At 47.8% G+C, this 143,137-nt stretch overlaps 6 protein-coding genes and 6 non-coding genes across 22 annotated transcripts in view; 8 read left to right on the top strand and 4 right to left on the bottom strand.

Moving 5' to 3' along the window:
- Positions 1-3,542: 3,542 nt before the first annotated feature.
- Positions 3,543-46,323, top strand: LOC106745925. Its single transcript, XM_014621944.1, has 3 exons — positions 3,543-5,314; positions 35,610-35,812; positions 39,818-46,323. The coding sequence occupies exons 1-3, from the start codon at positions 5,131-5,133 to the stop codon at positions 41,393-41,395; spliced, it is 1,965 nt and encodes a 654-aa protein (XP_014477430.1). The 5' UTR covers positions 3,543-5,130; the 3' UTR covers positions 41,396-46,323.
- Positions 46,324-52,419: 6,096 nt separating this feature from the next.
- On the top strand, positions 52,420-79,205 carry LOC106745926 (NAD kinase). 10 transcript variants are annotated; one of them, XM_014621947.1, is made up of 9 exons: positions 52,420-52,776; positions 53,625-53,678; positions 70,567-70,650; positions 74,177-74,306; positions 75,144-75,266; positions 75,527-75,698; positions 75,782-76,134; positions 76,948-77,030; positions 78,015-79,205. In XM_014621947.1, the coding sequence occupies exons 1-9, from the start codon at positions 52,706-52,708 to the stop codon at positions 78,205-78,207; spliced, it is 1,263 nt and encodes a 420-aa protein (XP_014477433.1). In that variant the 5' UTR covers positions 52,420-52,705; the 3' UTR covers positions 78,208-79,205. The 10 variants fall into 10 exon arrangements, with proteins under 10 accessions (XP_014477433.1, XP_014477434.1, XP_014477438.1 ...); XM_014621948.1 differs by lacking the exon at positions 53,625-53,678; XM_014621952.1 differs by lacking the exons at positions 52,420-52,776; positions 53,625-53,678 and adding an exon at positions 59,184-59,284.
- Trnag-ccc lies at positions 57,653-57,723 on the bottom strand. Its single transcript has one exon. It is a non-coding gene; the product is annotated as a tRNA-Gly (tRNA).
- On the bottom strand, positions 58,043-58,114 carry Trnag-ucc. Its single transcript has one exon. It is a non-coding gene; the product is annotated as a tRNA-Gly (tRNA).
- Positions 61,775-61,846, top strand: Trnae-cuc. Its single transcript has one exon. It is a non-coding gene; the product is annotated as a tRNA-Glu (tRNA).
- Positions 61,939-62,010, top strand: Trnae-cuc. The gene has a single exon. It is a non-coding gene; the product is annotated as a tRNA-Glu (tRNA).
- Trnae-uuc lies at positions 63,236-63,307 on the top strand. Its single transcript has one exon. It is a non-coding gene; the product is annotated as a tRNA-Glu (tRNA).
- On the top strand, positions 63,401-63,472 carry Trnae-cuc. The gene has a single exon. It is a non-coding gene; the product is annotated as a tRNA-Glu (tRNA).
- Positions 79,206-79,313: 108 nt separating the features above from the next.
- Positions 79,314-89,924, bottom strand: LOC106745924. Of its 2 annotated transcripts, none has more exons than XM_014621942.1 (5): positions 87,454-89,924; positions 82,128-82,243; positions 81,478-81,717; positions 81,137-81,376; positions 79,314-80,679 (listed from the first exon to the last, which is right to left on the bottom strand). In XM_014621942.1, the coding sequence occupies exons 1-5, from the start codon at positions 88,872-88,874 to the stop codon at positions 80,588-80,590; spliced, it is 2,109 nt and encodes a 702-aa protein (XP_014477428.1). In that variant the 5' UTR covers positions 88,875-89,924; the 3' UTR covers positions 79,314-80,587. The 2 variants fall into 2 exon arrangements, with proteins under 2 accessions (XP_014477428.1, XP_014477429.1); XM_014621943.1 differs by having other exon boundaries at positions 81,141-81,376; positions 87,454-89,923.
- Positions 89,925-101,404: 11,480 nt separating this feature from the next.
- On the top strand, positions 101,405-108,158 carry LOC106745954 (solute carrier family 28 member 3). Its single transcript, XM_014622022.1, has 12 exons — positions 101,405-102,064; positions 102,514-102,573; positions 102,948-103,128; positions 103,665-103,842; positions 103,936-104,101; positions 104,816-105,010; positions 105,355-105,516; positions 105,589-105,682; positions 105,768-105,927; positions 106,007-106,175; positions 106,989-107,328; positions 107,438-108,158. Exons 1-12 carry the CDS (start codon positions 102,035-102,037, stop codon positions 107,518-107,520), a joined length of 1,818 nt encoding a protein of 605 aa, XP_014477508.1. The 5' UTR covers positions 101,405-102,034; the 3' UTR covers positions 107,521-108,158.
- On the bottom strand, positions 107,708-109,820 carry LOC106745955 (ceramide-1-phosphate transfer protein). Its single transcript, XM_014622023.1, has 4 exons — positions 109,397-109,820; positions 108,687-108,895; positions 108,438-108,613; positions 107,708-108,355 (listed from the first exon to the last, which is right to left on the bottom strand). The coding sequence occupies exons 1-4, from the start codon at positions 109,522-109,524 to the stop codon at positions 108,233-108,235; spliced, it is 636 nt and encodes a 211-aa protein (XP_014477509.1). The 5' UTR covers positions 109,525-109,820; the 3' UTR covers positions 107,708-108,232.
- A 17,489-nt stretch (positions 109,821-127,309) lies between these two features.
- LOC106745914 overlaps positions 127,310-143,137 on the top strand; it is a 21,766-nt gene continuing 5,938 nt past the window's right edge. The window contains exons 1-4 of the mRNA XM_014621918.1: positions 127,310-127,859; positions 128,604-128,834; positions 139,254-139,367; positions 139,566-139,652. Coding sequence (XP_014477404.1) covers positions 127,559-127,859; positions 128,604-128,834; positions 139,254-139,367; positions 139,566-139,652 — 733 coding nt within the window. The 5' untranslated portion in view covers positions 127,310-127,558. The remainder of the gene's footprint in view (positions 127,860-128,603; positions 128,835-139,253; positions 139,368-139,565; positions 139,653-143,137) is intronic.

A 143,137-nucleotide genomic window follows, 5' to 3' on the forward strand; every position in this document is an offset into this window, starting at 1 on the left:
ATTAAGTCTTCAAGTCGAGAAAACGAACGGAACTCGTTTGTAGCATCAAAAGAGTACAATACAAGACCCAATGGAGACTTAATGTATAACTAAAATTTCGGCTGGGTACATATTAGGACTTTAGTGTATTATTCTATGTTATTTTGTCAAGTTTATTGATCAGGGTTCTTTTCGAAATTTTACTCACTTTACCCATTATGATTTGCATCATCAATTTCTGATACGGACCTTTTGTAGCAAAATCTATTATACAATAGATTTTATTAATTAACTTTATTTTTATAAGTTTTTTTCCCATAAAAATATTCGTGTTTTTAATTTCAAATTAGAAAAAGTTTTGCAATAGTTTCATATATATTTTATACAAGTTTTTCTTTTAAGTAAACTGTCGCTCATCGAATGTACATTTTTTAAAAACTTATTGTATTCAGAGTATCCGAAAATTTTCGGTACATCCCTGCCGGTAGAGCGGATTAAACAGGGAAGTCATTTATCATTTTTATGAAATTGGCAATAATTATTAAGTAATTAATTAAATCGCCTGAGCGAATGAGCGCACGGGAAGCGGAAGCCATCATTCTTTATATGTCTATAGAGTCCGGCCCATTGCTTCCTTCTCATTCGCTCAGATGATTTAATTAATTACTAATAATTATATTAATAAGTATAGCAAAAATATTAATAGTTTTAACGAATTTTGTAAAATGGTGCTTTTCTATTCATTTTGATCTAATTGATTTTCACACTTCAGCTTGGCAAAAAAATGTGAAACATCCTATATATAATACGAAGAAGAACAAATGTTGTTAGAATTAAGCGACTTTTTATATTATTCGAATTATTAAAATTGAAAATCGTCCAATTGTAACAATATTTGTTTTTCGATTGGTATTTTGTATTTTTCACTAGTTTAGCATTCCCTGCCCTTTACAAATCCTAATCTAATCATAGTCGTTTCCATTACATGAAGTAAATCGTAATGGGAATTCAATGGGATAATATAACATGATGAGGACATTATAATGAAACCTGATTAAAGTTCTGATTACCAGGCAGCGTTACATGACTTCTAGTATAACCCTAGATGAATCCAACAGCCAGTTAAAGTCAACCCGAGCTGGACCATGGGTTAAATTGTTATTCGGGTGGGAGTCGATTTCGAGAGGCGGGGTGGAGGAATTTCCGAAGGGATTTCTGAATCCTGAAAAGTCGCGTCTCATCCGATGATTTAATCGGCCAGCCGATCGGGCTTAACAGTCGACAAATCCACCGAAGAATCCACGACTCGGAGGAGCTCTCGGGGTTGCGATACAATCGGTCTCACGATTCCGCAATTTCCGGCTACCCTACTGTTGCACCTGTCCCTGCGTGTCGTACAGCCCCGCATAAAACAGTCCTCTTTTCCTTAACCTCCGTGCTGCCTATCTTCTCGGTCGACCCTCGCCGACAGTCGTGAAGAAAGTCGCCAATACGTCGTCGTCGTTATTGCACGCGCGTGAATCGCACGGCGGCCGTGACACTTTCCGAAGTTTATGGCGTTCGGTCCCCGGGATGCAAAGGGACAATGCAAAGGGCGACAGCCCCCGAGGTAATGCGGTCGGCGGGAATATACGGTTACTTGGTAGGGTGCTTTTGTCGCAGCGAGAGGAGCTCAGCGGCGCGTATCCGCGACTCGTCGAGGCGGGCTCGCGACTTTGCACGGTCGAATTTTCGCGGGGGAAAAATCGAAATCGCTCGCCGAGCAGCAAAACGCTCGGGTAAAACGCGCTTAGTCACGCGAGTCACTTTTCGCCCGGCGAACGACCGTCGTTCCGGCGAGACCCTCGCGATTTTGCCCGAGCGCGGCGATTGCGCCGATTTTTCCGCGCTCCGTCGCGAGGCTGAATGGCGGTTACGTCGAGCGGGCAGGTAGTAGTGGCTGGTGCCGGCGATAGTAATAGTAGCAGTTGCGCTGGTAGTGGTAATAGTAGCGGCACTTAACGGTGAAAGTGTGTCACCGCGTTTTTAATTTGCGCTCCATCGTCATAGATCGCGGCGCGGTCTTGAAACCCTCGCGCGTCACACACTAAGACCGAGTTCCTGCATCCTGTGCGCGGCAAAAAGCCGCGGAAAAATCGGTTTCCGTATCCTTTCCTCGGCCGGTAGAAAGGCGAGCGAACACCGGCAAACGCGCGGACACACGCGTTGCGATAATCGAAAGCGAAGAGCGAGATAAAGGTGAGGACGGAAGCGAGTTATTGATACGGTACGCGGTTGCAAAACTCACAACTCGCTCGCAATGAGCGTCTCCCTCTCGCGATCGATTATCCGTGCCGGTACAATGGCGACACTTCCGAGAATACGAATCTCGCGCGAGCTATTCTATTCTCATCGGCGCGCGCAATGTCACGCTTGTAAATACGACGGATAAGGCACGGCAACAGCTCCTCGCGATTTCCACCGAGCTATTCACCGCGAGCGGCACTCTCCGCCAGCAGATTGAATCTTATCTAAATGCGAAAGGTAAATCGCGCGATGTTATCGGCTATACAAATAATTCCCGATTAACCGGATAGAGCGAACGTAAGCAAACAGACGCGTTACTACGACTCGAGTCTACGAGTAGTTACAACCAGCTGAACTCTACAGAGCGAAGATAACTGCGTAATTCAATATTTTCAATTTAACATTTAATCGTTTGGCGTCTTTAATATCAAAATATAGCATTCGAATCGTTAAGGTAGTTAATCCGTAGAGCGCCGGATTTTCATTGGTGACGTTGAAGGGTCTTTGTATAAGTTTACGTTACTTACTGAGGAAGCATACTTTGCTGTCACTTTATTTAACTATTAAGATAATAAATGTTAATTCTGAGCGAAATTGTGACAAATATCCATACAATATTACAAACACGGTAACAATACTCGAGGAAAAAGTAGTATTATCGTTCTTGTAAAGGTATTGTGATTCCTCTTAATATCTCCATTAATAGCGAATTCCATGAGTGATTACTTTTGACTGATTGTATCGTCTGACAAGCGAGTCAGTATCCACATTAAAAATTCACGGTAACGTTCACTGTTATTCCTTCTAAGAGTTTATTTTGAATACATGTACAATTTTGTAACGGAACACTCTATGTTACTTAAACAAAAAGTAGTGTCTATTTTATTTGCGAATGTTTCAGCTTCCAAACGATCAATCATTTCTCGAACTGTGCAAATATGTATATAACATTTCGATCAAGATGCGGCTGAAATTTAAAAAGATTCCCGAAATAGTAGCTCGACGGATCAACTGCTTTAAATACTTAACTGAATCAAACGTTTTAAAGAAATCGGCCAAATCCACCATCGACCGGGTAATCCGGGATTTTCCGAGGACTCGCCCGCTGTGAACTCGAGATCGGAAAACCGACGGTCCCGGACGGCGAAAAAAATGGCAAAAATCAGCGACGTCGCAAGGGTTGGGCGCGTAAACACGATTAAAGGCCCACGAGGGTTGCGCTCGCATCTCTCCCTCTTTCTCTCTCACCCTCGTTCAAGCAGAGAAAGAGAAAGCCGCACGCAGATGGTGAATGGAGGGGACCGAGCAAGCGTGGAGGGCACACGCTGCGCTCTCGCGTTCGCCTGCTTCGCTCGGCGCGCTCAGTCGTTCGCCGCGCGCGCGCCAAGCTGACACGCGCAGCCCCGTAGCTCGCAGTTCCCACAGTTCGTGTCGAGCCGCGTGCGAGGTTCCAGCACCGTCGGCACCGAGGGATCGATCACACCCCTTCAGAGCACGCGGCCCAGTGATAACGCTTCGCGTCCGGGGGTTGGGGGGGATTGTTACCGCTGAGTACCGGAGGACGGAGGAGGAAAGAGGGAGAGAGAGAGAGTGTGCGACTGTTAACCGCAACTGCCCGGTGCGTCGGCCCACGTGAACATCCACTTTCTGTTGTGTTTGACGCGAGTGCTCGATCCGGCGAATCGATATCACGTCGAGTGACGTACACCGGACGCAACAACAGCGAGCAGTGCGTCGATAAAAGTTGCCCGGCTGACTCAACTATCGCGCCGTTCATTTCGGAGTAACCGGCTGTCTCGTTATTCTCGTAGGATCCTTCGAGTGACACGACACTTCGTTTATCGAGAGGGAGGGTATCGCGCCCGAGAGCTTCGAGATATCGAACGCGGCGATCGATAGTAGTAGTCGTAGTAAGTTGTCGTGCGCGCGGGAAACGTCGCTCCGCGCGAGACGAACGTCACGCTCTCTCTCTCTCTCTCTCTCTCGCTCGCTCGCACGCAAGTCGCGACTGGCCTGTCGTCGGCCAGCTCTTATAAAACTTATCTTCGCGCCGTGATAAGCTCATCAATCAAATACGAAGGCGCGTCCGATCGGAGCGAGATCGCGCGACCCCGCGCGCGACAACAATCCGGAGCGCGCTCGGGACGAATGGGCGCGTCTCGCTCGTAATAGGTGACGCGATTATTTCTTCGCAATTCATTCTCAGTCTTCCCTCGAGATCGAAGACACGAGAGCCAAGACGAGGACACCGCTCACGGAACGATGACAGATCGGAGTAACCAAGTCGTCGTCGTCGGCGGATCAATCAAGCGGAAACGCGAGGATCGCCGAGCAGCTTGAGATTTTCCAGCGGGAACTCGATCGGTGAACTCGTCAGTTCGCGGACATCACAAGGAGAGTCACCCTGAGCCTCCTCTTTATCTCTCTCTCTCTCTCTCTCTCACACACACACACTTTCTTGGCGATAATAGCTCGGCGAGAATCGGAGCTCGCGTTCTTCTCGAGCACGGGTCACGCGTTCGAGCGTCGATCGAATTAAAAAAATACCAAGCGACGGTCAACAAGGAGGACAAGCGAAAGATAACCGAGGCGAGGCGGCACGCAGAAGGAGCGTCGGTGGAAAGGAGGAGGTCCCAGCCGGCGCCTTCTTCTTCGTCTCTCCTCTTCTTCTGCTCGCGCGACGAACCCGGCGAAGGAAATTACGACGATCGTCAGCTGTCGATCCCGCGCGAGTTTGGCCTCTCGTTCCTCGGCAGCTACGGCGGCGAGGAGGAGGAAGCCGAGGACGGAGTGCAGTGTCGTTTCGGTGTTATTTGGAGTACCGGCGGAGGATCGCCTACGGGGGAGGCTACGGGGCGAGCGGGAATGCGCGAGAGCGATCGGTATGACGAGCGACGCGAACTGATGCTTCGGGAGCGAGAGGAAGCGCTCGGGAAGGAAGCCAGGATGATGATGGCGCCGCAGATCGTGGGTGTCCTGCTGAAGAAACCGGGACAGCAGACGCACCCACGATTGCCGCCCTTGGACCCGCAGGAGACCAAGATTAAGGGTGAGTCTCGACGTATTCTCTTGCTAAATTGCACTCCGATCGCACATTCAGCGCCGGGCTTTCCCTTCCTATTCTCAAGTTGAGACGAAAAGAACCGAAAAGAAAAGAACGGCAAAATGGTAAGAGAACACCCTGGCTTTCGTCGAAAGGTAAACAGAACCTTGGGAGCAAACCCGGCCGTTTAACGCTAAATATGCGCGTCCAAAACTCCGTCCCAGACACGTGTCGAGCGTCGAGGAAAGGGAAAACAAGAAAAAATTATCGCTACAACGCGGCGGAGGCGAGTCATTATACGACGCCGATAGCGTATCAAATAGGTTAATTACTATTGCAATTGAGCGAAGAAATAGAGCTAGTATCGAGCGATCGCAAATCTCCCTATCGATTAGGAGCAACTAGTTCGCCCATCGCGACGGATACGCAATTTGAAGTTGTCCTTCTCGACGAGGCAGGGTCACGTACAGGGTCGCGTGCCTGCGCCGATCGAATGAAAAATTGTCAGACGACTATCGAGAAGAAATGCGGCCGAGTTCGGGCGAACGACGCGGAACGTTTACGATCGCGAACAATGCTAGACATTATATTCGAAGCTTCGGCTCTTCGAAACCTCCGACACATTATATTCGGATAATGAAATTTTGAAGTGTGAAAATTCGAACATTCGGATGTTCGAATATTGGAATATTCGACGCTTCAAGAATTAGAAGGTATGCGTTTTGTAAGTTGTATTTATTGTCCTAAAGAATGTAATTATTCCTTGCATTGTGTCATGCTGTTATCATGGCAAATATTTCGAAATAAAATTAATGAGATTTGTTATATATTGCCGAGTGGAAAGTTTAGTTGTTTACTAAGTCTTCATAGGTGTTCTGTTGAGCTCCTTTGATGTTACAAGTGGGAAGTTACTTCCATTTTCTCCATTTGAAGATTTAATGTAGAGCTAAATAGACTTAATGTAGAATCAAAATGTCGACTCGGGTGCTATGTGCTTCAAAGTATCTAAATATCTAAGACTTTATGTGAAATATTGAGGTCGAAAGTAGAGTTATAGTTTCAACTGGGGAAGTTAAATAGAATTAAACTAGGTTCATGTAGGCTAGAGAATATCAAAGTGGGTTAAATGGAATTTTCAGGTAGAAAGTACCAGAGTCGAAATTTTAGCTCATTAAATCTACTTAATTCTATGTTAAGTCTTCTATTATATTCTTCTGGTGCTATAAATGGGAATTTAATTCTTTCCCCCCTTGAAGATTTAATGTTGAATTTTAAATTCCCCCAAGACGGTTTAAATTACCTTTGTGTCAAAGGAATGCTATTAGTGTTCTTTTGATGCTAGAAATGGGAAGTTATTTCTTCACTAAAAGACTTAACATAGAACTAAGTAGACTTAATGTAGGGCCAGAATTTCGAACATGTCGAATAATACTGCCCCCAATCGCGAATAAATGGACACAGGACGCGTGGTTACTCGATTAAAAAGAGAACGTAAAAAAAAAAAATAAAAAAAGAACTACACCTCTCGTACGCTCGAAACGGTGAAACTCGCCGCTGTCGACCTAATCTCCATCTGGGTAATTAGCGCGACCGAATTTCCAATTCGACGATTAATCAATTTCGATCGCGACGTACGAAGTATATCCCGATGAGTCATCGTGTTCTCTCTCTCTCTCTCTCTCTTGTCATAACGGAGCGCGCGAGTCCGCCGTGTTCCCTTCGAGTACCTGAACAAACGATCATTCCCTTCCGGTCCTCCCCTCCCTGGTATGAGCGGAAGGTTACCGGACCACACCGGAGGAAGAAGTTATTTTCATTGTGACAGGCCCTGCGGGTTACATCTTGTAAACAGGCGGTCGGCAGACGTAAACTCGCCGTTCACCGCGGCCGGCTCTTGCCGTTGCCGCGCGGCGCGCCGGCGTTACGCTATCGGAAAGTATTATGATTCATCGGAGCGTGTTGTATGTATATGTTACAATAACGAGGCGCCTTATCGGCCGCTGTAATAAGAGAGCCGACCGAGCATTCCCTGAAATATCGAAACTTTCGCTTAAGCCAACTCAACATCAATCTATCGATCTCCCTCTCTCCTCTCCTCGTTCGGTGTCTATGGAGGAATGCACGGCCATTGCCAGCTTTTTCATTGATTAATGGCTAAACGGAACATGACGCGATTTGAACGCGAAATTAATGCACGGCCGGGTAAACCACGCCTAAAAATATCTGAAAATAGCGTTTATCTCCACCGTGGTCGTCGTCAGACCGGGTAGCGTCACGTGAGAATCCTCTAACTACGGTGGCGGTGGCGTAAGCCACGAACGCGGCAATTGGAGATTAAGTGGCTCTCCGTAGCGCCAGCTTGTTTACTCTATTATACCGATCAGCCGAGCCGACGCCTCGTGGCTCCGTTAACAATTATGTTAATGGGGCGGCGGCGTGTTATAAGACGATAACGGTGTAGATTTAGTGCGAGCGGGAGTTTGATAAAAAAAAAAAAAAAAAAAAAAANGAGAGAGAGAGAAAGAGAGAGAGATAAAAAAAGCGAGGAGAAAAGAAAAGCGAGCGCGAACACGCTCGCCGTATCGCGCGCTTTCTCCGTTAAATTTATCAGATACATATTCAGATCGGCGTGATCTCGAAGAGATGGCGATGTATTTCACAAGAATACGCAAAGTCCTCACGGGGATACCGTTTCCCGAGATTTTGATCCTACGTTAAGTCTATTTAGTTCTGCACTGTGTATTCAAGTTCGGAGAAAACGGAAATGAGCTAATAGTGCTCCTGTGACGGTACAAAGGGGGTTCAGATCATTCAGAGGGAAATTTTCAATTTTACATTGAGTCTCCAAGAAGAGAACGGGGACAACTTCCCATTTGTTGCGTCGAAGGAACGCAATGCAAGACCTTTGGAGATTTAATGTCGAATTAAATGGACTTAATGCAGAACTGAAATTTCACGTTTCGTTCTCTCACCCGAAACTCCCGCGGAGGGGGGGTTGCGACTCGCGAATTTCGAAGGTTGAGCGAAGAAACATAGTCCCGTCGCTTGTGCTTCGCAACCTCTGAAAGGTCTTTTAGAAGCCCGTTTCGTTCGTACACGATTGACAATTCGTGCTCCGTAATCCGGTATCTGGGCTACCGTGGTAACGGGATACTTTTACGTGGCCGTCCACTCCGGGGAACGTGAAAACCGAGCTCTCTAGCGAAGCGGACGGCCGAGGAAAACGTGTTTCTGGATACCGCCGAATGTACGCGCGCATAGAACAAGGAAAGAGAGAGAGAGAGAGAAAGAGAGATACACGCGGAATCGCGGCAGCTGAGAGAATCGGGATCGCGGCGCAATTAGCGGCCGGTCGAGTTGGAACTCGTCGAACGTTAAGTGACCTCGATTGCGGCGGCGCAATGTAATTCGAAGGTCCTCCCCCCGCAATTGGCGTTTTTAAGCGGCGAAAGCCGAAAGCGACGATGACGGTTTCGCGCGGAAGTGCCGCGAAAATAGATCATTGTTTCGACGAAGACCGAAACGGCGGCTTCGCCGAATCGGCACCACCCACGTGCGCGTGTGTGCGTTTGCTTATCTAATCCCACGGATCCATCTAAAATAAGCCCGGCGCTTCGTCAAATATCTACGTCGTGACCGACTCCGACGCGGCTCTGGGAACGCGCGGGCTGATAAAGACGTCTGGTCGCGTTTCGCGCACGCCGGTGGCGCGGAATTGATACGGCCGGTTAATTTTTAACGTCGAACGTGCCAAGTGCCTCCTGCCTGCCTTACCTGCCTACCTAAATTCCTGCGTTTACGGCGGGTCAGGAAACAGTAAAAAGAAAGCGGGCGAGCGCGCCTATCGACATCGGCGCTCCCCGTGCCGCTTTTCACGACTGCTCTCCTCAACGAAGCCCGCCCCCTCCTACCCTCCACGACTTTTCGCCCCGCGAGCCCGACCGTCGTCGGCGCAACCCTTTCTCTTCTAACGGGAACATTATTAAACTTACCGGATTTTCCGTTTCATTGCACATTCGACGAACGGTTACGACATCGGCGCACGCCAATCCCGCTGTTGCAAAACCCCGCCGTATAACGAGGCGCACTCCCCCTCGTCCATCCCCCCTCCCTCCGTTGGCTCGATATCGGCTTTATATTATAATTTCGACTGCAACTGCATTCAACCGTTAATTATTACCTCTCCCAGCACGGAACGGACGGAGAAATATCGCGGCTCTTACGGAAAGAAACCTTGTATAAGCTTTAATTACCTTCAGAGCGGAATACATTCGGATAATTCTCGCACGACTTGGAAATGATTTATTGTGCGGAGAGAACCGAGTTAATAAAACTCTCTCGCGAGCGAGTGCCAACGTCTTCCTCTCTCTCTCTCTCTCTCCTTCGTCTCCCCGACTTGTTTCGCAATTTTCGCGAAATAAGAGTCGAGTCTCTCGGACATAAAGGAGCTCTTTGTGGCACGAAGGGGCACTGCGACCATGTAAATAGCCAATGCGGGGCCCTTTAAAAATCCACGAGACGCGCACGCAAGGCTGTCGACGAGACGCGCGTCTCGTCCTTCGCGCGTGCAGCCGGGAAACTGGATTTCAAGGTGTTGCCGCTGCGGCGAGTCTCTCTCTCTCTCTTCACGGAGATTCGTCGTTTTCGAGTCGACGATTTCGAGGATATTCGCCGGAGGTACGAATCTGTATCGGTACGTTTTGATTCGTCGCCCGGCTCCTCCTGCGTAACGAGCGTGTCTCCGTCCTCTCTGTCTCCTTCCTTCTCGCTCGCTCGCTCGCTTTCTCTCCCTCTATCTTTCTTCCTTGTCCTCCGGAGTCTCCGGACGACTTAAATTAGGGTCACAGTGCCGAATTAAGCACGGTCCACAAGTGCCATTCACGAGGAACTCGCCGCGACCGGGGATTAAGATATACACATGTAGATAAAGTCGGGCCCCCGTCCGTACGAGTTTCTGCGATTCTCTAGGAATCCTTTTGATACTTGAGAATCCTCCTGAGAAATCCCGGCCGGCATTACACGTTTCGCGAAGTAATCCCCTAAGTATCGCTATTCAGGGGACGAAATTGAGCTTGCGCGCGCGGGTCTTGCGGTTAAGGAGGCTCAATTGAGCTAAGGGAGGCAGAGAGGATCATTTCTGTGCACGACAGATCGGAAGAAAGAAAGAGAGAGAGAGAGAGAGATAGAGAGAGCCGCGCGTCTAAACAAATTGCAGAGCAACGGCGGCCGACAGCCGCACGAGCGCGAATAATAAATCGCGACGAGCGCGCGCGTATACCGGGTGTTCCGCACGGGCGGACCGAGAAGCGACACAGCCGAGGGGATCGTGACTTAGCTTAGGCTCGCGTCGATCGACTCGAATCTCGGCCACGGAAGACGCGCGCTGCCTTTCACTAAATGCTCGCTCGCTTCGTCTCCTACGTGTATTCGGCATCCGCGCGACCGACGCTCGTGCCATTTACGAGCAGCGGGTATAAATCGCGCCGTCGATCGGACGCGAGAACACTGTACACCGGACGACGACGCCGGCTCGCCGTTCGTCCTCTCGCAAAAGCGAGATCGAAATGAACGCCTGCTTATTCATGAGGAACGTTTCTGTGCGCGCGTTACGCACGTTCTAACGACGCAACGCACGCCCGGTATCTCATTCCGCCGTACTCCTTATCATGTCTGCGGGCGATAACACATCCGGAGTTATAACGCGATATATTCATTACGAGGCTCCGATCGCCGGGCGTTATTCGGCGGTTATGGACGCGTGTGAGAAATAAATAACTTTACGTTGCGCATAATCGCTGGAAAACGGGAGACTTGTGGCGTAACGTCGTCTGCTTCGCTTACTTTCAAGATTTTACATTGAGAAAGGCGAGATTCATCCGCCAATCACGCTCCTTCGACTTCTCGCCACGATTACGCGTTAGAGTGCTGATAATAACATTATTATTATCCGGCCGCCTGTGAACGTTGTTAGTTTCATCTTGTCGGCAGGCATTCAAAAGTCTCCCATTGTGCTTCTTCGGTGTTGCAAATGGGAGGTTATTTCCGTTTTCTCCGCTTGAAAACTTAGACTGGTATTCACAGTCTTGCATTTAAGACCGTTTTAAGTTCATCTTCAGACGCTTGTAGTCAATGAAATCAGCCGTACAGTAGCTGATGATGAACTTAAGACGGTCTTAAATATAATATCCGACTGCGAATATCGGCTTTAAAGTAGACTTAATGTAAGATCAAAATGCCGGCACGGGCGGCTGATATAAGCTTCAGTGTCTATGCAGACTTTACATAGAATATTGAGGTCAAAAGTAGAGCTACAATTTCAGTGGGGAGGTTAAATAGAATTAAACGAGGTTCATGTAGGTTTCGGAGCATCAAAGTACGCGTTAAGTGGAATCTTCAGAAAGAACCCGAGTCGAAATTTTAAATTCCACGTTAAGCCTTCAAGCAGAGAAAACGGAAATAATTTTTCACTCGTAGCATCAAAGAAGCACAATAGGTGCTCCTTTAATGCTACTTTAATGCTAAAAGGGAGTCTAGCCCTCCAGAGTCTAAATTCGAGTTCTACGTTAAGTCTATTTTTCCGCTGGAAAATGGGAAATGTTTTGCGTTCGAGTACTGATTGCCACGATTATGCGCTGATAATAGCATCGGTCGTCCGTGAACGTTGTTACTCGCATCTTATCGACAGGTTGTTGATAATCGGCATTTTAAAAGTCTAATTGCGTCCGGCGAATCCAGACTGTTCTCTACGCTACTCTCGACGCATCGGGCGCAAAGTGCATCGCAAAAGCCGCATTTCTACGAGCCGAGTACTGGTTCCCCGATTTGCAACCAGTCCTGATCGCCGGAGAAAAGCGGTTGTGAAAATGTCTTACGGAGGCTCGAGCGCGCGCACGCGCGATCCAGGATCTGTTGTATCGCGGCATTTTCTCACGATTTGCGATCGATTTTCGTTCTCTTTTCTTTTTGCGCGTTAACTGGCGTTTCCCTCCGCAGAAAAATTACGAGTCTCGCGATACGCGCGGCGACGAAGTTATCGCGGCTGATTAAAAAATTTAACCACATAATGCCTGCTTTCCTGAAGGCGGGATGGCATCAGTCATCGTTTCATTTTTAAACTGTGCTGTATAACGTGTACCATACTCTGCTCGCACTCTCCTCTCTATGTACTTCAATAATATATTACATCGCAACTCTGATTATCACGGGAGGATTTGTGTACTACACGTCTACAAGGTCAGCTGGCAATTTCTTATCATTGAACACATAAATTTCAAGCAGCATTCTCGTATTGTGTAGCTAAATATTACAGTATGGTACCGTCTGAGGTTCTATCAGTCTACTCTTACTCTGCGTTTCGTTTTGTAGTGTTGAAATATATAACGTCGAATGTCGATGATTAATTGAGACAGTTTATATTCCCTACACTAATCGGTATATCCGTATCATTTCATTATTTTCATAATTCTTTATTTATTTGCTTGCATTATGATTGTTTCCATTTATTTTAGATTATTTTATTTTATTCTCTTCAAAGAAAGAGAGAGAAGGAGAGGCGAAACATTGATAACAGCTTCAGCTGCGCCTTATGGCAATATAACTAACATACAGTCCTCGGCCATATTATTAGACACACCTTAATTTCTTACAATTCATTGACTTCCAAGGACCAGTTTTATAATACGGCTCATATATCATTGTTATAATCAATCGAATTATGTTAAGGAACCATTGTTCTATAAAAGGAATACCTTTTTTATGACGTCATTTCACTTGACCGTTACGATGACCTTAAACAAGCGTGACCCCGCGCCAGTTGCATTGTTGAGAATAACAAGAGCAGATGTATTTTGAGTGTGCGTTGTTGAAATTTAGTTTCACTTATTTATTTATTATGCTGAACTTGAATTATACATTTAACTTTAGTTATACTATTACCATACATTTTTTGCTTACTTAACAATCATAGAAAATATTTTTTGTGTGAAAAATATTAATATTCTTTACAAAAAATTATAGATAAAACAGGTGATTTGATGTTTCAAAAGATTGTAGAGGTAAAAACGCCGATTGGCATTGAAAGTGATTCTAATCGAATAAAAATAAAATCATTACCTCTTCTCTCTTCAGCCGTCTATTAAAAAATCAAGGTGTATCCAATAATATAGCCAGGGACTGTATATTTATAGCTCACGTGTCAAAGTTTGTCGATCGTGTTTTATGTCCAATAAAGTCAATATTATTATTATTATTTTCGGACGAGAAACTCTTCGAACTCTTCGCTATTCGCGAGAACGTTCCCGGGTACGGAGTGTCGAAGCATCTTGACGGTCTCGCCTCGGACGGAGTGCGACGACACCGAGAGAACGTTTTTTCTGGTCGCACGTGTCTCATCTCGTCGGTTTCTCGCACACAAATTAATTAGCGGCGGTTGACGAGGGGGAATGCTGGTCTCTCAAGTGGGTGTAATTAGATGCCCTCTGCTATGTCGCGTGGAGGGGGTGATAGAAGAAAGCGTCACGTCGTCAACGATGACGCGGAGTGAAAAACTGTCTCGAGTCGGCGCGACGAGAGAAGACAAGAAGAGGAGAGGAGGCTCGCGGAGCAATAATTGTCCGATTTCCAACGTCGCCGGATTCGCTCGGCGCGCTTCGATCGCGTGTCTTGGGCCTTGCTGCACGGACTGTACGTCATCTAGATTGGGTCAAGCATGTAGATGAGGCATATCTGGCGTATCCCGGCGTTGGTTCAATAATGACTAAATGGAGGAGCGATAAAGGGGATGGCATGGAGGAGCGATTTAACAGGATGTGTTCGGATTCATCGGTCGGAATAATCTCTCTATCTCCGTCTCGAACAGCTGACGGGAATAATGTCCGCGTCGGACAGGAAATGGTACCTCCCCCTGCCCCCATGTCAGATACGGGAGCGATTCGTGTTCTTTTATTCTACACTTGGCCGAGCGACGGTGACGAACGCAGGCGAGGAGGAAAGAGAGAAGGAGAAAAACTAGATATGAAATTCGTGTCGGTACGAGATGAGGAAGGTTCCAGCGTCGACGCGCGTTGTAGAGAGAGAGAGAGGGAGCGCATCTGGTTCTCCGGAGGGCATCTAATTAAAAAAACAATGAAAGAAATCCACCAGACCCCGAGCGGCTCTCGGAGATGACTGTCCTCCTCTGTATATACAACGGAAACGGTTCAATGAGCTGTTTCTGAACATCTCCGCTTATAGTCCCGCGATTATTTTCGTTTAATTAATCGCCGCCGAGAACGATCGTTACACAATCTACCCGCATCGTAATACCTCCGCTAGACGAGAATCAACCGCTTGGATATCTCCGACGTAATTTTTCGCACGTGCCAGCTTTCAACATCCATCAACCTTCGAAGTTACGTCAGTGGAGACCGAAGGGATGAGCGGCGCGCTTTAAAAACGCCCACGTGGAAAAATACAGTGAAAGAGCGAGAGAGAGAGAGAGAGAGAGAGGGGAAACCGTTCGTGCAACGTGACACGCGAGATAGAGAAAGAGAGGCTACACTGCGGTTCGCTGATGGAAGAAACAGCAACGGCGGCGGTAGCGTGGCATTCACAGGACGGAAGTCGACGTTGTTCCACGCGAGATACAGTCGTTGCTGGGAGCGACGGAGACGGACTTACGCTATTCTCGCGGTCACGAGTACGACAGCGAGCGGTGAATCGATGATGCACGAGCCGAGCGAGACACCGCCGCGTAAAGGAGAATCGGACGAGGACGGAGACAGGTCAGGGCGTTGCACCGTTTGCTGTGACCCAGTGTTCCCCGCCGCTCCGTTTAGATCTCACTCTCTCCCTCTGTCTTCTCTTCTCTCGAGAGTTCTTTCTCTCTCTCTCTCTCTCTCTCTCTCTCTCCTTAGCTTTTCTCGCGGGACTCTCTCACCTGACAGACGAACGTAAGTTTTCGGAATCGCACCGGAGGTGCTGTGCGACGCGCGTATTTCTTATCTGCCGTTTGATCGATACTCCTCGACTTCCTCGAAATATGAAGAAAATGGTAGAGAAAGAAAGGGGGGGGGAGAAGGGGGAACTACTGCTGATCTATTCGGAGATTCGTAACAGCGGCGAAATATCGATCCCGCGCCGATCGGGACGAAGTTATCTCCCTTGTCCGAGTAAGAATACGACACGGCTCGTGCACGAATGAATCTAACGCACGGACGAATCGGCCGTTCGGAGGAAAGATATGCTCGCGAATTTCATCTTATTACACAAGCAGAGAGAAAAATGTCCTTCTCGCACGGCGTACACACTCGCTGCTGCGCATTCGCGTCTCGCGAAGCGGATTGTTTCGCAGGTAACGACTGCAGTTCCTCCGCCGTTCGACGTAACGCGCGAACACGTTAGAAGACGTACGAGAGCGTCTCCGCATTATCAACGCCAATCGAGTTTCTTACAGAACCCTTTCGCGTGCTCGTTCTGCCAGCGGTGAGGTCGCGTGTGTCGTGCGCGCTAGAATCAGAGTAAGTCTTTTTTTTTTTTTGTGGGTTACCTAGCCAGGTATTCCAATGCGCCGTGAGAGATAAGTGGAACGGTCACGAATTCGTGGCAGCACGCGTGTCGTTACATAGACGCGACTTCGTTTTCCGCACGCACGTTTCTCGCTCTTCCTCTCATCTACCGTTCTCTCTCTCTCTCTCTCTCTCTCGCGTGTAACGCACGCGCGCCATATGATTGCGCCGATCTGTAATTCCCAGTCTCCTCGGCTACTCGGGAAGACGCTAATAGAAACTATCCTCTCGTCGGTCGGAGAATTGGTGACGTTTAAACGCGACCTCGTTGAAAACTCGACGCTCGAGTATCTTCCTTCCTCCCTTCCTGAGGGAGGAGGCGCGGAAAAGTTCTCCGTAGCGCGAGGTGAAACTCGTCTTCTCGGGCGAGCTGCCCGGGAAGGAAAAGCGGTAAAAGGGATCGCACGACGTTTCTGCTTAGGTGGACACGCATGGAGGGAGCCAGCTGAGGAGGCCGATGGAAGTGGTGGTGTAGCGGAGCGACGTAATTACGGGGTTAGGCGCGTTACATCGAATCGCAATCGCACGATTGCATCGAGATTTCCCTCCGTCCGTTACGCTTTTGGCTTTATGCGACGCGCGGCGGGCGGCGTTTCCGTTGGATGGGCGCTTTTCAACGCTCCCAAAGTGGCGGGTCGGATTTCGCAATGAAAGTCTAATCGTGCCTCCGATCATCGAACGCGGCTCCGTATCGCTCTTCTTTCGTCATCCCGTCATTCTCTCTCCCTCGCTCGCACACAGTCGAGGCTCGCGATGCTTTCGAGTGGAGAAAATCGCCTTTCGGCGCCGGACTCGCGGTCGCGCGCGAGGTTATTAAATCCCGAGCGCGTTAACGTTATCTCGATCATTACGCAGCCGCCTCGATGTCTTATTACACGCATCGCTCTGACCGAGGACTATCCGATTACGCTCGAATCCATTAATTCTCGTTACGAACACCGGGATATAACCGTGTCGTTTAATCCGACATCGCTCGCGCCTGATCCCGCTCTCCATGCCGAGCAACAACAGCGCAATGCTCGACTATTCCCGTGAGCGATTCAATGACCGCACGGTAATCCGACAAATCACGATAAATGTGTGTATGTATATGTACGAAGGAGAGAGAGAGAGAGAGAGAGAGAGAGACCGGCGCAACCCCCGCGAATACCTTCCTCAGGATCAATGCCGAGCTCTCATTCGCCTCTCTTTCATCGCGGTTATTTACGCTACAGACGCGTCAACGAGCTAGAGCACGCTCACTCTCTATCCTCCCTTTCGTTCACTGTCAAAATAAATGGTCGCCTTCGTCGGAAGTTGCATCCACCCTTCCTCTCGAGAACCAGAATCGCCCGCAGAAACTGGTCTTCCCGGGCTGCGTCCCGCTGGAAAAATGTCCTGCACGGTGCACGTGTGTGTCGGCACTTATGCTCGTGTCGCGCGTGCTGCTTTCGCAGCCTGCTGGCGGGCAGGCAGGCCGCCGGTATTTATCGTCGAAGCGACAGCTTTACGCGAAAATATTCTTTCCCGTAAAACGCAACCGACGTGGGGCATACTATCGCCGCGTACCTGCGCGTCTGTATGCGGCAGGTCAGCAACCCCGCGCGATAATCCGAATAACGTACGCCCTGCGATGATAGTCACGCGACGTTACGTCGCCCAGCTGTTAGCCGGAGTTTCGACCCCCGAGAAAAGACGATCCCGTCTCAGCCTTTTGCCGTCCCGCCGAGAATAGTCGGACGCGACCTTTCACGAAAATCTCTGCGCGAGGAGCTCGAGAGGAAAAACGCCCACGGCGAGTCGTCGGAGGGAAGGTGCGATATTTTTACGTTCCTCGAGAGAAAAGCGTCTTCTTTCGGGGACTATCGATCGTTATCGCTTGTTAACCGGAACTTTCAAGATCTGTTGAAGACATCACGTTCAGAGCGAAGCTCAGCGTCTCCAGCGGGCTGGAAATATCGCGATCTCATATTTCGGGGCTTTTACTCGTCCGCTTCTCCCGTTCTCAGCGAACGTTCCGCTCACAGTTACACACCGGAAACGGGTCTCGCGAATGGAATGATGCAAAAGTGATTTCGCGCACCGTGTCCCGCGATCGTTGCTCATTGTTAGCTGAACCGATGAATGAAGTCGTTCAGGAATCGGACGACTAACGATCACAACATGTACAACATCCGGTACCTCCGGGGTTCAATTAGGTGCCGTCGAGGCGCGACATAATCCCCGTATCGTATTACACCCCACGTATTGTGCCCTCCGGCGCGAAGGAAAGGAAAGGAAAAAATCGAGAAAGAACAAGACCAGAAAGGGAGAGAGCGAAGAGAGAGGGAGGGGAGGGGGATGATCGCGAGAAACGGCGAGTCGCACGAAGGAAAATTCGCCTCGCTGGCGGGACAAGATCGCGCGCGATCGATCTCTCTTTCGCGAGTGGGAACTCGTCGCAGAGGACCTCGCAAGCACCGAGAGAGGAGCCACGATAAGAAGCGGCACCGGGGGTCCCGAATGGACGGATCCCAGAGGCCGGGCGGAACCGGTGCAACAATTAATTTCCAAAGGAAAGAGTTACGAAGCCGTCTGTATCTCCTCGGAGGGTCGGCCCATCTGGAATCAAGGGGCAAAATCGCCGTAATGGCGGGTGCAACCCTTTAGCCAGCTGTGCGTCACAATGGTCGTCACGAAAAATCGCGCGACAATGTTATCTCGATCTGCTAGCTTTGTGGGGTCGGGATTGAGTCGTCAGGCAATCGGGTTAAGGGGATCGGGCCCGCCATTGTCGAACGGCGGGCGATCCTTCGTGCGAGAGGAAAAATTTGGTTTTTCCTTCTCCCCCTCCCTGCCACCGCTCTACCCTCGAGCCCTCCGGCCCTCTTCGCCGAGACGTCGCGGTGAAATGAGCAAGCATGCGACCGACGACGGTGGCAGACTCTGACAGCCCTCTCGAGATTCGGGGATGCACTTCACGCCTTCTTCTTCGCGTTGCCGAGCAGCTGATCAGCCCGTCGCGCCCGTGGTTATCGGGACGCGCGAGATTTTACGCGACCGCAGCGGTAAACCGAAATCACCGACAATGGAGACGACAATTTGTCCTCGTTCGCCGTCGCCGATGAAAGGAATTCGGCACAAAGCGGAGGTTTGGCTTTCACGTGAAAGCAAACAAGCGCACGCACCCCTTTCCGGTCCGCGAGCTTTTTAATGTCGCGACGAGGAGCCAATAAGAGACTCGGCCGGGAAAGAGGAGTGGAGAGCATTTTGGTCGAGTAATTCTTAAAAGAAAAGAAGGCCCCCGGAGAGACTGAGAAAAAAAGAGGGAGGCCTAAATGCCGAACCGGTCTTCCACGACGGCGCCGTTTAGTTCGCGCGCACCCGCTTCGCACCGTCGTCGCGCGCGCGGCTCCATTCGATTTCCATTAGAGTTCGACGATGATGTTTACTTAGCTCTGGCTCGTTGTCACGCGGCCGGTAGAGGAGAGACAGAAAAATGACGACGGAGTCAGGGAACGAGAGTGCGAGCAGCGGGTATGCGCGAGAGAGGGAGAACGGATGCACGGAGAATCCCGAGAAAGAGAGAGGGGGGGGGGGATGGAANAACGGAATCAGGTTTCTACCTTTATAGGCCTGCGTCCACATTCGCGTCCTGCCGGGCCTCCTTTCCTTCCTTCCTCCTTACACGGATGCAAAGAAGGACCAGGCGACAGAAAACCATAATCACTGACAAAAGGGCCTCGAAGGCACCATGGCGTGCAGCAGCTACAGAGACAAGACGAGCTTTCGCACCCCTTTCTCACGCGCGACACCTCGACACCACGAGGAGAATCCGTCTTTTTTCGGGGGCCTCGTCGCCCGGAGTCCTCGGATGATGCCTCGAGGGTCGGATAGAGAGAGAACGAGGGAGAGGGAGAGAGATAGTCTACACTCTCAAGGAGACGGTAGCGACCAGTTGGCGGCTACCCGCTTTTCGTGTTGCGGAAAATTGATTTCTCCGGCAGGCGCCCCCTAGGCTTTCCTCATTTCCATCATGGGAAAGGCGAATTTTGTCTTTGCGGGCGCGAAGAAGAGCGCACTCGCTCCAGGAAAACGACGGGCTGAAGGATCGTCGCGAGACCGATACGCTCCGCTAAATCTCACAGGAAGAAGGATGTCATACGTTTCTCTCTCTCTCTCTCTCTTCCAGCATGAGCGTCTCTCTTTCCTCGTGATCGCGTCAGCTCATTCATCCGGACGATCTTAGCTCGCTCGCTCGCGACATTTCTAATTTATATGCCGAAAGGGCCGCGATACACGGACAGAGTGTGAAAGTCAGTTGATTTCGAGCCCCTCGCGAGAGCGCGCTCGGGATGCTCGGTAATGGCTCGCGCAGTTTGTATGGAAATTTACCGGTCGGAAAATGACCGTGTCGAAAGGCTCGACAAACGGGGCTTCTTCTTCATTGGCGTAACGTATCACGCTCTTTGGTCTCTCTCTCTCTCTCTCTTTCTTCCCAGCGATGGACGTGTCGTCAAATTATCGATGCCAGCGTAATCATGCTGAAGGGCGTGCTTGGGGTTAGTTAGCCTGACCGTTACACAAGTCCAATGTGCGTGGATCAGGGAAGGCAGAGCGCGTCGCACAGAGCAGCAGCTCCCGCTGTAATCTCGCGATGAGGTTTGCATAGGATGTTCCGAGCAGTTGCTCCAAATGTCGATAGTATTAGGTTGGCGATAGCATTAGGTAGACTGTTAACCATGTATCGCCAAGATACATGTTGAAATAAAAGCCCTACGTACAATTACATTTGTGGACATTTCGAGATATGTACCTTGAATTTAGAGGTACGTACTCGTGGTACCTTCGAATTCGACATCCTTCGCGATTATGTAAGGCTTTTGCTTCAACGTGTACCTCCTACTCTGGCGATATATATATATATATATATATATATAGTGTAATGAGTTAACGGTGTAACGAAGAGTGGAATATGAAGGGACGCTGCAAGTTACATAGGAGAAGTTATCTAAGTCACCTAAATCGCACTTTTTCTGTAATTATTGAATATAAACGCGGTGGTAAATATAGAAAATAAATAGGCAATGAAAAATATATTTAAAACTCTTTTGAACGAATTGCATTGTGTCTTCTGTATGTGTGTGTGTGTGTGTGAGAGAGAAAGAGAGATATGTATAAATATCTTAAAAATACTTTAGATAGTACGATTTTGATAACTCGTCCCTATTAGTTCGTGAACTTCAAGACGACGGTGCGAGAAACTCACGTAAACATGTGGTGATCCGTTGACGTAGAGGTAGACGACATTTAATAGTTCAGACATCGAAAGTTCAACGCGACACTAAATATCATTATCAGGGTACAGTCGAGTTCACCAGTTTCAGCCACGAGGTCGGCTTCTCCGACGATGCGATGTCGAGTCGGCAGAATGGAAACAAAGCGCGATCAAAGTGTAGTAGAACGAATGTACGGGATGGAACAGAGCGATCACCGCGTGTTCTCGTTTACGTACACTTCGACGCGGGTAAACGATGCGAGCGAAGGAACAATGAGGCGCTACTTCCTTAATTAACGCGGGGTAACTGTGTTTCGTTGCATAAGCGACCCCGCGCGCGAATTTGCGTAATACGTTTGAACGCCCAAGTTCGTATCGACCTCGCCGAACTGGATCGCAAATTAAGACGTGATTACCGCGTAGAAATAGCGTTCGCGCGCGTGAAATAAATTGAAGGTCGGAGGTAACCAGCCGTGAATACCGGCAACATCCGACCTATTGAAGAGATGAGAGCGAACGACCGTTTTATACGTGAGGCTCCCCGAGGGAAAATTCAATGGGCTCTACGAAGGAAAGTGTCGAATTGCGCCCGCATACGCGACACCCTCGGAGAGATACGGCCTCTCGCCCAAACATCTCGCGCCGGGTTCCCACCGGGAAGGCGAAGAGAGAAGCGCGCCGTTTTACATTTACACGTTGAAAATCAAATCCGCAATTCCGACGGCGCGTTGTTCTCACACGACTCTCCACGAAGCGCGGGGCTAGACGAGAAGTTGTTTCAATCAGCCGGCGACGTTCTCGAGCGATACACCTCGAATACGCGCCTTCAATGCGCGCCCGTATTGATCGCCCTGTGAACAATCGGCTGCCGATCGCAGACACTTGTCGCAGAAAGCCTCAGGCTCCAGCCAGCTGTCCTCCGATGTCCTGCCGACACGTGAGAGCTCCGCGGGAGCCGTGCGGCATTGTTTCCCCGGGCATAATGCACTCGTTTTGTGCGCGCGAAGAAAAAGGCGAATCGACTCGGTCGCACGATCGATCGATTCCTGGGGCTGACGACGGAGAGAAAAGCCCGACACCGGTTCGAATGCGCCGCGAATCGCGCCGGCAAGAGAGACCGTTCTGAGTGGCGCTAAATTGGAAACCGGCTCACAGAAGTGACGATTGTTCTTTCGGGAGAAGAACAACGGCGAGGAACAACGGTTTCCGCATCGAGTGGCTCTCCTGGTGATGGAAGGAGCTGTGCGGAAGAGGGACTTGTTTCAGACTACCTATTTTCTCTGTTATTACGCAATATTGGTTAACACGCAAGAAACCGTTTAAACCGGCTCCACACGATGCGGCCAAATGTAGGCGGACGTTGGTAATTATTATTGATTACGTGTGTTGGGCGAATGTAATATACGTGATGATATAACAAATATGATATAATATAATATATATAATATGATACGACATGTCAATATAATTTCAGTATAATTTCATGATCAATATCATTTTCGACGTTCGCCTACGTTTGCCACACTGTGTGGAGCCGGCTTCAGAATATACAACCATAGCCAGTTTCGCAGAGATAATAACATTGATAACACGAGAAAGAGCGCAGGTAACGCGTGCAAATAACGTAGTATTGGAAAAGATAGTTCAAATGTGCTTATTGGACCGCATTGATACGTATATGCATTGTAGAGACATTAATAAGCTTAAGCTGATTCTACTGAGAAAATAGAACTTGATTCGCTGAAACTAATCAGGTATGCAATACCAAATAGAATAACAAAAGAGACTAAAAGAGATAGAGAGATAGAGAGGAGAATAAAGGGGGAGAGGGGGGGAGGAGCGACGAAGATGCGTCGTTAATCTCGAGTTATTTAAATAGCTGCGCCTCGCCTGTCTTTAATATCGGTTAAACATTGACTTTTAATTTAATATCAATTTAACGTCATTTTCGAGTTGAATGCTCGATGATGTAGCGAGGCGGAAAGCATATTTTCGTTTGCTCACGATATCGGCGATAATTAACGTAAACTACATGCCCACCTGTGCGCCGTGAAAAATATCACGAGATTGCAAGAATTCGTGTCGGATTTTCCGTCATATTTCTTTTCACGTTGCCTTTTAATAGGAACGAAACGGTACGCGGCACATTCAATCAAGGTATCCGCCACGGTTATCCACCATCCCGCCACCTTCCAAGCAATTATCTAATTCCGCGTACGTAATGATTCATCCTGCGTGCGGATGAAATCATCGAGCATCCGACGAACTTTTGCGAGAGCCGCTAATGGAACTCGAGATGACGCCGTTCTGAACTCTCTCGGTGCGAACATCGTCTCCGACAATACCGGTGATAGACCGGAACAGAGGACGGATGACGCGAATTCGAGCTTAATGGCGAACGAATGGAACTCCGGGATCCTCGGCTTGAGTCTTTCGCACACAATGTCGCGCGAAATGATTCCGGGATCCGCCACCGGCGGAATCGTGATAATTTCTAGGATAAACAGAAACATTGTCCCCGACGCCGCGTCTTTTGTCGGCCGTTTAGGGGATCCCGGAAGCTTCTTTGTGTGCGTCGTCCATCACCGTCGGGGTAGTCGCCAGGATAAATGATCTGCCGACCGTTGGAGGTCCCGGGGATTCATCCTTCTCCGTTTTTTCATCACTCCCCAGCCCTCCCCGGGGTTCAAGATCCTACAAATTTTTCCGTCGTCGAGCTAATTCGATCACCGCCGATCGATCGTCGCTCGACTCTTGTTAACGGCGCGACGACTCTCCCCCGTCGCTGTGAATTTCTCCTCTTAACTGAAATTTGCACAATGGCTTCGCAAGGCTGCGCGCGTACAGAATGTGCTTTCCTTGTCGTCAGCATTTGCTTCCCGTCCCCAGACTCTTCCTGTTCGTGTTTCGTCGCGTCATCATCGCGTTTCGCATCCCCGACAAGTTCGACCAGCCAGTAGCAGATAACTCGACGATTACTGCGATTCATCGTCTCGTCATTTCTCACAGGTGCTAACGATACCGTATCTCGCGCGGGGATGCTGATGATAAAATAAAATTTCGCTCCTTCTCCGTGATAAAACATACATTTCGCGGATAACCGTTACTCATTCACGGAATCTCCTCTGCGCCGACGGGCGGTAACTACTCATTACGAGTGTTTCCCGTCGCCCATTTTGTCTTCACGGCTCGCCGAATCGCGCACGAGATCATTTTCAGCGACGTGCTTCCGTCAACAAAAACCGGTACGTATGTACACAGGCGAAACGCTCGGAACGGCTTTCGCCTCGGCGCGACGCATCTTCCTCTCGCATCTCAGCGCGGCTTTCCTACGATGGAAATTTTCTCATGGTGACTTCCCGGTTCGTTTGCGGAGAAATTTCGCGTTCAATTAGGCCGAGTCTCGAGAGACGTCCGTTCGAAAGAGGCGACGGCAAAGAAGCCACCGAGGAAACACGTGTCGCACTCGTATGAATGCTCGCTCTGTCCTCACGCCCGTTACCCCTCCGGCTCCCCCCTCCTCGTCCCGCGCAGATTCTCGTGCTGCACCCCATCTCGCGCCGGCTCTCACTCCGCTTTCTTCCTTGACGTTTTTGTCTTATCAACGTAACGCGCCAGCACAAAGGACGATAAAGAAGAGAGAACGAGAGAGAGAGAGAGAGAAGAGGAGCCATCGCGCGACGGCGACGTCATGGAAGACGAGCGAGGGAGGGATTTCTGACCGTGTCGGCAGATTAACGGGAGGGAAAATTCTGATAAGGGATATGCAAGAGCAAAATATACAAGCGTCGGAGTTATAAATTGAAACGACGATAAGAGCACGCTGTGGAGGAACGCGAAGGCGCTTCTTTCTCTCTCTCTCTCTCTCCCTCTCTCCCTCTCTCCGTGTCAATATATATTTCCATGTTGATGCGCAATGACTTTGTTTGATGTAACTTCTTTCGTTACCAGTCATTGACATCGGCGACTATTTCCCTCGGCCGCTATTGTGAAGCAACGCTTGGAAATTGACAATAGCCTTTGTCGTCCGACGACCAACACGGCGAAGGTTTGTATCCTGTTTGAGAAATTTCCATCGCCGCGTGCATCGTGCGAGAAACGCGTCCAAAGCCGCGGTCGGTAAAATGCTCGCTCGTGATCGCGAGCGTCGTGTATATTTCGTTCTGCTGCGCGAGAGGGGGAGAGAGAGAGGAAAGAAGAAAAATAGACACGCTAGATAATAACGGAGGAACGATCGCGAGACGTTCCCATTGAGAGACGCACCGGCGAAAACTGACCTTAATCGAGGTCGCGGTCCGATTAGAATAATTACGTCGCCGGGCCTCGAGCGTGGCCCGCTCGTGGCTTAAATCGAAGTCGGACGGAAAATAATGCATTCAGGTCTGTTTATTTGTACGAAGCGGATTTAAAATAAGCGACCGGACTGCGACGGGCGGTAAAGGCAAGTAGAGAGGAAAGAGAGGAGAAAAAGGGAAGAAAGAAAGGCAAGTAAAACGGGATGCTACGGAGGGAACGAATCTTCGTGGCGCAAGGTGTCTCACGAAGAAAGGCCGCAAAGTCATGCCTGTGCGCGCGTCCGAAATGCACACAAAAAGCTTATAGGCGCGGTGCCGCATTGTCCGACGTCGTGAGGGGGATGCAAAGACAGGGGTGAAAGGGCCGAGAGGGAGGGAGGGGAAGGGCGAAGAGCGATGTAAAGAGCGAGATAATAATAAATGACTCGCACGAAGACGAATGCTTGATTTACATGAGAAGATCGATGGCCCCGAGGAAGGGGATGTACCTTCTCGGCCAGTTCGCGCGCCGGTAGCCCTTCTTCGCATATTTATTTTCGCAGCGGAAACGCCGCCGTCGTCCTCCTCGTCGGCCTCTATCGATGATGTGTTTCGGCGTCGGAAATATCGCGCGGGTAAAGATAGAGGAGAAGCGGAGGGGGACAGACGGCGCGACCGGCCGAGTCGGATTTCAGTCCGAGAGACGCGCCTCGGAACGGATTTGCTCGAGTGAATCGGAGAAGATGCTTGTTTCGGCGAAGATGGGATGGTTTGCTGAAACACAACGAGCGGAATAACGCGGTTACCAGTTCAGCGATCGCGGCTGCGACTAATTGAATGCGACTGCGAGATACGATAAGGCTGCCCGAGGCTGCCGAGCGTCGCAATCGGCCAGACGGCAAAATTGCCCCGTATCACGAACGAGAGAGAGGAAGAAACGACGGACGGACGGACGACCTCCCCGCGATTCCAGCGCGCCGTGCGAGAGTACGTCCGTGGAAAAAGAAAAAAAGCGCTCCCTCCTACGCGCCGCTAACGGGTTCGCTTTGTAATTACCGCTAACGAACCGTTTGTTTCGCCAGATGAGACAATGCGAGCCACTTCTGCATGCTGCCGTGTGCACCCGCGCACGCTCGCGAGCGCTTTGTGATATCTCATCGCGGAATTATTGATTTAATCTCGGCGAGACCGTGGGAGCGACATCGAGAGGGTGAGCAGAGGGATCATGGATTAATCGGACTCGCGGTTTTTGCTGAATGTACCTTCGCTGCGCGAGTAACACCTCGACGAGCGCGCATTATCGAAATAAACGACGCGTCCCAGCCGCTCTACCGCGCGACAAGTTGCAGCAGCCTCGTTTCCGCTCGAGGATCCAAACACTCGCGATCTCTGGCGTAACGTTCGAGAGACTCGCTCCGCATCGATCGTGCGAAACAACCGCGCGGAGGGACTGTGAATAAATCATAGCCTGGATAAACTGTGTCGTCATTCCGTATAGAGAACATTTCTTGGAATTTAATTAGGCCGATTCAGTCGTGTTTCCCAAATTATAGATTCTAGTTGGGAGATCTACGCAGGTTCTGTTTGGAAGTGTAATGTTTCAAGCGTATGATTTCAAACGGGAAAGATAAACAGAGGTCGTATTTGGTCGGTCCCAAAGTTTCGCCAAGGATTTTTCATTGTTTATATTTTATACTATGATTCAGTAAAACGTACGAAACACTTTAAGTATTTGGACAAGTATGTACGATGATATAGGAATTTATTACCCACTAACTATATTAATCTCAATTTTGTTGCTCGCCCGCTAAGCTTCAAACAACAGTGGAGAACTTCTCAGCGTGCATAACTGCTCCACTAATTTAATCTTCTTTTAGCGAAACATCGTTAAATAAAAAAAAAAAGCTGACAGCAAGCACGATTTCTTTTCTTCGGCAAGTCTTGAGCAACAAATAAAAATATTAATTAAAATACAAATATTCGTTAAGATCGGTTATGCTCATTTTGTTCCGTTATGAGACGGCTGTCATGCGATCCTAGCGGTCGCACACCATAGCACGCAGCAGCCAATCGGCATCGCAATCAAGAAGCCTCATCCCATATTTGAGATAAATGTAAGGGTTCCCTCAATTGGTCACCACAGCGAAGCACCCTATTTCCAGACAAAACTTTGGACGTTCTAATCGCGATCTACGCCGCATGTGGGAAAACCTGTGAGAATTTCAACGCGAGACGCGGCGGTCGGCTGGAAAGCGAGTCTCGCGCAGGTGCATTCGGCATGGCGAATCGTGTTCTACGCCACTGGGTCGCGCACATGCACGCTGCATGATTGACTGAAACACCATCGCAGTCCGCCGGCGACGCTCGGCGTCGCAACGGGTTCCACACCGTGTGTGCGAATTCCGGTAGCGCGCACGGTAACGGTGACCGTTTTTCCGCCGCAGTTCCTGGCTTCGCCTTCCGCCGGGTTCGCACGGCCGCGCGCCGGCACGGCGCTTCCTGGTTCCTCGCGAGACCGGAAGCCACGCGACGAGCCGCCCTCGGTCCACCGCTCGCTCTGCTCCGTGCGTTACGGCTTTGTCACTTTCACGTCGCGTTTCACCTCGCTCGCCACGCACTTCCTTCCGCCTCGGGGGGTGCTTGACACGTTCGTCGATAACGACCACGTCGGCTGGTGACCTTGGACTCGGCGAAAGTGGGGAGGGAGGAGGAGGCGAATTCGCCTGCCGCGATCGGAGGGGGGGAAGATGAGAGAAACAACGGGACTCGCGAAGCTGCGGGCTGAAGGACTAAGTCCGTCTTCTGTCGTGCAATTTGAACACGAGGATTTTGCGCGATCATTATGGCGATGGCGATGATTGCGCAGATGAACATTATGATATTACTACTGCTACTAAGTTCGGATAATGACGTCGACGCGTGAATATTTAATAGCCTCAGCGCGAAAACACCAGTCCCGATTTGGGACGCGTAACCGCCCGATCCGAGCGCGCTGGGAAAACGTCCGATCGTCCTGTCGAGGAAGCGCGTAATCCCATTTCGCAATATTTCTCCCTTTATGCGGCCGCAAATCTCATTATGCCGGGGTTACGAAGGCAGCGTTTTACGCGGCAGCCTCCTCATTTTTGTCTCCCTTTCTCCGCCGCGGCTCATCGCCAGCGGGCATGAAATCCTTCGTGCTCGCTGCGCGAAAGGGGTGAAGGCGAAGGAAGGAAGGGGAGGGTCGGTCGGGCTGCGTGGAAAATTGAGGACATTCACTGGAATCGAGGGTGTTCCCGCCGATGATCCTCGCGAATAAATAATTCATGGCGCTTTCGAGAAGCGGCCGGCCGGAAGGGGGAAGGAGAAAAAACGCCCGTGGCGGGGTCGTCCTGTTTGCTCGTGATGACGTGCCGGGACTGACAGGAGGCAGAAGAGCGTGAAGGAATGAGGTGAAAAATGAATGACTGTTAAACAGGATCTCCTCTGTGTTGTTGACCGAGCGCAACGGAAAAGAGCGGCTGGCAGAAAGGAAACGCGGAAGAGAGGCCGTCTTTTTTTTTTTTTCAATTCCTCGCGACGTTTCCCTCGCAACCTCCGCGACATTGACCCCCCTGCCACCCCACTCGTGAGATCTTCCCGCCACGAAATAGCCGGCTCCGCTGTTTTTCACTCGGTCATGCTTTTTATCCGCGTACATTGCAACGCGCGCTCCCCTCTCGACGCGGTTTCATTGAGCGTATCGAAGAATTATCCCGATTATTCGGTCGATTCGACAAATTGACGACGACTCGAAGGGGTCACACCCGGTAGGTAGAACCCTGCTGGCATCTCTGAATCTAAAGGAACATACGGCGGCTTCCTGTGTCTTACGCGACATGGACCAACCACGTAGCCGGGGACGCGGTGAAACGTGCAGCGATGTGGTGTATTAAACTGCTACCGCGCCGAGGTCCTCCGTCCTCTGCGGAAGCTCGTACATATTCATAGCCTGCCGCAACGAAAATATTCGACATGCTCTCGCCGACGTTAAGGGACTACACACACCCGAGCGGCATCGAAGAAACGCTCGACGTTTGAATTTTTTCTGCTCACAACTTTATTTATTTTATGAAGATGCCCTTTTGAAGGATGATTCTTCATACTTTTATTTACATGTTGCACGAAGCCCATTACAAAAAGTTGATTGTATTGTATAAACGTTATTATTATTGCTTCTGTGGGACTCATTGCTAATTGGTGCTCAAAATATTCTCAGCAATTTACTCTTCGTCGTAGGATTTGTAATATCTGACGTAGCTTTTTCATAAACGAAAAGAAGAGAAATTTTGTGGCAAAAATCAAACTTTTCACTTCGAATGTTAACAACTTATCAAAAATTAATATTTTAAAGATCGGCTACGACGACGACCAGATAATCTTATTAGAAATTATCCACGCAAAACTACAACCAAATCTGTCTAATAATTATCGAGATATTTACCGATTAGTGATGACGCGTTTCACGGAAACAATAATAAGCAGTAATAACAGCGTTACATATCAATTTTTTATATCGAGCTTCATGTAAGATATAATTAAATATTGAAGGATTACCTTTCAAAAGGACATAAAGTCAATAACGTGGTCAGCAGAAAAATTCAAACATTGGGTGCTTCCCGAGCCGGCTTTCGGCTCGGGTGCGCTTAGCCTCTTAACGTGTTCACGCGCTAAGGAGAAAGACGGGAAAAGATTATACGCGGACATGGCTTGATGACTCATGAACATTAATGTGAAAGTAATGAAAAATCAAATTCTAATCTCGAATATCGCGTCATTAGGTCTTTAATTGAATTTTAAGCGCCGGTGAGATTTGAAGAGATATCGCGCGGCAACGAATTTCTCGAATTTTTCGCGCATTACCGTGTTCATTTTCGTAATGAAATCTCCGGTGAATGGCCGAACACAACAATGCGCCATTCTTCGTAACGTCAGAATCAGTCCTTGAGAGGGAAATTACGCGCGGCGCGCGGAATTTCCTCCGTGTCTGCCGAGTCAGGCGCGTTGCTTTTCCGCGGAAAGAGAGAGTCGCAGCGACACAGCGGCGCGTCATTGTTCTTCTGGCAGCAACGCGGCCGGGCTCTGTGTCGCTCGCAGCTCCGTACTTTCTTTTTTTTTTTGTTCGAAACCCCGAGATAAGAGCTTTGCACGCATGAGAAGTACGACAAGTTCAGCCTAGTTTCCTCCACGCATTACACCGGCGCGAGCGCATTCGCGCGAGATTTATGCGAGCCCGTGCGCGTGTACGGTGCACGGAGAAATGACAATTCTTATCGCTCACGCTCGTACGGTGTATCGATAAATGCGAACGAGCGGGAGAAACCGCAAAGGAGCGATATATCTTTCGTTACGCCTCAGCCTGGAAATTAAAACAGCGCCGCTGTTGGATTCAATGTGCGGACTCTCGCGTTGCGTTTATATGCAACACGTTGCGATACGTTTGTCCGGCGATGCGAGGAGCCGAGCGTTCACTGAGCGACCGGGATGCGGGTTTAGGAACGGTCGGCTTTATTTATGGACGGTTCGCACGGATGCACGCGCGACACGCCCGCTTTCTGGAGCTTAATGAACCGTGAGAGCGGACATAGCGATCTTCTTTCGGAAAGTCGCCGGCTCCGAGGGTGTTCGACCTAATATTCGAGAGGCGGCAGCCTCGTGAACGCAAACACACCGATCCCGAGCTTCCCAGGGACCTGCTTCTTCGAGCGGAAATTCGGATTTACGTAAAGTGGCGCGAACAGATGTCCCGATGCTTGAGTGGCATGCTTACCGTCGAGTCGAAATCCTGCTTCCACATTTGCCCTACTAATGTCGAACTCGAAGGGTCGATGGAGAACTTCGAGATACGAACGTTACACAAGCCGTTACCCTGCCTTGACGATGCGAACGGTTATTTACTGCAGATTGTTAGAGTAATATCAGACGATATTAGAGTAAAGCTCATTAGTCCTTCTAATCATTTCCATCGTGTTATGATACGATATATCAAACTGTCAAAACTAACGACGCATTTCCGGATATCTCGCCAGATCTCACTGAGCATCGCACGACTTTCAATAGGAACTTGACGATTTTCCTCCATAGTTACGGCGATTAACATTTACGTTCGAATGATATAATTATGGGCGCAATCGATGCGCGTGGTTGTTTGAGAAGAAACGGAAGAGAAAAGGGAAAAGAATTGAAGCGACTACTTCGCGAGGATCACCGATGACTCACGCATACTTCATAACGCATAATGTTCGTGGAAAAGTCTCACGGCAAGTCGAGAGCTTTGTCGACGTAGACAAATAGGATGACCATGAATGTAAAGTGACTCACTCGCGTGAAAATCGGCCGGAGAACTCGCCGCATCATTCGTGGCATCCGCGAGAGAGATCCGCGGCGCAAACTTGCCAGCTTCGCTTACTTCACGGTTCGTTAATTGTCGTACGAACGCCACGGAGAGCGCACGCACGAGATCGCTGGGATTGCGAATTTCGTTGAAAAATGCGGAGAATGGTGGTGCTCGAGATTGTGAAAACCACCTCCGTCGGCGCACAAAGTGACTCCACGCTTCTAATCGGCGAGCGATCGCGCGCGACGCTATCTAATATCAACCGGCGCGATAATTGCATCCCCGATGATAGACAAGGCGAATTTCGTCCCGACGGAGCGACGCGCTTTCACTCCGATAATGCATCGTGAGAGATTTTTTACCCAGCATCTGAGAAAGAGAAAGAGAAATATATATATATATATATATAGAGAGAGAGAGAGAGGGAGCCATATAATAAACGTAAACGTCGCTTCTCCCGGCTTTCCATGCACCCGCGCGAAACTCCGCCGTAGCCCGGAGTTCCTAGAGACCGGCGTCACGACCGACATGTCAGGTTCGCGTGACGCATCCCCGATGCGTCTAATTTCGCGAGTATCGCGTAAACTCGCGCTCGCGGGCTGAATATACGCGAGAGAGTGGTAACTCCGCCGGTACTCGCCGGCATTTGCCGTTTTGAGAATCCACTCTCTAATGCGCATCATTTCACGCTATTACAACGGACGAGCCCGACGATCCTCTCTCTCTCTCTCTCTCTCTCTCTATCTCTCTCGTTCCTACGGCAATTCTCCTCGGACTAATTTGCCGCGGAATTAGACTCACCATTGTTATCCGCTGTCGGTGACGAGGACGGCGTAAGAAAGCGAGACGGGGCGGGGTTGCTCAACATATACACACCCTGTGATGGGGACAACAAAGGGTTAATCGGATCGAGAGAATCGCTCGGGCGAGTCTCCTTTTCTCATCCTGGCCGACGGGACGAAATATTTCCGGGGGAAAGCGTGTCGTAGGTCGTTCCTGCGTTGCGACATCGTGCGTTCGGCTGCTCGTCGACGAGCCACCTACGCAAGAATGCAGGTGAAGGACCTCGCGTCGCGTAAACGCCGATGCGCTTTATTACTATCGATCGAAGGTATCCCCGGCATCCTGTGTCCTTACTATAATGTCGTTTGACGCTCGTAAACGTCATTTCGATAATCCAACCGGCCGCGCGTGAAGGCTCGTTGGGAGAAATTCCTAATGGACACGCGCGCCTAACAATCTCGTTCGCTTCACGGGACGCGATTCAGGCGGCGCGGAATGTCCGGAATCCACCTCGAGTCCCGACGGTGTGCGGATTCAATCGACGGCAGCGTGATAAAGGCCGGTTAATTAATGCGCTCTGATTCGCGGGGAGCGCGAGGAATTTTCCGCGATCCACCGGGTGTCACGCGCCGGCGGCGAGCCTCGGACATAGGCGTGCGGAATAGACTGGAACACGGCCATTGCTGAAGCCGAAATTGAAGGACCGAGTCGAAAATCTGATAAAGAAATTGCTACGTTCAAGTAAATATCTCCTAAGGAGTATCGGAGTAGTTGATTTTATTCGGATTGAGTAAATCAACTATCCCCGATACTTCTTAGCAAATATTTACTCGAACGTGGCAATTGTTTTTTTTTTTTTTTTTTTTTTNGTGCTTTACCTGACGCACAGTACCGTAAGAGGGGGGCGAATGTAGGGGAAACAGAAGAGCGAAGTGAAGGAAAGAGAGGAATAACGTGTACTTGCTGATGTGAGAAGACATAAATAATACATCAATGTGCGCGCTCGTAGTTATTAGTTCGTAATACTTGTGACCATGTATCGCTTCTCCTCTTTCCTTCTCCGCATTAATTACACAATTAGACGAGGAAATCACCGTTGGCTCTCTCGGCCTCTCTTACAATGCCAGCTTCAGCCCTCCAACGGGAGTGCCCAGTCTGTTCCACGTGTCTCTCAGACGAGGCAGAATGTTCTCCTCTTCTCGCCGCGAGCGTAATTCAATATCGGCCGAGTTCCTGCTCGTCGCCGTGCGAATCGTCCCGACGGCGGGCGACGGATTCGGGATTGTCTCGGAGGCGCCGTGAGATCGGACGGAGGCGACGACGGGCAGGAGGCTCTGCACCGGCAGGATCTATTTTCATCCCGGACTCCGGCGAAAATAGCCGTCCCGAGTGCCGCGATGAGAAACGTAGGCGTGTTTGACGCTGTTTTCGTTCGATAGCCGTTCAGGCAAATCGCGAGGAGATGCGCACGGAGAGAGGTAACCACGGGGGTGCCGATGATACACACCACGCACCCACCACCACCCACCCACGTCTTTCGATCGGATGACGTCAATCCCTCTTTCACTCCCCCTCTCTCTCTCTCGTCTTTCACTCAATACGTCGGTTCTTACGTCGTACTTTGCCTTCCCCCGCGATTTTTATTTCTCCTCGCCGAGATGGCGGGTGACGTTACGTCTCGTAAATTACGCATCGTAATGAGCGCTCGTATGCGTCGGCACGTGTGGCACACCTTTTAAGGAGCAGTCTTTCGGACTACGAACGGCAAAATTCCACCGTTTGCGGTTTTTACGGTATGCACGAAGCCACGGCACGTCGAGAGCCATCGGGTAATTCGGGACGGGCAATCGTGCAAAGAGCGAAGTCGTGAACCGAGAAATTGTGGAAATCGGGCTTCTATATCTTTCCCTCTCTCCTCTCTCTTTCTCTCTCTCTCTTTCGCTCTGCCTATGTCGCGACGCTCCGACCATGCGCGATTTCTCGCGAGCCGCGATGAAATATTCATCAGGCTGATAAACTCGATAGCAGCCGAGATGCGACGAGATACACTACTCCGGGGCTCTTACTCTCGATCGTGCCCGATCGTACCGATCCTGTGACGCCGATACAATTGATTGTCGGCAATGCGAGGGTCTCTCTTCCGTTAAGTTAGTTATGGGCGTTCGATAACGAGCAGCATGATTCATCGATGGCCCCGGACTTCATCTCCCGGACGGCGATATTAAAAGGCGCCCGGCGCCATTTATGGCGCGTGCGATACGTACGCGCGCGCGCATATCACGAAGCGAACGAAAGTTCATCGACAGCGAAAACTCCTGGCAGTCTGTCTCTCTCTCTCTCTCTCTCTCTCTCTCTCTCTGTGTTTTTATCTGTCTTTCTCTCAAATATAGGATGTCCCAACATAAGGAGAACAACTAAATATCTATTTTGTTTTTAATGAAATGAGAAATGTTTAGAGCACAACTTGAATGATTTCATAGGAGGAATACCGTGGAAAGAAAATTTTCCTTACGGTCTTCTTTTCAATTCTTTTTAAGAATCTGATATTTAGGACACCGAGATATGTGGTTGAAGTTTCGAGCGATCTTCGAGCGTAAATTGAAAAAAATTTCTTCAAGTTTAACTACAATAAAAAACAAAAATATGCAAAAAACAATACAATTGCGTAAAATATGTCAATATTGGCGTGAATAAACAAGAAAATCGGAAAATCGTGCGCGCGCACGAACATTCACACAAATGTAAGTTCCTGCGGAGAGGCCCGGTGGCTTGTGCGAACAAATGACGGTAGTTTTCCAGTCCGTGAGACGATGCGCGTTGGGAAAAAATAGTTCGTTGAAAACGCGTTCCCGAAGGATCTCCACAATCCATCGTTAAGTATTTTTCTGAATTCTGGCAAGCAACCACGCTTGTATTAAATTCCTGCAAACTCAAGGGGGTCTTTGACCCCAGGATAAAAATAAATACTACTCAACCCTTTCTTTCGCGCGTGCGCATCGAACATCGACCGTTCGTTCCCCCTCCCCTCCTCCCCATCGAATTGCCGCGCGTTAATTAATTCGATTGTGATCGGTCCTCATACTCGGTTTCTTTGCTATTTCGATTTCAGGCGAACTGTACGTGGAGGATCTGGGCGAGAGGCGGACGGTCTCCATCAGGATGGGCTGGCTGTGGGTCGAAGGCACCCCGATGCGGCTACCATTGAGGGCATTGAACCTCCGTCAAGCGCCGTCAGGTCTCTGTCAGCCGCACGCGCTCGCTCTAGGATTTACCCTGAGCAACTCGCAGGGTCGTTCGCTCGCCACCTTCTGGGTAATTACTGTAGCCTAATTAAGCCTCGCTGTCCCCTTCTCTCTTTCGTAACTCTGCCGGAAATAACTCGAGAATTTCGAGTCGAGGATTCCGCGACACGATGAGGGAGAATTGACTGCCGGCCCGCGGTCGATCAGCGTCCTCTCTCTCTCTCTTTTTCTCTCTCGCTCGCTCGATCCCTGACCAACGCAACGGCGTTCCTAGAGAGCCGGAGAGTCGCCCTCGCGAGAGAGAACGTCAGGTCGGCGAGCGGCAGCGATTTGGCATGGTTCCACGGAGCAGAGAGGCCGAGGGAACCGGCTCGTTGTTCCGACTGCGAGAGCAGAGAAGAGGCGCGAGAGGACGATGACGAGGCGGCGGGGCGGCCAGGGGGAGAAATAATATGCCGCACCACGCAATGTAATTGCATGTAAATGGCCTTTATCTCCGGCACGATCCGTTTCCTCGGCCGTAAACACTTTCACGTGCCGGGCGGACCGCGGGCTCCCGTTTCGCTGAACGCTGCAACTTCTAATTACGGCCCGCCAGCGTCGCCATTCGATTTCTAGCGCGTTATACAATCCTCGCGAGCGAATACGCTTCCAGCGGATCTACCTGTCCGCCTCGAGCCGCATAAGCTACGATCTCTAGAGATTCACCGAAAATTCCAATTCGCGCGCAGATTTCTCCTCGTTTTGCATAGAAGTCGCCGACGTGACCGCCCGTAATGCTCGGCGCTTTCAGATCGCGCGAAGACGTCGTCGAAACTCGTTTTGCGAGTTTCGCCCTGGCGTAGTATTTTCACCGTGCCTTTTTTCTCTCCCTTTCTCCCATCTCCCTCCCCCCCCCTTTCTCTCTCTCTTTCTCTCTCGTTATCCGCGGAATAATCCAATTAGAGCTCTCTTCGCGATCTCCCTAGGTTCGATGAGTTGCGCGCTCGCTCGGCCAGCCTTGACGAAACGTTTCGGTACGCGAGCGTGGGATAAAGACGCGTTCGTTTAAGCACGTATATAAGGGATATACAAGAGCGGGCATCCTTGCCAAGGCCGGGCGCGCGGATGTCCAGGTGGCGAAGGTGCGTCTTGTGACGTAACCCGCCCGCTCGTCGAATCACGAGATCTTAATAAGGCCAGTAGGCAAGGTCAACACACCCGCTTTGCCGATCCGCTCGCCGTGATAAATGCGTGGGAGATCGTTGCACCGCTCTCCCATGACCCGCCATTGTCAAGGAGTCCCACCACGTCGCGCTCCCGTAGCCTGGCAGTTCCTTCGCCTCTTCGGCTTCAGTCGCTCCAAGGACGCCGCACTCGCCAGCACCCACTGACGATCGGTCAATCGGACACGAGTCCTTCGTCGTAATCGGGTCTTCGCATTTTTACGAGTCCGACTTCTCCGGCTAACGATGCCAATTGAAGCAATTACGGTAACTACTCGGGAGAGAGAGAGAGAGAGTTCCATTGACGAACGGCGCAGACCTAGAAAACACACGGTCGCCGATGCCGCGACGGTTTCCTCCGTCAGCCGCTGACGCAGCCCGCCGCGTCACGGTTCCCGATCGAAAGCGGCTTTTCCAGCGGTTGTTCCGCAGGGCGGCCGGGCAAACCTGTCGGCGAGCTTTTTTCCAGACACCCCGATATCGGCCAGTGTCATCGAACGCGACCGTGGCACGGAGCGTTCGAAGGTCACCTTTCGAGGCGACAGGGAGATTTGTTTCCGTCAAAGATGGTAATGATCGACGCCGTCGGTGGTTAACGAGTAAATTCCACGGTGTCGCCAGCCGTGGTCGTTCGCACTCGAGCGGACCGCCGGCGACTTTCGAATCGCCAGCGAAATCATGTGTCACGGCCGATCCTGCGGGTAGACAGACCCGTTCGACTACTCGGCGTGTAGCATCCTGAGCGAGCGCACGGGGAGCGTATAATCCGAATACACACTCTACCGTCGACGACGTTGCCGACGGTGGTCCTACATACTCCGTCTATACGTCAAACCGCCTGCCTATCGAGAAACCTCCGCGCGCGCGACTCGCGGGTTATCGATCGAATTATATTTAATCGTCCCGATTTCCACTCGTATCCGTCACTCGCATCGCCACGCACGGCCCTCGGGAGATATCGCTTGACAAAATTCGCGAGCGATCGCAGCGAGTTACGGCAATCGATATCGCGAGGATCGGGTCAGTCGGGATTACTTGCGCTTTCGAGGCGACTTTCGAGGGCTGCGCCTACTTCCTTCCCCTTGCCTCTCTCGCATCGTTTTTCAATGCCATGTAACTATAATTTTAAAGGCTCTGAAAAAATCCGATTTTATCGATTTCTTTCTGCCAATGAATAAAAAGGACGAGAGAGAAAACGAATTTTTCAACTTTTGCATAGATTTTGCCGGGTTTTCCGAGGAAAGACTGAAAAAATAAAACGTTTTTTTTTTTTTAATTATACATGCGACTGACAGTTACACTCAGTTTCAGGACTGTCAACTTCATATAACACACTGTGAAATGTCCTTTAATTTCTATGAAATTTTTATCGAAATTAGTTCTCTATGCGTGTTACCTTTATTTTTGCATATTATTGTTATTTTTACATTTTTATACGCTCTATCAACACAGTTATATTGTTATAATTATAATGATAGAGTAGATTCAATGGAAACACTTTTCAATAATTAAGAAGCGCCTCACAGATTTTATAGATTTGTAGATCTTGAACGCTGTGCGACTGTCAATTGCTTAGTTCGACGGGCGAGCGGAAAAGGCAAGAAGAAGAAAGCAGGCATAGCGTCTGAAAATCACCTCGAAAGTGCAAATAATTCCACATGTATTGTATAAGCTTCAATGACATAGAAATGACGCGGAAGAAAGTATCACTTCCTATTATGAACAAAATGAGGACTAGATGAAAACTTGGTGACGAGAATAATGTGTCCGTTACTGCGATCGAGAATATCTAAACGTTCGGCTGTTTTAACATCGAGATAACATTGAGCCGAACAGAAATCTCCTACAGGAATCTTTTCGTTCGTACAAACGAGTTTTTGTCTTGTCTCCAGATAGTAGAAAATTAGTTACAAACCGAGTAGTTTCTTTTCCAAGTACAAGAGAAAATTAAACGTTCGTGGAAAGTGTATCTTCAGGATCGCTCGGCGATCTTCCGTATAGAAATTTTCCCAGATTATCCCGCATATAGCACACAGAAAAAAGTGCTAGATTCAAGTAAAAAATTACTCCAATATTCCTTAGTAGCAAATTTTTATTTGAATTAAGTAAATTTCTTTTTTCGAGTAAATATTACACATGATCGAAGCAATATTTTGCCAGATCAGTGGAGTAATTATAACATTTACTTGAATCTAGCACTTTTCTTTCTGTGCACGGATTCCGATCAGAACATCCAAAGTTGTCCCAAAATAGGTTATCTTCCTACAATACCAATTGAGAATCATTCTTATCCCAAACATGGGATGAAGTCTCTTTTCAGCTATGTTGATTGGCTGTACGCCGCAGCTGGCTTCGTGCCGCGTGCGGCTGTCATCGCCAGAGTCGAGCGACAGTTTGATCAAATATCAGATTAGGAAATTAATATAAATTGGGTTATATTTTTAATTTTCAATAAATTACTTAAAGCTCTATTCGATACACGCTCATAAAATTGTATAAAAGACCTTTGAGAGTTACACGTACCATACAACTAAATTATTTGGTTACTGCGAATCGTTTAATTGAAACCATTTCACTAAATGTTTGGTAATTGTTACCAAATTCTTTTTCCAATGCATAATTGAAACATTACACTTGCAGGCCGAGTCTGTGTAGATTTCTCTCTTCCTAGAACTAGAATCAGCAATTATTTTGAGAAATCGGATTGAATCCGAGCCAGGTCGCAAGAAATGTTCTATCCGGGCGAGCGTTCCGCGTATCTAAAATAGATCCCGTTTTCCGGGAAGTGCTCGGAACTCCGAGGAAAATATTCAACGCGCCTGATTATTTCATCACCTAAACGGAACACGTCGATTTTTTTATCTGTTCAGGCGGACACGGAACCGATCTACTGGTCTTGGGTCAGAGCGATTGCGGCCGAGCTGGTCCGTCAGACGCCATTCCGCGCTCAACGATGCTTGAATTTCCTGGAGATACTGACCATTTGTCCGCGTGGTCCAGTCCCTTTGCCGGAAAGCCCGACGGAAACGAGAAGACGATCGCGCAGCGAGCTGCGCTGCTGGCCGAGCGACTCTCCGATGGAGAAGACGACGATCAGCAGCGCGACGATACTGGACGAGAGCAGGAGGCGCGCGAAGAGCGAGCTGCGCTTACGCTGGTCCAGCAGCAACTCGAGCGACGAGGACCTCGGTGAATTTCGCAGCATACCCGCCATCATCGGCGCCAAGGAGCAACCGGTCGGCAGGATATGGGGGTGCAGCGAGAGCAGCGAGGGTAGCGACGACAGTCTGCCTTGGGGAGGCGGCGTGTGTCGGTCCAGCGTGGACTCCGTGGACTCTGGCGTTCCCTTGCTGGAACCGGAGACGCGGGAACAGAGGATCCAGAGGTACAAGGAGGCACGTAGACGCGAGAACGAGGCGAGGAGCCGGCGAGTGCTCGAGGAGGACGCGAGACGACGGCGGGCGCGAGCGGAGGAGAACAACAACAATCTGCCGAAGATCCTCGGCTCCTCCTCCGGCAGGACGAGGACGAATCGAGCGGCCTACGCCGTCAACGACAACGACGACGTTCAGCCGCGCTTGTCCAAGAGAGAGACGCCGCCCGTCGTCGACGTCCCGATCACGCGGAACGAAAATTCGATCGTCGATCGGCTGCCGCCGGTTAAGCCGAGCGAGCCCGGCACGGTGAGGTTCGAGGAGAACCACCGGAACGAGGACGACAAGCGCAACAACAACAGCCCGAAGAACGGCAACAACGGCAGCACCGGCATACTCAGGTCGGACATCTGCGAGAGGAGAAGCCGCGCCAGAGAGAGAAGGATCGTCCGCGACAAGGGCCAAATACCGCAGCATCAACAGTTCGCCAGCGTCACCAGCGTGGAGACCTTGCAGGAACGCAAAGAGCGTCTGGCACTTTTGTCCTCCAGGATCCCCGTACCTCGCCAGACGTCACAGTCCTGTCCGAGGTCCGTGTCGTCGGATTACCCTGCGACTGCCTCTCCGAAATCACCGGGTTCTCCGTCGACCTCGGGGGTGCCGCCTTGCGAAGAGGACGTCGCCAAGCTTCTAGAGCGGTGCCAGAGGGTGGACCACTATGTGCCGGTGCGGGAGAAGCTCACCCTATTCGAGTCTCTTTCGAGGCTAGGCGGGCGTCTAGCCAGGAGCACGGAGGATCTCGGCCGTACGTCTTCCAAGCCCAGTCCCAGAGGCAAGCAGCGTGCCAGGTCTCTTCATGATCTCAACCGCGGTGCCAGAGCCGTGCCCGTGAGGGAGATGTGCCGGTTCTTCGAGGGTGACGCCGTGGAGCAGGAGGCGTGCCAGAAGGCGACGATTCTCGCGAAGCCGCGATTCAGCGACCCACCCTCGAGGAACGCGTGGAAGGAACCGAGCATGAAGCACGAGGCGTCCTGCATCACCGCTTCCACCAGGAGGAGGCACTATCTCAAGTGATCGCCGATGGACCCGGATCGCACTCGGGAGAAGGAAAGTCCCGCTCGAGACTTCGCCGAATACGATGAGAGAGTTGCCAGCGAGCTGTCTGTTTGATCGTATAATATGTGTGTCCTTCATCGTGTAAAACGTCAAACCGACCAAATTTTCGTAACCAGTGTGGGAGCCAACGATATTTTCCAAACGACCACGTATATGTTACACAGTGAAATATAAAAACGTCAATTTTACGCGCCAGAAAGTCCAGATCTACGAATCCGAATTTCAAGTATAAAAATAACTCATCGGTCAATTGGAATTCGCATTTCGAATTTATCGACTAAAATAATGCACAACGGATGAGTTGTTTTTACTTAAAATCTAGAGTGAACTTTCCCGGACACGAGAATGGCATTTTACTTTTCGCTGTGTACGCGGATAGTAGTTGCCCCGAACCTTTTCCAAACGAGAAGCTCAAGTTCCAAAAAGTCTCACCCATCGATTCAGGTTCCAAAATCCCATCGGAGACTCTTCCGATTGATCGGAAGATCGGTCGATCGGTGATTCAAAAACACCCGCTAGAAAATTGTCGTCGGAGCGAGGGATTCGTGCGAGCTCTACGGTCGAGTCGACGGTAAATTTTTCCCGACGGCGCTCGCGAAGTTCCTTCTTCCCAAGAGAAGAAGCTGACGCGACCGAGAGCGTTTAGACTAGAATCGACTCTGCCGATTGTGTCGCGAACGATCGTCACACTTGCGCCGAGAGAAAGCCGCCGCGCACCGGCTTTTTTACACGCTCGAGGCTCCGAACTGTACTCAATTCTCTCGATTGCCGGTTGTCCCGATCGGCCGTCAAGGCGTAAAGAGAGAAAAAGAAAAAAAAAAGAAACAGGCGTCGATGCTCGTTCGCGCGCGCCTTACGAAAGTGAGAAGCCGGTGGAAGCCGGCGAGAATCCGATCGCCGTAGAAATTTCCCACATTCGATCCAAGTTTCACCTCTATTCGTTACGCCAATGTCGTTTCGGGTCGCAGACAATCGCGTCTGCTCGTATTTCAAAATATAAAGTAACGGCGCAACGCCTATCGCACGATTGTGCGTATCAGCGAGATCGAGCGTGGCTGATCGTGACATGAAGGGAACGAAGAAAAGAGAGGAAGTGAGAAAGAAAAAAAGAGAGAGAGAGAGAGAGAGGAGTGAGGAGGGGAATACAGAGTGAAAGAGCGGGTTGGAGGAAGGGGGGGGGGGGAATTGGAGAAACCGGTAATTTACGTTCACCGAGCGATTGCCGTAATGTTGAACACCTGTATGTATACAAACTGTACGTGAGCCGGTCGTCGCGCTCAGTTTTTGATTAGCCTGAATTCGCTCGTCCGGATTCTAATCGGCCGATAGTTAAATAGTTAACTGTCCAAAGAGACGTGGTAATGAACGATCAATCTCGCGCGGTCGCTCGCACGCGTCGTTTGCCTAACTACAATAATTACGAGTGAAATTTGTACATAATCGACCAATCTTCCGTCTTGTACCTGAAATCGTTGATTCTACGATCTTTTTCCGCTTTTCTCTGCTCGTTTCTCAGATAACAAACGAAACGAGATATAGTTTACTTTTTGTTACGTGCTTCTCTCTCGTTGCGATTGTAAATAAACGTCCCGTTAACGATGGTTTATAGATATTCGTGTATATGATGTATATTGTTGTGGAACGTTGTCCCTAATACTCCCGCCATCGGTGTAGCTGTCGTTCTCAGTGTTGAACTTCGCGAACGTCCGTCTGGAAGCCCAGCATGTGGATCAGCGAGTCCACTACCGGCCATTTGAAGTCAGACCGACAATATCCGCTCATACGGAGTCCTCCCTCGCTCTCTCGCTTCTCTTCGTAATTGAGGACCAACAGCGTGTCGAAATTGGAGTGAGTCCTAATTCTACCTATATGAGATCGAACGAAAGGGGAAATGGATGGACGTCGAAGTTGCGTTCTTTCACGAGACACATGTCGATACGGAGGAAAACATGAAAAACGAAATTTGTCCGTCGAGAGATTCTTCGAGGGAGAGAAAAATCCAGTTGTTCGGGACGAATCTGCGACAACGCGAGGAAGAATACAGTAACACTTGTTTGTTGCAGGATCATTATCGTGCGTTTTGCAAATTAATATTGCGTTATTGCCGATGTCAGGCGCACACTCGAATGCGGATAACACGGCAACGCTGACGCGCACACGGAAAATAATTTTGTACAGATAATTGAATTGCCGTCGAGGCGTCTGCTATCTTTTACGCTCGAGGAGGGCCGTCACTTATTTTTGTATCTCGTTTGTTGTAAAGTGTATGATTTGCGTTTGCCTTGCGTTACGTGTATAGATTTGTGAGCGTAAATGTGAGCGAGATCGAGGTATATTTACATTGTAAAGAAAAACGTGCGGAGGCAGGTATAATTGATTCGAGGCAGAGCGATCGGGGACCAACGCGACAACTCATCGTTAACTCGTCTACGTCACTCGCATTCAGGCCGCTCTCGTCGAAGGTATTCTGGAGCTCTAGGGATGAAATTTCCACCGTCAAATTGTCACTTCTCACTTGTATGTCCACGACAGACGGAGCGTTGAAGAGATCAGTTGTATCGTTTATCATTATTATCCGTCAATATTTTCACAAGAGAAAACGTGATTGTTCCTCACGCATCCGAAAGAGCTCCAGGATACGATTAATCAGGACCCGATCGCGAAGTCGACTGCAGTCGACGACCGTCTACAGGGTGAAATTCGAATGGAACCGTCCGTCGTGTATCCGGCAGGTGGGTTCGCGCGAGACGGTGCCGTTCGTCGATGTCACCCGTACGAAGGGTCGATCGCCAAAGAGGTCTTCTAGTCCCTCGTCGGATAATTCCGAAAAGGTCATCCCCCCATGTACGTATATAATTATCCCCCCCCCCCTTCTCTCGATATATACTCCAACTTTTAACTGCGCCCACGCCCCCACGAATAATTGTCAAACGGCGCGAAGCGCGCGCCGTCCGCGGCGCAGTTTCGCGGCGAAAGTCGCGCGTCTTTGTATTTACCTTTGTTGTAATAAAAAGGGACGAATAATGGCCGTTACATAAAAGCGATTGTGTCGTTAGAAAGCCGACAGGGGCCTTGGCGGCCGCCGCGGCTAGCATTCCCGTTCTGTTTATTTCCTCATAGTTATTCACGCTCGTACCTTTTTCACCCGAACGCCCACGCGAATCGCCGTTTTCCCTCTCCCTCTTTACGGCGACGCATTCCGATCCGACGTTGATTTCCGCGAAACCGGTGGAATTGACAATTTCGCGCCTCCAGGGTGCCTGCTCGAATCTGAAAAATATACCCTGACAATTTTCAATCAACCACATAATATTTGTCTGTGAACAACGCGATAACGTGACTTGCGGGCGAACGTCGATTTGAAATCCCCGATCTCTTCAGGCACGAACAAATCCCCGGAGAATCGCAGGTTTCCTGGATTTTTCCCAGGTAATAGACACGCCGGCCTCTTTCGGCGAACGAGTACTCGCGGCGGGAATCTCGAGAGCTGAAGAAATATTTAATGTCGATTACTCGGAGGCTTGACTTTTCCGCTGTCCGACGGCGAATTCAATGTTGACGTTTCATTTTCCATCGGCTAAATGCGTTTGCGTCACGTTCCCCACCCGTTCGCTTTCGAGTTTCTCTCTCGTGCGCGCGCGCGAATCGCGCGCACGTTCGTGAAAAAGCCGGGCGCTAATTACCTCGGCTTTCGCAAGATCAAGCGGACTGCGAGATTGCGCGCGGCCGGCTATTCTCACATACGCGAGCGATATAAGCGGCGTTTTCCGGATGACACGTCAGAAATTCACGAGCCACGATTGTTACGCGAGCTCACGGGAAACTAAAGCCGGCTGCCTTTCGCGCGCGTGCACTGCGAGCCTGCTCCGTGTTTTTGCAACGGAAAACGGAAACCGGCTCGCTGAACGAGCGAGCGAGCGTACGAGGAAACGCAGAGCGTTCTCTCGTCAGCTAAGAATACAACCGAATGTTGTCCGAGGCTCCCTTATCTAACCGGAAGCGGGACGCGCCGAGATTTTCGTCTTTGCGAGCGTTCCTTTCGCGGAGCTCGCTCGCGCGTGAGCGAGCGCTAACGTGCGCGCGCTCGGGATCCGCGTTTGCGTAACGGACACGTCGGGTACGCGTCACTCCAATGTTTATTCATTCGGTTATTTACGCGCAAACTCGCTCGCGAGTTTATATCACCGGCCACCGGCTGTACGCGAGGCGCGTGTAATTCCCATTCTTTTGACGCTCGTTCGCGTAAAAGCGACGGCGCATGCCGAGGTGCGCGCGAGGAAAACCGATCGAGAGTCTGCGGTGATCCACTTGCGACCTTTTTTTTACACGGGAACCCGTCCCGCGCGCCGGAATCGCCGGAGCGTCGCCGCGCGCGCGCGGGCTCGACGAGGCGTCGATCGACCGGACGGCTTCCCTTCTTCCCGCGGCAGCTAGTTTCTTCGACGGAAAAAATCGCCGTTGCTTCTCACTCGGCGACATCGCAGATTTCCAAACCTCATTCGCGGAAGATGTCGAATCTCTCTCTCTCTCTCTCTCTCTCTCTCTTGATGTATTCGCCGCATTCGAGGAGACATCGCGACTTTCACTCATTATAGCTGTCAAAACTACTTTTTAATTAAGACGTATGCGAACTTTTACAGTCTGTTTCGCATAAAAATTCACCGCGACTATCGCGTCCCGTTTGCGCGCGGAAACAGATTGTGATTTCAATTTTTTAATATTCACCGACGACGCCGGCGGGGAAGAGGGAAGAGGGAGAAAGGGAGACGGAGACCCAGCAGTATGATTTAAACATGTCCGTTACACAACGTTGAAAACTTTTCCGGCTTGCCGTCTACATTGAAAGAAAAAAGCGCCGCCGATCAAGTAATATTCGCTTGTACGTATTATATAAAATATAAAATAATTCCGAGGTGTATTGAATTCATAAAACTGAGAATATCAGAATTTATTTTTAGAAAATATTTACCGAATAGGAAAATCGAAATTAAAAAAAAAAAAAGAAAAAAAAACCACTAGATTTTTTCGATGAAAAAGAAGTATCACATAATTCTAATAAATATTCTCTTATATCTCGAACCATTTTACCTTTGCATTCGATAATTCATTTACAAATTAAGGTACCACTGCGTTCGAGTAACTGTTTACTGCAAGCTATTAAAATATATTTAAATTGGTAAAAATATTACTCGATTTAAGAGGCTGAAAAACATGTAATTACGATGACTTGACCAGCGCTTCTTTTTTTTCTGCGTTTCACGCAGCCGAGACAGAAGTATTTTTCTGATATATCCCGTTCATCACTTAGAAATCAACGGCATTGAAGGAAGCATGTCGACGATATACCTCGCATTACATCTGTGCATGACGACGACAAAAAGCAGAAAGCCGTCCGCGCGCGCGCGGCGAAATCCGCGCGCTGTTATTCGACTTTGTAATGTAACGTATTTATTACAATCCGTACGTGATGCGCAGTTACACGGGTTGGAATCTACACGTAGGTGCGTGCAGAAACGGCAAGAGAGCACACCTGCGCCACATCGCGATTCCTTTCCAGCGCATCGTCGTCGCCGTCGCTTATTTGGACCGCTTCAATGCGCGCCGCGCGACGACGCGGCTCATTAATTCCGGCAACGCTTTTGAGAGAACAATTAGTGCAGCGTGCATACGGTACGAGAAAGAGGGAGGTGGGAAGATAAAGAGAAAGAATCGAAATCAGAATCAACTTTAATGCCGAAAGTAGCGAAATCCAATTCGCAATGCCAATAATTAGAAAAAATTGATGAAGAATAATACTAGTTCGATGTTTATAGACGTAAATAAATAGTCCGGGGGTGGTCAAAGTCCATATTAATAATTGTTACTTGAAGCTTGTCTCATGACTGAGATATTCATTCTTAAATTCCGAGTTAGAAGTGAGTTTTTCAACTGAGTCGCAATCACAGATGTAATGTCGGATATATCATATGTGTCAACTAAAAGCCTTAGTTCGCACCCTGAATTAAATCCTGAATAACCGTTGAATTGAAGCCTCCGAATTGAAACCTCTGAAATGAAACCTTGAATAAAAATCTGAGTATCTCACACGAGATAAGCTTCAGATCACAACTACTAAACACGGACCTGAGCGTTGATGAACATTCGCAGATCTCAGTACGGTAAAATAGACGTTCACGTATATAAAACGGGATGCTCGTAGATAGAACAATGTACAGGGTGTTACATCAACAACATGTTGAACGGTATGTCGGGTTGCCGTTGGTAAAGGCATGCGTGAAAGAGTGAGAATTCACGCGACACGTTCTCATTCTCTCACGCGTGCCCTTACCAGCGGCAATCCAGCATACTGTTCAATATGTTGATGCAACATCCTGTACATATAGCAAGAGAGGAAGCACGTTCTCCTATGTGGAGGACTTTAAGCCAATTTAAATTACGGTAATATTACGAAATGTGCTTGTCACGTCGAATGCCAAAGATAACAGGATAAGCCCTTTAAAGACAAGTGCGATATATGACAGAGTCGGAAAGAAATAACATTACGTTAGATCGAATTAAAATGTACATCAACGAAATGATAATTCGAAAGCAAAAAAAGTAAGGAGAAATAAAGCGGCAAAAAAAAAGTTACGAAAAAAGAATTTAAATTATATTTATATAATAGCGAAGAAGATTAAGCTATAAATGAAATAAATTTACATTTAAATCCAAATATAAATTAATTTAGCGTATAAGACAGAACAATTTTATATTTGTAAAAGTTAAAACAGAAAGAGAGAGGGGGGAAACGATGTTCCCCTCGTTCTTCCCCGTGATTCGGCCAGGCGGATTTGACGATTTATCGCTGGCAGACTCGAGTTGGTTCGACCCGGCGGCGGCGAGGGAACGAAAGGCAGAGGCCGGAGATCATTATCGACGAGTGGAGAAACGAAAGGTTTTGCCAAGGGATTAAAAGAATATGTCGGTCGCGCGAGAATGCGCGCACGTACGAAAGGTCAGCGAGCCGCCGCGTGTCGTCGTGGTGGTTTCAAGTTCGCGGCGCGACTCGCAGCGCGGGGTGATACCAATGCCGGCGGAACATTTAAATGTCGCCGCGGAGGAGAGCAACCTGTTCATCGTCCTCGGGGAGATCGGCCGATCGCGATGACGCGGCCGAACGTGTCGACGCGAGCACCTGCCGAACACGGAGAGCCGCCGATGTTCGAGTCCTCGCGCAACGAGCTTGAAAATTTCGCGGACGCAGTGCTCGTTGCGAATACTTTCACACGCGAGAGAGGTACGTATCCTCGCGTTTCTTTCTCCTTCCTCTTCTTTTTTCGAAGGAGCCGCGGCGAATCTCTTCGATCGCGCGTCAAGGTAAACGCCAGCTGAAAAACGTTCTCTCTCTCTTTCTCTCTCTCTCTCTCTCTCTCGGGGCGTGACCCGTATCGATTAATAATAAAAAGCGTAGCCTCTAGAACTTTAACTCTTTATTAAGGCCTAAATATCGATTTCATTGTAGGTGTAAAATGTTGTAATTTATAAGATCGTCTTAAAGAACGTTCCCGATGAAAATTCTTCTTGTCCGAACAAAATCGCCCGTCGAAAAGTACGATTTTCCGAACGTACATCGAGCGTTCAAGTTATGAAAATGAGAAGATGCTAAAAATGTTTTACTTAAAAAAGATCTACCTTTCGTTTATTTATAACGTAGTTGAAGACGTTGAAAAACGTCGGACAGAATTTTCGTAGAGCAGAATATATTTGCGTTTTTTCACAAATTACTTTATGTAAATCCGAGCGCCGACGACTTTGCTCTACGTGCAATTACATATATTGGTCTTCAGCTGGAAAGACACTATTACACTTTAGATTAGAACAGAGAATACTGCATTTAGGATAGAATGATAATATTATATATATCGACGGAACGATTATTTTACCAACAGACGCGATTCGAGGAAGGCTCGAAGTTAACGTACATTCCTAAGTCGAGAATTTTATGTTACTCCGACACTCTTAAGGATAGTTTGCGCCTAGACGGCCAGCAGACTAACAAATACCTACTTTAATACTAACACTTTTTAACTTTTCTCTTGAACTTTTGATTTTACAAATTTAATTTTAATGTTACCTTCGACAACCTATTTCGACGCTAAAATAGCGGAACCGTAAATATAAGACATCATCAGAGCCAAAGTAGGGATTATATTATTAGAATTTCATCCATTTTGCTATCATAGCTTCTACTATATCGTAATATTGAAGATTTAACATAGGGCCAACATTTCGGGTTATTACGCGCACCGGGCCTTAAAGGGTCAATAGAATAGCAGAGCGTTTCTCGCGAGTGGCGGTCATTGCGAGGACACACACAAGTTCTGCGAGCGGTTCCGCGCGTAACAAGCAGAACGGTCTCGGCGTTATTATCAGGATAAGAAACGGTTTCGTAGGCGAATTGGGGGAGACGCGACACGTGAGAGAGGAGGACTCGCGCGAACGATCAACGGTATCGTCGAGCCGCGTCCCGATTAATGGAGGAACCTTCGACGACTGTCGTCCTCCGCACTGTCGACGGAGGAGGAAATCGCGCCTAGTCGATGAGCCTCGATGATAGATCCGGTGCAGAGCCCGCGGCTCTGCGCGATATCGATCGCGAGAGCCGACGGCGCTGTTCTGCGGCGTGGTTTTGCGTTCGGTTCGCAAGAAACGCGGGTAATCGAGTGAGTGGCCTTGATAGCCACTGGTACCGCGGCCATGGTAAGCGGCGAGGAGGAGAGAGAGAGAAGCAGGCGAATATACGCGAGGCTCGATCGACCGAGTCGCCGATCGATCGGCGGATCTAGCAAGAGCCGTAAATTAGATCGCCCGCCGAGGAAATGCCCGGCGATACGAAACGCCTTTAATCGTCGCCTTCGTGGCGCGCGCGCGCCTTCGATTAAGGAAACGATTTACGCCGTTCGCGTATTGCTGAGCACCTCTCTACCGAAATTTCGACGCTACTCTGACGCTCTTAAGGATGATTTGCGCCTACTTAAACGGCCAGTTCCGTGTCGAAATTTTAAATTCTACGTTAAGCCTTCGAGCGGAGAAGACAGAAATAAGTTCCCACTTGCAGCGTCAAAGGGGCGCAATATGTGTTCCTTTAATGCTACGCAAGGAATTTAGTCCTCCAGAGACTGAATTTTAGGTCCTACATTAAGTCTTCGAGTGGAGAAAACGGCAATAATTTCCCCGTTTTTCGTTCCCAAGGAGCACGATAGAAAATCTTATTTAATGTAGAACTGAATCGGACTCGAACTAGGACTAAAATTTCGACTCCGGGGATAGACTAATAAAAATCTATCTTGACGATATTGATACTTTTTAACTTCTCCCTTGAACGTTTAATTCTATAGATTGAATTTTAATGCTACCTTCAACAGCCTCTTTTGACATTAAAACAGAGAAAACGGAAATTTCAGACTTCGGAGGTCAAAATAAGGGTTATGTTATATTTATTAGAATTGAAATTGAATTGATTTTGCTATCTTAGCTCTTACTATGTTGTAAAATAAGATTTGACATAGAGCCAAAATTTCGACTCGGTTCGGCGAGTGATCTTTCCAGCATGCTCCACTTTACGAACTCGAAGACGCCAGAACTTTCTCTTCCCTAATTTTTTAAGCATCTCCAAAATCCACCATGATGACAACATTCTGTCCATCACACTCGGTCTAATAATGTTTACGTTTATATTATATTTAACTAGGCTATATTATTGTATTGTACGTTTATATTATGATTGTCTAGTCTATATTATTGCATAGTATGTTTGTGGACGTACCTGTACGTATGTGTGTTCATCTCTCATCTTCTTTCCCCATTTTTCTTTTCGTTTTTACTTTCTATCTTTCCTTACAAACGTTATTGAACTTTTTATGCTTCCACGCACACATACAGATGTGGATACACGCTCAATTACTACATACTAGTCTCTACTTATCTTTTTTCTCCCGTTGCTCTGTCAATTCATATTTATAACGTCCTTAGAGAGGAATTGTAAAGCGATAATCAGAGCAACCATCTACACGGGGAAAAATATATCGCAGGCGCGGTAAGTTATCAGTCATCACAGCGAAAAAATGTCTTTGAACGGCGAAAAGACTTGTTAAAAATATTGCTCTCGCTAAACGTATAGACAGCGAAATTATATTTGTTCCCGCGTAACCATCCCCCCGCGACCCTCTTGATCGCGAACTCGGCGAAAGCTTGAGGAAAGATCACCGATGATGCAGCGGACGCGTCTCCACTCTCGAGAATTGACTCGCCGTTGGCGAGCCTTCGGTCGAATCACGAAAGCCACGGATCGATCGAAATTAACAATTTCCGAGCGCGATATCCGCCAAGGCTAGATCCGCCGGGGACCTTGGCTCACGTGCGATGGCCAGCATGACGAATACGGTTTAATGCGCAAAATAAGAGCAAGATCGTCGCGCTCGAGCGAAAGTCCGCGGCCTGCGCGGCCGCGACATCTGACGCTGAACGCTTCAGTGGCTGAGGGCGACTTCATGCGTCGTTCAGGAACCGACCCGTTGCGCCATCTGTCGGCACGCATTGTACTCTCATCCGACTGATCTCGCCGGATACACCGGATTTTGATCGGACGACACCCCTCCGGCGAAAGGACACCGGCATTGCGCGCGACGCGTAGGTTGCGTGCGTGAAACTAACAGGAGCGCACAGTGCCCGGAAGATCAGTGGCACTGACTGCGTAAATGCTCAACTTCAACGTACGAGAACACCTTAAGGTGGGTATAAAGAAGAATAAAGGAACCACGTGACGTAAGCGCGTCGGTCCTATTGAGCCGAGGCTCGCCCGTGAGAGCGGGAATCGCGAAGGCCGTTCAAAAGGTTCGCTCCAATAATACGCGGTGACAACACAGGCCGGCGGTGACCGCCGGAGCTCGCCCGCGGGTCTACGGATAAATAGACCAGTTCTATGCGGCGCGAGTGTCATTCATACGACAGTGCCCGTCGACGACGCTGCACCGATCGAGAGAGGTAGCCTGGGAAAAAACGTGTGGAAACGCCGAGAAAGAGACGCGGTAATAAGACAGGACGGCGCGAGGCAGCAAGCTCGACATACCAGGTCGGCTCTGTCGGCGACGAAGCGCTCTTTCAGTACGCGGGCGGACAGCTTTACGTGCGGTTCCGTGCGCGATCGTAACCGTTGTCAAAGTGCACCGCACACCCCCTGATCCATCCGTCAGCCGGACAGCTGCGCAGGAGCTTTACCGAGAGACGAAAATGGACGAGGAGAAACCGATGGAATTCGAGATGTTCATACCAGTGATACCCGACAAGAAGCACACCTTCAAGTAAGATCCGCAGGCCTTGACCTTCTCCGTGAACTCAAACTTTCGGTCGGCGCGAGGCTCGGCTCGGAGCCGGTTATTCTCGGCGAGGGATTCCCTCCTCTCGGGGGAAACGAGCGACGCCTTCCCGTCGAATTCGATTGTTACAAACCCGGCGCGCCGATCGAACTGCTTTCCGGCGTCGGCGATATGTACGCGCGACTCTGATTAGATTTGCGTTCGTAGTGCGAATATTCTCTACGAAAGAGAGAGAGAGAGAGAAAACTGCGCTAAGTTCCAAATGATTTTACATCACACGAGTCCTTCGAGATTCTCGCTGAGGAACGGCATGGATGCGGTTAGGAGACGAAAAAATGCATCCGGAATGCAAAATTCAAGGCCGCGTAAATATCGTCGGATATTGATATTGATATGGGTGACTTGCAAATTATTCGAGGAGCTTAAGTGGCGCGCGTAATTATCGCGCGATTTTATCTCCACGTATCGAGACGCCGAGACTAATTGCCGGGATCGATATATCTCACGGCGCGAAATCGCCGCGACGATGGCACGCAACAATGTCGACGACGCTGTGTGCCCGCGTTCGATTATTATCGCGGAAACACGTAGATGGTGATCCGTGTCAGGGACACCTTTTTCATACGCTCCTTTTCGCGTGTTGTATGTACACACGAGAACGCTGATGATACACGCGAGAACGAATCGTGTCATCTGTTTTAATCGGACGGAGCTACGATAACAAACCGCGATGTTATCACGAGATGCGGCGTCCCTCGCCGAGCGGATGTTAGCACGACAAAGCCGAGATAAACTACCGGCGGATTCTAACGGATGGATTTTTTCCCTTGAAGCGAGCTGAGGAGCGAGTCTACGGTCGATCACGTCGGAACGGTAGGAATGCGAAGGTAATACAGTTCCTCACAGTGCACTCGGTGTGATTTGTAGCTAGCGCCAGCTGGCACAAGCCGCATGAACGTTCTCCCGCTCGTTGTCCGTTGAACCCGTCCCCTCCGAGGATACGGCCCACTCTCGTGTGTTGAGGACACGCTAATCGATGTTGTGATATCGTAATCGGTTCTTAGACACGGAGAAAGATTTCCTTGGGTCGCGTCAAATTTCGATAAATACTTAAACGAGATCGACTTCCTAAAAAGTCACACCGACGTCCCAAGTGGAACGAGAAGTCATGTGAAAGTCAAGGTGACGTCGAAATGATATCACTTTGACATCATCGTGACTTTTATATGATTTTTGTTTGTTCTACTCTGGGTTTGTCATCAAGAATATAGTCCTGAACAACATATAAAAAATTTGAGCCGTCGTTCGTGGTTTATTAAAAAAAAAGTTCTTGGCAAAGAAAGTTTCACAAGTAAGGCGGTACATTGTTGACACCGTATAGATTGAATTTCAGTCGTACGTGCACAGTCGTGATACAATATCGTTCAGTTCACTGGAATTCACACTCAAAATATAGGGAGATTATGGAGAGAAATGTGCGCTGATATTTTATGTTTCGGTATTGACAAAGATAATTCAGAGATATGAACATTATATCTCTGAATTTTGGTTTAAAAGACTCTATGTTTTGGGTAAACAAATTGATGTTTGTTTTACATTATAAGAAAATCATGTTCAATAGAAAGTAATTAAATCATTATTAATATTATATTACTAGATTGTACACTTAAATATAATTATATTTCCTTTTATGTTTATTTCTAATATATTCTAAACATATATAATGTAAAAAATAAAGTTTTTTTCGTTCAACTTTTCTTATCCACAACTTTTTAGGAAATAATAAGCAACAGATAATATTATTATGTTTACGGAAAGGGACGAAACTCCTTTCCGCTGGTTAATCTAAACTACCCTTTTGTTCCTTTTTGTGAGGTAACTTGAGAAGAACGGGTGCCATCTACAAGTAATGCATACTACACACACACACATCTTACTAAATAATTTCCAAGTTCTCTCATAAAGAGGAACAAAAGGGTAGGGTTGGATTAGATTAACCAGTGGGGAGGGACAAAGCTTATTCTCCATAAAAACTAGTAACATTAGCTGTTGCTTATTATCTACTAAAACTACTGAGAATAAGTGTTATATTTTTCAAACTTCTTCTGTCAATAATTTTAAATAATAATATTTAATAAACAATGACCAAAACGGCTAAAACCTTCTGAAAATTACTCAGGAAAGTGACCTTTATATAAAGTTAAAGTTCAAGATCATACGAATTTTAACTTCCCTTTTGTAAAGGTTTACTTAATATTTAATACATAATGAAATCATTTTTTTTATTAAAAACGAAATATTATTATCATTTCTTCTAAGTAATACTGTTATTTCTATCAAACAATATGGTTTACTTTAATGAAACAATATTTTTATTCAAACAAAATGATCTTTGATATTAAATTATATTAAAAAAAAAAAAGCCCAAGTCAAACAGACACGTGTACTAAATTCAAAGAAATCTTTTTCTCCGTGTGGCATTGTGTATAATTGTTTGAACAATTTGACCCAAGCGATGCAAATTTCGTTGACTTCCTAAACACTCGTGACACTCGGTCGGAATGAAACATGATTTATTATCGTTGATGCATAATTTCTTGCGGTGTCTTATCGTGCTTCAGGTGCGGATAATAAACTCTCGGCACCTGAAGCCGATATGAGTTGGTATTGTGTAATTGGTAGTCTATGAGTCTCACAAAAAACGAGTGTAATGAGTGTCTAGAATGAATGTTTACAAGTTTACGTTTGTGTCGTTGATTAGCATTTGTATCGTCTCTTTATACATGTCATGTTTTTACGTGTTTGACACTATTATGCAGAAATTGTTTTTCTGTATGAATTACACAAACGATGTGTAATATGTCCAACTGCTCCACACGCACGCGTGCACCGTCTGACGTGGCTTGATAAAGTTTTTTATTGGCACACTGCATGTTGACGTATGATTTTCTTTTCAATCAGACATTCTCTCATTTGCCCCGTCTTCTTACAGCCCCCAAGTAAATTAACAATTAAGATAAAAGAATCAAAATCCAACATGCGCATTCGCGAATGAATGAGCAAAAATCGCTCTCAAGCTCTTTACGGCCCGTTTCCTTCCACTTTCATCGTGGATCGGATAGTTATTTCTTTTCTATTTTGCTTGCTTAACCCGAAGTATTTTCTCAGGGACGAAAGAGAAAATTGCCGGTCCCTCGCGATCGCAATTTCTTACGATTGCAGTTTTGACCCGGCTGACGCCGACCGTGCGTCGACTAGTTAAATTTTCACTCACGTGAAACTCTATCGCGGTTGCGCACCGAGCACCTAAGATTATCTTACTCTATCCTCTTTCGCAAACGGAGAGATATCGCATAACCAGCCATTTCGATCGTGCTCAGCGAGAAGAACCGTGAAATTCAATCGCGATGTCTTACATTACCAGCGGGGCTTCTAAACTCCTGTCTCGTTGAACGCGAGGTAATAGCGTGCCAATACACTGACAATACACACACTACGTGAAATTATAAATATTCCATCGTCTTGTAAACACGGTACTCTTCGGCCCAAAATATCGCGACCACAACTACCGCATTATATCTCGCGCGAATTTCCACGTCCGATTAACATTCACTGACTGAATCTCCACCGTCGTACGAGCAGTCACTGAATAAAAACGCGTGACGCGCCAAGCAAATAGACATTATCTGCACATCATACGCATTTACTTTCGACAAACCTCGAAATATCATCATAACTGGGCAACGACGCGCCAAGCAGTGAATACGCGATCGCTCCTCGTCGCGTAAGACTGGGTTATCGCCGAGGTTCCCCTTATCACGGGGAACTTTTATTTACCATTCTTGTCAGACGATGCACCGTTTGATGAAGAATGAAACGGTGCGTTCAGTATGGTAACACCGAGTATATGTGAGGTATAGTGATGCTACGTGGTAGAAGTACGCTTTTCAAAGTAGCGATGCGCACGAGGAACTTCCTTATCCATCCCACTGTCAGGTATATAGTATTAATGATGAGCTCACAATCGCCTGTGCATAATCGACAGGAAAAGGTTGCGACGTGTTTCTCGTTTCTCGGTGTGTTTTGGAGCGGACGAAAATAGTGAGGACGTATCGCATGATATTCTCGCCTGCCGCGGAATTCGTCGAAACGAAAAACGCGTCGCTGCAACCTCCCCGCCGTCGACTATGTCTCCAGTTTTTGTCTTGAAATAATTGTCTGATGAACAAAAAAGTATAAACTGCGACCGAACCACTAATTTTAGCGATCAGTCAGTGAATTGGGGACCCATCCTTTTAACTTGTTGGAATTTAATGCGTGCGGTAAAATCCGCTTTAATGTAATCTTTACGTAACTTCGGTGAAATATTCCACCGCGGAATATTCCGGCAACGTATATGACTTATTCAAGAAACTTCGCGTAGGGCATTATAATGCTTAAATGCTATTTCGGCTATTTCGGTAACGACGTGATTAATGTCAGGTATAAAAAAAGAGTCTTAGATGCTCGTAAAAACGTCAGGCAGATCGCACTTTCAATATAAATAATACAGGTATTTTTTTTTTCTTTGAATCATGAAGGAACTCAACATATTTATTAGTTACAATAAAATCTCTCTGATAGATTTACTACGATAATTCATTGCAGATGACTTAATTGCTTAAATAAATTAGTATTCATTAAAAAAGAGGGCACAATTATTATATTATATTGTCATTATATATGTGTCGTGAGAAGTTGAAAAAAAATCTCAGATTGACAGAAAAGTCTTATTTTTCTGCTAATTATTTTTTCCTGAGGCTTTCCGCTTCAAAGTGAACTCGTGAATTGAGCCAGGAACATACATGCAAAAAAAAATACCTGCACTGCCCGGGAATCGAACCCGGGTCGCAAGAATGGGAATCTTGCATGATACCACTACACCAGCAGTGCTGTTGATATTCCGACGTTTACATTAGGGGATATGAGTAAGTCATGCCTGAAGTTGAAATCGATAAGTTAAAGCATACTTCGTGCATTCATTTTATAACAATATTATATAAACTCTACATTTAATCTATGAATAATCGGAATGTGCAATTGCAAAACTGTGGACACATATTCATACCATAGTGCTCAATCAACAAAATTATGCTATAATTATTATATATAAAAAAAAGAAATTATGCCTATATCGCAGACGCATATTTTGAAGATATTACTTTTTATAAAAATATAAAGTCGCAATATAACAAAAAAGAAAAAAAATATGTGCGATGGCCGGGAATCGAACCCGGATCAACTGCTTGGAAGGCAACTATGCTAACCATTACACCACCATCGCACCTGCGAATATTTATGCTTATAGTGAAGGTGTGTACTGGATTTGACATAATTATAAATTGCAATTGCTATTTTCAAAAAAAAAATACGGTTTCGTCATTTATCGTATGCATCTACTTTGTAAATAAGTCAACTGTTGATTATTCATCGACCGATCACTTGCATAAGTCAATTTTTATCTGCGCATTTACTGCGTCATTTGTATGGAAAGACTTTTCATTTCCAGACATATTGAATAAAACGTTTCGCCTTGGCATTAAAAATACATTTTAACGTGGAAGCATCGTGCCAAAGGCAAAATAATTTGGAATAAAGAAATTCACGGATTTTAGAGAAAGTATTTGCCTAAAAAGGGGAAGACCACCGTGGATATTTATTGATTTTGTCAGCGCCTGTTGAACGTGAGTTATGAACAAAATACAGTCGGCATTATATGTTACCCCAAGGTCATCGTTATCGACGTCGAGACCTACACATGTACACGCGTAATGCCGTGGAATGTTTGATCGTCGTATGACTGAAACGAATGCCGCTGTAGATTGAAAAAATTGCGCCGCGGCTCACAGATCATAACTTTGGGAAGAAACGCGCTACGTTTCCGGCGAAATTTTGCATTATCATCGTTAAGCGTGTCATCTTTTAACTCATCGTTTAACATGTCTTAACTGTTCCGTCAATATTTGTCGTTGAAAGTGCACCGGTCTTAGTATTATGAGTTCGCTCGAAAACTTCAGTCTCAAAAGAGTGGATCGCTAAAAAATGGAATTGGCGAAAGTAAGAACAGTGAGTTTTGCTTATCGTGTGATGCAAAATATACTTTTGGTTACGACTATCTACGATGTCATACATTATTCAAAGCATGTCGATGTGTACTGTCGCGGAGGCGCGAGCGAATATGCACGAAGTACTGATAACGGGGAAAATCGAACCGACGATTGCGAAAGCGAAACGACACGAGCAAACAGTTGGCTCGCGTTTATCAGGAGAAAAAGAGAACAAGTGTGAAGAAATGGGCCGTGCCGGTTTGTCAAAAACATCATCAAGCAACTCGGCGAGTTATAGTCGTCGTCGGACGAGTACGAGTGGACAGCGTGTTCGCCTTAGAGCTATTGTCGCTTTCACCGACCGGAAGTAGACGGCACCGTCGAAGGGATTTCCGGCAACTACCGCAGTAAGTAGTTTCGTACATGACGATGGTGCCTTTGTCTCGCCGGAGTGAGTCATTAGAGCGTAAAAGAACAAACTCGACTTCTCCGCGAGGCCGACGATTTTAAAGAGACTCTTACTGAAAACTTAACAACTCTGATCATCGAGTGATGATGATCAATGGAGATAATATGAAGAGAAATAAAAAAGACGCATAAAGGCAATATACAAGAAAAAAAAAAAAGAGATAATAAATAAGGACAAAACGGATTACACCGACGAATTGTTCTCGTCTATCGATCTGAAGTGCCGACACTTGCAAAGCCATCGCGAACTCTCGACCCTTTCGCGGAGTTCTCCGGTATCACGAGCGCGACGATAACGGGGGCACATATAATGGGAGGGGGAAGACGCGGGTTAGAAAGCCCTAACCGCCTCTCGGCTGGTTGCAGCCCGTAAAATCGTTCCTCAGTGAACGTTCGGCGGTCGTCGATCGCGGTTGCAGTTCGCCGTATGTGCCAACTTCGAGAGGCCTCGTTTCATTCCTTTAACGAATACACGCTGATTTAGCCTACTTCTCTCACTGTAGAGCATGATCTCTCCGTGTAAAGCCCGCCGGAGGAGAATTCATTCGAAAATCAGGCCCGTGTGAACGCGCGTGGCACACTTCGGCCAGCAGCGAGATCGAATCGCGCGGGATGTATCGGCCGATGAGATTTCAACTTTCGTCGTGATCCCGATCGAACGAGTGTTACATCCGCAGCGCACGCTGCGCGTCGATGACCATCGGAATATGCACGAAAGAAACGTTACTTTCATGAAAGACAAAGCAACGAATAGAGCTAACGGCTTTTGCACTTCGCATCGAAATGTGCACGGTAAGCGACTCCTCGCATAATATATCGCGAGATTACGCTTCTAATTATCTGTCGCCGCGCGTTACATTAGTTTGTTCAAGCAGGCTTGCGTAACAGTCGCGCTAACATCGCGCGAGCTGGAGTTTCGTGAATATAAACGCCGCTAACCAAGCACGTAAAATAAAGAACCGAACGCGACGAAGAACCCGCGGGCTACAGCGAGCTACATTTATTATCGGCCGTCACGTCCATCGGCAAGTGAAATTCTCGGGAAGTAGGTCGCAAACGCGCGTTAATACGACACAGGAAGCAAGTTTGAGCGACGTTTCCTCAAAAGCCCCTCTATTCGCGCGACCTCAATGAGAGGTCGCCGTTAGGAAAACCTCGAAAGCCGAGCTGAAATTGATTAAAATCCGCGATCGATGCGCGAGTGAAGAGGACGCTACTCGCGGTGTCGCGGATACTTGCGGCCTTGGATGCCTCTCGTACTCGGGGAGTGAAGTGAGCGCGTTATCACCGTCGGTGTTACCAGGAACGATGCTACGATTAGTCGGACAGGCGCGTTATTCTCTCAGTTTGCGAACCGCGAGAACGACCGTCGCGCGAAAGGAGGTCTTCGGATGTCACGAGTGATTATTGTTGCGAAAGAAAGAAAGCGCATAGTACGCTCGAAAGTAGCGCGCGCTCGGGAAACACGTGCCGAGGTAGCAGCAGCTGATTGTCCGTCCAGGCGACTCGCTGGAACTCCCCGAGAGGAGTCTCGACCGGAGATGCCGGCAATTATGCGAAGTCGTTGCGAATGCCACGAGTAAAAGCGAAAGCGTAGAGCTGTAAATCCCGCGGAGATCAACGTTGGGCGGATCGAGCCGATCTAATCTAATCGCGAAGTGCCGGGCACCCGCGTCGAAATTTCGAGGAGATGCTGCCCGCTTGACGGACATGGTGAAGGAAAAGCCGCGCAGCCGGAGTGTGAGCGATCTGCTCGATTGGAGATGCGTAGCCGGATGCAAGGACGCCGTCGCCGTGATCGACACCGGCGATGGGGAAGGGCTCTTCCTGGAGGATCGTGACAGGGAGCCGGAAACGCGCCGACGAAAACGATCCGGTACATGGCCGTGAGTAGAAATTATCAGAATCTTCCGGGAAGTGTCCGAGCGAAATGCGCCTTTGGGAAGCGTCCAATGAACGGCGAGGCTAATAATATCGTAAAAACGTCAGCCGGTTGGGCGTCCTTTCGCGAAGCGAAATACAAACGACGATCGAAGAAGTTTCACGAAGTAGCGGCTATCCGGTACCGAGAAAGCAGAGAGTCCTACATTTCAATTATAATTCGACCGGGGCATTCGATCCTCTTCTTCTTGTTTCGCGTATCTTGAAACTCAACGTTAAATTCTGTTCTTCACGCTTGACTGCGAGCAAAACACGAGGAACGTAACGCGTAAACAATTTCGAGGCATGGTTACAAAATGAGCTGGCAACGTTTTATGCCGCGGAGCCGGCATAATTTATACCGCCGGCACTCATCGCTCGGCGCTCTTCGCTCGCGCGTGAAAGTAACGGATATCTTTCTAATTAGTTAATTGGTTCTCAAGGCGCGGGATCTAACATTACCTCAACACAGAGCACGGAACACGCAATGTAACACGGTCGCATTCAACTCCGGTATGGTCTAGTGGCTAGGATACCTGGCTCTCACCCAGGAGGCTCGGGTTCGATTCCCGGTACCGGAATATATCTTTTGTCCCGTAGGATCGTATTTTATTTTTGCTCCGAGCGTAAACCGCGAGCTTCAGAACCTCACACGTAGCTGACGTACTCAGCGTCCGGTATGGTCTAGTGGCTAGGATACCTGGCTCTCACCCAGGAGGCTCGGGTTCGATTCCCGGTACCGGAATTTACCTTTTGTTCTTTATCTTTTGTCTCTTGAGGAGAGGACAAAACAATGTATTCTGCCTCCATTCAGAGCGGCACGTAGTTCTGAGATCGAACAAAAATTCATATTAATCATTTGATATTGCCTAGAAATTCACCGTCAGCATGATACCTGTAATCCAAAAGGTTACTGGGATTTGAATCTCAATGCCGAAATTTCTTTTGTCCCGCGAGATCATCGTGACTTCGTTCATAATCGCCCACCGCCTCGAAATCTGATATTTTATGAATGATATTTTTTATTCAGTAAGGTTTAGTGATTAGGATCTCCAGTCTCCACACAAAAAGCATAAACTCGTTTTCCGGCCTTTAAGCGTATCCCGTGGGAATATATTTTACATTAGTTTTGACTCTATTTATGATCTCTTACCGAGAGGCAAAGGGAAAATTTTTTTCACAAAAGAATGGCGCTTGTTATTCAGCCTGGATACTTGGCTGTTCTTCAACAGGATTACAAACGACTTCTCTCAGTGAACAGGGACTTTAGTATGCCATACTAAATCGGATGCGTGAAGGCGGGAAACTATAAATGCCTTTTTACACGAATCAATTGTATGCGAACGTAACTATTGAATCACAGTGACAACCGAACCGATAAACTGTTAGTGTCGTATCTTAACACGTTAAATACCGTGGCAATCACTGATGACTGATATGATCTTATTACGTACATATCTTATTAAGTTACATATAATTAATTACATCTATCAAATTGTCTGTAGAGTCAATAGAGTTCATGAAACGAGATAAAAGATAGCCCATAGGGAAAAGAATTACAGGAGTACAACAAAATTATTGGTATATTACTGAAAAACTATTGTTTTTCAATAGCATTTCAGTAATTTTTTCGTATTCTTGTAGATCTTTTTCGTACGGATGTACGTGTCTTAATTTACATATTGCAGTATTTTAATTCCAACCAATTTAATTTTCAATCAGTTCGACTTTTTTGTACAATAAAAACCAATCTGGCAGTCAACGTGTTAATAAGTTTAATCAAGTGGAAAATTACGTGAGAGTCCTTATTGCAAAGCCATTAAATCGTATTCGGTATTTTCAAATTGTTTAAGTTCCGACAATTATTTTTTGCGAACATTATGCCTTTTTCCTCATAAGACTTGCTTTGACTTGGACTCTACTCGCTGTCCGTAGCAGGAGAATCTTATATAATCCTGAGACACTCGAGCTCCGGTATGGTCTAGTGGCTAGGATACCTGGCTTTCACCCAGGAGGCTCGGGTTCGATTCCCGGTACCGGAATATATCTTTTGCGCTCTGGAACGAAAGTTCCATTTTGCCTCGCTCGCGTGGCCGAACTGGACAGAAGCTTATACAAAGCCGAGATATTCGAGCTCCGGTATGGTCTAGTGGCTAGGATACCTGGCTCTCACCCAGGAGGCTCGGGTTCGATTCCCGGTACCGGAATTTTTTTGTTTCTGATCATTAAAAAAAATTGTTTTTTTAATCGACGTATAGTGCTTGATTGCTCACGTTAAAAATATACGCGAGGTTGGCTCGATGATAATCGCAGGTGACACAATAGTGTTCTCGATATGTTGCTAAAAATATACTGTTGTATTAATTAGCCTACATAATGTCAACGCTATTTCGTCGATTATTACAAAATCGCGCCGGCTACGAGGGCTCGAGCGAGCAAGAAACCAGGTTGATCAATTTCGTAATTAAACTGGAATCACGTAATCTGATTCGTAATTAAACTGGAATCACGTAATCTAATTCAGCTCGCACGAAACATGAGGCTCGACGCATGTTGGCTTACTCAACACTTGTTTTGCCACAACCTCATTGAAGATTACATTGTGCCGTATTAGGTCGCTAAAACCTAATCGAACTCCACTTGACGCGCTCGATTTAACTTCAATATTGCAAATATTTAACTGCGTTTTGAGGTAGAGTTAAATATGCAAAGGAATCGTTGAAAATGGAAAATTAAATAAATATTGAATGGAAAATGGAAAATTAAATAAATATTGAATTAAAATAAAAATTGAATGAAACGAAAGTTATTTGTGACAATATGGAATCAAGACGTTTAAGATTCGCTTTCAAATCAACCGATTTACACTGAAAAAAGAATTTTTTTGAATGAAAAAAAAAAGTATATTTTCTTGAAATCATGCCTCTTGATGCAAGTATTTACTTATTTTATTTAAGTAAAATTACTTAGTTTTAATTATAAATTATACACATGTATCTTGTATCTTAAGTGCATTATTTCGTGCTTCATTTTGAAATAATGATTAAATAAATTACCTAATTATATTATTAAAGTGAAGTAAATTGTTTTCTAAGGTTAAAACATTCTATTTTCCTGCATATAAAAATGACCTAACAGTAAATATTTTCTAGAACGAAATTAATACAATATTTGATTAAAAGTTATAGTTTTTTAACATATAAATTCTATGCCAAGAAAATATATACGTTAAAAGAAGAAGAAGATATATTTTTTCTATCCATATTTCATATATACATCTCATAATATATAACAATTTTCTACATTTATTTAAATAATTGTTTCAATTAAGACAACTTTAAGGCTCGAGTGCAAGTAAATATATTACTGCCGCCCATCAAATAATTAATTTTTTCCTTCAAGTAAAATTCCTTATTTTCAAGATATTTTCTCTCAATGTACTAATATATTTACCAATACATTTACAACTGAATCTTCGCGCTTCGCGTCGCATATTCTGACACCCTCTAACCGAATCGATCGTTTCTAACTCCATCGATCGAGAAACTGATGAAAGATACAAGAAACAAAAAAAGGGTTGAATGGGAATAACGCTCGAACAAATGGGTTGCGTGACGGAATTGATTAGTGACCGACGGTCGCGCCTGCGTGCGTCGCGCTGGGCGTCGCGACGCCGGCGTTCTCGACCTACGAGACTACGCCAATACCCGGCTCGTTCCTCGCGGCACGTCAGTGCCGAAGCGTGCCTTAATCATCGCAGGTCCACATCGCCTCAATTGTCCGCAAGCACCGCATTTCTTCTCCCCTCCGCCCCACGAAGAAGAAGGAAGGATCAAGGTGTGTGAACGTGCGCTGGTCATCGTCGGCGCACATGGACGAGGCTGAATTAAGGTATCATTGCGGACTGAGAGTAACGATTGATTTCGCGCTGTTATACGCATACATCCTTCCATGGCAACACGGCGTGCCATCTGCGTCCACTTTGAACGAAAGTGCGATCTTTCGACGACACGCAGCTGGCGACGACGACGTTAGACGTGGCATAACGGGTGCCCTTGCTTCTCGATCGTCCCTCCTCATCACGGTGGTCTACGCATTGAAATTACGCATTGATATTTAGCTGCACGTGCACCTCAGCCGGTATTCGCTCGAATCACGAACGCCGCAGGAGCACTTTTTGTTGCTCCTTTCTTCGAGAGCGAGAACGCGTTCACCTTTCGCCGCACATTCCATCCGATCCGGCTTTTGCTCGATGGGCTCCCGTACGGCTCGCTCATGGCGCCTCCATTGCGCGGAATTTCAAGAATTCACGCCCGATGCAATCGATTACCGAACCACGCGCGTTCTCTCCGTTTTCTCTTCGCCGGTCGGGGCCAAACAGCCGGTCGCGGCTCGCTTTTCGATTCGGAGGCCGAAAGTCTCATTATTGTGGACTCTGCTGTGGTTCTCGGCCCGCTCATAGCGATCGGTTATACGATTATTGCGACATTACTTTGGGATCCCCCGGACCTCCCTAACACGGCACACGTCGGTGTGTACTCATCGTGACACGGGCTGCGAGGCTTCTCGCGTGAGGAAACTTTCGTGTCGCTTGGAGGCAAAGCGTACCAGTAGTAGTGTTTCCTCACCGGCCGAGAGAAAGTTTCCTCTCGTTCGATTTGTCGGATGAAACTGGAAGAAAAAATATGCGCCTCGGCGACGAGACCTATCTCAACGATCCCGGGGAGCTGACGGGAGTCGACTGCATCATGCAACTCGAGAAGAGGGGCGATTGTTGCAAGGGTGAGGCCGATCGACATCGCTGGACCGCCGATGATCGTCAATTCTGTCCAATTTCCCCGACGTCTCGCGTTTGTTTCCATATCTCACGGCCGCTCGTCCGCGAGACAGTGCGCTTTAAAGGGCGATGCGTGTCGCGCGATGGACGAGCGCCCGCTCGCTCTCGCAACCGCGCCGTCGCGCACGAAGAGAGCGCTGTTACATCAACGTGTGCATATGCTTGAGCAAGAAAAAATAACTACGCGATCGTCGAGGAGGTACGGCCGGCAGCGGACGACAAAAATACCCTCGCATTTCGCGCACCGAGTGCACCGACATCGAGGCACGGCTTGTGTTCCTCCTCGTGAATTCAGCTCCAGAATTATCTCGGCATCGCGTGGTTGCGACACGCGATCGGAAGGTTACCACCTGCGGCACAGCGTCGACGCGAACCTCACGTACGGATCGTTTACCGACCGCCGAAGCGATCACCTCTCATAATATCAGGTTAAGTGATGAGCGATCTTTTAGGAGAAGTCGATTTTTTAATCGACCTTCAATCGGAATAACTAGAATCGATTTACTAAAAAATCGGACTGAAAGAATCGACTTCCTCAAAATCGCACGCAATGAGCAGTGAAATATACGTTTCTTCTTATTTTATAAGCGTATCTACTAAATTTATATAAAGTTAATTGGTCGTATTTATACAAGAATGATTCAACCTATGTGAAGTATACTTAAAAAAATATGAGAATTCGACGTATGATTTAAAAATGAAGATAGCACAGAGATTTTGCGTCACAACGATTCAGGAAGCATGATCAATTTTTTTCATTCCCGATTGCTACCAAACGAAGATTGTCAAAAATGAAGGGAATATGCGATGTTGCATCCTTCATCATGTTTGCAATAACCATAGTGTGGTTCGAACTCAAGTTTCTCACATAAGCTTCTTATATATTCAACTAGGTTTAGAGCATAAAATAATCACTAACAATCAAAGCGTTTATGTGTTCCGAGTGCAGAACACCATAAATGAAATATCAGCCTTCAGTGGAAGCAATAACTACGATTTCGATTGGTTGAAATTCTAGATCCTTGGTGGTAATTATTTGCTCACAGCCAAATTTATCCACACTTATATGGTCCTCTAAAATACACACCTAAAGCAATATCCTAATTGTATCAGATGTCGATCCCAGTATGAATTCTTCATTAAACGAAACAACATCGATGAATGAGCATATCAACGAATCAGAAGTTGATTCGCTATTGAAAAAATCAAATCGTAGTACAAAAATCCAACGGAAAAGGATCGATTTTTGGAGGAGGAAGATCGGTTTTCTAAAAGTCGACTAATCAATCACTAATCAGGATCTTATAATCACGCACTGTCAGCGATTCACGTGTCATTTAGTGCGCAGTAGTCGCTCGAGTGTTCGATATCGTCTATGAGAGCAAAGTTGTCGTCGATAGTCGCACGATATCTAGTATTTTTCACGTACGGAGAGTCGCGTTGGGAAGACGGTGCCGCATTGCCGATTTGTTTGGTGATGGCAGTGATTTCAAAGATATTTCTAGTCGGGACGAAAGTACAAGTTAATCACGCGATGTCGCGATGTCTATATCGAGATGTTGGAATCGAGGGGGAAGATCGCGGCCTAGCGCAAACTGAAGTGGCTTCGGCGAGAAGTTTCGAGCGAAGTTCAAGGCCCGCGATTCGCCACTTGCGTAGTACACCGCCGTGCGACTTACTCGCAAAATTGTTCCTCATTCAACCGTTTTCTCTTTGACGCGAGCTCGATATATCGATTCAAGATCGCTGCACGACCGCAGTTACCAAGTTTGTATCTCGTATTATTTAATGCATAATAATGTACGATTTCTTCTCGCTGGAGATTTCTTTCCCAGTTAGAGTCTCTCGCGCTCGGAATGCGACGATGAGGATTGCGTAATGGTGAAGTCATGCCCGTGAAATGTAGTCTATAAACTATGCCGGTTGACAAGATACACGATTGACAGTGCGCTTCGGTCTCTCGGTATTTTGCGAAAATAACGAAAGGTCTGTGAATCTTAAAGTGGCCCCGACGATATCTACGATCAGCAGAGTGTTGTAGTGTCAACGTCCAAAACAAGGCCAACTTTTGAAGCCGAGGCTCCCATATTCTGCGCAGAAACGCGCGCGCGATTCTGTCAGAGCCGAGCTTAGAAATCCGATCGGACGTTCGTGAAAGTCCATTTCGCGTACTTTGTAACCGTGAAATTGCAGGGCGCTCCAAGCCTGCCCAATAATTTTCGACAAATTGAGTAAAGGGTGGAAAGTTTCCAATAAGAGAGGAACGAAACTGAATGACTATCTCGACCTAGCGGGCGCAGCGGAACGAATTGTCTCGGGAACATGACGGTTTATCTTCGCAATTTTACAGATATCTTTTCGCGTACGTCGAAAGGAAAGAGAGCTCCTGATAGCGTTAATTTCCGAGACTATTTCCCGCTGATTTCACACGGATCTCAGAATAAACAAATTTGCCAATAGATCACGCGTGACGCGCGTGCGAGCTCGCCTCGAGGCTACTTCATCCGGTCGCTTCACGCGCCGTGCGATCTTTATATGCGTCTGTTACATTTCAATTATCTCCGGAAGATCAGCGCTTAACAGTTACCGCGTCATACTAATCGCGATAAATAACGAGGAAACGCGATAAATCGCGCGGTATCTTATCAGCATAACTATGCCGTCTCGGCTGACTCGTGAATCTCTCGCGGCGAGTCGATTGTTAGTCACCGTTAATTGCAATCGTGGACACCTTGAAGTATACCGTGAACGTTGTCGCGAAGAACCGTTCCTCTTTTCGCCAAGAAGCGCGTTGTCATCCGCTGATACACGAGATGACAGACTCGAGCCTAGCCTCGCGTGACAGTGACGGTATGCCAGACGATGACACGTGCGACATCGAATGCCAGTACAACGGATCGAACGTATCGTTGACGACGAGTATCCAGAAGATTCGTGCTCTCAGGTAGACACCCCCGGCGTGATTATTGATTAACCGTCACGAGCCACGTAAAGACGCCCGAGTCGAAATTTTCAATTGTACTTTAAGTCCTCAAGTGGAGAAAACGGAAGTAAGTTCCCACTTGTAGCATCAAAGGAGCAGATGACCTTTGAACACTTAACGTAGAATTAAAGAGAACTGAATTAGACTCCAAATAGGACGAAAATTTCGAGCCGGGTGCTCTCCAGCGGTCAGCGATTCGCAGATGGAGACTCACGCTTTTACCATACGGATCTTGAGACTCGGCGGATTGTTCGCTGGAGATATCCGAGATGAATCAAGCGCACGCGTGGATCACGTGCTGGATTTATCCCGCGTTCGATTGCAGCGCGAAGGACGTGGAATGGAAAACGGGGCAGGCGAACTTGAATTATGTCGTTTTAGGAAGTATTATTACCCTATAACAGATGCACAGGTCACGTCGCCGTTCGACTCTTATTACAGCGCTGTCATTCAGTCACCGGAACGAAAGAGTGAAATAAAAGGATGTTCCTTGGCAAAAAAGATGACAGAAATGACCTTTCGGACATTAAAATAGTGACCAAAAGTGACATTTTTTGACGAAGAGTAATTAAGGCCTTTAAAGAAAAAAGTAACATTTTTCCAGTCTTATCTTTAGACAACACATACCTGAGTCGACATTATGTCCTACATTACGTTTACTTGATTCTACATTAAGTCTTCAAGTAGAGAAAATGGAAATAACTTACCATTTGTATCGTCAAACGAGCAGTAATAACGCTCTTTTAATGCTACAAAGGAAATTTAGACCTCCCGGGGAGAAATTTTAAATCCTACGTTATGTCTTCACTGGAGAAAACAGAAATAACTTCTCATTCGCAGCATCAAAGGGAGCACGATAGAAGGCCTTTAAAAATTTAAAGTAGGATTGAAATTTCGGGTATTGCGAGTTCCTTTTGTAGCATGGTTTTAAAATTCATAATAAGGAAGGAAGGCATGAACAATACATTTTTGGAGCGATGTTATTAAAGGAAACAGCTAAAATATATATAAAACGCGTATATTTTACGAATTTAACGGCACGGCACAGAAGAAAACAATGATTATAGTATCCCGATTTTGGACAACAATGAATTTTTTAGTGAGAGTCAAGAAAGACGATAAAAGGTTGGCTTAAGTGACTGGATGGTAGCGCTGTTATCGTACGTGGAGTAACGCTGACGCCAAGGTACTTCTACATTTCGTGACGGAAGAGTCGGAAAAATTTACATGGCGCGGTGGGTGATGCACTGTAATTGCAACTCGTACGCATATCGATAAGTAATAATGTCAAGAATAATCGCCTTGACTTCGGCGTATTAATACATGAACCATGAAGCTACTGCCGCTGTTGATTGTGCAAATTGTACTGTTTTTGCCCTTCTTTTTTCTTTTTTCCGCCATGGTCGGCAACATTGTGCACGTAATCATCGAGACGCGTCTGTCTCTATACGTTCTGATCTTCTGTGCTTTTTGCATTTCAGGAGGACAAGGAGTTTAAATGCACCCAATCCGTACCAACTGTTCGGGCGATGTGGGCGTATCATGAAAAATTCTGCGTCAGTTGTGTAAGTAACTGTAAATGCATTTTCATTCGGGCAATCAAGAGAGGTGTGGTTAATCGCCTATCGAGTACTCCCGTAGTCACGTTATTGACGAGCGTTTTTTGTTATTCATGAATATTCATAAACACACACACGCTTATTACTCTCGTTAATCTAATTTCACAAGGTGCATTTACATCATAGTAATAATCAATATTATCATCAATTCAATATTATCATCGATAATTGAACAGGAAAACCTCATGGTCGTATCGATCATCGTCGTCTGTCAAATTTATAATACTCATAAATCGTAATAGATCAATTATCACGGTTGATTATAGATTAAAAATAATTAATCTTCAGTACGTGGTGGACACGTGAAAAAAATTCTCAAACGCTTCAAGGTTCGTTCTTCCGGGATGCATTCGTTTTCTTCGGAGGGTTAAGCTTAACGATCATCTTCATTAGCACACAATCACACACGGGGAGATTGTAATCGGCACGTTTGTGTAATAAATGTCGAACACACTAAAATCGTGCGGCGGCGGCGGCTCATTTGCGTTCCTTTTTGCAAGGAATGATGACTAAGCGTGACTAGACAATGCGATAGAATTTGAAATGTAATGTTGAGATATTACGACAGTTTTGACATTTCTTGTGTTTCAATTTCCCGTGTTATCGTGTTATCATGACATATTCTGTACATCACACGTTGTTCGTTTCATGATACATTCGACGTCGGTTTAAATTAATCTGTAATGATCAATTTAATTAAATGATTTAAGTGGGAGAGGTGTAGACAGCAAGCATTTTGGGCTCAACTTAGTGGGCTTAGCATAAAACAACAATTTTCATGGCCATTTCTTCTAAAAAAGATTGTTTACAATTTTTTGAGACTAAATTTCAATCAGCAGAGAGGAGTGTTTTAGATTATACATATCGCTTAATATTAATGTACGTTTCTCTCCTTTATAATCTAATCTATCTAATTTTAATAAATATAATCTAATCTATCTAATCTTATAATCAAGCAAACTTAACTACTTACTACTTGTCTAAACTTAAAATATGTATATCAGATAATTAAGTAATGAACGTGTTGGATTCACGCAGATCGCGAAACGTCTTAAAAGACGAAACACGTCTATTTCTCTTTTATTCACTTTTTAAAAACGTAATTCTTTCATTTTATAACCAATTCGCGTTGCACACGTGGAAAATTCGAGAAGACCTTGCCGATGCGTATACGCGATCGATCTGAATCTCAAATGAACATCAATATATTACAGAACAATCTCGGAGTAAACAATGATGAATACTAATCGTAACGGACACATTTTCGAAAATAAAATATATAACCGGTTCCAATGATATTCAAGCGGATAAAGAAAAAGAAAGGGTCGATGAGAGCCCGAACTTTCTTGAACCAGGCCCTCATGGGTCCTTTCCCTTCCTTTTCTTTTCCATTCGAAAAAGAGCGAGCGCCAATATCGCAGACGTAACAGTGAATCACGCGCTATTGCCTCGATTTCCCGCCTTGTCACGTGATGCGCACACGCGTGCGCAGCTCAGCCGTGCACGTGCATCGTTTCTCTTGAATATATCCGCAACATAGTTGTGCTCGCTCAGTAAACGCGTATCCCTCAACCGCCACCGATATCATGGTTGGAACAGAAAGGTGGGCCGTCAATCTGGGTGCACGACACTTTTTTATACCGTGGCACATATAACATTCTACCAACTGTAGCGGCAGTTTGCACATCGTGAGAAGTTACACTTCGGCACTTGAGGCTGCAGTGGACGAATGCGAGGCGAATGTCCGATAAGTAACACCCACATGTTGTGATCGCTGATGATAAACGATATTTAATATGGATTATTCCGCGATTTTCCTCGAAACCGTGAATTCAACGTAAGTCCGTGTTGTTCTTCCTCGCTCCGATTATAATTCCGATTCCTGACAGACGATACTTAAGGAGGTGTCCTACAGTCGTTCTGTTTTACCGCAAATTCATTAGTACCGTCCTCATTCCTGGCTGTGCAGCATTAAATTCCTTTTGCAATATACACGGTAATGTAGTCGAAGACAGTTGACTTTTATTCGAAAAACGAGAAAAGTTAACGAATCACAAAGCTTTTTTTCGTTTTTCGACTAAAAGTCAACCGTCTTCGTCTACGTTAACGTGTATATTGTAATTGCGAGAGGATTTTTAATTACGTGCGGCCAATAACGAGTATAATAACCAATCGACTGGCAAATTTGCGGCGAAACAGAACGACTGCGGGATCCCCTCGAGAGTCATCCCCGGGACGTTCACGTCATTATCGTCACCATCGGGGGTACACATTTGTTTTGCATCGTCCCGCGCGATTCACTTATTATTCGCATGCATTATTATAGTACAAATACGGTAAGAGCTCGTCGGATATTCCGAGTTACGTATTTGCGTGGATAACCGCACCGTAATCATATTTTTACTAAGCGAGCACGTACGGTGTACGTGAAAGACAAGGACTCGCGGCGATTCGGATCGCGAGGAAACGCATGCGTGTTCAATTGTCCGTTCAATTGCGCGGCGGTAAAAACGATCGGCGCGGTGACGCGCGGAGTTTAGTAAGCGCGTGAGCTTCGTAACGGCCGGCTTCGTCGCATCATGGTTGGCATTATCAAGTGGGTCGCGGCATCGTTTTTCATATCATTGACAACCGACCAATAATCGACGTGTAAAAACACGTCTGGCGGAATCACCGACGCGTCAATAGTGTGTTCCGGGTGCATGTCGAACAGTCACGCCGCTCGGACGTTTCGTGTGTGATCGCTATGGTCAGAACGAAAAGAAAAAAAAAGAGAGAGAAAAAGGCTGTGCAATTAAAAAGTTTCGTTTCGGAGAGTCGAAGAAACCGCAAGAAGTTGCCATGGATTCACGCGTTTTGTCTTTTCTCGCGTGATCGCGGGACGTTCGGCTGGCCGGTGTCCGCGGATTCGTGTGTAACGAGTTAAACTTGAATCTCTTTTTTTTCTTTCTTGTCACTCGTTTCTTGAACGCGCAGGAAATGTAGTAAGCGCGTCGCGGAGCGCACCATAATTGCCGGGATAATCATAAGCAGCAAAAAACCCGATAACACGTGTCGTCATTGAATCGTAGGCAGCGGAAGGAATGATAATACATCAACGGGCTTTCTGCACATCACCTTCGGCCCGATTGTTTCTTGAATTTTACGGACGCAATTACGACGGCTCATGAATAATTAGATGAAGCCCGTCGAATCGACAGACAGCGCAATAGGTCGGCCTGCCGTCCGGTTGTCGACGAGAAGAATGCGAGATCCGTTACGTCGCTTACATAAAGTGCCATTGATCCATACTCTTCTTTTGAACTCCGCGATAAGTTTGACGCTGTTTTCCGTGGAAGCGACTTCGCTCGCACGCGTCGAGACAAGGAGCGCGTGCGAGCGAAGAGTTCAACTCAACTGATGATTGTGCATCAGAAGAGAGTGATACTGTGTGCAAACGTATAACAGTTCCCCTCCGCTTCTTTTTTTCCAGGGCTATCCAAGATCCAGCTTCTCAGAGGTTGACGTGGTACAAGCCACCGCTCACCGTTCTGGTCATCAAAAAAGTCCGCGATTCGGCGGTCCTGCCGCCGTTTGTTGAGATGGTCACATGGCTGATACAGGTTATAATATAGATGATAAGGTTGTTTTCAAGAATCGAGCGAGAAATCGGCCGATCGGGAGATTCGCCAGCGTGAAAGCTATCGATTCATACCAAGAACCCATTTTTTTTATAATACAACATCAGAGAACGTTAATTCTCATTTTATTCGCATGAAAAACGCGATACATATTTCTGATATTTCCGTCACCGGGGAATCTTGATACTATGTTTCTTTTTATTCATTCATGTCGCCACGTTAAATCAGTTATTTTCCCTCTTTTTTGCTCATTACACCTCGGGCAGCCGTATAAGTTTTATGGCGTCATAGGCGAGGAGTGACTGGCGCCAAATTTTTTACAGCATATATCTCCATTTTCTCGTTTCCCCTGAGAAACATAACACCTTCGTAATCCTGAACCCTATAAAATATGCGGCAAACTGAAATGTCCGTCCGATATGTCACGTAGAATCGTAAAATAATTCTTGAAATATAGATCACTTTTCAGCCGTCTCAGCTGTCACGGTTATACGTCGCAGAAAATTTATCGCATGTCATTTTTCGCCTATAACATAAATTAACATGGCTGCTGAAGAGATAGCCGAGCTCACATTTTAAATCTAAGTTCGCGGATAAATATCTAGTTAATATACAACACCTAATTAAAGATATACCGTTAAAGGCTATCGATGTTCATGTGTCAGGATACGAGAAAATAACCGATCTTCACCTACGAATGATAACATGATTCTCTACTGAAAGCAACATCTCGGCTAAAATAGCCGAAACTACATGACGGCGATTCATATGCTTCACAAATCGACAGTATTGAATAGAGCCATTCATTTCTGAATGCAGGAGAAACAAATGGTGGTCTTTGTGGAAGCTTCCGTTTTGGAAGATCCGGCATTGGCCAGAGATCCCAGGTTCCAAGGTGTTCGTGACAAATTGCAAACCTTCAGGGACGGAGATGACTTGCAGGTAATAACGTTCGGTATTTTAAAGAGACGAGTGTTACGTTTGCAATGGGACTCCTGACGAGTTCCGCACTACGACTAAATATAGACGTCATAAAATAGAATAGTAAAGCTAAAGTTCATTTCGACGCTTATCGCGCCCGACCCGGTTCTTAATTGCAAAATAAACAGCTCTACGTACACACGATAAAAATTCGAATCGGCACTTAATTTATACTCTTTCTCTCATCCCAAACAGAATGTATCGCGTATCTTGTTTTTAAGGATCGTATCGATTTCATCATCTGCCTGGGCGGCGACGGCACTCTCCTCTACGCTTCTCTGCTGTTTCAACAATCGGTGCCGCCCGTAATGGCATTCCACCTCGGCTCCTTGGGTTTTCTCACCCCCTTCGAGTTCGACAATTTCCGAGAACAGGTGACCAACGTTCTCGAAGGTGAGTGATTCTTTCGAGTTAATCCTATTCGATCTCTCATTCTTTTTCTCCTCACTCTACCGCTTGGATTCTTTCGGCGCCAGGTCACGCGGCCCTGACCCTACGGAGTCGTCTGAGATGCATCATCGTGCGCAGGAACGAGGAGGGTCAGCCGGAAAAGGCGCCAACGAAACTGTTGGTGCTGAACGAGGTGGTGGTGGATCGGGGACCCTCACCTTACCTGTCCAACATCGACCTTTTCATTGACGGCAAGCACGTGACGAGCGTCCAGGGTGACGGCTTGATCGTGAGCACGCCGACCGGGTCGACCGCCTACGCGGTCGCCGCCGGTGCCAGTATGATGCATCCTTCAGTTCCTGCCATCATGATCACACCGATCTGCCCTCACTCTTTGTCCTTCAGGCCGATCGTCGTACCTGCCGGCGTCGAACTCAAGGTAGCCCCCTTCGGCTGACGAGAGAAAAAGAACAAGTCACCGTGGCATTTCAAGTTAACCTGCGCGGCGGTCGAAATTCTGCGCCGATTCGGAAGTGAGAATTTCCGCCGCCGTGAAAAAGAGGGGAGAATGCGCGCTCGTAACTAACGATTTAGCGAGATGCCGGTGCATTTTCGCGCTCCCGGTAAAAGTAAATTCTCTCGTCGTGCCGAGAGCCACGGGCTCCGTGTCAATACTCCGTAGAAGGAAACCTGGTTCCGACGGATGTCGCCCGCATTCCCAGACCATTGCTGCTCCGCCTCCTCGTTTCGCGCCGAAGTCTCCGGGATTTTTCAGAACGCGGCGGAAGCGATTCGCTCCTTCGCGCGTGAGAACGCGGGATTACGGTCGTGACACGATTGTTTCCGCGGCGAGACGAATAACTAGAAATCGTTTCGTCTAATTTTACCGTCGGCATTCATGAACGACCTTCGAGATGTTTCTTCTCACGCGTGGTTCATTATTCGGAACGATTGTGAGACGAGGTACGTAGAAAAGTAAAAAAGAAACGAGCGGCGAAGCGAATAAAGATAAATCGGGATCGGGAGATTAACGTTGTTTTATGGCGAGTCGTCGAGCGACGGTGCCGCTGTGGCCCATTCGGCAATTAACACCGTCGTCTTGCTTTCCACCGCAGATCTCGGTTTCACCCGACAGCAGGAATTCCTCGTGGGTGTCCTTCGACGGTAGAAATAGGCAGGAGCTGCTGCACGGTGACAGGTAAAACATAAACGTCCGACAGTCTCCGTCTAATCTTTTCTGCAATTATTTCAGATAATGGCGAACAGCCAGGCCCGTAGTACAGCTTACGTCTCTTTCGACGGTCGCAATCAGCAAGAGCTGCGCGTCGGCGACAGGTCTGTTCGTGGTTATTTCATACAGCGCGCCTGTTTTCGCCTTTCTCTCAATCGCCTCGTCGCATTATTACACGGCATATTTTCGCAGTTCTTTCTCGTCACTTCAATACTGCGAATTCTTCATGAGAGGCGATAAAATATGCAACACTTTTCTCTATAGGGCTTATCTTACATAGAAAAAAGTATCGATAGAATAAAAGTTAGATTCAAGTAAATAATTATTTCAACATTTCTTAGCAATTTTTATTCAGATCAAGTGACACTTTATTTAATCAAAGTAAACATTTGCTGAGGAGTGTTTATTTATAGAATAATTATTTACTCAAATATAGCACTTTTTTCCGTGTACAGCTATTTCATGTCGAGATCCCATTTTTCTTCTCGCTTTGTGTAAAAGTCTTTTTTCAATCCTTTGTGACTGTGACACCGCTTTATGTCCCTATGAGTGGTATAATTCGTCGATACCACTTATTTTTTTTTCTTAGACGATCATTCATCGAAATTACCTACGAATCGTTACCCGGCTGATTTTTGAATTCTTTTTGCTAATCATTTTTTACGATATGTCACGCTAGTACATTTTCCAGGAGCGAGACGTTGGCTGTCCTGCAGGGTGATGGTACTTTATTTTTCATTATTCATTATTTTTCATTATTGCGAGAAACATCTCACACGTAGATCCTCGGCAGGATCTAAAGAGGCTTTGCTCTGCACTCAAGACAATTTTTCGTTTCGAGTCGATATGCTCTTACATGAAAAACATTTCTTTTTTCTTATTGAATAAATCATTTCTTTCAATTTTTGCTAAAAGTATGCTTGAAACATTTGAAGGCACAGCTCGATAAATATCGCCTGTCCCGAACAAATGATCTTGTTGCTAAGTAAACTTTCAATGATATCGGCTTTTGCGTAGAATTTACATGTATTAATGTAATTATGCCCGGTCGAATCGAGCCTTTCGAGTAAGATTGTGTGATTTTTCAGCCTCAGAGTGACTACTTCGATTTACCCGGTGCCTAGTATTTGCGCGACCGACCAGATCACCGATTGGTTCGATTCCTTAGCGGAATGCCTTCACTGGAACGTCAGGAAGCGACAGAAGCATTTGGACGAATTGAGCGATCTCACGCATTCATCCAGCAACGACACCCTGGACTCCCTCGATCGAGACAGCTAGGTCGGGCGGGCCACAAGTGGCAAACCGTAGCACACAATCGACAATATTTGACCAAGTCTTCGTGCACTCACTCGGCTGACGAAACCCCGTGAATCGAAGATCGATCGGACAATTCTACAGTAAAAGGCCGATACAATTACCTGTTGATTCGTCGGATCAAAGGACTCGAAAAAGTGAGATCGAGAGAGAGAATCGTTTGTATTCAAAGCGCGATCACACAGAGTTAATATTTTATCGGCACGTTTTTCGCGCGTCTCGTAGCATTTTCGACGACACTGTGGGCACAAAAAGCGGGCGATCAATGACGTGATTTCCGCTATCCGAAATCTCGCGTGGAATAACACGACGACTGAATGTCGGTAATGTTGTGCTTTATAAGTTCGTCTTCTGATACAGAAGATACAAATATGAGTGTAACTATTGTTATTGGGGTATTGTAAATTTTACAGGTGGAGTTTGACCAACATTAAGTAGTCCAAATCATAAAGTAACGCTTGAACCACGCGATTGTGTACTCTATGTTAGTCCTAATCGATCTTGATTGATTTTAGTTAAAAAGAAAAAAATCCCAATCGTAAAGTGCATTTGTGTTTTCAGAGAAAATTTGTATTAGCAGTAAAGTATCGTTCAATTTATTATTGTGATTACAAACTACTTGTACTTGCGTACAATGCTCTTTGCGCGTTTGAGTACATCAGATTAAATCAACTTCAAAATGTTCTTTCTCCGCAAAACGGTGTATGAATTGTTGATCCGAAAATGCATCACAAGTATTTTGTATTCTATATATCGGAATTGCATTATTTGTATAGATAACTCTTATCTTTTAGTATTCTTCTAGGTTAACATGATTTAAGTTAACCGTCATCAACAATGTTCTTGCTTCTTTTTTACTGATTGTAACGGTGATTCAGTGTAAATCGATTTACTGGGAATCGCATCGAACATACTTTTTCTTACAATATAAGCCTTTCTAATAAAATCTGTTTTGTACAACATTCGCTGTTTCTCTTCCAAAGAGTACGCTTTTATGCGGTGAACTCTGCTGCTAAGAGATACAGGAAACGGTGGAGATTCTTTTTCTTGTTAGACATACATTAAATATATATTACTGCAAATGAATTTATTTGTTTGCAACATGACATGGAAATTTACATTATATACAACGACGGTGTATCGTAGAGAGCGTCAAGACGAAGAAATTGCGCCTCCTTTATTCGTACATACAAGACATACGATGCATGGGTTTTTAGCAAGGAGGGAATCGAGTTAATCCGATTGCGACCTCGAGACACCCGACTCTGATTGCGGTTATTACCGCGACACGTACTCGCAAAAAATACCCTACAAATTCACCCAACTACAATTGATAGACTCGGAAGAGTTCCAGGTTGCTTAATTAATATAAAATCTATACTTAATATATATATAATCTTGAACTCTTTTACACACACACATTTGTGGCTACATCAGTCATGGGCGTGTTGACACATTGTAGGCAAATGCATATAAGTCGTCGATATCGCTACTTTGGACCTAATCGTATGTACATTATGATGCGAAAATCGCAGATAGTGTACTTTAACGTACAAGTAGTGTTATGATGAGACCCCTACCCTATATTGTTGCGTATAAATAATTCTCTCTCTTAAGTTAATACCGAATAGCAGTCTCCATAGAAAACCCCTACAAGACCTTATCTTTATTTTTACAACTAAGCTGCCGTCGTTTAAGCTACGTTCTTCCATGATAAGAAACGGCAACGAGATATTCCGCTCGGTAGGCTCTGGTTCTACTTCTATCTATACGTTAACCCGTTATTACGATACTGGATTCGGTGGCAAAATTCGGCAATATTTTCGCTATTTTTTTTCCCTGGCTGGTTTTTTTTTTCTATTAGTCTGTCATTATTTGATAAATAATCATAGCTTCACGGACCTCTGATTATTCGTCTATCTATACCTGTACTGTCCATGTATTTTCTTACAAATTCGCTGTACGTGACAGTGTCCAAATCTGTAATTATATTCTCAAACAAAGGATGCAAATAATTTCCAATTATAAATACCGGTCTCAGATCGCGTTATTGCTTTTTTTCGCGAGATTCTCCTTGTCATCGTTATGAAAAACTCCTTTCGATTTCTAATGCTAAAAGTTCTACTGCTGCGGGACTTATCTCTAGATGAAAATTCGAAGGAATCTCTAATTCTCTCACATATTCCCCTTAAATTTTAACAATAAATTGCACATATATGTCTCTTCGCCTGCTAATGGCAAGTGTTTCGAGAGGACGACGATCACAACGTATAATTTAAGTCGGCTTTCTTTCGCGTCGAAACGAATTCGTTTCTCGATCCGATCCGGGCTTTGTCACCTCTGTCTAACGGCTGCAATTGTATATGATTCTCTCACCGTTTACGAGACGAACGTAATGAGGACAGGTTCGAACGAAGAGGGCGGGTATGCGCTGGGCTGTATAAAGAAAAAGTCAGATTTTCAGAAACGAGAATCCGAAATCGTCGAAGTTCCTACGAGTGAACTGATCCAAATACACGCGCGCAACAGCAAACGAACGAAAGCACGAATTTTCGCGGGAAGAGAGTTCAATAATTTCACTTCCACGTTTAACGGGCGATCGAATTACGGAAAAAAAACTTGAACACGTGAGCGAGCATGCATCCGGCATGTGAAGAAATCTACTCGCCATGCGTTATTCAAATTATCTATATGTATATATGTGTGTGTACATATGTATGTGCGTGTGTATAAAAAGTAATCATCTATTACGTTCTCTACGTGAACACACCGTTGCTTCTCATGTGTTACTGCACACGTTGTTTAGTCTCACACGAAATAAAAATGGGAAAAATATACCAAGGCAATTCAAGACTCCAAAAAAAGAGTTAGTATTGTTAGGCCACACACTCACATGCCTTCTGATCCGAATCGTGGTCACCGCAGGACGGCTGCTGGATATACAGAGCCGGTTTCAGCTTCTTCTCGTCGGCCTGCTCCTCTATCTGAATCCCCAGGCCGTGATTGCTACCGTTGCCATGCGAATTTCGCGAAGGCAGTCTCCAAAATTTCAAGGCCTCCTTCACATCCAGCACTAAGTAACCACCGTTGGCCGTCAGGGGCGTCAAGACAGAATCCATCAGCCATCTCTTCGCTGTGGAGAAACGAAAAAAATCGAAGTCCTCCGAATTCTCGAAATAGCGCCGCGGGGAGATCACCCCTTCGGCGTTCCGGTTTAACGGTCTCATCACTCACATCGATATGTCTTGAGGGACTTCATGTAGTAAAAAACGGATATTCTGATCTTCTTCTCGCGAACTTCGCCCTCGTTGAAGTCTCCGCTCACGGAGGTCACGAGATCCTCCTGCGGCAACTTGTAGATTCGCAATTTCGCCTCGGCGACAACGTCGCCGGCAGTCAGATTCAATTGGAAATGCATGTTCATCAAAAACGGATCCGTCCACGCCTCGAAGTCCGTGTTTCGAGGTAATTGGCCTACATGAAGAATCGAATTCGAATAAACACCTACTCAGTCAGTAACGTAACATTAATGTTATAATTTCCCACTCAACAATTTATCTGTTACGTAACACACGCGTTATATTGCATTGATATCAGCGAGTTATATTGGTAGAAAATATATATTATATATTATATTATATATTATATTACGTATTGGTGGGGAATTATAACATTAATGTTACGTTACTGTTAGTTGGTGTTTACTGGATTACGCTCTTTCCAATATTCGAAAAAAGGCCGCTGCTGCTATTTATTCTCGCTTTTCTCTTAGATAATACTACTTATTCTTCTTTGCTCCGCACACAACATCCCAAAGGATGTAGATAAGTGCGTTCAAGATGCGCGCCTAACACGATTAACCCCTTAATTATCGAGCTACTCACAAGTGGGCGAAAACATGGTGAGTTTCTCGCGATCAATTTTGCTGGTGGTGTTGTTCAATTTTCCAGTGAACATGAGGACCCGCATCTTAATCTCTTCGATTATCTTCTGACTCTCGCTGCACAGACGGATCAAAGTTGATTAGGGTATTGCAGAGCGCCTAAATGACGTACGATGTCATGCCAAGCGCGTTCAAGACACTGCGTGAACAGCGAAACGCAAGCGAACCCATCTCACAGTTCTATGGGAAGTCGTGCGTTAGTAAGAGCCGCGATTATTCCGTTCGCACGAAGTTGCAGAGAGTGTTTCCCACGGGGGACGAGCCAAGAAAGCGAAGATTCGAGTCAAGGCGCCTCAAACGGCGACCGAGGATTATTCCCCGCTCCGTTGATCAATAAAGCAGAAATTTGTGTCAAGGTATGTGCTCGGTCGCGGCTCTGATCCGATCTAGAATAGCTCGCTCCAGATCGGGCAGCAGCCCAGACATCTCGAACGTCTGTCGCGCCGCTAGAGATATCTAAAGGATGCCCTAGATGTTTTAAATGCCAGCGGAATGTTTCTGCGAGCCGAGAGGAGCGCGGTGCGTGAGAATGAAGCGGGAATCTCGGAAGGACGCGATCCGGAACGGCTCTCTAGCGACCTGGTGCAACGGCGCCTCGCGTCTGCCGGCATGAGAATTTTCACGACTCGAGTTGAACTCTTCCGGGTGCCGACGCGGGCCAACGGACGATGGTCAGTGACCTACAGAAGCACGGTACGGCTCGGAGGCATTTATTACACGTTGCAGACAGCGGCTAGACAGTCGGCGGATACACCGGCACCCCAATCACCTCGGCTTTCCGTCTGGTCTCGGAACCTTAACTTTTTTCAAGCCGCGTCTCGAATCTTAAGTCCACTCCCAGCCACGTCTCGGCCAGCTCATTTGCATCGCCCTACCTCGCCCGGAGACTTTTTCTTCGCCACTGGACGTTCGCGTGACTCGAATTTCACGCCTTTCCCCGACGCGTATCGGTCGCCCTCGCTATTCGGAGCTATTCTAATTTGCAGATTCTCGTGTTTACGGCACGTGTGGAGTCTGCACTTCTCGACGAGAACTCGCTGACTCTCGGCCAGGGGGTCTCCCCGAAACCTTCGTTAACAGGCACGGCGTTTCGAAAGACCATCGGTGACGATCGGGATCGCGAAATTGCGGGACGGATTTCCAAGTGCGACTTATCCAGAACGAAATGGAAAAAAGAAGGAGACGGGACGAGGAGGATGAGCGTCGTTTCCCTACGTCATCGATGAGGACCGCCGTGTTCGACGCCCACTCGGAGATTTCAGCGTAGCCTCCACGTCAACGACCTCGTTGGCTGCGCGAGCGCCAACCAGAGGAATGCATTTCCCTGAATGACGGGAAAGAGAAGAAAAGAAGAAGGAGAGACACGCAGGGGAGGAGGACGAGAAGAAAAGAGCGGGCGTCCGACCGCCACGAGAAACGAATCCCGAGCGCGGCACAAGGACAAGAATTTTCTCAATGACAGCGACCTCGTCCTTAAGTCCCGCGGGTCTGTCCCATTTTTTCCCCGCCGTCTGGGAAGAGTCGTTAAGAGCCTCTTTATGTGTCGGCTCGAATATCTAGGGACCGTTTCTTTCTCTCTTCCGCTCGCTCTTTTTCGAGGGAACCGGTGAATTATTCTTTAACGAAGCTCAACATCACGTAGAATGATCGCCCTTGATATATTTCGTCTAGGATCCAGATTATGCGAAGGTAAGGCCCCGCGGTGGAGACAGCGGGGAAAAATTACGGCGCTCTTCTGCGAAATCTCGGCTACGGTATAACCGAGGCCCCCTCATGTTCGATTCTAGGCATGCTCGTTAATCTAGCTGCGGCCAAGTCACGCGTTTCGCGCCGGCTCGTTGCGTACGTGCCACGTCTGTCCGCCGTCTGGGAAAGGGAAGGACCTGGAGAGTCTGGAGGCCGTTGCATCATGAGAACCGGCGGTGTACGCGGACCGCCGGCGGATCCTCCTCGCCTCGCCTCGCTAGGCCGGGTGTCGCGATAATGAAATTCACTGGAGCACGGCCGGGAGCATCGGCCATTAGCGTTCGAAATTAGATAGAGAAACCAGGGAGAAAAAGAGCCTGGTCGCCGGCGAAAATTTTCACGCCCCGGTATCGTCGGAATGTCGGTTAGAGCATGCAGAAAGAAAAGACGAGAAAAGAGAGAAAAAAGAAGGGATTCGATAGAGAAAAAAGCAGGGGGAAAGAGAGCGAGAGAGAATAGCGTAGAACGGTTCCTCGCGACGCGATAGGCCGACGACGCGTAACCAGCGTGGCGGCCTGATTGGGCCGTCCGTAAAAATGCACATTGCACCGTCTGGCGGTACGACGGCTGCGGCGGGATGCAGGAGGCGCGGAGGGAGGAGAACGGAGGGCGAGGGGATCACCGGCGAAAACTTCCTTCTCGCTCTCCGTCGCGCGCGCCGTCACTCCGTCCTCGTCGACATAGGAAGAGAGACGCATAGACAAGGTCAACGCATTAAATTGAAATGTGTTACGTAACCTCGTAAGAGAGTTCTAACTGCAGCCCGACTAGACACCCGGCGATTACGGGGGTGCTCAACTCACTCGGCGACTCGCTCGCGCGAGAAGAGAGACGATACTCTCGTCGCCGGTCGTCGCTTCTCGCGCGCGCTCCTATTGTGTCCCGTCGCGAGAGAGAGAGAGAGAGAGCCGGAGGCTCGTCGTTCCAGATGCCCAGACGTGACACCTTCCCGTTCCTCTCCTTCCTTTTACTCCCTACCGCCGTTTCGGCCGTGCGTTCCACGCTTATCGCGCGCTCCACGGGGAATCGCTTATCGTAAAACAATTATAGGGCCGGGGCAGACCGGTGCTTAAGATAAGGCGCGCGAGTCGTGTGTGCGATCGAGAAGAAATTCCGAGGCGGGCTCAAATCTCGCAGTCCGGCGCGCAGACGTATAAAAATTCGTGATATCGGAGCGATAACCGGGTGGATGTGGAATTAGGAGCGGAGACAGTCTCTCTCTCTTGTCGGTGTACGAGTGCACGTGCGCGCGCGAACCCTCGAGGAGGAGGATAATAGCCGGAGGATTCGATGCAACCGCGTGCACGATCGTGCGAGGCACAAATGCATCGGCAACAGCACGCGCGCGGCGGAGGACTCTCGAGAGAGACGGGCTACGCCAGTGCCGGCACGAATGCATTTACGCGTCTAGACTTAATAAAATAAAAGAAACGCCCGCGCACCCGTACGAGTGGGGCTGTGAGCGGCCGTGGGGAAGGCGGGAGAGGGCGATTTAAAAACGCAGCTAGAGACCGCAGCGGAATTTCCACCGCGTATCCTTCCTGGCGCGTGTGAGCGCTGTCCTAAACCTGTCCCTCGCGAAAACTTTATATCGCCGCTTACGATTTCGGATTTATCCGCGTGTCGCGGGGACGACGGTTCTCTCTCTTTCTCTCTCTCTCCTGCAAGTGCAAAGCCGTTCCCCGCGAGCATCGTCTCATCGTCCGCAGAGAATCTACGAGCTATCTGTGATTCGAGAGATTTCTCGCACCAGCGCGATACGCGCTCGGCACAATTCTGTCTCAGCAATGAGAAATTGCTAAAGTGCGTCCCTCCCGTCATTCTCGCGCGCTGCTCTCCTAGTGCGACGTAGAATCGTGGATAGCGCAAAAAAGACAGATCGAACGAAAAAAAATAAATAAAAATAACGCGCCGAGTATTATCTACTTGGCGTGTGGAAGAAGATCTTATAGCGCGGAATTTCCCTATGCGCACTGCCGCACTGCTTTTTTTGCCCCCCTCCCCCCCTCCTCTCCCGCGACTTTTATCGGTGCATCGAGATATTTTTACGTGACGGGGGCAACGTTTTGCTGAGAACGCCGGTGCCGGCCGCCGCCGTCGTCGTCGTCGTCGTCGGTGGATTCTCGCCTTGTGCGTAACGCCTGGAATACTACAAATTCATGCGGCGCGTTCGCGATAATCAAGCGGCACGCGGCGTGTTATAGGAATAGAAGGAAAAAGATTTAACTGACGTATATCGCAGCGACGAACTCGCGCAAGACGATCCTGGGTTACCTTCTCTCGTATCCTATCGCGATCTCTTCGAAATTGAAATTGCTCCGGAATATCGATTATGCAAGATCGCGATGGGGTTTTGCGTCGTGAGGACATTATGAAACGGATCGCACACTAAAGAGAGAGAGATATGTGGAGTGAATATACTGCGATAACATGTATGAGATTTTCGCAACCTCCTGTTGACGCATCGGCGAGAACCGCCGCCGCCGCTACCACGTGGTGAATGCGAATGAAATATGTGTTTACGTACTGCCGAAATTAGCAGAGCGGCGTCAACGAAAATCATCCGGACGCGATCGACGCATTCCTTTTAAGACGCAAGCGAGAACGAGCTAACAACTTGATCGCGGAGAACGCAGAACGGCAAGCCACATGCGAGATACGACGAGAGAGATACACGACCTGCGTGAAGCAACGATGGTGAAAAATGGGTGGTCTAGAAGAAAAGTGCACGGCATGCCCTTGCCCGTGAGCGCCTCCAGGGAGGCGCTTACCTGTCGAAGCTTGAGGGGTTACGCTTCGTCTAGAAGACACAAGAAGCACATGTTGCGGATACAACACGTTGCAGGTACAAGCACATGTTGTGAGTGCACGCGTGTTGCGAATATTAGATTTTTGCGGAAAGCGGAGCGTGTGATGAACGAACGATATTTAGTGGAAGTTGTGATCCGGCAGGTGAAAAAGGCGCGCGATCGCCGAGGAAAATCAGCCTGTACGTCTGTACAAATCCGAGTGTGTTACTTTTGCACACGTAAACGTCGAAAAACGATACATTTGACCGGAGCTCTTTTTACGTGTTTCTTGCGCCGTTTTAGATTACGCCGTTTAAAACGGTTCATCAATCGTGTTAAATTACGAGTTAACACGTCCAGTGATCGTACGTCGTGTTAAATGACGTGACGGCAAGCGAAGCGGTAAGAAATGCATAAGAAAATGCTCAGTCCTAAAATAACGCGTTTGACTTTGCAGTAAAGCGATCAGTCTCGACGGGCGTTAGGGTTTCGGCAGAATTGCTAACTTGTACCTTCAAGACAAGATTTTATGCCGTCGATCTTTGTTGAAATTATCGTTTATTTTTCATTCAAGACTCGAGACACAAGACGGTCATCGTGCGTTACTTAAAGACAAAGACTTAAGGCAAGAAAGGTTGTCTTGAACCGATAAGCCAACCATTCCGCTAAGGCTTTCCTCGGCGATTCGCCTCTTTCCATCTCTCCACGATCTGTTCTCTCGTTTCAACTTACTTCTGACGATGAGCGGCCGCCAATTGGTGACGAGTGGACTGATTCGTCAATGGTACTTTCTCCATGGACGCGTTGACATTAAACAGCCTCACCGGGGTATCGTTTTGGTACTCCAGAGTATCGTTTCGGTACTCCAAAGTGTCATTTTCGTTCTCGTCCGAAAGGTAGGCCAGGTTTGATTCCTCGTAGTCCGACGTTCCGTTCTCATCGCTGTCTTCGTAAGTCAGTGAGCCCGCCAACGAGGGTATCACCTTGTAAACGTCATCCTCCACCCACTCCAGCCCCTCGTACTGGCCGATCTTCTTGGCGGACGAATCGTCGTCGTCCACCGAATCCGTTGTCGCGTCGGAAGTAGTTGCGTTAGACGCGGCGTTTGTGACAACAGTATCGTTAGATGCCGAGGACGCCGTCATGGCGACAGAATGTTGGTTCTTAAGATAATCCGACTTGACGTCTCTGAGATTCCTCATCTGATATACTACGGGAAGTGGAGTGTGTTCAGCAGTCGAAGAAGAAGGTGAAGAAGAAGAGGAAGAAGATGAAGACAATGACGAAGCGTGAAAGGAGTTCGCGACGTTCTTGGTGGTGGTGTGTCTCAAGGCCGAAGGGGTGCGATGTTTCAGGTCCTTCGAGGTGAAGGCGTCTCGAAGTCTCGGCCTCTCGTTGGAGCCGGAGTCGAACTCGGAATCGTCATAGCGGATCTTGAAGATCACGTGGGGCTCCATGGCGCGGTCGAAGCTCCGGTGTACGTTTCGCGACTGGTCCTGCTCCTTCGAGCTCTTCAACTCGTCCTCGTAATCGAGAGCCGCCGGCTCGGGCCACGATTGTTGCTCGAGCTTGGTGGCCAGATTCTCGTAGTCGATCGTCGCCTCCTGGTTGTACGCGTCAAAGTCGAAGTCGTCGAAAGAGAGCTTCTCCTTGTATCGGTTCTTCTTCCTCTCGCTCCTCGACACCTCGCCGTCGGGGTCGTTGGACTGCTCGATCAGCATGGAATTGTAGAATTTCTTCGCCTTCTCCTCGTCCTTTCGTCTGCTGAATTCCTGCTCGCGGATCGCCAAGATCTCCTCGAAAGTGTAGTTCAAGCTTTTCAGCAGCAGCATGTCGGCCGTGCTGAGGTCGCCCGTGATGATCTTCAGTATCGCCTTCTCCAGCATCTTTTCGAGCCTTCGCGCGTTGAAGGGCGGCGAATCCTTGCTGTCTAAGGCGTCCGGACGCTTCTCGTCTTTCTCCGATAATTCCGACCGCGTGCTGCGATCGGTGCTTTTCTCGCTGGTCTCATCGGCAGTGGATGCTCGCTCGACGAAATCCACGCGACCGTTTTCTTTTCTATGCTCCGGATAATATCCGTGATGATGGTGAGACCACGCGCGGCTCGCGACGGACGCCAATAAGAGAAGCGTGACTAATTTCGTAACACCCATTGTCGCGGTTAATGAAAACCCGACGATCGAATGCTGCTCGACTACGACAACAGCACTGCAAGTTCTCCAAAAGTAGCCTCGAGTTTACGAAACTTTTACATAGAGATCAGACACGTTTCCAAGCGGCACAATTAATGTCTCATTTCCGCCGATAATTAAGGGCAATCTATTAAATCCGCGTTTATAGACGTTTACAGGGGATATCCGAAAGCGAAGATACGCTTTGAACGAACGATCAAGTGACGCGCGTCTAATTAGCGGCAAATTTTTCACCCGAATTGCTCGATACCAACATCAGTGCGTAAATAATACAGCATTCGAAAGTACCTCGCAAAACTGCTTGAAAATTATGCCGTACGCATCAGTGAATTCAATCGAGCCGGCTCACTCGGAAGAGAACCTCGTGGAATTCGTCCGACCGGTGCAGTCTACGAATAACTGCGGTAACGTCTTGCGATCTTCGAATTCGCGCAGTAAAATAATCGGCGATTTTCACCTTGAAAAGGCCTCTCTCGGTCGGTCTTCTCACCTTTCTGCGATTCTCTCAACGTCCGTCGACCGATACTCCGACTCGACGTCGGATGGTCGCCCGTCAGACTCCGATTTGAATTTCGCTCACCTCGCGGAGGGAAATGAGCGCGTCTTCTGAGTGCTCTTCCTGCTTTCGTGGGTGCTTCTTCGTGGGACCTCGAGAGATCTCCGCGATAGTTCGCTCTCTCTCCCTCCGTCACCTAGCTGCGCCGGAGCTTCTCGAACTCGGGGCAACTCCACAGACACGTCCACGTGAAGACGAGGAAACCGTTTCGTACGGAGGCGCGTTAGCGAACTGGACCGTGATTGGTCTGCAGACGGTCGCGGACTAAGTTCTAATCGTACGAGGAAGGCGCGAGGTGCGTAAGTAGGAAGGATTCGTAGTATGCGTGTGTACGCTCTGAGCAGTAAGTCTCAACTGAGCCGTGCTGGCCAGCTCACAGACATAATTCTGTCTACTCACTAATTCCGAGACAACCACGAAGCCGCGAGAGGAGACGCGCCGGTGTTACTACGATGACTCCTTTTTTCGTCCCTCCCTCCCCCTCTATCTCTCTCTCTATCTTTCTCTACCCCTCTCTCTCTCCTTCCCTTTCTATCTCTCTTTCTCTCCCCCCGTTCTCTCTCCCTCTCTCTTTCTCTCTCCGCCACCACCGCCGCCTCTCACGGCTCCGCTCTTTCTCCTCCACTCGTTCAAACCTGGGTAACCCCTTTTCCTCGCACACCGAAATCCCGCGGAGGACAGCCTTTTCTCTCCTCGCGACGTTTCACCTCCTTCTTCTCCTGCCCCTTCTTCTCGCCACCGCTCTTCCTCCTCTTTGTGTTCTTCCTCTTCGGCGCGAATCCGCCTTTCCGACTGGTGACTACCAGAGGATCACGTCGAATCGGATTGATCCGCTGACCAAATTCCCGATTACCCCGATCCCTCTGTCACGGCGTCTCTCTGTTATCGCGTCACGTTCGAGCGCGACTGCTGTCACTTCGAATTTCGCAAATCTCACACTCGTCGGCCCGGTGTCTCGCATCAGGCAGGTGGATTGCACGAACGCTCGCGCGCGCGGCTCCTCTCCGCACCTGAGGATCTCATGAGAGATATATGCCGACGTTTGCGTCCCTTGCAAATAGATACGGTCCGAAAATTTGCTTCTCCTTTCACCGCGAACACGAGCGAGAACGCGTCGGGCTTTCGCTGCCAAAAAACCAAAAAATCGATTTTGATTCTTCCACCGGCGGGATAAAAGCCGACCGAGTCGCAGGGAATCTCTTCAGCGATACGGGATTTTGCGTCGCTCGCGAATATTTCGATCAATTCGAGAGAGAAACGGGTAGAGAAAGATCTTCTCTCCTCTTCTTCGTCTCTTTCCACGAAGTCTCAGCCATTCGGCGAGATAGAGTTCCTCCGATTGAACGACTTCGGGGAACGTTGCGACGAAATGCGAAAGAAATCAAGGTAAAAAAAAAGGAGGAACAGGTAAGGGAACGTATACGACGGGAACGCACGAGGTCTGACGAGAGAAATGCACAAGGAGGCTCGTCGTATTCGGATGGTCGTTTCAGGGGCAGCCACGTACGACTTTATAGGGTGTCTCCCTCTCCGCTGTCTAGACGAATCGAAAGATATGATCTTTGAATCATAATGTATCGCTTTTAATAAATGCAGCCTCTGCGTGCGTGCGTGAAAATACGATGCGTAGCAACACACGCCGACGGCGGGAATCCGACGTGCGAAGTCCCGAAAAGAGGAAAGAAAAAAAAAAAAGAAGAAAACGTACCGAAACTCCGAGGAGCGGAATAACGATCCGAGGAATCGTAATTTCCGAAATCAATAGTGGACAACGATGTGTATAAATATATATATATATTTTTTTTTTCTTAAAATATCCATAACAATTTCCAGAAGATAATAAGTTATCCCGACGATACCGACTCGTACTCGAAGATAAGAAATGTGAGCTGCATTAAGAACAGACACGCCCGAGCGGATTCCTATAAATCCATATTTTCGCATCCGGCTTAACACAAATTGCTGTGACGCGATCAAATCGAACTGCGAATTGAACTCGTGAATTCGAACACGGCCGGATGGTACTGGAGAATCCTCGGCTGAAAAGTCGTAAGCGCTATTTTCGCGCTCGCGATAACTATGCAGCGTTTAACGAGTAATATTATTCTGTCGACATAACTCTCAGCGTACCGACTATTAATGATATTTTGATCGTCCGGAAAAGAAATCTCTGTTTCCCATCTCCGTATTATATATTTTAATATAAACCTTCGTCACACGTACACATACGATGTATGCGATGACGCGTTAGAAGAGCATGGGCGATCCATCTTTTTTACAGATCGATTCGCGAAGACGTCAGGGACGACCGGCGATTATGCAAGGAAAAAGAGCGGAATGTGCTGGCGGTAAACAAATCGATGAATCGGAACCAAACGACGTAACCACTTATTCACCCCTGTTGAAACCTAGTCTGGCCGACAACGGTGTCTGGTGGGGGGCCACGTGTGTCGAAGGAAGTGCATTGCGGTGTCCCGGACACGCACACACGTTTCCCATACCTTGTGCTCGGTCTCGCACATACACGGTGCACGCTTAAGTCGCGTACATGTGGACGCGCGTGACTTCTCTACTGACTGAATGCGCCTCTCCTAAATACGTCCGTAATCATCGGCCCGTCTTCTTCAAATCGTTCCCATTTGTACGAACCTCAAATGACGAAGGACGACACGGACGAGAGACCGTCCCCGCGCGTCGCTACGATTAACCCTCGAATAACAAAGTTCACATGGGTCGACCTGTAGAAGCGTCTTGTCATTTTTTCAACTAACTTTTCCGACCGGGCATCTTTTATTCTCACAGTAAGTTCGAGAATATTTCCAAATAAATAAAATATATCGCACACACGTAAAATATCTGAAATATAACGCTTCGCAAAGCGCTCGCGCGCAAGCATTAGAATGTGGATCCGGTCGGATCCGACCCAATCTTGTTATTCGAGGGTTAACAATATTCGCTGTGCTCCGATTAACAAAACGTACGCCGACGATATCTCAAGAGACCGGTCTGGAACTAGAACTAGAAAGAGGCCAAGTGTCAGTCGGCGCGTGGTTAAAATTAAACGACGTTAGTGAAACTGGCTATTTCTAGCTCTAGTCTCCGGTGGAGAGACGGTGTTGAATCGGCGGTACTATAGTCACTTCTCGCTCCGATCTCAGAGAGAGAGAGAGAGAGAGAGAGAGAATCAAGCTGAGGTTAAAGTTAAGCGACGTCGGTCGTCGGTGAAACCGGCCCTTAGACTCGGAAGACACGTCGGGTACATAAAGTACCCACGTGCGATCACGCGCGGGCGTGCAGACACGCGGGCTTAACTGCGCACAGCGCGGTCGGAGGGTTATAGGGTGAGCGAAGGAGAGACACACACAATGCAATTTGATCCCGCGCGCGAGAGACGACGGCAGCGGCGGCGGCGGTGACGGCGGAGGCGACGGCAGCGGCGGCGACGGCCGGGGTGCAACGGCTGTCTGACGTCATCACCGAATTCTCCGTCGCGGATCGGACATGCGGACAGACAATCTGGCGCGCGTCTAGACGTACCAAAATAAATAACGCGGGGCCTCGCCGAGTGAAATTGTTGTTCGCACTTGTAACGCGCTCGTTTGTCGTCCTTGTCCATGGCGCGTCTCTCCGCCTCTCGTCGGCTCATGGGGGATGCTTACGGAGAGAGAGAGAGAAAGACCGAGACACCCACGAGTCCTTCCGCTCGATGCGTCACGGGACCGTGAACGTCGGCGACGACGAACGTAGCGGCCGAATGTGTAACGCGGCGAATATTACGCAAAGCCGCGAGCGATTAGCCGTGTTATGTACCACCGGCGCGTCCGACGGAGATTGATGATGCTTTGCGCCGGGAAGGATTGACTCGTAGGACTCGACGGTGCCGGAGGATCTGCGCATTTCACTCTCGTTCTTCGGGTTTCTAAGCGACGGCACGAAGAGTCTATATGGGCCCTTTCAGAAACTGGTCGCGAACGAGCCAAGATTTCCAGGGCCCGCTCTGTCTCCGGCGGAGTCTGGACGCCGATTGGCCGCGAGACCGGTGGGATTAGGTCGCACGAAGAAGTCCGAGATGAAGAAGCGCGCTCCGGCGAATTTTTCGCGACGCGATCTCGCGCAAATAGCCGGCATAATGCCGCTGCTTCTCGGAATTGTTTTCATAGTCCGGGGGAGGATAATGTACGAGGCGTTGCTTTCTCGACGATGATGTGAACAACATGAGACAGGCGGGGAGAGAGAGAGAGAGAGAGACGGGACATCTCCGCAGAAAAAGCAGCGCGTAAACATGGGGGCCGCACGACGTCGTCTCACCTGGCGTCGAGTCGCGACGTGGTGCATCCGAGATACGCCTTCCCTAATGACAGTGTCTCCGTTCCCCTCGCTCCTTCGCCCTCTCTCTCTCTCTCTCCACCTTCGCTCGGAGAGACGGGGGACGTTCGAGTGAGAATTTAAGACACTCTGCCCACGCGCGCCAAATTATTCCGCCTTATGCCCGTTTCCCCCGATCGGAATTGTAAAATAAAAAGTCCACCGACGCTGGCCGGACCCGCGAGTCGGCCGGCGGTGGTAGCGCGGTGTGGTAGCGGCGAGATGGATGGCGAAAGGCGCGCGGGAGGGAAGGCGGAGAAACAGAACGAAAAAGAAATGGAAATCGTGCAATTTGCATGGTCTTCTCTCCTCTCTCTCTCTCTCTCTCTCTCTCTCTCCGGCCACTCTCGGCCCTCGTCGACGTCTTTCGCCGCAAGAGAACGGAGGCAGACGGCAATCGAGATAAGGTCTCCTCTCGAGTTCCGTCAGGGGATACTACTACTCTCTCGGTCCGCCTTTCCGCTTCTCTGATCGCTTCGTGGAATCGGGATTTGAATTTCGGAGCGGATTGCGCAATCCGCGCGTCGGCACCCACGCGCGCAACGCAATCGTCTTCGGCCGGCCAGTCATTTTAAACCCGATACCCGCCTATCGAGAACACGCAAATCGCCGGAGAAGAGATTGGAAAGATCTCCCTGTCTTCCTCCCTCGGCCCCTCGGCCCCGCGCTTGGTCCAGCTCTCGGACCAGCCGCCTCTCTCGACTTTCGATATTCCGCGAGCGCAAGACAGAGACGCCAGCGGAACGGAATGCAAGCGCACCATTTTATTTAAACTTTCTAAGCTAGACCCATAAACTTCCTCCGCGCGCGCATTTTTAGATCGGAGAGGGTGGTGACGTGTGGAAGACCGGATGTTCAATTGTTCGAAAATCTGCCGGGATTTCGAACGAACCCAGATCGAACGTTAACCCAGTTCCTCTACTCTTATATATAGAAACAGCAAGTTTATTTAAATTTTTTTATCTATGATAAAAGTACATTCTGACCCAGATCCTGTTACTGAAATATAGTTTGGACCTTTGCCTCTCAGAAAATAATTTCACTTGGCCACCACCCATCATCCCTCCGGCGATAGGTGGGGATGGAAAATAACCTTGCAAAATACACCCTTTTAATTAATTAATTAAAAATAATAAAACATAAGAAATTGAAAAAAAAAAACAATGATGAGATATTATTGCCAAAAGTTCAAATAGTCGAAAATGACGATTGCAGTTACGATATAATTAGTATGTCAGGTGTCACTCAAGGTAAATATTCCGATTATATTAGGGGGAAAACGCTGGTCGGAAAATTCGAATTTTAAATTTTCTGATCTCCTTGGAAGTCTCAATTATCCTGAAACGGTATTTGGATTTCACGGATGTCAAAATGTTTACAACCCGATCTGAAATGGGTTAAAACGTCTTAAGATGTCTTAAGGACATCTTTTAAATGGTAAGACATCTAAGAGACGTCTTTGAGATATCTTTTAGTCATATTTATTATTTTGGAAGGATCTCTCGCGAATTTACGAGGCAGACGCAGAGAAAAATTGTGCGAAATTAATTTCCACAATTTCATGATTAATTAAGGATATATTTAAGGTCGAACGAAAACGTCCAACTGCAAATCGATAAGGGGATGCGCGCGCGAAAGTAAATGCCGGAAATCCGGGTCTCTCGTCCTCAAACGCAGTTATGTAACGTCGAGCGGAGACCGGGTGACGAATGTCGGAAGTGACGCAGGGGAGCTATAAGATGGAACATGAGCGTCGCAGCCGCCGAAGCTGTGTCGCGTGCTGCGACAGACGATAACGGATAAATCGGACACGCGACATTCCAACGAAACAGGAGAGAAACGTAAGAGAAATAGAAAAACACGAGGAAGCGCGTGCAGTCACGTACGTTCCGTCTGGTTAAATCGCATAATGACGAGGTGCCTGCCTAATCGCGAATTATGTCGCGGATACGACGATGGATCTCGTCGTCGCAGACACCGTCCGATTATGTAATTCCGATTTACAACGTCTGCGCGCCGGGCCGTGCGCTTCTTCGGCTTAATGAGCTGCATAATATTTTATTGTTAATTACATTGGAAATCAGCGGCGTCGCGACTCGCACAACGAAATAAATAAATAAAATATGTAAAATAAATAAAATAATATGTAAAATAATAAAATTAATGATATAAAATATAAAATAAATAAAATAAGTAAAACAAATAAAACAAATTAAATAATTGAAGCATATAAGTAAAATAAATTATTATTATTATCGCATTTATTGAATATTGTACAACCTAAAATAAGCGCATAAGTGATTAACAAGATAATAATACTTCATTAGTGAAGCAAAGTTGCTGATATAAGACCGTGAAGAGAGAGTAACATAAGATAACGCATGTTAGATATAATAGATATTGCAATTAATTAATTACCAGAGATTACACATATGAATTTAATGCAACTTACAAAGTCGTAAGTGATGTGACAGAGCGAATAGATATAGAAAGAGAATTGTAATATTTAACGGCGATATAAAAAAAAACGTTTTCATATTTATAGATACGATGGGACGGAAAGAGAGAGATGGGACTGGAAGCGTGTAGACAAACCAGAGTTGAGATGAAAATCAGAATTATAACAGAATAATTCTTGTAGATAAGAGACAGTTAATGAGAGGATATTGTAAATCAAACAATACAGTTGCAGAACAAAGCGCTGGTGAATATTAAGGCAGCCTGAACGTTAAAAAAAGAGAGAGAGATCACTTGATAATATTTTCCGAGAATGTACGAATACAGGAATTCTGGATATAAATGCGATAAAGTATAAATGAAATAAAGCGGCATAAAATAAATAAATAAATAAAACGAGAAGTTCCGCAAAGTTCCAACGTGAAAGTTTCATCCACTGGGAATTCTCTCGGATCTCGAGCGCAGAATTTACAGGTTCGAATAACCTCGAATGGACCTGTGCGAGCGTTTCTGCGCCGAACGAAAACGGCTCAGATTCGACGCTGTTGTTTTCGAAGCAGGGAAGGCGCGATAAGAAATGGGGCGATGTGTATGTTGACGACGTTTGAAACCTGCAAAGGTGGCGCGGAGGAGTGTAGGGCAGAGCAAAGGGGCAGGGCGGCGGAATTCCGCGGAATATTCAATTTTCCTGGGTTCTCGCGTGTCCGGTAACCCAGCAGGCAGATCAGCGGGGTTTACTATTTCCGCGCGCGAGGCAGCGAGTCCGTATATCCGCGCGTCGGATTCGTCTGGGAGAGTCGAGACATTATTTGTCGCACGTTTAACACGACGGCACGTCTCGATGCCTTCCGGCTGTTCGATGATTTCAATAACATACACGGGAACGCGCAGATTTGGCTAACCGCATTGTTTTTGGCGCGACGCCAGAGATCTAAAGTTGGAGCTAGCCTAGCTTCGCCGCGCCTGCACGGAGAAAAATAGAATAGTTTCCGCATAGACTCAAGGCCGCGGCATTAGACATAAACGAAGAGGATTTATCGCGCAAATAGTCTGATCGAACGGGGCCCCGTAAATTTTCGCTCGTGGAACGCAACGATTAAATTGGATTCTCAACGGCGTTTCGTTCATTTGGTCGCCGTTGGTTAACCGTCGATCAGCCGAATATCGAGTTATCGTGACGAATCTCAGGCCGAAAATTTCGCCGATATTTCACGATCGTATGGTGCGCGACGAAAGATCCGTTCAGCGACGCCAAGTGCCGAAGGTTAATTCCTTGGCGTCTCGTAGATCTTCGCCTCTCTTCCTCGAGTAGCAGCAGACCGCGCCGTTTGTAAATAGCACGAAGTGTGTAAAACATTCGGCAGACTAAACACATCATTGCGTCACGTGACAGTGTCGAAAAGGGAGTCCAAGCGGAATATAATCCTCTAATAAAAACAGACCTTACGTCGGCGAAAAATGTTGTCGTGTACGCCCGTTAAAATTGCGCTGACGCAATCACAACATTGATTTGTCCATTCGCGAAAGTCGTTACGAGGCGCGTAAACGAGATGAATGAATCCTATAATTCAGCATTTCTTGCCTCATTTTTCTTTCCTTAATTAACAATACTCTCTCGCTCCCCGAGGAGCAGATTTATGGTAACTCGAATCTATCAAAGGGAGAACGCTTACAGCGAGGAAAAACTCGAGCCGTCGCGCTCAGCTTCGAACAAAAATTCGAACATCATTCTCGGCGTATAAATGATATCTCCTCGTCGCGTCTCGACGAGATAAGCTAAGCGTCATCTTCCTGATTTTTTGCTCCTCACCAGCCAGCTAGACAGTTTAGCCTTGGGAGCCTCTGATTACTCGGACTTCCTGCTTCGTGTTTTACAAGGCTACCTAACTTCGTGTAAATTAAACAACAAACTCGCGTATCCCAGATCCTGCGAAACACACTTCGGCGGACGGGTTTTTCTTCTCGGCTGGTTTAGTTTTACTCAAATCTATCGTGGGTAATAGTTGCACGTGCATATATTTCTTTGAAGCTCCTTCATTTAATTTAATTTCAACTTATTAGACGCTTAAGTTGTATTTAACTTCTACTTTTAATGTCACATTAACAGAGACCGTTTATTTTTAAATTATTAATGCATGAATCAAATATATATTCATGGATTCGTTAGAAATACTATCGAGCTAAGATGGAGCGAGGTTAAAAATGGGGCGGGTACAATGAAATGTATCATATATATTGCATTGTATAAATTGTATCTATGTATAATAAATTAATTAATACCACAAATATCATTGAAAAATATTTTCTAATAAATATTATGAAATAAAAATAAGACAGTGTTATATTATATATTTTATATCTGAAGTAATAGTGATGGCATTTTTTGCCCCGCCTCCGAGGTGAAAAGTTCCAAATGACAACCTCGGATAAAATATTGTATCTCGTAAGTTAATGACCGATGCTTTATTAGCTTTATAGATTAACAGAACTTTTAAAGGAAGTTTGAGCGTTCTTTAAAAGTACACAATAACAGCTTATACGGTTTTTTATATATTTGTAACAAAACCGTGTGTGAAATTGGCACTTTCACTCAATCTCGCCTTATCTTATTTAAAATTTAACGCGATTTGAGGCACACTTGTGCTCATTCGACGTTCAAAATTTCGTGTCGATATTTTATCTCAAGACTACACACACGATTAGAAGCAAACTTTTATCACGAAATTCTTTGCTTTATTTTTTCCTAGATTAAATTTATCTCCGAAAGTGCATCATCGAGGCCCTTAAGTTGTCATGTTCGAAAATTCAGTTCATTCATTTTACATAAAAACATCGGTATTGAGTAGTTATGCGTCGTATGTGCATTCGATTAGCCACGGCTCAACCTTATCGCATGGCCTTCATACTAGAAGATAAGTTTATTTAGGAAACTACGCTTAACAAAGGAACAATAGATTAAGACGTTATTGCGATGGCTGACCACATAATCGCGGGCACTTTGAGTTATTACCTAGCCATACTGAATGTTAATCTTCCCGATCTCAAATAATTACAGCGCACACATTCATCGCTCACAAACTAATCACAGCTGTCTGCGGCAACGACGCGCCGCGAGGAACAATCATACGTCCGCCTCGATGTTCATTCAGAACTCTCGTTTCTCCCCGTTTAAATCACGCTCTAAACACCATCTCGATTTAAATCACGCTCTTCGCTAGCCACGATCGGAAATACCTCGTCGTTTCGAGGCGACGTGGTCGCCTTTTTAATCTTGCAAATTCGCGATTCGTATTCCATTCGGCATTATTCCCGAAAAAGATACATGTACGCGCACGTGCACAAATACACACACCACGCACACACGTAAACACTGTTCACAGAATATACGACTTCATCGAAGAGACGAATACAAATTACACGCAATAATACAATATCGACTCGTCCCGTACCGACCATCCTGTGTCATTTGCGTATCGCACGTAATCTTCAGCCGTCCGCTGGAGTTACGCTCTTTTTTTCCTCCTTTTGTTCTTCCCACCGGTGCAGGAAACGCGATATTCCCGTGATTGGCGGCGACACGGTTATCACGGGTAATTACAAATCGCGCGAAAGCAGATTTTTTCCCCTGTTCGCGGCTCGTCTTCCGGTTTAGTTTTCCAGTTTCTATCCTCCGGCTGGTCGTCGTGGTAGCGCGATTAACCGCACACACGTCTGCGATCGCCGAGCATCTCTCTCTCTCACTCTCGGCGCGAGAATTTTTATGCACCTGTTTTGAATTGCGCCTCACGCATGCATCCCATCGGGCGGGCCTCGCAGCGATCCGTTAAGAGGAGGACGCGATCGCGTGATCGCCGTGTGCTTACGCGCGTGAGAAAGCGAGGGAGAAAGAGAGAGGGGACGAACTCGGTGATTTTTCGTTGGCTTTTTGGTGCTGCCAGCTCCACGAGCCGGTAGTTTGTTCCTCGTTAACGACGAGATAAATAATGGGGATGTTTAGCGTAGATACGTAAGTCCGCGAGGCACCGGCTCGATAAGAAATCGCGTAATGAGTGCGCGCCGCGTATTACGAGATACGGAGGAGAGCCGTCGGGATGATTGAAGCACTTCGTACGGTTATAATGATAGAGAAGATTAATCGTGGCATTGACAGCATCATCGCGCGAGGTAAACAAAATTCCGCGCATTCCGAGTTGCCGAAACTTCGCGGACGTCGCGTAACGATGATGCGAAAATCACACGCGCAACGAGATACTACGATATGAACGGTAACAGATGATTCAGGTGTTTTATGCAAATATTCGCTGAGGCATATTTTTCTTCTTCTTTTACCGCAGCTACGATGTTGCACGACGTGTAAAAATATAAAGGTGGAAAAAGAGTGAGAAACCTCTAAACTTCGCGTGTTTGTTGAAAAAAGAAAATTGAACATTCGGAGAGTATAAAACGAGCATTAATGACGTCCGCATTCTCGCGACGCGGAAAGCGAATTTCTTCGTGAAATTCGAGTGCGTGGCTTGATCGTTCGCGATCAATTAAACGGAGTTTTTAAAGGTGCTTATATGACAATCGGACAAATGATTAATTGATATCGCATGGCTCGGGGAAATTACTGTTTACTACGTGTGCAAAAACAAAGCTGCTCGTGCGGCTAAGTAATTTTTCCTTGTCGTACATACTTACGTACGCATAAGCGTAGAGAAGAGTATAAGATAGCCTTTAAATAGCGGATAAAATCTCAGGTGCGATTTTCATCGTGAGCAACAAACGTTCCATCGAGTAATTTCCTTTATTGTCACTTTTACGATGTGAAATCCTTATCTGTGGCATTTCAACTATTTTTCAACCATTCAAAGATTAATATAAACCGCAAAAATACCACGTGTCGTCTCGCGTATCAAAGTTTCGCTCGTACCAACAATCGTCTTCAAATTAATCGAGAAGCTGATAGGCGGCAGGAAATTGTATCAGATTTGAGATACCTTGTACGACATACCAGGGTCCGCCAGGTGGTGCCGTGACAGCAAATGAGAATGATTGCTTTTTCTTTTTCACGTCAAGCGGTTAGAAGCAGACGCCCCCACCCGTATTCCTCGGCGACAATGCGCGACGACTATCCACCTAGACACTAATTTTCAGTTGCTTCGGAGTTTATCTCGTTGCGCGTAAGCTACGAAACAGGTATTCTCGCTACGGTATACTCGTACGTACGTCATCCTTCGCTGTCGACTCTCTCCTTCACCGAATCACGTGCCTCGAGTATTAATCGGTGAACCTCGGCGTAATTATCGATATCTGATCGGCCGATACCGCGATCCAACGGAATTAGTAACGAAGAACTAACTAATCCACGAGCTACGAGACTACAAGAGCGACTCGACGGGAACTACTGAAAGGCAAACCACCGAGTTCGAAATATCTCGTTGTATTATGTAACGTTATTTTTACGTAAACTACTGCACGTTATTCGTACGTAAACGCAAGTGTACAAAGATTACGGGGCCGTGAAATGCGCTCGAAGTTTTATAACACGTTCTGTTATCAATGTTCTATCTGCCGAACGATCTCAACGAGACTTTGAAGTGTCTAAGTGAAGAGAAATTCGTCCGACATTGACACAGGAATGATCGTTATTTCTGTCGCGTATCGACATATTTTTCCGATTCGCGTCAGTGTTGCGAAAAGTGCGACAAAAGACAGATACGTCTTAGCGTATATTGTGCGGTGAAGTGTACAACGGCGAACCATGTCTGGCAGAGTGAATCAGGCGTTTGATGTAAAGTATATTTCTTTTTTATCATCAATGAGCTCGCTTGAAGGACTCGTAGATTTTCCAATTCGCGTGTTGGTTCTTTCTACGGGACGAGTCGGTCTCTTTTCAATCCTATTTTTATCTAAAGTGAAAGTATTCCGCTAAATTCCCGCCAGATACTTCTCGAATCGAAATCGATTTCTCCACTTGAGGATTTAATGTAGAACTAAAATTTAATCTCTGAAAGTCTCCCATTTGTAACATTAAAAAAGCATTTATCGTGCTCCTTCGATGTTGTAAGTAGGAATTTATTTTTATTTTCTTCCCTTTTACGATTTAACTTAGAATTTAAAACTTCGACTCGTTGGAGTGTCATGACATTTTCTAATGTTTCCATTTCTTCGCTCTCTCACTTCAAAAAGGGCCAAACGCATTTAAAAGGAAAAAATTAATCTGTTATTCTTAATGAACAGGATAACCAATTAGATGAATTGGAGAGTGGCCGCCGGAAAAGCGGGATCTTCACGAATGAAGTGAGTATGTGATTTTCAGTCGCGATATTCCCACCATCGATTGCAAAACAACACCTTTGTTAAATGTCAATCAGTCGATGCAGTTAGTCTCCCGACAGCGCGTTTGTTTACGCAAACAATCAAGAACAATAGTCGACGTAACGCATATAGCAAAGTCCTTGATAATGTGTCGCCCCGTTATTATCAAGCGATATTGCTGTAATCCGCGGAATTTCATTTTATACTCGCTTTAATATGAAAACGCAAACAGAGACGATAACAAAACGCAGCGGTCACACATTAATACCGCGTTGATTATTGCGTGCACATATAACACAACACACAAATAAGATCCGAAATGTAATATTAACGTATATGTAATATCATTCACGCAGAATGTTGCTTCTCATCGCGAGCCGAGTGGTTATTGGGCGGCCAAATGGAAGGCGATCGAGGCTTTCGCCTCGAAACACCGAAGGATCATCGAGCTCATTTTGAAGATTTTCGGCGTGATATTCTTGAATCTTCTCATCCTAGGCTATATAATCTACGCAGGCATATATTGGAAAAGCACACGTACGTGTTACCTCGCCTCGATGTTTCACGATGTTTCATTTAAGTTTGATTTCAATCGATTTATTCGACTTTGACGAAATATACATAAGAGTGTTGAATAATTTATACAATAAAAAATTTGTGTTAAGAATGGTTCACTAAAATTTTGTGTTGTTTTAACATGCGGAATGTGTTAATTTGGAATTGTTATAGAGTTTATAAACCAAAAATAAGACAAAAAGAAGTCTCTTTCGATACAAAGATAGCACATTCAGTCTCACAAAAACCGGCTGGTAATCATGACAAGTAATATATATAAGAATACTACAGTGATAACTGGCAAAGTGACGAAATCTATATACTGGACCCACTCGATTAGATTGCGTTGACTTTTTTGTTACGGAAACCATATAGCGGAACAATACTTCTCAACACATTTCTTCATGTTAAAGTGCAACACGAAATTTCAGTAAATCGTTTTTAACACAAAATTTTTTTACTGTGTACAAATCGATAGACGACTTATGATACCGAAACGACAACGATACATTTTTCAGCCTCGGGAAAGAAATGCGATTTCGGGTGGTGCGGTGGCTACGGTATGCTGCTCATAATCGCGGGGATCGTTTACGTCGGCCTAATTTACTTCTTGATCGTGAAACGGTATTTCGGAAAACGCATCGCGCGATACTGCCGACCAATGACGAGTTTCTGGGTGCGCTTGCGAGATACCAAGTAAAGAATGCAAAATTAACATCGCTTTTTCCGATAGCGTACAGATTGTCTGGGGGGATGATTCACGTTGATGTTCACGAATGAAATTTACAGGTACGGGAGACGCTTAGGAGGAACGATATTCTGTTTGATCGTGTTCATTGCCATCATTATTTTCCTTGTTATCGATACCGCGGAATCAAGAGAGAGATTAATTAGTGGCTTCGGAGTTATCGTCATACTGGGACTGGGATTTGTATTCTCCAAATATCCGAGACAGGCGAGTATGCTGTATTCTGAGAAGCTCAAATTTATCAGGGTTTCTGTATAAAACCATCCCCGATATCTAATCTATCGATCCATCTTCGCGTTCGGGCGCGAACAAATTCTATCTCGTGATGACACCGTCTTAAACCGAGGGAAGAGTTGACTGACTTCACACTTTACGTAATAATCAGCACTATCTGCTGCCGCATCGTCTCAAACGCGCCCCAATTACTGTGACACGCGGGCAAACACATACGTGAGCGATACTGGGGAAAATTGCTGATGGCGCGTGGGTAGACGCGTGGTTAACTGAGTTAAAATTAAGGGGATTTTAGCAGGGGCTACGATCATAAAAGCAATCTCATCCACGTCAAGCTAAAAATGTCGGTGACAATACATTTGCGACATTCTCGATTTCGAGGCAGTCGTGGTATATTAGATTTAAGGGTAAATTTGTCAAGTAGAGGAACTTCCCCAGAAAACACCAACTAACAATAGCATTAATGTTATAATTTCCCACCCAACAACGTGAATCTATGCAATATAAGCCGCTAATTGTAAATCTTAGACGCACGCGCCACATACCTAAATAATATTTCACCGAAGTGAGAAATAAGCGATTTAAGTGACTCAAAAACCCGTTTATCACGAAACAAAAGGAATTCTCGCGCGCGAATCTTTCATGTTTTAAATGTTTTTAACATCATGGCGTCAAACACACACACAGATCAACTGGAGACCCGTCATCTTGGGGCTGTTTTTGCAATTCACCCTTGGGCTAATCACGATTCGATGGTCCGTCGGACGCAGCATCTTTGAATGTGTGTCCGGCAGAGTGGCCTCCTTTTTGGAGTTCGCTAAAGACGGCGCCAGATTCGTCTTCTCGGAGGACTTGGTCAACAAGGGAGTTTTCGCGTTCGCCGTTAGTTACAATTATTTTTACCACATATTTATATAGATATATATAAGATCGGCTGGGGGTAATTTCGATGCTATTTAATGAACACGAGATGAATTTGCGATAGGAACACATTATCTACAATGTAAGAAAGTTAAGCGTGTTAATTGACCACGCTTAATCTCATCACTGAAAACGGTATTCCTTTTCCCGTAAATTGAATTATTCATCGAACGTGATTAACTTGATCGCTGAAAAATAGCCGCACTGTCTGATTCTCCGGATGGTCTCGACTACCCTCCTCCCCGATCTTGCAACTTTATAAATTGTCACAGATCACTACCAGGACCAATATTCTATTCCATTAGGTGTTGCCCGTGATCTTTTTCTTTAGTTTCATAGTGCAAGTCTTGTCGTATGTCGGCGCTATGCAATGGTTTATCTTGAAACTAGGATGGGTCCTGCAAAGGATAATGGACACGACTCTGTGTGAGTCGATAAGCGCCGTCGCCAACCCCTTCATCGGCATGGTAATGACGTAACTGTAACGGCATAACTCTCTCGTGTTCTCGCGAAATGAAATCTTTCGTTTTACTTTCCAGTCGGAATCTCCCCTGCTGATCAAACCGTACCTGAGCAAGCTGACGTCCTCGGAGTTACACGCGATAATGTGCTCGGGATATTCCACGGTTTCCGGTCTGTCAAGCGTTTCCCGCGAGCACGACTCGCTAGTGCCGGCGAACTCTCACTCACAAGATTCTTGTTTGTTCGTCCGTTGCAGGTTCGATATTAGCCGCTTACATCGCGTTCGGCGCGCAACCGGTCTACCTGATCACCGCCTCCGTGATGTCCGCGCCCGCGTCTCTGTGCTACTCCAAACTCTTTTACCCGGAGACCGAGCAGAGCCAAACGAAATTCGAGAACATGAAGCTCGAGAAATCGTAAGTGACTAGAGAGCTAACCCGGCTCGTTCGTTCGTTCGAACAATGATTGTCAGGAGGTTTCACGAACGATGTTTAGAACGGACACCAGCATCTTGGACGCCGCTACCAACGGCGCGTTAGCCGCGCTCCCGATCGTCCTGGGCATCATCGCGAACATCGTGGCCTTCGTCTCCTTTGTCGCCTTCTTCAACGCTTTGCTCTCTTGGTTCGGAGGTCTCGTCGGCTATGAGGCTCTGTCTCTCGAGGTAACGTGCCCGACGATACATTTCTCATGGATCGAGATGCTGTGATACTACTGATATGACACTGGTATCGATATTTATCTTTCAATACCGGATAGTTTTGTATTGGCACTTTTCATATTCGTACTTATCAGTACTATTTTGCTTCGAGATTTTTTTTCGTTATTTTAACTGTTTACTCGATCTTCAAGATATCACGTATTTCTGCTTCATGAAAATTAACGTAACGCGCAACTTACGCTTTAAACCCATCTTTTCTTGTGATTTCTGTTCACGCTAATTTTACGTTCATTGATTGCTGAAGTAAAAGGAAGGTGTCCGGACATTTTTACAAGTGTGCGGAGTCGGTTACGAGCGTCATTTTGTATACTGTTTGATTTCCACGTGTATGCCGTAATCATTTGTAGCATGCGATTCCTCGCTTCTGATTTTATTAAACAGAGACAGTCATAGAGTGAGAAATCTTAACGCATCCTTTTTAAAGTTTTCGGACCACAAACCGCAGGAAGTCTGGTGCAAAAGGGAAAAGTATCTCTGATGCCATAGTAAAATTCTTAAAAGTAGTTTGCAAGACAAACACTTCCCTGATTTGTATACTTCCTCAAATTAAAAATTTTTTGAAGCTTTGCTGCCGGTATCGAAACTTAATTCGTATCGATATTTTGGTTCCGATACCTGGTATCATTAATGATATAAATACTTTTAATTAGATACCTTATCCAGTGTTATTCAGTATCGATACTTCACAACATCCTTATTCACGGCCTACCGAGACCGCCTCCTCCGAGCGAATTTTATGATTGCGATTTCACACAGATCATCCTGGCGAAGGTGTTCATGCCTCTGAGTTGGGTCATGGGCGTTCCTTGGGAGCAGTGCGAAGACGTGGGCACGTTGATAGGTCTCAAGACAGTGGTCAATGAATTGGTCGCCTACCAGAAGATGGGCGAATTCAAGAAGCAGGGCAGGATATTCGGGAGGTCGGAGACGATCGCCACATTTGCGGTGTGCGGTTTTGCAAACCCCGGATCGATCGGTATCATGATCGGCATCCTCGCCTCTTTGGCGCCGGAGAAGAAGGAGCAAATCACCAGTGTGGTGGTACGAGCCTTCTTCGCCGGCAGCGCCGTCTGCTTTCTCACCGCCAGCATCGCCGGTAAGGCCGAAATCCTGAACGTGACAGCGCTCCGCCATCGTTCGAGTCACCGTCACTTTCGCTCTCGCTATGAGATTCACCTTATCGATCAAGTTTGACTTTGTTGCAGGCATGCTGATCGACGAGATCTCGTTTTCGAATTCGACGATAATATCAAACGTCACCGAAACACTGAGTACTTCCTTGCTGTGAATTGCGTAACAAGATTTCCGTTTGGATTACCTTACGGTACTTTACACGCTCGGGATGAAACGCCGATCATTTCGTCTCGGGGATCTTCGCTCTGAGAGGAAACGACACTCACCAAGGAGCTCGTTTCTCAAATCAAGCAATTAGCGTTAATTTAAATAGGTAGCGATATGGATGAAGAAGAGGCAGGTTATAGTATTGTTACGTTCCCTCCCTTTATCTCCGATGAGTTTTCATACAATACTGTTATAGAAACATCGAAATACAGATTGTAAATAATACATGCGAGATCACCGGTTCAACCGGGATAGAGAAACGACGTGATACTCAGACTTTTTCGCTTGGCGTAATTAATTATGCGCGCATGCGCTTTTAGCTGAAACGCGACCAGGTCGTCTTATAAAAAAAGTGATATACTTATCGTACGTGCGTACCTACTATTTGTACATCGTCAGTATACGTAAAACTGTAAATACCGCCCGCGTAAAAGAAGTACGTATCCTCAAAACTGAGTGTGCTTATTTTATTACACCGAAAGTACGGTAATTATACGTATATCACAATATCTCCAGCGTGCGGAATGTCGTGTGTCGTGTCTTGAGAAGCTATGAAAACATCGACAAAATGCAGTATCGCCTTTATAGATATTTCTTATTTCCCGCTCTCTCTCTCTCTCTCTCTCTCTCTCTTTCTCTTTCTCTCTTTCTACTATAGCTTATGGTAGCGTATGCAGCTTGTAAATATCGTAGATTGTATGCGTGCGGTCGAACACGTCGGCAGTCACCTCCAACATCTTCGGCAAAACGTCTATGTTTCGTTGGACGTTTTCACCACAGACCTGAAGGATCCGATATTAAATTGAGATACGTCATCCCCGTCCGTTTCGCAGTCTTAAAAGTAAATTTCGTCGATCGGTTTACCTTCTTGAATAACATCTCCCTAGTTGGCATAGTATACATGGCGACTATCGCAGCTTTCCTGATCATCCACGGGTGATGCTTCGCTAGGGTTTTGTTGTAAGCATCCTGACAACAACCGGACGTCTTGTCGATGTCTGTGAGGTCACCAAGTTGCCGCAAAAATTGCCTAATAAAATCTAGAAGGCGAAAATGTGTGCGTCAGTCGTCAATGTCTACGAACTAACGTTGCACGAACAGCGACGACAGTACCTAAGCCTCTGTGCAACCGTAACAAAGTACGCGCGCCATTGACGAAGTCGGCCTTCTCCAGCAGTTTGTTATCCCTCTCGTACTCGATCATGGTCTTGATAGTTGTGTAATTCTGATTATCTCTGTTTCTCAACTCGATCAATACGTCGATTTTTTGCTTCAGATCAGATGATACGAAACTGAAGACACTGCCCATTAACTGAAAAAATCTGTATGCACAGCATGTTACGCAATGCGTTTTACGTGGAGACAATCTAAACTGTACGACGTGATAAATGAAGGAGAGATAGCGCGCGATTATCTTGCTGGTTCAAGCAAAAGATAATAAACAACGGCAAGAATTTCCTCCGATAACAGCACACATTATGGAATTATACTTTCGACACGTGGAATGTATTTTTTCAGATTCGTCATGTGTACTACGATTCTCGAAGTTTGCAAAATATACAGAACTTTGTTATTCTTCGGATAAAGATACCGCATGACAGCCTCGTATGCACAACAGTGTGCAACGGTATATATTGACACGATGCATAATGCAAGCAATGCTTTCAGTCTGATAAAGCAAAATTACTCGGTTCAGTCGTCGTAACTTGAATCTTTATATCGCTCCAAAACTTTCCACAGAATTGACCGCATCGGGCGATTTGAAATTCGTACGTGACACATTGAGGTTATGTCAAACAATGGAAAGAGCAACACGGACTTACTTGTACAGCTCATTGTAGGCGTCTAGATACGCCTTCAAATCGATATCGTCATTTTCCAAGAGGGCCTGATCGAAATGATCGTGCACCGTACGCAAATCGAAGAAACTCAATTCCGGTCCCTCGGCCATTCTCGCGTCACTGCATTCGACGAAACACTGCGGCCAAGTCTGCTTCTGCGCCACGTTTGCAGCGAGCAGCACGTTATCTCCTTCGATTCTGCATAACCCTTGGAATCGAACTCAAATTACACGCTCGTGTGCTTATCGTTGTTACCGCGACAGTTGGCGCATGACGCATTCGACATAGACGACGTATCATCTCGGGATCGATGACAGCTCTTCTTCGCGCTTACCGTTCGAGTTCTCGCACTCGTCCGGAACTCGAGGCTATACCACAACCACCGACAGGTGCGAGAGAAACGCGCTCTGCGCAGAAACAGGACGTTCATGAGGTAACACCGTTGGAAGACGCGCACAACATATATGATTATTATCAATTCTATCACACACACATACGCACATTCGATTGATTTTGAGGCGGAAGGGAATTCGATGGAAATTCGGGGAAAAATTATCGGATGCGTAATGAAGAGGAGGATTACCGACGGAAGGAAAACAAGATGTTCTCTTGAGCGGGATACCGCTGGAACTTGATTCGAACGTCATCCTAATACAGTCCCGCACCGAGAGAGGCACCAGCGATGAGGAAGATGAACGGATTGTTTAAAATAAAAACGAGATCTCTCGTCTGATAAGAAGGGACAGCGCATATTTCGCATCTAGAGGTGAAGATTCGATTGGATGAATTTTAGCTTGATTGCATATAAATTTCCACTGCAATATACTCTGATTTTCCAGTCGAACGTGAAATGTATGCACAGCTGAAGACGACCTACCGTCTTTCACACATAGTCGGAGTTGTTGTGTTTGCACATTATTTACTCCCGACCTCTATTTGTCGAACAATCGCCCTGTGCATTTACCGAGTTGGTTTCGACGAGGGGAAATGGGAAATTCTTGCGAATATCTCGCTCAGGACGACTTATCCGAGCCGGAATATTTCAACATCTCTGCTGTGTGGAGTGCTAAGAGCACGCACCGGCGGAATTAAATTTAACGTTTCCTTCATAAAGTTAATGTCTACTGGAGGCACCGCGAATGTACATGTCTGACATTCATAAGCAATTACGCGCGTGGTTATCTAGAAATCTCCCGAGTTTTATCAAAATAACATCGAAAAATTAGCGATAAAACGGCACATCGTTGGGGAATTTACAACGTTGCGAATTCATGCGGTGAGTATATTTAGTATCAAACCCGAATACTTTCTGTATTCTCAATGTGTTTTCTCACTAAAGACTTTAATCAATATCGTGACACTTCATGTTGTGCAATTTCACACAGTAAATTGGCCATAATTACGCAAGAGGGATCCGACCCACATGAAATATGTTTCGAGAAAACGAAGATTAAAATTTGACATGCGATTTATCAAGTATAAATAACACTGAAGTTCTTCACAATCATTCAAGAAGTCAAGCACTTTCCTCTCTTTAAGGGTATTCGTTTACAAATAATTGATCCTTACAAACAATTCACCCTCAAAAAAAAAAAGGATAAAAAGAAGACGCAATTAGTAAAGGAAAAAAAAAAATGGCGCAACTAGTAGAAAATAAAAACTGTTTTTCAATTAATTCTACGTGTCCATAAGGCATTATTTTACGGATTGGATCGCTCTTGCATAACTACGGCCAGCTGACGTAGTAAATAAGATAAAATGTCTATTGTTTCGTCCTTCCGAACGATTGTTTGCCAAATACGCGCCTTCATCTGACATAGTGCACTTGATAAGCTGAATTTACGCCGGCCATACACGCCCCTCGGCATATATTCGAAAATATTTTTACTGCACATCGTTTCAGTCGCGCAGTTCACCGGTGGCGGTGAAAATCGGGTGGTGGCCATCGATGTCACGGCGAAACATAAACAAAGAATACTAAAATCTCGCTGACACGTCGGTTCGCGTAGGTAACCGGTCTCTCCCTGGGGGTGTTAAATAATTCACCGCAGCTGGGACTGAGAGTCGGACGAGAAGCGGGGTTTGCGGAGGAGCGAAGGAGGCGGGGTGGTTGAAGGGCCGATTAAATATTCAGATGTCCCTCAACGCAAATAGAGTAAAGTCAAGCGCGATGTCAGGCGCAGAGGCGCGCAATCTAAAAACTACGCTAAGCCGAAACGAAAGGAAACATACCCTCGGCCGTCCGATCGCGGCCTCTTTCCGCGCGTGCATTTAACGCCGCTGCGAACTCTCCCGCCGACGAAGGAGAGATCGCGAGTCGTCCTCGCGGAGAATGTCGCGATGAATATTCCGGTCGGCGGCGAACGTGCCGTAGACGTTTTTACGACGGCTACGCGTTTCCGGTCAAGCGATCTCACGGGACGCCGACTTCAACGACCAATCACACGACGACGTCGTCGTCGTAGCTGCGGCGCATAAAAATGTGTCACTGGGGTGCCGTAATATCTCCCCGTAGAGACTTATCGACGAGGAAAACGCGCCGCGCCGCACGGTCTTGATCCCTGGCCACGCAGGACACGCTCAGCGATCGTATCTTCCCTCGACGGCCACTATCCTGCGCCTTTCTCTCTCTCTCGTCCTCTCACGAAAACACGAAACCGACGACGGTGTCGGACAACCGGCCGGCTAAAAAGAATCGTTCAACGAGGCGTGCACCGCTCCTGATCATCGTTCTAATTATCTCGGTAACCCAATCTACCCGTCGTTGTCGCGCCTTGGCTTCCCGCCACCCTTCGGAACTTCTCGATTCTCTCGTCTCGGTCTGCCGCCAGCACCCTCCTCCCCCTTCGACCACCCAGCCGTCCTTACACCGTCGTCTTCTGTACGATCGTCCCTCTCCGTTCTATTCGCGCTAGACGTCCGGCCGCATTCTCGTCTCCTCTCTTTTCTTAGTAACTCGCCCTCTCCTTCTTTCGATCTCGGAGTCTAACTGCGGGATCGCCGACGACCGCCCATCTAAGTTTAACAATTAACGCGCTCGGGCCGGGGAAAAATAAATTAATTGCGCGCTGCCGACGCGAAACACGTCACGAACATTCGATCTAATCGACGGAGAGCTGCGCTGTGTCGTCTAAGGAACGTGAAATTCTTTCGTCCACATCCCGATGAAAGTGTGTGTCTGCGCGTAATATCCGTCGAAGTCGCCACTGATTCTACGTGATTAGTAGATTAATCGCGATGGGAAAGATGCGAAATTAATTTCGGTACCGTTGAATCTAAAGAGCTACAAAGCTCGCTTGCGAATGAGTCTAGAAGAGGAGAAGAGAGGAAAAAAAGCAAAACGTCGAGATCGCGGCGTCTTCTTTTCCTCCGACTCTCCCCCTCTTCGCGTCATTCTTTTGTCCCGATTGTCAGGGTTGTCAGGAACGACAAGGCGGCAGCGAGCGCGAGACGAGAAGGGTGTTTGTCATACGTCGATAGGCGTCAGAATTGACACACTCGCCGAGTGTGAAACGGAAGTGGCGTTTGGGGCGACGACGTACTAGAGGGATTCGAGGGTGCAAGGCGGATAAATATTTGAGGAATTTGTTGTCGAGGATGAAGGCGGCACGGGAGACTTATCGCTTGTTTGGCGGCTCTACAAGAAAGATTCCGGACGATTTTTATTCCAGTCTCGCGTTTCCCTCGCACGCTGCGATTCGCCTTTAATCGTTAACTCCTCGTTTTCTTTCGTCCGACGGAGAAGCGATCCCGCGTGGCTCGAAATTCGCACGCGATATCGGGCATGAATGGAGGGATGACAAAACGAACGGAGGGAAGGGGGAGACGCGGTGACGAGAAATTTCTAACCCTTCGATATACGGCATTACACCCTCGTGTGCGGTTCGTAGGAAAAGTTTTAGGTGAGCTACATACGAGGGTCGGGGACGGACCTTTCGCGAAAGGGTCTAACGACAGTTTTGTAGCCCATGGAAAATCACTGTCAACCAACAAGAGTCTGCAAAGTGTCGCATTATACAAATACATACGTGCGCGTACTAGTAAAGTCGCGGGCAAAAGTGATCGTCGCGTTAACAGAATCGCGCTGCGCGCGAGTTCAATTCGCGAAACAAACCGACATCGAGCGTCATTTGAACTTGCAGATAAATCGACAGTCGTAACATGTCCTGGTAACTTGCAAGTGTGTCCTCGATGTTTTAAGTATCGGGAAGGTGTGTTAAAGAGAAGAGAGAACGATACTGCCAAATGATGCTCAAACAAGACAAATAGTGGGATAAATAGTAAGGATAAAAACGAGACGCAAAAGAATAAAAGAGAGAGAGAGAGAGAGAGAGAAAGCGAAAATAGAAGAACACATAATCGTAGAACGAAGCAGCTGAAGCAGTTCCAACTTGAACTTTTGTCAGCGAGCGTACGTGAAGTAGAAGCGCATACTCACACGCACACACCTAACGGCAGAATGTAACAGATACAGACGACGCCTGCGAAAAGCCCGGGTACCCAGGGTAAAACGAGCCTGGGAAGTTCATTAATGGATTAAGAGTGCTCGATCGATACGATTAGCGCGACGTGGCCAGCCGCTCCTGATACGCGCAACATGCATTCGGACGTAACCTAGAATCCATGATTTTGTCGTGCATAGAGGCGATTAATTGGAAAACAGGGCGGTAGGAACGTTTCATGAAAAGAATTATGCTGTCAATTTAACTGGATATCCGGATTAGTCCCGAGCCCGGCCATGTCGCGATCGGATTTCTTCGTGTTGCGGAAAGGGAGAAACGTTATTTCATATTCTTGGCGTCGAAGTCGAGAAAGCGCGATATTATTTCGTCAACGCAATTATGTCGGAGTAACGACCGGCGTGTGTGTGCGTGTGTGTGTATGTGCACGTGTTAGGCGTACGATAAAATTACAATGCTGGAAAATCCTCGGGTGGTGTCCTCCGGCATACCGCGGACTATCAGCGCTTTTATATCGATCCTTGGGATTGATATGAGCGCTGTGTAACATACGTGTCCCCCCTCGTGTCGGCCGCGTGGGGTTGAATTTTAAAACTGCTCTCCCGAGAGAAGCGGGAGACCGTGCGTCTTTTGAAATCGGGCTGTGTGCGGTGCTGTTCTTGCGTAAGAAACTACATATCCCGAGGGATGCCATAGGAGCTTCGACGCGTCGACGTACAGCCCGAACTGCCGTTGTCATTCGGAGAGTCGACGCGCTCAAGTTCTCCGCCAACTTTCGACTAGATACTTAAGCTCGGCTTACCAAAGTGAGAAAAAAAGTAGAGGAGAGAGACAGAGAGAAACGGATCTGCGTCTCGTTTTCTCGCGTCGCACGTTATGATAAAAATATCTGGACATGACCCCAAACTCTGGATATTCTTATTGTTTTAGTCTTTAAATGCGAATATTCAAACTTTCAACAGAGAATATATGTACACGGAAAAGAAGTCCGGCTGCATTAACCAGAAAATGAACAATTAAGCGCGTTTCGATTTTGAAGGGAACGGAATTTTGGATTGCAAAAACCACATTGAAGTCACAAGAACCAGGAATTTCGTTTCCTCCAACCAAAACGCAACTGGATCGTCCATTTCCTGCTCTATGCGGCTAAACGTTTCTGTTTTGCGCGTACGTGTATTGAATATGTATAAATATTCTCTGTTTGAAGATTCAAACATTCGTATTTAAAGGCCAAAACAACCAGAATGTCCACAGTTGGATACGCGTCCGGCATACTTTTACGTTAACCAGCTGAGGCAATCAACGCGCACAGGTCGAATACACACATTTGTCCATTCGCGAGTCGCGCTTCGATCACTCGGAAAACGATCCCTCCCCGAGTTTGACGGCCTCTCAGATTAAAGAGGAGCACCAAGCGCGTCCCAGTCCCACGCGGCCCTTTATGTCGGGCCATCTTTCCATGGTGCTTGAACTATACGGTCGTGAGCCGGTTAGACGGGGGGATCGCGGGGGGTGGCAAGGAGCGTCGAAGGTGGGCGGTGGGGAGAGATGGGTGGAAGGAAGCAAGGTGGTAAGACTCTGGCAGGGTGGCGGTTGGCCGGAGGTTTCAAGGTGGAGTCGGGGTCGCTGTCGCGGCTCTAATAAGCTACCCCCCTCAAACCTCGTTCCACGTTACGACCCTTACATCCCTTTACGGGTACCGGGGGCAGCCTTGCAATTTGATAAACTGTCACGAGCGTACGACCATGTTACCCGAAACTAGCCGGCAACTTGGGAGAATTTCTTGGCTATCGAATTTCTTCGCTCGATTATCCGCTCGGTTTTACAACGGGCGGCAAGTTCGGCGAGAGGCTCGGCGGGGCGATTTTTCCTCCGGATCTCACGGTATTATCTGGAACGCGGGAAGCACGCGGAACTGCGCGCGGGACTCTACTTACAGCGAGAGAGCGCGAAATTCACGAAAGTAATAGCCCCGGTGAGCTCGCAAACGTCACGTTTCCATTTCTATGTAAATCACGCGATCATAAGTCGGCTACGTAAGATCTCGAGAAAGATTGCTGCATTAGTAGTTAGTTCCGGGTGGGAGCCCGCTTTTGATGAAGCCACCGGAGCATAAACCAGAATAGAGATTGCAAGGAAATGGAGTCGCGCGACAGATTTCCAAATGTAATGAGATATCGATGGAATGTTGACGCACGTTGACGTTAATTTCGTCAGTTGACGTTTAAACGTCGACTATTACACTTGTATCTATTCTTCTTGTCCGGTTAAGTAACGGATACTTTTATCCGATGCAGTTATTGATGAAACCTAATCGGAAAATTACTCGTCCTTTGTATCCGTTGTAAATTTCATCGGATAAAAACACGACTTGATCGGATGAAATGACGAAATGATTGGACATTGTATTTGATCGGATATATCCGTTTGTTACTTTTTCATTGGATTATCTGATCAGATTGATTAGATATTTTTTTCAATGTGCAAATGGATAGAAAATTATTTCAAATTGTCGTCATTCAAAGAATCAATATGTATCGTATCTTAGAGTTACGCTGTAGAATACTTTAAGAGAGCATCTTACGCGGCTTAATTATTCTAAACAAACTGAAAGTTCATTTGCTTAAAATACAGCTTGTCGAAGACGACCTACGTCAATTATGCGATTATAGAGGAGAGGACAGTGCGCATATCTTATGCCACTGCCCCGCTTTAGCATGTAAAAGATATAAATTGTGGGGTCGGGTTTTTCTAAAGCCCGAGGAACTTCAGCAAGACTTAATGAGCTATTTCACCTGGGCTCTGATAAGAGGCTAAGGCTCAGGATTTATGCTGAATAACAGAGTGGAGTGTTATAATGGATCAATAGATCTAAACCTTAGGAGCAATAGTTGCCCACTGTACTTACCACTACTATTCTAGTACTGCTAATAATAGTCTTACTACTACTATTAACGAGATATAAGTGGTCAAGATGCTGGTCTAATTATTCTACGTTGGAAATCAATGCGATTTATGTCTATACATACACTACATAATACAACGCTTCGTGAGCGTGGAAATTGCTCATTCACCAATACGCGTCGAAATCCACTGATGTCGAATTAGGTCCAACAACGTCCAACCGGCTCCATCGATGAAATCCACAGCAGTGTCTCTCCGTATCCAAATTCCGCAGCATCCGAAGTTCATCTCACACATCGTTGATTGCACTTCACTTTCACACTTTCACGAAGACGCTTGACTAATATGTTCCAACTTCTCGAAGGCATAATACGAAAGTAGCTGCGCTTATTTGGTTGATTCTTTTCTTATATAAATGTTGATATGGAAAAAACCATTGAACTTAGCGTATTCAAAAAACTTTCATCGTGAAGTTCATTTTTTTCTCTATCACTTAACGGAATTATTACGGCGTCGGTAAAGACGTTGTTATTTCTTTTTAAGCGGGAGTTAGGCATATAAAAACACTATTAACAAAGCAAGTCGTAACGAAATGATTCCAACGAAACTACTCAAACACCCATCACCTTGAATCTTTGTAACGAATTTTCTTCACTCACCAAACGACTTGCAGTCAGGGTCGGCCACGTTCCGCTAACTGAATCTGAAGCAAAAAGGAAACAATTCGATCAGACACTGGAATTTAGTTCAACGAATAAGTGCACCTCGAAATGCGAACGGACCAGCTTTTCGCGGTCGCGCGCATCCGAGTCGTTTCATTAATAACGATATCTCGGTTTATAACTCATAAGATTAAAAAGAGAAGTATATAGATTTACCTTCGAGCCGACCCTACTTCGCTTGAACCGGATCCTCCGGTGCTGCATCTACATCCGTCGGAACCGCATCCTCTGCGACTGTCACATGGTCGCAAGATCTGCAACAAAAAATAATCATTCCAATTAGTAGATAGAATACTTGGTGTAATCAAGAGTATTGCAGTTTCGATTGTATTTTATTTTTAATTTTAACACGAATGAAGTGTGCTAGTTACCCTTTAATTTTTTAAGACGTTCTCATTGTTCACGACGATCCCAGCGGGATGATCGCATGCGCGATGCATCGTAATTGATATCACGCTCTTATCAACTCAGAAATTTTAGAAATAACGCGCGACGCGTCTCCCGTTGTGATCGTCCTAACGTCTTTGTTACGACCGCTTTGTCATCGTATGCCTACATATGTTGCTGCTGTGTACAACGTCGCGCGCCAACACAATTTGTACGTTATTTATGTACGTTATTTATTTGTCGTAGACGAAAACTATGAGTGCCGTCGTCAGAGTAGATTGTACATTTTCACTCGCGATATTTTATTCTCGGTGCGTTTGTTAAACGTTATTAAACGTTTACGTTCATTAACATCGGAAACAGTATATGCAATAATTATTATACACCTGGAAATATATCGCTGATCACGTCCTGCGTCCTGGTTCCCCTATTCAGCATCCTGCTTTCGGTTGCTTTTTCGCACAAGATACTCGCTGACTCTGACACTCGCGCAAATAAAACTCGATTGGAGAAACGCACGTTAACTAATGCGAACCCGATGGTAATCCGATTCAACATTTCAAGAGCCGATACAGTATTTGAATCAGACGAGAATTGTAAATAAAACAATGATACACGTACTTAGCGTCGATCGTCAGTTCGAGACGTAACGGGTAAAGACGGACAAAAACGTAAATACAAGGACACCCGAGGCTATCAAAACAATCGGTACCTTCGAAAAGGACCAAGTCAGCTCTCATTGATCAAATATTGACTATATATAAGAAAGGTCAAACCCACATAGAGTACATTTTGAAAAAAATGAATATGAAAATTTGATACATGGTTTAAAAAATATAAATAGCATTGAGATTCTTCACAATTGGTCAAAAAGTCAAGAACGGTTCACTTTCTTCTCTTTAAAGGTATTTATAGATAAGTTTAATCCTTATAAAAATGGGTAAAAAAAAAGATGCAACTAGTAGAAAAAAGTACAACTAGTAAAAAATACAAACTATTTTTAATTAATTATAAGCGCCCATAAGGTTTGGAACTTGCTGTGTTATATAGAGAAACGTATAAACTACTCATTGATAATAAAATTACAAAAATCATAATTTTGTAGGATCTTGTTGGATCTTTCGTTGCATAATTATGACCAACTGTCGTCGTCCGTCGAGTAACAACGAGTATATTCAGTGACCGAGAAATCACGAACAATTATGATTCTCATGATATAACAACCCGAACTTTGAAATGATCAAATTATGAAATTATCAAATTATTCGGACGATTGCATGCGCGGTATGAAAAGTTTTGCGACGGTTAACGTACGATCAGAAATTAACGTCACTCCCGATCGAATCATACTTTAGAGTTGCGCCATTAAGAGTTTCACCACAATAACGACTGAAAGTTGACTTCAGGACGGACAACAATGCGCAAGAAATCAACGATGAGACTTACAAGCACATAAGCAGGAAGCACCGATGATCGGTTCTTATGAGTGAGTGAGTTCGCTTCATCGATTGAATGAAAGGAGAAGGGCGATTCTAGAACTACGTACTGGCCAGCTGTGCCACCGGGAACCTGAAGGTCGAGGAGGGGGGAAACGCAGACTCTTGGGAAATGATTCCACTTTGCAAGGGGCAAATGGAAATGACCCTGGGACAGCCTCCGGATCGTAGCTCTCTAGGGTTGTTCTTGGTCAGACGCGATGACGATCGCGAGGGGCGGAATAACGAAACTATCCTGATTAAGGAGATTCCGTTTCTCGAACAGTTGTAACTCACCGACTGCGGCCGATACTCACGCAGGACGACGTGGCCATTGTTATCGCTGCGATACACGAACGAAAGCCCGATTGATAATTTCCTCGCGTTCCACTCCGCGATTACGTCCCGACGCGTCTCCTTTTCGCACGACGAGGAAATTTTTTTCCGTGGAACTTTTACGTAAGCACGATAACCGGAGGCTGCTTGGAAACGATGAGAGAGAAGGTCGGGGGGTAAAATCGCGCGTTCAAAGCGACGGAACAAGCTGCAGGCTCGTCCTTCGGACGAGTCGTCATTTCGGCCCGCTAACGGACCCTCTCGTCGTTTCCTCGTGCTTGCGTACGAGATGACATCACTTGACGGTTGCCAGACATTTTCATCATACATCATCCGAGACGAACGTCTTCCTCGAGACGTCCGTTATTTCGGAATTTAATAGCGCACGTTTGAGCGTTATTACACTGTAAATATCAGAAATAAAATCTGTGGATCTGGCGGACGGGAAAAATCAAAACAAAGGCGTGCTTCATGTCGCACGGTCGATGAGGCACGCTCGTATTCAGCACGTTCGTTATTTCGAAGCGGTTTGCGCGCGCGATGTTTGGACTTGCCTCAGCTATGAAAATGATTTAGAAGAGAGATCCTCGCCGGCACGTGGTTTGTCCCATGGATATTCGGGCAAAGAGAGCCTCTAATTATGCTAAGTAACGTCTCCCGCAGGAGCTGCGCGTCGCGGAAGACTGAGCCGGTCATAATATTTAATCACTACTCGTTTCTTCTCCCTCCCGAGGCATCTTCCGTAAGAAGTTCCGCCGCTGGAAATGTATCGTCCGAATCGCAAAGACTATCGTCGCGACATTCCGATTACGATCTAGAAGGGATGCGACGATCTTCTCGTTCGGTATCGTGATCGGAGAAGTGAGGGCTGACAAGGAGGGAAGATCGCAAGCCGTGCCGGCATTCGGATCGGACGAAAATTCTGCGACATCGAGCTCGACAATAATTCCGCGTCACCCCGAACACTTCGAACCCTTCCGATCTTAAAGATTACGAAACAAACAAGAGCGTGAAGCTGGCAAATGGGGTGGCTATGTCGCAAGTTCCTGCTACCCCTTTGAAATTGTCTCACGAGGGAAAGCAATCGCTCAAGCAGAGCCGCCTACGATCCCTCTCGTGTGATGAATTCAGCCGAAGCCCTGAAAAAGGAAAACTTCAGAGCCCGCGGAATGCAGAACAAAAAATGTGAACTCTCGATACATGTGTGGTACACGAGTGGAGATCGCCGGGAAAATTATAGCGCGAGAACCACGTTGGGAAGAGTGTCGCGGGAAAATCTCCCGGCCGATGTCTAATTAAATCTCCGAAGAGCGCGTGTCGGATGTGAGGAGGAGACGGAACGATCTGCGATCTTTTATCCGCGAAGAGCGGCGGTTTCACCCTATTACGACTCTTCCTTTTCTTTCTTCCGTAACTCACCGTGACCCACCCCTCGGCCGCCCGTCGAAAAGGGGGTCGACAAGAAACGCGGTAGGGTGGCATTTCATTTTTTGACACCCGGTGTATTTGATTCCACCCTTGTAATAAACCCCAGGGGTTGCCACCAGTGGGGTCCCTCTCGCTCGCTCTCTCTCCTTCTCTCTCCCTCTCTCTACATGTCATATCGACACCTCACCCCGAGGGTAGGTGACTGCTAGGTAATTTGCTTTCTTATTTTCTCCGTTACGGAGCTCCTACACCGTTTTCCCTTCTCTCTCTCTCTCTTCCACCCTCTCGCCTCGTCGTTCTCCTCCTCTCTTTTCTTCTCGGTTTTTCCCCATTCGCCGAATGCTCGTCGCGTCGCTACCCTTGCCTAAGAACGATTTCTCGCACCCCGCGGACTCTTGTTTCGCCAATTTTCCTCTCGATGCAGAGACAGCTGATGCTTACAGAGGCGGCGCGCGAGAATTAAATCGCGACGCGACTGACCCGAAAGATTCCTTCCTTGAAATACGTTTCCACGGGACTTTGACTGCGTCCCGGGATTCTTCCTGCTATATTTTCCCGATCAAGCGCGAGGTACGGTGGTTATACGACGGGACGAAGGCGGCTGATGAATGCTCGCCCCGAAGCACGCAATGACGCACTCAGTGAAAATTATCGCAAAAATCCTTCTTCGCTTACGAGCGTTTCCCCTTCGACCGGGATCCACCCTTTCCAACGGCCCGGAACGGCGAGCGATCGCTACTTCGTCATCCCGATAGATCCCGTCGACGAGACACGGTGTCCGGTAGCGCGCAGGCCCGACGAGAAGCCCCCGGTGCCGATTACTCGTTTCACTGCTAATCCGATTTCAGCTACCTCCAGACGACCGAGAACTCCTTAACGCTACTCCGTTGGTTTCTCCCGATAATCTCGTTACCTTCATTAGACAGACTTCGGAGCCTAGGCATGATTCGCGCGCGCAGAAAACGTCGGCCAGCCGGCGGAGGACGCAACCATGGCAAAAGTTTTACGCCTCGATCGCGGCCGCACGACAGAACCGATCGATCGTCTCCTGAGGGTCATCGACGAAAGGCACACGGGGGGAAAGAATGATTACGAGATCCCGGCAGCCGCAAGCACCGCGTGTAGCAGCAGAACGCAACCCCTTCGCGCCAGCCGAGGCATCCGCCGACTTCTCCGCGACAACCGGCGCGGCGGTGGCGCGGGTGGGTGGCGGTAGGTCGCCTCGTAGGGGACAAAACTCACCCTAAGAAGCCTCTAAGAACGCCAAGGCGGCGGTGTCGCTGGTGGGGTATAAAAGTATCCGCATGCGCAAGCTCCTGAAAAAGTGCGGCCCGCCTCCGGCGCCGCCTCTACCGTCTCCGACATCCCTCCGGCGAGAACCCCCCTCGAGCCTCCGGAGTCCGCGGAGGGCCCCGAGATCTCTTTCACCCCCTGCGCGCCCTCGCCCCTCGCAAGACGTCGTCTGGAACGACCCGCGGCCTTTTTCGAGAATTGCCCCCCGGGTAACATGTGCTAACCGTGTGTGATTACCTCCGCTCGACAACGCGAGCGCGCACCCCCGCGCGCTTATCCTCTCACCCCTTTCGTCACCCCCTTCGCGGCAGCCGCGCGCCGTCGGTCCGTTCTCTCACTCTCTCTCTCTCGCGTCGATCCGCCGCGACCTTTTTTTGTGCCCGCGAAAATCGAAGTGCCGCGGCGAAACTGCCGGGAGAAATCACGACTAACGGCGCGCATCCGGTTGAAACGGGTTAATATCGCGCCCCGCAAGTGGAGCACCGGCAGGAAGTGACACCCGCGAGAGAAGCCCGCGACGACTGTGATTCCTCGCGAGCGGACGGCTAAATATCAGTGCTGTGGGGATGTAATCCGTGAAGAAGCAAGGGGAGATTATTGTGTGCGTGGGGGGCAGAGGTATCTCGGATCATCCCTCCGGTCGATCGGCCGGAATCTGTCCGACGGCTTTCCCAGCGTTCCCGAGATCGCACCGGTGAATGTTAAGCTGGAAATAATGGCTCTTTAAACATTTCTAGAAGCGTACGCGAATTTCAAACGTCGTTAAAATATCACGTTTGAACCGTTCGCCGGCGAGTATTAACATCTCTTTTTCGTGCGACTAACGATCGTGCTCGGTCGCGGCGGAACCATCTCGCAAATTTTTGGTTAAACCGTTTATCCGTTTGAATATCGTGCGCGCTTTTTACCGGTCCTCCCCCTTCTTCCCTCTCTCACTATCTCTCTTTTTTTTCGGCAACGCATAAGCTCCAATTATTCCTTGCCGGGTAACACGTCGTCGACAAATCCTGTCGATCTAATTGGTCACCAGCAGATAATTGTTCGGCGTTGATAATTGGTCCAATTAATTTGAACGGAAAAGTGCGTCGATAATCGTCGCGCATTCATCGATTCACCGATTATGTGAACCGTGTCGGATGCGGGTTATAGAATATCGTTACTGTCGAAAGGACATCGGCGAAAAAAATAGCCGAAACGCAAACAGAAACCAATCGTTTTGACTGGGCGCGGTGTAGTGAAGTTATTGAGTTTTTATTTTGTTGCAGCGCACATCGTGTGATTACAATGCTCGTTAACAGATATTGGAGGGCTATATTAGATTTAAACGCGTAGAACAAAATGAATGTAATGTTATAGACGTCCGAAGCCGTGATGACCTGCAAATCTTATTATCATCGGGAACATAGAAAATACACGAAACAGCGCGATATTTTCTGGCTCAGCTCTTGCTTTTTAATCGTCAACAGAGAGGCGTGTCCCGTCAAGCAGAGCCAACTATTACGACCGGAGTACGACCGCGGCCAAATCAGCTTGTTTCTTTGTTTATCACCGAGCTCTTTGAACCGCGCGGGGAAACTCGCAATTTCGCATTCGACGTGCTACTTCTTCAATCTTTCCGACACCACCATCTGCCCGCCAAGGATTAAATCGCTCCGGAGTTCCCTTGGCGTGCCAATCGCATTCGCTACATTCCCACCCTAATTCACTTTCTCTCTTCCCGCGAGACAAAAATTCAAAAATAATGTCGCCCAAGCCCCAAACATTTTTTTACGCCCTCGGCCGAAGGGTGAGGCTCTCGCCAAACGACGCCTCCCTTGATTCGGCACACAGGGCGCGTGCTGCGAAGACGCGACAAATTTCAATGCGACCTGCAACTCGTCCTCGAGCCCGTGTGTATTCGGTAACGTCGTAACATCGAGCTTCGATCAAGACTATCTCCCTTTCTCCCGTACCTCTCGTAAATCTTCGCGCGAGAAAACGACACGGAAGCTTCCGAATAATGAAATATAAGCGCCGGGGCCCCGAAATACTGGCGGATGTAATTGAAAGCGGGGGGAGAGACGTCATCGGGCGCGCAGTGAAAGAGCCCACGCATGACGAAATGCATCTCGGGAGGTCTGCGTTTAGGGACGCGGAGGCGTCGCATTGTTCCTCGTAGGGGTGTAGGATTATATAGGGGGCTCGTCGTCTCGCTTGGGGGTTCTACGCACGGCACTCGTACGACACAGATACCGCCATGATCGATAGTCCCGCGTAGTCTCTCGAAAGAGTGACGTGTTGCAATTCTTGCAAGTCGTGTCCCATTGTGCCCGAAGAGCTCCGTCGGCTGACTGCGGCGGCGGCCGTTTCCGTCGCGTGTGAGATCGCCGGCGACGGGGCAGAGACGCGATCTTCGCCGTCTAATTAACGAGCGAACGATAAGAGGAGGTCGCGTTGGACGGAACTTTCGGCGGGATAGCGTTCGCAGTCGCGCCGCTGTTTTCCGCGCTATTTTTACAATAGCTATTGTACGTATCTCCCCCCATCCCCCGCTGAATCTGGGGATGACTACTCGTACATTAGGGCGAAGAGTTTCTCCTCTTCTCTCAACCCGGCCGTCTTCGTCCCGACCGTGACGTTCTTCGCCCGCACCCTCACGAGAGAATCCCCCGTATTCCTCGGTGCTAAACGCAACTACACAAGGGGCCTTTCTGCCGTCTTTGTTTTCCCTTTCTTCCCAGTGTCGTTTCGCAGTCTCGCGCGGGGTGGTCGTTGAGCGACGGAAGCGGGAAGAAATCAGCCGGGAAGGGCGAAAAGCCGGCCGACAGACGCGAGAGAGTTCGCGCGGGAGAACCGTCGAAAATATTCGCCGCTTCCTTCCGCCCGTCCGATTAATTAGCGGAAACTGGCCGCACCGGCGGAGACGCGAACGAGATCGAGAGGGAGGAAGAGAGGCGTTTTTCCTCTCGTCCGCGGGAATGATCATAAACGCGAAGTCCATCGAATGTCCGAAGCTTCGTTTGCGCGTCGGTCGAGTGAATGGGGAACTAATTCGTAAGTAATTACAGAAGTGAAAATTTCCCGATTATCAGTGAACACGGCGCACGTACTACGTAAACTGTGCGCTCGGAGTGTAATTATGGCGGTGCGCACGGCGAAATGATAATGCGCGATGTGAAGAGTTCGCGATGTAATTCGAATTGTGCACGCTCGACGACATTCGCGACAGGTCGCGAACGAAGAAGCGGGATCGCGCTGCGCTGCGGTTCGCGCGACGCTGAGAGATCATCGCTCGTCCGGGGTGTCAATGATGCGGCGCGGCAAGACGCGCCGAGATTCATCTCCGGAAGCTCGTCACCCCCTGAACATCCCCCGTCGTCCGGCGCAACGACGACGGAGCCCGGAAGACGGTACACGAGGTTAGCGCAGTTCGCGCGAGTCGTCATCGGCGGGAGTATCGTCAGGAACGCGGCGACAGTCCCGCGGGCTTGTGCGCGCGGCGGTGAAGGGAGAAAGAAAGAGGGAGAGAGACGGGGCGAGATAACGGGAGAAAAAGAGAGCCGAGGGTGAGTGAGAGAGAGAGAGGGAGAGAGATTTTTCCCCACCGCTTGGAAAAACCAACCCCCCACCAGGTCGGGTACCGTGGGGGCAGGCGGCGGTGGCGGCGGCGTGGAAGAGGCGCGCGGAGGGCTGCGGGGCCGACGAAAAGAGGGGGGCGAGGAGGGTTACCCAGGGTGGTCTCGGTGGTGGCTGGGGGCGGCAGCCTCAAAAATACACCGCAACCACACCGCGCGGCTCCACCGCAGAAGCCGCCATCTTCCACCGCCGAACCGAAACGAGACCGCGCGAGTTAAACACCCTATCCTACCTCCTCGTAGAAGCTGCCCTGCCACCCCGGCGAAGCAACCGGCCAGGTGAAGAATCACCGTCGCCGCGACGACGACGGCGACTGTCACCCGACGAAGGATACGACGGCTTCTCGCGATCCCCGCGGCGGCAAAATTTGTCGGATCGGTATCGATGTGCGCGCACCGTGATCGACCGATCGCTGCCAGCCCCGGTGTTTCCGTTCGATTTCTCGCCGTTATCGATTACTGTTCTCTGTGATTGATCAAGACTTCGATCGCCGAGAGGGGGAGAGAGAGAGAGAGAGAGAGAGATACACGTGACAGACGCGCGGACAGAGTTCGACGGAACTTGGCGCGGTGAGCGCCGCGTATGCGAGGTCCGCGTTGGGATAAAAGAAGGGGGTGAGAAGAGAACTCTACGGTGCGGGATTTTAGTGAAAATATGTACCGACGCGAGGAAGAAAGTGCGCGAACGTGACGCGGACCGCCGGTGCGAGGCAGTGTTTTGAACGCGCGCGCGACAAGAGGAGCACCATCGGCGAGCATGTTTCCGCGAGGCGCAGCCGACTTCCGGAGCACGACGACGAGCGGATTTGAGTGTTCCGAGCGGCCACGAGTGTTCCTCCGTCGTTGATAAAAAGAAGACGACCGACTGCTCGATCAAAGAATCGCGGGAGCACGCGGAGAGAGGGTCGCCGAGATTGCCGCCGACGATTCCAATAAAACGAATTTTCTCCGCGAGTTGGCAATCGAGACGAAGAAGAATTTGCAAACGGATGCCCCCGCCGCTACCGAGCCCGCGACAGGATAATGAAATAAGGATCAAAGGAGCAGCCTAGGGTTCCGGCGGGGGGGCCGAAGAAGCCCACCGTGGAGAGAGAAATCGCGCACTCGATCTCCGAGGAAAACAAATCCAATTCCCGCCGGGAGGAAGAGAGCGATCGTAATGCGCTCCTCGCCATCGGCGAGACCGATTTACGCTCGTGAGCTCCTCAGACTGTCGCCGGATCTCGTCGATCATCGTTCACGCGCGTCGAACGTAGCGATCGATCTACGCGTGGGAGCTTCGCGGAATACCGCGGGAACTGCGAGAAACCGCTCGTGTGCAGTGGAATGAGATAAAGAGTACTGACGTGTCGACGGACCAAGCATCGTATCGAGATCGACGGATCGGGAATTGCACGATCCTCTCGCGTCGTCCAGGATCTTGGGGGGGGGGAACGACAAGACATAAACAATTGAGTCGAACTCCTCCGGGAAGCTCGCAGGGGAAGGTGACGTCTCGACCGAAGGTATCGATGACAACGCGCTCATGACGAATCCTTCGCGAGATGCTCGACCTGAGGATCGGCCTTCCGGCCTAGACTATCCTGATCCTAGGTCAGTGCGCGGCGCCCATCAGGCGAACCCGGTGAGCCAAATTGGCGGGCCCAGGATACGGAAAGGCCGGGCCTCAAGCTCGAGGAGAAGAATGCACCTGGCCAACGAGGTACCTCCTCAAGGCTCGGTCAGCGGAAATCACCTGCCCGATTATGCCCTCACCGCCGACTTGCTCGCCGAGAGAACGTTAGACGGACTGCTCGCCGAGCACCCGGGAGAACTTATTCGCACAGGTAAACCCGTACTCGGTAGTAACGCTCGCTGCAAAAGCAATCTCTTCGTACATGTTTATTTTTTATGTACTGTCAATGCTCCGATCGTGACGGATATCACGTTAGGGGAGACCGGGGCTGGTTCAGCTAAAGGGGTGTGTTGGTCGATTGATTATTTCTCTTGTTTTCTAACGAGTTGCAGATTCGAGCGAGTACACTGTGAGAGAAAATTACTTGGTATTTATAATTATAATCATCGCCGTAAAAGTATTATAGTTGGGGAAATCAATTCTCTAGAAAGTGTTGATATAGTGATAATAACCTGACACGCGTGTTGTTATTTTTATGATGAAAACTATAAAAAGGTTATATTTGGCATCGAGAATAACAATAATCTCTCGCAGTATAGTAATTTCACAGGCATCTTTGACATGTTTGAAATCCTTGCCCGCTCAATCTTGTAAGACGCTAGAAAATAGCGGAAATTGATTAGCAAATTTTTACCCCTTCCGCCAACTAGCCGTGGACTTTCTCTATATATAGAAGTTGGGATTTTAAACACACCTCTCTCTTTCGAAAATAAATAAATCTTTTGCAAATATATTCCTTAAATTACGAAGAAATTATTTTTCATTTAATTCGGTGCATGTGTAAAATCGACTTCCGGTCCTGTCAAATTAATTGTTCGGATAAAAGTTAGCCGTTCTAACAAAGAAAAATGTTTGAATTTCTATGGAGAATATAATTGTTTTATATTGATATAAGGTTGCCCGCATGTGGTCTGCACGGTATTGCCGTCGCACTGGAGATCGAACAAGACCCTACCTGTAGCCTTCAAGGTGGTAGCTCTCGGCGAGGTCGGGGACGGTACCCTCGTGACAGTGCGCGCCGGGAATGACGAAAATTGTTGCGCGGAATTGCGAAATTCTACCGCCTTAATGAAAAACCAGGTCGCCAAATTCAATGATCTCAGGTTCGTCGGCAGGAGCGGCAGAGGTGAGTTTTGTCAGCTGCACTTCCCTCCACCTCCTACTCCATCGCGCGTAATAGCGTAAAATCGTAACGAATGAGATAATGATTAATTTGTCGTCGTCACGGTTACCTCCTTTTAACATCGGTATGACGGAACGCATTCTCTCTCGCTAAGACAGCACTAGAGAGAGCACTCGAAATATGACGGTCCAATTACTCGCGATGCGGCCTTCCCTCTCCTTATCTTTGTTTCTTTTTATTCGCTCCACCGAAATAACTTCCATCGGGTGACGCTGGCAGCTCGATCGGTTTTTCCGCGTTTGCCTCCTTGCAACGCGCGGCCCCTTAAATCATTCAGACTACGCTACATTAAGGTGGTGCCCCGACTGATGGCCTCGTTTTTCCCGCGTCGAAAGCCAAGCACGGACCACCACCTGGCCCCTCGTTCCGTCCTCATTTTTAATTCACGCGACAAATACCGTGACCCGGTATCTCTTGCGACTACCGTCCGCCCACGACGGAGTAAGGGGCGCGCGCGGAGATTTTTTAATTCCCAGCTCCGCGTTTCAATAATTCAGCCGTTCCTTTCGTGCGAAAAGGAGCCACGCAGGGAGGGCGAGGGGCGAAAAAAATTGGGGTCTGAGACCTCTGAATAATGCTCCCTAATAATCGCTGCCATTACGAACGGTTAATGCAAACGTTCGTTCCTCGAGGAAGAGCCGAAGAGGTAGGGGAGAGGCGGCACGAGAGGGCCTAGATCGGGCAGGAAAGGAGCAAAGTTTCCAGCATCCTTTTTTTATCCTCTCTCTCACTCTCTCTCGCTCAATCTCGCTCTCGTTCTCTCCCCCTTTCTACGCGCAGGAGTCGAGGTAGGGAATCGGAAGATACGAGTAACGAGGCGTCCTTTAATTCCTTTAATTCGACCGAGTTGCACCACCGTCCTCTTCGTCCGCCTTCTTCTGTCGCTCTCCCTTTCCTCGTCCTGCCCGACGACGTCGAACTTTCGAGAGAGAGCAGTCACGGGCGTTCCCCGGTTAACGAGGGGGTGGTCGACTTGTTTATGGCAAATTGGAAAAGGAAATTGCGGGGTTTGCGATATCGGCGGGTTCCGCGCGCTACTTTCGACGGTCGACGGTAAACCCTAAACCGGCGCGCTCCTCTTCTCTCTCTCTCTATCTCGCCGCGGATTCGGTTGATTTATTTCGACAATCATTTCCGATCGGAGTCGGGAACGCCGGCGCGTTCATCGGCAATAATTTCGTCGCCGTATTTCTGTCCGAGTATCGACGTCGACTTATGAACATCGGCGTTTCAGCACACGGTCTGTCCCGTCCGCATGTTGGCCTCTTCCACTCGAGAAATGAAGAGAGATCCGAGATATTCTCGTCGCGGAACAATAGAGGCCGGAGAACGGTTTCCGGAATTTTTAGCGGGACTCGCGAATGAGGATATCGCGGATATATAGGAAATCGTGGGATGGTACGGCGAAGCGCGCGAGCGAGAGGGACAGAGTACGTGCGGGGGGGAGGGGGAGTATAGGAGGAGGTAGAGTGGTTGGCTGTAAGCGGCTTTGGTTTCCATGGCAGTAAGCCCTCATTACTGTATTACGGGCAGCCCCTAACTACCACCGGTATGCAACGATTTGCCTCTAGATTCTCCACATGAGAGTGACGCAAGATCGTTCCGCGCTGCGTATCGCGCGATCGCCGGAGATTTTTCTTTCCGCACGTCTGACGCCGGCGAATTTTCGCGTCGAGATAAACTCGAATCTCGTCCATCGAGGCGAAACGTACCGGGTGGAAATTAAATACGCGCGCCGCGACAGTGCGACGGAAGCGGTGAGAAGAAGAGAAAGGGAGGGAGAGAGAGAGAGAAGAACAGAGACAAATGCGAAATTGAAAGAAAAAGCAAAACAAAATGAATACGCGCTACGTAAAGGCTAAATGCATGACAGGTGATCGTTATTACCTACGGAAGAAACGGCAAACACGAATCCCGTTGAATAAATTGAAAATTTATGATGTTTGTCGGCGAGTCACGTAGCGCGTATCGCTGCATAATACCGCCGAGGCGAGGAGCCGAATGCATTTTATATACAGATTCCTCACGCGTTCCACTCGCTTTTTTGACCCTGTTGTTTTGCACGCATCCCACGCGCGCGAACGAGCGAGCGAGCGCGGTCCCGCGCACGCGCGCGCGCTTCCGACTTTTTCGGCTGCAAATATTTGTCTCGCGCTCGCCCGCGGGCTTTGTCAGACCAATTTAATATTGCGAATGCGGACGAGGAGAATTGGCCGTGGTCGAGATGCGTGACGACGTTGACGGGGCGACCCGTTGATTCGCCGCCCGGCACGAAGAAAACGAAAGAGAGCGCGCTGCTCTCTCCCGTCCGATTGCCGGACACCGATCTTTTGCGTGTGGGTTCGCTTGCAAAATCCGCCGATGTTCGCGAGAAATCGGACGGGTGGAACGGAGAATTCTCATATCTCGATATTCGAATTGTATCGCACGGAGCGGCGCGTCAAATATTGGAGTGTTCGTAATTATTTTGCCGCGATGTACGGATACGCTCTTTTTCGCGAACGCGTAATGACGGTTGTTGTCGGGAGTTTTGCGGAAATTTATCAAATTGTACGCGGATTCGTTGGTTCGGGGGATAAGTTATTTCGCAAGGCTGAAAACAGAAAATCACCTGAGAAGAAGCAGGAAGAACGACGACGACGAGTATTTTGATTGAACATACTGTGACTGAAAGAAATGCACGGAAAAAAAGAATTAGCTCCGGCAGCTAAAAACTAGCTGCCTGTGTAATACGAATGAAATTTAATTACCAGACCTAGTTTTCAGTCGCGGGAACTGATTCTTTCTTTCATATACGACCATAGTCATAGCTGTGTACGACTGTAGTCATTAGAATCGGCTCCCACAGCTAAAAACTACACTTGTTAACCTCGTGTCGCAAAATTGGGAAATACACGTTGAAATAAAAACCTTACGTAATTACGAGAGACATTTCGAGGTTAGCGCTTGGAATTTGAAGATCAGCACCTCGAAATGTCCCTCGTCATTACGAAAAAGTTTGTATTTCAACGTATACTTTCTAATTTGGATGTCACAAAGTTGACAGTGGTAGGTCAAGTAGTGAAATTTCAGTAATATGTGAATGGCTAAAAATCCAAGGAACCCATTCGCTCCAACAATAATACACGGCCGCGCGTCTCGTACCCGCTGAGATACGGCTTGTTGTCCGCTTTCTCGCGGACAATAGTCAATTGTTACCCGAGGAATGCTGATTTCCTCGCGGACGGACGAGGTCGCGCCCCGGGGGAAAACTTGGACGCGGAGAGACTCGAGACCGGCGCGAGCGTGTGTTTCTTTTTTGCCTCCCCGGCGATTCGCTCTCTCCGACCCTTTTTAATCGACTATAATCGCTTTCATTCGGTCTTACGCGCTGACCTAAAAGAGGGATCCTCTCCTCTGCTGCGTGGTGTGCGGCTGCAGTGTAACGACTACGCGCGGCGGCCAGGGGCTACGGGGGGCGCCGGCGGAATATTATCATACCGGCGCAGGGGCGTATATCACTCGGCCACCCCTTTCGCTCCCGACAGGGATTAGCGTCAACCTCCGACTGCTAGGAGTCACGGGCCGTACGGAGACGCGGCTATATATGCGTGTTTCTCTGCTGCCCGTGCGTGTGTTGGCGCGCGCGAGCGAGAGAGAGAATACAGAAGCGGGAGCGGTGTGTGGCACGACGGGGGTGGCGACGGGCGTAAAAACGACGGGCATAAATACCGGAGTTACCTGTGTTTTATGACGGTCCGGCCGAGGTATAGGCAGGAAGAGAGCGCGAGAATCCGAGGGAAAGCTCCGACTATCGACAGCCAGATCCTGACCGATGTCCTGGCGCAATGGATCCCCGTCTCGCTCGGAGCCGCTTTCTCTCACTCTCTTCCACCCTCTCCGCCCACCCTTTCTCACTCTCTGTCTTTTTCAAAGGACGGAAGGAGGGAGCCATATGAACAAACGTTGCAACGAGAGTTCACCGCTCTCGCAGATCCGAATCTTCGATATCTCCTTTACGGTGCGGAAGAAAAACGCGTTCGCGTATCGACCGCTGCGTAACGCACTACACACGGCGCCTCGAAATTGTTGCGTGAATCACACGCGGCTGTTTCGCGCGGGAGAACGCAAAGCGACGTCTCGTCGGGGCTGGAATTCAACGTTTACGACAACGATTAACTTATATTGCTGTCTACGGCAAAGGAAATTACGAGAGTCGCGGAGATACTTTGTTTAATCGAGACTTGTGTAACGCCAAGATTCCGCCGCGAATGACCGGATTGCGAGGGATTATTCGAGGAAACTGCCCCGAGGAATTCCGCACGGTGTGAAAATGATTTAATAAGTCGTAAAGGCCTGACGTCGTCGTCGTCATCGTCGTTGAGAAGGGTCGACAAGGTTCGTTTTCATCGGCCTTTAAAAATAGCGGCTCCTCGTGTTCGGTGAAACCGAACAGCTGTTGCAGCCGCTTGCCCTGCATCGGCGATTCTTCGCTTTGAAGCGTATCGGACTACGAGAGTCGAAAAAGTTCCCCTCACCGATTCGTTAATTCACCGAATCGTAATGAGCCACTTCATTAGCGGTGTTCGTCTGGGGAAAATCGCCGAATAACGAAGGCGAGACGAGGCATTAATTTTGAAAAAGAAAAAAGAATTGATTTCAGCCGATCGCCGATTTTATTCGGAATTCCCCGGAAAGATTCGTTCGACGAGGGCTTTAATGAACATCGATACGCCGTAAGAATAAATCTCACGTGGGAGTCGCGCGCAAAAATATATCTCGCGGGCGACGGTGTTTCGACGGACAATTCTATCAAAAGTGACGTAACTTCCAACGTTAGGAGACGTATTAACGTTTTCCGAGAACCCGAACACGCCAGTTAAATCCGCGAGAGCGGATCTCGCCGACCACCTCGGCGACGTTTTTTGCCAATTAAAAATTAAAAAATCCATCCCTCGGCCATGTAAGGGATCGCGCAGAAGGGATCGCGAGGGCGCGGCGGGACGAGGAGCGCGCGATTCTCTACGGCGGATGACTGCGCCGAGATTTTCTACCGATTAAACATTATTTTCCGCTCCGGTCTGTAGTGCGACTCGCCCGCGTACGTACATATCCGTTTCTTTCACATATATTAATTCCGCGTTTCCCTACTTTATTTTCTCGATATTTTTCGCCCCTCGTTCCGTCGCGCCAACACCAAGGCAGGTTTTTACAAACGCTTCAATGACCACTCACCCGGTCTCGCCGTCGCAGCTGAGAGTCGCAGACGCGACGTTGCGATTATTGCCGGCGAAACTACTCCCCCCCCCCCTCCTTCCCCTACCGTCGGAAATTCATCCTGCAACAGAATTTCGACGGAGTCATTACGCGACGCTGTCGATGAAATCGGTCGCGAGAGGGACGATCATTCTCTGTAATTCGCGATCCGTTGCCCCGCAACGTCGCCGAAGGGAATCGCGAAAGAAGTGTAAATTATTAATATCCACGTAGTCGATGTGTGTTAACTCTCCCCCTGCCCTCCGTGGCTCGTTTAACATTTCGTGCGGGCACTCGTGTGTGGATAAAAAAAAGAGCTTCCTTTCAAACGTGTCACGGGCGGTATATACACACTCGGCCTCGTCTGCCATGATTCGGGTAGTCAAAACGTCAGAATCTTAAAACACGACAAACACTCCGAAATAACGATCCGAGCAACCCTCGCCTCGCCGGCAAACAGGGGAGTTTTTAACACTGCATGATCCCTGGGTAAACTTAGGGCGAACGCGAGCGTTCTCGTGTCTTCTCGCATAATTCTTGTCGCGTAAGTGGACGCGAGCCAACCTTGCCCGAATTAATTTCTCACCCGGCTCGTTTTCGGCTCGCTGAATCATCGCGAGAATATCATGCGTTCGCGCAAAAACCCCGGGGCAAAAACGTCGTTGCGATTTTTCCGCGAAAAAAAAAAGGGGTTAAACTATCGCGTTCCATCGCGTCTTGCCGTTTCCGGAGCGAAATTTCGAAAGTCCCCGAGTCTGAGAGATACCCGGCGGATCGCCCGGCGAAAACCGAGCAAATCCTTCGACGATCTTCTGGAAAAGTCCACCGTAACGGGAAACTCTCTACAGTCGACTCGGCCAACGTAATCTTTATGGATCCTCTCAATCGCGTCTGCGACCGGGCAATATTTTGTTGGATAAAAGTGACGTACGACGTGTGGATTAATAACTTTTTTTCTGACTTGTTTGCGAGCACGAAGGATACCATCGTCGACGAGTCAAATCCTCGGCGCATAAAGAAGCGCTTAAAAAAAAAAAAAAAAAGAGCGAACAGCCAAAAAAAGGCGCAAAATGCCCTCCGGCGCTCCCCTCCCCATAAATCGCGCGGTAAATCAGCACAATCGTGTTTTTCGCCGCGATAGGATCGCGTTTTCACGAAATTCCGGAAAGAACGCCGTTTCCACGTGCGATCACGATGCGCGAAACTGCAAGCCGAACATCGGCCGCGTCTAACGCGCGATGAATTAGAATCTCACGTAGACGTAGTCGGATCGTGGCAGAGTAGACTGTAGAGTGTACAGCCGAGGGGTGGGTCGTTCTTCCGACGAGTTACACATAATGCCTCATAAACACCCTCAAAATGCCTGCCATCACCCCTGATTCGCGTTGCCGCCGCCCTCTTGCCGCCTGACACCGCGCCGGCAATAAACTTCGGTCTCGTTAGCTCTCAGCCGCGAAATCTCTCCGGCGAAACCTTCCACGTCCGTCGTGAAGCGGAAGACTGACGGCGCGCTCGCGAGGCTCACGTTTTTCGAAAATCATTCAGACGATCGGCAACGCCGCATGATTCGTTGTTAATTCGGTACACCGAGAGAAACTCGAATCATTTTCGGCGCCAACTAAAATCTGTTTTTTTGGTTTCAACCACAAAAATCGTGCCTGAAATGTGAATTCTACACTAAGCCTTCAAAGGTCTTCTTTTGCGCTCCGTTTTATACTACAAATGGGAAGTTATTTCCATTCTCATCCACTTGAAATCTTAATGTAGAATTTCAAATTTCTCTCTAGGAGGTCTAAATTCCTTTATGTAGTATCAAAGGAGCATTATTAGTGTTCCTCTGATGCTATAAATGGGAAGTCATTTCGGTTTCTCCGCTTGAAAACTTAATGTAGAATCCAAATTTCGACTCGGATAGTAACAATATGTTACAAGTAGCAGTTAAAACATGCATGTAAGGTTATTATCACTAACATTATAGTAACACTTATTAGAAAATTGATTTTGCTGGCTATAATTCTCTTACTGTGACGATTATAGTTACAAATATCAAATATTTTTCCCTTGCGTTATTACTCGAATTTTGATTGCAATGCATATTATGTTATCGTTAAACCACAGACAGCATACTCTCGTCTTCGAATGTTGCACTCTCTCCATCACGCCTTGTCCGTACCTCAGAAACTTTTTGTTTCGCAGTCTCTTATCATATCATCATTCGATTACGCTAATGTAATCTGTTTTCCATATCTCAATAGAAAATTATCAAATCGTATTCAACGATTGCAAAAGTCATACCTTCGCTTCTCATAAAACGTTCGAAAATCGCATTAATTTTTACGAAAAATCGGGCTGGCTAAAAATGCGCCAACGCTTCATTATCCATCTTTGCTGCACGGTATACGTGGTCTCACGTGCATTGAGAAAAAGCTTGGATCTACAAAATCGACAGTGACCTCCGTCGAAAAAAATATCACATCTACTGAACAAATTGCGTGTTGGCGCGACAATATGTTGCGTTGATATAATTGCTCACCAAATAGCAATAGTTGAATCAATTGATAACTCATTACAGGAATTATACAATTTGTTCAGTGGACTAAAACGTCACGCTCGAAAAAATTATGCTCATTTAAGCAAAATTTCGTCGCTATTCAACTATTCCTTTCTCAGTGTATCGACATTCTCGCTTATCTTCGCGTTACCTTTTCCACTACAATTCTAAATTTCACATAGACGCCGCCTCGCATACTATACGCTGTCAAGAATTATTATTCCTTCCACAACGTCGAACCTCTAGATTTCGCGTACCTTTTTCAAATAACGCCGCTCACTATTACAATTCATTACCAGCCAATATCCTTCCTTTATCCTTCTTACTCTCCTTGCAAAAAGACCACGTACGTTAAAACTAGTCTTTAAGTTGTATAACTACTCACAAATGTGTAGTATTGTCCGTATTTTACTGCCTTGTACACTCGACTAACTTCGTTAAGGTCAAACATATGCTTTTGCCTCGCCCATTGCGCATCATTCACTCAATGGTCACATGTATAAATTTTACGTGCATACTGCACGCGTTCAGATAGCGCGCAATAAAGTTATTATCATTACTATCATCACTCGTTTTTGGCCTTTATGATAAATTTCTACTTTCTCTCGGGGATTACTTGAAATAAATCTTTTTAAGATACGATATGACAGACGAGAAGATTGGCGGAGTCCGCTCGAATCCCTCCGAATCTGGCACGAACAGTCCGAGAGTCGATGCGCAAAGAGTAAAATTGATTTTGACTATTCGGACGGACACCATGAAACGACGCGGCGCGAAAACAGCGGCCAATCAGCGCGCGACGCGAAAGGGAGCGCGCGCTGAAAATGGCACGGCTCCCTCGGCGAAGTTAAAGTCCGGTATTTCGCCGGGCGACGGGCGGTAAGCCGGTTAAATGTCGTGGTTCACCATAAAAACGCGGTCGTTTACCGGGGCCAGCCGCGCTACCATAAAATAAAACTACCCGACCACGCGCGTGTACGTACCGGCCGCACTTGGCGACGCCATTATAAGCCGTATAACTTTATTGTCGCGGAGCGCGAAAAAGCGCGTAAGTGCCTTGTTTTGCCGGTGTATCCCCGGCGTCGCCGTTATTCCCTTCTTCGGCATCGCGACGCGATGACCGGCCGCGTTTTATTTCGCGTACGTGCGATTACCGGGACCCGGGCTCGATGCGTCGGATGCGTGACGAATTCCGCGCGCGTCATCGATTGAAATATTTCTGTCGAAACATCGAAATTTAGTAAACGGCCCGGCCAGTTACGAGCCACGTTTCACCTGCGCGTTCGCCGATATTGTTTCCGGTGATCGGTGGGACTTGGAGGACGAAAAGCGGAGGCAACGTGCGAAAACGGCCTGGAAAATTCAGTGAGAGGGATATTCGGATAATAAGAATCGGGAGAGTCGCGCGCGCACTCCGGGGCGCGCTGTAATTCCCGGCCAATTGAAACTGAACCGTCATTTTCACGAAACTCCCGGCGCAAAAAGTGAATATAGAAAACGAGCATTTTCGGGAAATTTGAACACACTCGGCCGAAAATTACAGAGAGAGAGAGAGAGAAGTGCGCTCCGGAGGCATTATTGCGTCGCATTATCGGGGCCCCACCATCGAAATTCCGAGATAACCGGCGGGGAGGATATCTCATCTATCGCGCTACCGAACGCTGTCGACTGCACGGCGAAAGGTAAAACGGCGAAATCGCGCGTGACGGACGGCCGCGTATTTCAGGGGGTCGCGCGTTTAACGCCGACACTGCATTAACATATTCCAGCCTATCCGGGAACAAACATCGACGCGGTGGCGTCACTCGTTCACCCCTTACTTCCGGCACATTTGTGTTTTGTTTCCAGCGAACGCGCGCGCCGCATTGCCGTTTCGCGCCGTCCAAGCGTGCCCTTCGCGATAGCGTCGGATTAAATACGCCAAGAAATGTCGAGCCGAGCGAACCACCGCGAATAGCTGCGATTCTACCCGTGGTAATTTCGCTCGGATAAAAATCCCTCTCGAATTTCAACACACGCCGCGGGAAAATCAAGAAGATTACCTGCCAGGCGGCTGAATCGGTTGCATTACATGGACGTCGAAAACTTTAGCAACGCGAGCAATTTTCATCGCCGCGCCGGCGAAAAGGTTCGCAACTCGAATTGCTCACGTCGCTGTTTTAAGTGTCCATATGTTGCGACCAATTTACGATTTACCGGAACTAGTCTCTTTTCTTTTTCCGTGCGGAGGCGCGAGATCCCCTCGAGTTTTTGGATTAAACAGGAAACGATGCGAGATACAAATCACGCTCGAGAGAGAGATAGAGAGAGAGAAAGCGAGCTCGTGAGATTGGGGAATATCTCTGTTCGCGGTCGGCGAATTGGACGTGAATAATGGAGTCAGCGCAGACCGAGGATCGCGGCCTTTATGATTTTTGATACGGCAACGGTGCGCGATGTGCGAGTGCCAAAGTGCGCGCGTACGAGCGTCGTCCCCAACGGGGGTGAATCTCCCCCGTCTGCCCGTTTTACCGTCGTTTTACCGCCGGGCGATAATTCTTCCCCGTCCCTCCACCGTCCTCCGTTTTTCGTTTCAGGGAAGAGCTTCACCCTGACGATCATGCTGCAGACGTCGCCGCCGCAAGTGGCCACCTTGTCGAAGGCAATCAAGGTGACCGTGGACGGCCCCAGGGAGCCGCGCTCGAAGACAAGTGAGTACAACTTTACCCACCGCGGATAACGCAACTTTTTCCCCGTAACCGATGCGGCGGGAAGTGGGGGGGGAGGCGATTAAACGAGGGTGATGTACGCGCGGAAGAGAAAATAGAGAAACGCGCTAGAGGGCCGATCGTCTCGCGCGACTGCAACGTCGCGACGCCGATTCATGAGAATTCATCCCACGTTTGCAGGACACCAGGCCTTTCATCCCTTTCACTTCGGACCTCGTCCATTCCCCTTCGGACACCCGCAGGACCCATTGGGATTCAAGCTGTCGGGTAAGTGGGTGTTCTCTAATCGAAGACACAGGCGCGCGCGTCCTCCCCGAGGCTTCGTCGCGACGAGTTTGCGCGGGTACCTGCTTCCGGTGAAGCTCACCTTCAGCCTCTCGGCACGTCGTCTCCCCGTCGATAGATAACTAAGTTTGCAACACCGTGGCCCCCTCCCGAGAGGAGCAACTGCGGCAAGTTCGGCGGGCCAGGGTCGACGCCCTCTTCTCGCTACCCCGGCTGGCTTCGTGGCTGCGAAGGGTGTCAAAATTGAGCGTCGGCAGGCACCGACTCAAAATTGAGTTTTGCCACCGGCCTCTAAGTGGAGAAGACTCTGATTAAGCCCCGGGCACGAACTCCGCCTTTTCGTTTCGAAGTCGCTCGCTCTCTCTCTCTCTCTCTCCCTTTCTTTCGGTGCCCCCCGTTCGGGAGAAGTCACGAAGAAACTTCGGCGCGGCTTAACTTTCTCGTCGAGGAGCGACTGGGCTGGATCGAAAATATCCCCGTCGTGTTCTTTTCCCGAACGATCCGACGGGCGAGCGATTCAGCCGGACAGTCTCCCCTTGATTTTCTTTATCCGCGGTAACACGAAGAGGCGGTGGTTTAAATCCGATAAACATCTCTGAAGATTTCGCTGGGAACGAGCGGATCGCGCGAGATAACCCGGGGGCCGGTGATTGTTTTTCAGCGCTCAACGAAAACTCTTCCTTCGCTAATGCATTCGCTGCGATATAAACGATGGTTTAAACGTTTCATCGTCGCAGAGCGTTTTCGAAAAAGTTTTCAGGTATCCGGCCGGTTCGACAGGACAGTCGGGTGGCACGAATTCCATTGAAACTCGTTCGAAGCTCCAAATTTTGATGGGACTAGCCCGGAGCAGCGAGGGTCGGGTACTGATACTGGTGCACCGACAGTGTATTGTTTCGGCATGATAAGCGGCTTAACGGAGCTTCGCTCCCTCCTATCCCCGAGGCGTACTACGGGATGGCAGTCCTGCCGTCGATTTCTCGCTGCTACTCTCCCCCATCCGAGCCCCGCGCATCCCCGCGCTACTCAATCAAGAATCAGCCACTGCCGCGCCCCCGCTAGTACGCCCCCGAATTTTCTTCTCTTTCGCGTTCGTCTCGCGACTCGGTGATCCGCGCGGATCCTCCCGCCCGACACGACTTCCCCGCCGACGACATCGCGCGGGAGAATAATTAGAGGCATCGGACCTTAATCCGGCGACAATTGTCAACTACCTTTCGGGGCTCGTGCTTTGTTTCTTCTTTTAAATCGCGCGTCGGGAGATAACGTTGCGGGAGCCGATAGGGGCTCGAAGGGGTCCGTCGGTCGATATTAAAGAATCGAAGTGACATCAGAAGCAACGTGAACGAATATCACGAGTGATCGGCGCGCAATTTTCACGCGTCGGATAAATGGCACCCGCGGCAATTGGGTCACCTACATTGTTTCCGGCAGGGCGCGAGAACACGGCGCTCGAATATCGATCGGTTTATTTCGAGTCCGCGCGTTTTTTCAACCCTTTCGCTGGGGGTTCGCCGGCCGGCACACAGGTTGCGCCTCCGTCCAGTCCGACGGAGGGTCAGTCGTGCACCTTTCGAACTTTCGAAGCCCGACCGGCCGACTGCTCGCCCGGCCGGATATCGCTGACTAGGTAAGGGTGTTCAAGTGGTGGTTTATTAGATATCTACGCCAGAGGGTTGATAAGGAGAAAGGGAAAAGCAGCGGGGTCGAGTGGCTGGCCGTGCAGGGTTGTTAAGGTGCCCATTGAGGTGTAACTAGGGGGATGTTATTAAATTTCGTTCGGGCCTACCTCGACAGCAGGGACGAATTTTATGGGCTCCCTAAGGGCTGCGTGAGAGCGCCGAGGTCCGACGGACCAATGCGCCTTTCTTCCCCACGACGAGAGAGCTCCGATATCCGCTCTAATTTCGCCTTTCCGTTCGTCGATCTCAATATATCGGGATGGCGCGTTGCTCGCTCCCGCGGCGCGATTAATCTTTCATCGCGCGTGTATGCTCGGCATTGGTAAAAACATCACCGCCGATCAACTAAAGTCTCACCGTCCAACACATTTGTCGGTTTATGAAGAATCATTTGCGTCGTCCGTAACAATCGCGTGGAATCATTAAAACAGCGTCTTTCCCGTAGATCCCGAAATTCCGAGCAGCAAACGCAACGTCGAGGGAGACGCCTTCCCACTTTCCGGCTGCGTTGATTTTTCAAAGTTTCACGACACGTTTCGAAGCGATCGTCAGCAAGCTCGGGGAAAATTAATGTATCCGGTTGACAGATACCACACGGCAGATCGTCGCTGAGATTGTCCGCGAACGAAAACAGCCTGATCGCGCGCCTCCCGGGAGGCCGAGAGCCGTCGTCTTTGTCAGTCTGGCTAAGGGGATGAAAAATCGCGAGGTGCCAAGATTCAAGTTAACAAGAACCAGCTCGCGCAGCCCCAATCTGCCCTCCCTCTTTCCGCTCTCCCGTGTCAATTAACCGCCTACGAGGGGGGTCGGATGGCGGAGGGGTTGGGGAGAGAACCGGAAAAATCGCGACCCCTGTTTCAATAAGGTGGCCTTTACCTCATTTGGGGGAGATTGTTAGGAACGCTCAGTTTAAAACTGTCGCTTCGCTCCCGGATCGCTTTGCAGTAAATTCGCGGCCTTCCTTAAAGCGAACCACCTTTCTTACCAAACGTGCAATTTGCGAAAAGTGACGACCCTGAAATTCTCTTCCATCTTCCGCGTGTTATTCAGATATATATATACATATATATATATATATATATATTTCTTTCTGTATTGTTTTTACATTTTGCTTTTTTTGCAGACAAATCGCTGCTATTGTAGTAGTACAAGGCGCCTTAAATCTCACCGAGTGAAGATTTGTCTAATCGCGACGGGTTTTATCGTGATACGCTACCACCACCACGATCGTCGGATTATGTTCCTGCTTCGAATTTGGACACCGTCGTACCTGATTTACGATGCGACGCGTTTAAAGGGCTCTTTCACGTACACGGAAAACCGAACGCGGCAACCCTTCGGGTGTGCGGTCCTTAAAGGGAACCTTTTTAAGGGTTGTTCCTGTCCACCCCCGTGTCGAATCACTGCGGATCCTTTAAATTCGCGTCACATTTCACCCCCCTGCGCGTGTCTTGCAAGGGCGCCCCGGGATGTTCCGTCTTTTAATCAGGTCCAGTGACCGGGACCTTTCTCTGGAAGCGACGGTAACTAATGACGCTCTCTCTAGCCGTCGGTCTCTTCTCTCATCTCCTTTCCTATCGCCAACGCGAAAATCCACCAAGCCTAAGAGATAGATGCCCCGATAACGACATTCCTCAATCGATTCATCCTCCACCGATTTTGTCGGCTAACTTTGAAGCCAACTTTAAAGCAAGTAAATACTTGGTACTCGAAAGAATTGAATTCAACTTGAAATCAAACTTGGAAGAAATTTAAACCGGCATGTACTGCTGTTAAATTCCATGT

Source organism: Dinoponera quadriceps, unplaced genomic scaffold (genome assembly GCF_001313825.1).
Source record: "Dinoponera quadriceps isolate SergipeBrazil2010 unplaced genomic scaffold, ASM131382v1 scaffold1872, whole genome shotgun sequence".
Lineage (NCBI taxonomy): Eukaryota > Metazoa > Arthropoda > Insecta > Hymenoptera > Formicidae > Dinoponera > Dinoponera quadriceps.

What these genes read in the sequence shown, in the direction of transcription:
- LOC106745955 (XM_014622023.1), bottom strand. Translation starts at nt 109,524, where the DNA reads ATGGCCGAGGGACCGGAATTGAGTTTCTTCGATTTGCGTACGGTGCAC. An exon ending in GCCTACAATGAGCTGTACAA is followed by an intron (nt 108,896 to 109,396) that starts GTAAGTCCGTGT and finishes CTGTGCATACAG; the next exon opens with ATTTTTTCAGTTAATGGGCA. An exon ending in ACGGTTGCACAGAGGCTTAG is followed by an intron (nt 108,614 to 108,686) that starts GTACTGTCGTCG and finishes TTCGCCTTCTAG; the next exon opens with ATTTTATTAGGCAATTTTTG.
- LOC106745926 (XM_014621946.1), top strand. Translation starts at nt 61,056, where the DNA reads ATGGTGAAGGAAAAGCCGCGCAGCCGGAGTGTGAGCGATCTGCTCGAT. An exon ending in TGGTCACATGGCTGATACAG is followed by an intron (nt 74,307 to 75,143) that starts GTTATAATATAG and finishes TTCTGAATGCAG; the next exon opens with GAGAAACAAATGGTGGTCTT. An exon ending in GGTGACCAACGTTCTCGAAG is followed by an intron (nt 75,699 to 75,781) that starts GTGAGTGATTCT and finishes TTTCGGCGCCAG; the next exon opens with GTCACGCGGCCCTGACCCTA.
- LOC106745954 (XM_014622022.1), top strand. Translation starts at nt 102,035, where the DNA reads ATGTCTGGCAGAGTGAATCAGGCGTTTGAT. An exon ending in GCGGGATCTTCACGAATGAA is followed by an intron (nt 102,574 to 102,947) that starts GTGAGTATGTGA and finishes TCATTCACGCAG; the next exon opens with AATGTTGCTTCTCATCGCGA. An exon ending in AACATGAAGCTCGAGAAATC is followed by an intron (nt 105,928 to 106,006) that starts GTAAGTGACTAG and finishes AACGATGTTTAG; the next exon opens with AACGGACACCAGCATCTTGG.
- LOC106745925 (XM_014621944.1), top strand. Translation starts at nt 5,131, where the DNA reads ATGCGCGAGAGCGATCGGTATGACGAGCGACGCGAACTGATGCTTCGG. An exon ending in GCAGGAGACCAAGATTAAGG is followed by an intron (nt 5,315 to 35,609) that starts GTGAGTCTCGAC and finishes TTTCGATTTCAG; the next exon opens with GCGAACTGTACGTGGAGGAT. An exon ending in GTTCGCTCGCCACCTTCTGG is followed by an intron (nt 35,813 to 39,817) that starts GTAATTACTGTA and finishes TTATCTGTTCAG; the next exon opens with GCGGACACGGAACCGATCTA.
- LOC106745924 (XM_014621942.1), bottom strand. Translation starts at nt 88,874, where the DNA reads ATGGGTGTTACGAAATTAGTCACGCTTCTCTTATTGGCGTCCGTCGCG. An exon ending in GCGGCCGCTCATCGTCAGAA is followed by an intron (nt 82,244 to 87,453) that starts GTAAGTTGAAAC and finishes CCGTCTGTGCAG; the next exon opens with CGAGAGTCAGAAGATAATCG. An exon ending in GTCCCTCAAGACATATCGAT is followed by an intron (nt 81,377 to 81,477) that starts GTGAGTGATGAG and finishes GTTTCTCCACAG; the next exon opens with CGAAGAGATGGCTGATGGAT.